General features: G+C 39.2%; 1 protein-coding gene and 1 long non-coding RNA gene across 2 annotated transcripts; both read left to right on the top strand.

Moving 5' to 3' along the window:
* Positions 1-9,612: 9,612 nt before the first annotated feature.
* On the top strand, positions 9,613-11,627 carry myca (MYC proto-oncogene, bHLH transcription factor a). Its single transcript, XM_087789208.1, has 3 exons — positions 9,613-9,752; positions 9,858-10,512; positions 10,582-11,627. Exons 2-3 carry the CDS (start codon positions 9,867-9,869, stop codon positions 11,247-11,249), a joined length of 1,314 nt encoding a protein of 437 aa, XP_087645334.1. The 5' UTR covers positions 9,613-9,752; positions 9,858-9,866; the 3' UTR covers positions 11,250-11,627.
* A 2,389-nt stretch (positions 11,628-14,016) lies between these two features.
* Positions 14,017-50,126, top strand: LOC148082104 (uncharacterized). Its single transcript, XR_015710910.1, has 3 exons — positions 14,017-14,210; positions 24,401-24,507; positions 49,408-50,126. It is a non-coding gene; the product is annotated as an uncharacterized LOC148082104 (long non-coding RNA).
* Positions 50,127-144,179: the final 94,053 nt, after the last annotated feature.

A 144,179-nucleotide genomic window follows, 5' to 3' on the forward strand; every position in this document is an offset into this window, starting at 1 on the left:
CTTTCCCATGGTTGTTTATTATTATATTATCATAGTATTAGTAGGTATATCTTATATTAGTATCAAGCCAGATTTTCTTATTTTCCACAACACTATTATCATCTCTTTCACTTTGTTCTTTTTATTTGTTCTTTGTTCTTGTTTTTATGAAACTATCTTCTGCTGTGAACCGTAGATCTCCAGAAGGATTAATAAAGTCTTATCTAATTTATAACCACTAAATTAAAATATATATGAAATATAATTACTTATCTAAAATCTCCTCACACCTATTAACTGAAAATAATTTACATAAATATATTTTCCTTAAAATAGTCCATGGATGCGAAGTATCCGACTGGTATTTTTATTTTAGTGTTATTTTAACAGTTTTGAACCACATACTGTACTGTTGTGTATACTGTTTATTTTTCTTCTTTTTTTTGATAGACTTCGAGTTTAGTTTCTTTTTTTCTACATTTTTAAATCAATCTAACTGTCCACAAACTAGTTTGTACCTTCTTTGCACATGTGTGACGTCACTTTACAATCGTATAAATGACCTTCAGTACTGTACTTGTACACCATTAAATATTTCCCAGTTAGTGAACAAAGAGCACACAAATGTATCTTGTGCGTGTCTCGGTCGAAGCTTTTATGCGCAGAACTACCACAGGAATGGAATTGTTCAAGCATGACGTCACACGCAGTGTTTGCGTTAAGATAGTGCAGCTGAAGAATGTACACAGTCGAAGCGACGATAGTGTCACTAACACACTTTGAAAGACTGATTGTCACAGAGAAGCTTCTTGCTTCTTTAATGCACTTTGTGACCCTGGTCTAGAAAGAAACTTCACAAATAACTATTACTTACATACTTACTTACTTGCAGCTTTTATATTATTACCACTACACTGCTGCCATCTAGTGGAAACTTTGCTCAATTACATAAACATATAACTACTGCTTCCACGTCTACCGTATTACTCTTCAAGAAGTAATAGTACTAGCACGACTACTACTACTAACTACTACAGCAATTACTTTTTTGTTCATCAGTATCACCATTTCACCATTAAGTATTGTTTCCATCACCAGATAACTACTACTACAACAACTTCTAATACTACAACTACTGGTCTAGAAAGGAGCTTGAGAAATAGCCATTACTTACTTAATTACTTACTTACTATTACTTCTTAGCCTACTACTACTACTACCACTACTACCACTTCTAATACTACAGGTACTACTAGGCCTACTACTACTACTACTTCTGTTATTACTACTTCATCTACTGCTACTAATACTAAACCTACTATGATTACTACAACTACTCCTATTGCTACTACTTAAACTATGACTACTTCTATTACCAACATTGTTGTAACTGAAACAACTGCTACTAAGACAATTACTACTACCATGACTACAGTTCAGTTCAGTTTATTTTACTACTACTTTAACTACTACAAGTACTTCTATTACAATTTATTATACTCAAAGTACTACTGATACTACGTATAATACTATGACTACAGTAACTACTATTTGTATCATCAGTACTGCAACAACTACTATTTCTATTGACATATATACTAGTAAAATTATAACTATATCTACATCTAACATTTGTACTTCTACTACAGCAAATACTGCTACGATTACAACTTTGACTATTACCATTTAAACGACACATTTATTTTTTCATTTTTGTGCACCTTAATCCCTAAAACTACTTCCTCTTATTATATATTTACTCATTTTACTACCACTTATACACTGTGAAAACATCACATGACCGTTTTTAATATCAAGCTAAATTTTAAAGTTATGTGTTTTGAATTCAGCTAATTTGTTGCAGGTTAAACTTAACATGTAATAATTGTCTTGAGTTATATATTGAAAAAAAAAGAGATGTGGGTGAATGAATTTTGAGATATATAGTTATAAAACGTTAAACCAACCATCATCAAATATAAAGTTGAGTCAACAACAAAAATGTATAATAATAAACATTTTAAAATTATATTTATTTATACAAAATGAGAAAATAAATTGTTGCGTTAACATGTGTTTCTAAGTCAGTGGGTGACCTTTCATTTGCAACCTTTACTACAAATAAACTTAGTTTAGGCTCTGAGTACTTCTTCCACAACAACAGGAGTTAAAGAAATAATGAAACGAAGGCAGAAGCAATCGTTCCTCCTGTGTCGCTCCATCATCCCTCTCATCAAGTGTGATCAGATACAGCAGCAGCAGAAGAACATGAGTCCTGGTGCTCCTGCAGTGACGCTTGAGCTTCTATCTGGAGCCTGCAGCTGATGCTGATAGCATATTAGCTGAGATGATATCTCCACCTCACAGCAGCAGGAAGTGTCTGTGAAGCTGTCTGGACAGATCCACAGATTGAAGCGCCACACTGACCAGGAAATGGAGAGGAAATGTGTCTTGTTACCGTAGTAACCAGACAAAGTGTCAGGATGAGATAAAGTCCATGTGGGTGTATTGACTGCGAGTCCATGTTGTGTCGGCTGATAAATCAGTGGATCAATCCAAGGTGTGGCCAAGATCTCAGGAGATCAGAGGACCTGAATGAAGACAGCCAAACACTAAATCAGTAATGTCTGTATTTACTGCCCACAGACTGAACTACAACGTCTTTGTTTACCACTACTGTCAACTGTACTGTCAAGTACTGCTTCTCTCACCTCAGTTAGACAGTACTAAATTCCTCTGCTCACAATAATACTATTGCCTTGACTACTACAGAAACTATTACCACTACATGTGCCAGAATCCTTTTTTAATTACAATTATATATTTACAACTTCAGCACATACAGATGAAATAGTAATGGAACATGTGAGGAATACATCTGACAAAAAAGTACTAATACTGGGAATGAAATCCTACCAATCAATCTAGGAGCTTACTAACAGCAAACAGAAGTATTACTTTTCATCCATTTTACTGCTACTATAACTACCACTACCACTCTTACTTCTACTTATATTTCTACTTTTATTAGTACTGATACTACTACTACCAATATTAATGCTACTAATAATACAGCTACTATTACAATTTCTACTAGAACTACTTTTCTGTCTGATACTTCTACGTCTTCTACTACTACTACTACTACTACTATTACGGCAACTCCTATTGACACTCTCAATACTACTGATACCTTTATTAATGCTACTCCTACTATTAATGCTACTAATACTACTACTACTAATGCTACTAATACTACTACTGACTCTTCTACTGCCATACCTACTACTACAACATTATTACCTCGACTACTACTACTACTTTCTCGGCTACTTCTACTAAAACTACCTTTCCTAGTACTACTACTAGTCTGTCGACCTCTTCTGCTACTTCTACTACAAAACAACAACTACTATTGTTGTACCATTACTGTTAATACGCAACTATATTGATATTAAAGCATTTTACATAAATTAGAAAAAAAAACCATAATATTTACTTGAATCAAACACTAAATGTTTTTGTTTTGTTTTGTTTTCTCAATGAAATATATTTGACTTTTGACTCTTATGGTGCCTTCTTTGGTGTCAACAAACACTTTAATGAGAGAAGTGAATAAGACAAGAAGGCACATTTATCATATACTTTTTTTAAGGTGTGAAAACAACAAGAAGCTTTTTCTTTTTAACTACAACGTCATTGAAATCCCAACCAACACTTGTGCCTTCATCAACCAGATCTAATCTCCACCACGTGTGCCCCTGGCAGCTTTAAAATAAGTATTTACATCTACTTTACCTCAAATAGTAAATTCTTCATATGATTTTTTTAAAATAATTTTTCAACGAGAGATTCTATTCCCCGTCACCGAGCCCCGGAGATGTAGCTCTGCTGTTCGATACTGCAGGTTTGAGTGAGTCGCTGCCGCACGTTCCTGTCGATAAGTGTCTGTGGTCAGCGTCAATAATTAATGACACAATTAGCTGTCGGGCGGTCTGACAGCGCTAATTGTCCACTGCTTGCTCGGCAACCTTTTCCCACGGACGGAGCTGAACGACTATTGATTTCCTGACACCGTCCCAGGCTTCATGCTGAAGCGCACGCTTGCGTCTCTGTAGATTACTGTCTGCGTTTCATTCTCTAATGTCACGTCATTTCACGTGTAAAATCCTTCTTATGTTGGTGGAGGATCGATGGTCCAAAGTTGTGCTGGTCCTGATGGTTTTCACTCGATGACGGGTTCTGACCGGGCTTGGTGGGGTTTGCGGCTCGGCGGCCGAGAGGCTCCATCACTGTTCCTCCCTGAAGATGTGGTTCTGTCGGTCACTACGACACAACACACAGATCTTCACTGCAACTTTCGAAAAAATGCAACTCAAATATTATTCATTGTGTTGACAACTTGAGAATTTGTGTGTAGAAATGAACCTTTGTTTGTGTATCATTCGTTGAGGAAACGCATGAGTGACAGAAGAATCAATCTGCTGGGGTTTTTTTTAGGAAAAATCCATCCATCCAATCAACTTCTAACGCTTCCTAAATCTGCCCCGAGGTCACTTGGACATGCCTGGAATATCTCCAGAGAGAAGCATTCTGTCCACCTCAACTTGCTTCTCCATGAGGAGGAGCAATGGTTGAAGTCTCAAGAAATGACTGAGCTCCTTGCTTTGTACCTAATGCTGGGCTCACACCAAACCATTTTGACTTTTTCATTGTTAAAGCGCTTTGTGACCCTGGTCTAGAAAGACGCTTTACAAATAACCTTTACTTATTTACTTAAGTGGACGACTTTAGTAACTCATTTGAGTCTCGTGCGCTCCCGTCGTCTCGTCGTCCCTTAGATATAACGTGCTAAAGTGTTTCGTGCCAGTCTTTTCCTAGTCTTGGACGTTCCAAAATATCAAATGTGTTTGATGTTATCAAAGTCACAGTACCGTAGCACGATCAACAACCAGTATATAGCCACTGTCGAAATTATGAAATCAGACCGTCACTAAAACAAGGATGGATGTAGAAGACATCATTTGAACAACAGTCAGAAAGGAGGAATAAATGGTAGCTATGATTTTGATTTTTTGACTTTGATTTCAACTGCCTGTATTAAAAGTAAAAAATATGTATGAATAATAAAATATGTGTATTGTATTTTTAAATGATTTATTACTGATCATATTATTAATAATAAAAACAATACATATTAAACAGTCTTGTGTTTTATTTAAATTTAGATTGTATCATTAAAACAATGCCTTTCTTGTTTTTGTTTTTTTTTGTTGTGTAAATAATATAGTTGTAGTCTTGTAACTAGTAACCCAACCAGATTCAGTCTCTAGTCTGAGACTAAAAAATTCTGTTCTTTACATGTGAGCTTTTAGAGTCTTTTCTCAATCTTTTAAAGGTCTTCTGGTGAACGGGTTGCTAAGAAAAAGCATGTTGTTCCCAAATGATTGTTATTAAGACATGCTTCTCTGCCTCGAGATTCCTTTCACCTGACAGGTGTGTCATATCAAGATGCTGATTATACACCATGAATACTGCCCACATTAGGCAAATGGAAAGGCCTCTGAAATGTTCGATCACACACTACAGGTCCACAAATCTGACACCACATCCAACCTCACAACACAGACCACAGTGTACAGCTGCTGCAACAATCTGTTTGCATAAACAAACCACTTTATTGATACCATTACATTACAGAGACAAAGTGACACACACTATGTGTGTTTATGTATTTATCTAGATAAACCATGAACACCTGAGGAAGGATCTCTTCTTCCAACCTGGTCAGGAAAAAGAACGGATTCTCATCCTGGACGCTTTGCTTTCAGCTGTGATGTTGTGGTCACCAAACCAAAGACCTCCACCCTGCCTACAGGAAGTCTGGACCAGGCTCCGATACCACTCCTACATGGACTGAAAGCCTGTGTAAAGGAATTTGTTATCCCATACTGCCAGAGCACCCACCACAGAATACACCCAGGAACATGGTGAACTTGGAATTCATTCAAGTCCACAAAACACATATGAAGGACTTTATTTTTATTTTTTATTGTGTCATGAAACAAGACACTGTTTTTTTCCATTAACTATTTTTAGTATAACGGAAAAGCTTAAGTATATCTGAAATTGTACAAAGGGTGGCAAATTTTGACAAACGTCATGTGCAATATGTTGTAAAAAACGTTATTAAAATCCTCTTAACTTAAGTGGGAGGTCGTCGTAGCAATTAGCAGTAGAAAGTTTAGAGCTTTGCTTTTAAGTAATTAAAAGTGAAATCATACATTTCAAAGTTTTCCCAACAAGCCACCGAGTGCCTATTACACCATCAAGCGTTTGTGTTTAATAATTTACGCAAATTATGTCATGAACTGTGATCGTTTCTGTGTTCCTTTTGTAAATAATAAATACAAATTGGTCATTTAAAAAAAAAAAAAAAAAATCACAAAACCACAAGTTAACTCTTGAAATATGAAGCAGTAGGTCAGCACTTATGGCTTCATATATTTATTCAATAATCTTCTTGTGAAAGTATTGTCTTATTCAAAACTAAATGGAAAAGGGTAAAGTCAAGGTAAAGATGGAGCTGAGCCAAAGGGCAATGCTTTCTATTAGTAGTTGGTTTTCCTACTATGTTGACACTGAGACGGTTTTATGTAGCTCTTTCTGGTGAGGTACTCCAGGCTATGTGGGTCACAAAATCATATTTACCTCTTGGGATTAGCAATAGAAGATGGTTCTTTAAATAAATAAACTTAAACCGACTGTATCTTTGTCACTGTTAGTGAGTTTGAACAGATTAACAAACACACGACAGATGACAAAAAAGGAACTAAAGGCATCAACTGAACTGGAGGAAAAGCAAAAACGGATAAATGAGGATACAGATGAAAAACAGGAATCAGAACTGGAGTGGAATAAACACACCGGTGGGAAATAAAAGGATGATGTAGCTGTCAACACAAGCGTAGGGCAGAAAGAATAAAATGAGGATAAACAGAAAATTGGTAGAGGTTCAAAAACATCAATAATAAACACGGGAACTGAGAGGCTTATGCACAGGTGGCAGGTTATTGTAGGATTAGCTCCATCTGTGTGTCATTACCTGGCGAACCAGGGAGACGAAGGAAAATAAGTGAACAAAATAGGATCCATAATTTCCCATTTTTTCATTTAAAATACAACATATTCTATTCACGTAGTTGTCAAGCTTTGGTGACCCACCAAGTGTGGCTTTAATAGACATAAACCTCAAGAGAACCAGGCTCCAGGCAGGCAGGAAGTCTCTTAAAACTGGTCGGGCCAAACCTAAATGTTATTTTATTTAGATTGAACTGGATCAGCTGGGAGATATCTCCTTATTTAAGATGAACTTTTATTTTAAAACGTTCTGAGCTTTTTATTCATTCAATCATTCTGTAGCTGCCATACCTTCACCTAGTGATAATACTGTTTCTACCACATCCTGGATTGATTTGATTCTTTCCTTAACACCTCGCCAACATGAATATCAATCTTCTTCTTTCAATATGTCTCATCATGGGTTTCTGCACACAGTCCTCCAACGTACTCCATCTATCTATAATCCCCTAGTGACTTTGGAGACAAAGGGAGGACATATGCAAACCGTGGAGAGACAATGTTGGACAAAGAGGTACCAGAAAAAAGGAGAAAATGAAGAAACACCAAAGACGTTCATTGAAGTTATGAAGAGGATTTTCTCTGGCAACCCCTGATGAGGAGTGTCAAACTATGAAGAGGAAGAAGAAGATATGGCACGAGGGTGGTTTGTCGAGGTCATGTGTGGGCAATGTGATTACTTAAAGGGTCACAGTACATCTTTTAGCCTTTTGGACAAAGTGACTTTAAAGTCACTTTAAAGGGAGAAAAGACCACAACTAGGCAAAGCCCGTCAAATATGGTCCTTGTGATTTCACAGAGAAACTATAAGGGTTAATGAAAGAAACGGTCTGTACTTTTTAAATTCTTTAAATTGGTCTTTGATTCTAAACAAATAATCCTTTTTCCTTTAAATGTCCTTTCATGTTGTCTTTATTCTCCTTTGTCTTAAAAAACATTTCTTTCGAGGGTTGTTACGCACAGTCCTCCATTTTAATGTACCATCTGTTTGGTAAACACTTCTGAAATAACGACATATTTAAATTATTTACGGTAAATGATACCCCTTCGATGCATCACATTATTAATCATTTGATAATTACCAACAGGCCCACAAGAAAAGAGACACACTTTAGCTAGATTTATGAAAAAAGAGTCTGGTTATAGTAAGTAAGTAAGAAAGTAAGTAATTTTTATTTGTATAGCACTTTTCCAGACCAGGGTCACAAAGCACTTAAACAATCAAAACAATATTCAATAAAGTATATACTTTAAAGATCAAGATAAAACTGATAACACAACAGGAGTTCCAGAAAATCAAGGAAAAGCCTGTTGAAAATTAATATTTAGTGATTTTTGACTCCCAGTTTTGTTTAAAGGTTTCCCTGTAAGTGATGGAATTTGTTTTTCATAAAAACAAGACATTTTCTATTCAGTAGTAGATGCCTTTATAATTGTGTAACACTTTGTCAGTCACATTCCAGCACCAAGAAGATGGTGGGGGACAAATGTAAAAAAAAATCGATACATATCAATGCTCTCTGCTTCGTTTTCTTGACCAAATATGGTCCTGGTGATTTCAGAAAGATCCATAAAGGTCAATGTAAGTAACGGCTTTTAAATGGTTCTTGCTTTGATTCAAATGGAACTTTTTTCCTTTATTTTTCCTTTTTCACTTTGTCTTTGTTCTCCTTTGTCTTCAAAGATATTCTTTAAATGTATTCTAAAATCTGCTTTCCAAGCACATCGTTGTCTCGTGTGTGGCTTCTGCCAGCAGGGGGCGCTATAAGCCCGTTGAATCCTCCATGGTGGCTGACAGTGGAGGGCACTTCTCCTTCACTGCAGTGTCCATCTGATTCCTATAATTGCTTCCTTCCAGTATTTAATTGGTGCCAAACTGTCCAGACCGCGATCTGGTCAACGATCCACGTTCGATACTGTGGGCATCATGTGATCTCGGTACATCACAACACTCTGCTTTATTTATCTTCATTGCATTTTCTATATTATATCCGACATTAAATGAAAGGCGCATTTAAAATAATAATAAAAACACGGACTTGTCATTAGGAATAATAATCTGATGTAATTTAATTCTATGATAATGCTATAATAAGTGTTAAAATGTATAATAAAGGGCAACTAATTGGTTTAAAAGTAGCGTCTGCATTACTATGTTCTGCATGTCAGTCAATGGAAGCGCTACTCCACTATGACCCCGCCCACTACTTACAAAAATAGATCCGATTTAAGACAACGTGTAGGTTTTACCCCGTCGTTTTTTTTCGGTTATTGCATTAAATCCTGCTAAGGGTGTTCACGTGTGATTATAAGTGGGGATTTTCCGACGGTTCAACGGCGAATCGGGGATCTAGTGCGCCCTTGTTTTTGATGCCGGCGAGCATTTCGCGGGAAACAAAGCGGAAGGTGACATGGAGAGAGTAGGAGGAGTGACGCGTCATATATAAGCCCGCCTCGACGCGCTGAGCTGTGATTCTCACGCTGACCCTGCACGGAGGAGGGATCTTCATGCTCGCGCCACAGAGACCCACGCTCTCGGATTTAATGCTCGCGTCGAGTCGGACTAACTTTCCACGTCTTTTTTCTACGCCTTTGACTCCCGGCGCCCCTTTTTGCACGTTCCAAAGCCGAAGGTAAGCCCGCCTCGCAGAAAGGCTCGCGGACCCTCCGGAGGTCGTCATCAGGTTGTCGCCGGAGCACCTGCTGCAGAAACTAAACCCTCTCTCTCCCGCACACAGCCTCCCGCCATGCCGCTCAGCTCCAGCAGTAAAAACTACGACTACGACTACGACTCCATGCAGCCGTACTTCTACTACGACAACGAGGAGGAGGATTTTTACCCGCAGCAGCTCCAGCCCCCGGCGCCCAGCGAGGACATCTGGAAGAAGTTCGAGCTCCTGCCGACGCCCCCGCTGTCGCCCAGCCGCCGGCCGTCCATCAACAGCCTCTTCCCCTCCACCGCCGACCAGCTGGAGATGGTGACCGAGTTCCTGGGCGACGACGCCGTCAACCAGAGCATCATCTGCGACGCCGACTACTCGCAGAACTTCCTCAAGTCCATCATCATCCAGGACTGCATGTGGAGCAGCTTCTCCGCCGCCGCCAAGCTGGAGAAGGTGGTGTCCGAGCGGCTGGCGTCCCTGCACGCCTCCCGAGGCAAGGAGACCTCCTCCTCGGCAGCCCCCATGGGGGGGGAGCCCCAGTGGAAGATGAACAGCAGCTACCTGCAGGATCTGAACACTTCAGCTTCTGAATGCATCGACCCCTCTGTGGTGTTTCCTTTCCCCATCGTGGAGACCTCCAAGCAGAGCATGGTGGCACCTTCTAGTAAAGATCTGGGCTTGGACACGCCGCCCAACAGTGGCTCCAGCAGCAGCAGTTGTAGTGACTCAGGTAAGGACCCGACACACCCCTTTTTTTGTATATGTCAAATGCATGAAGCTAAACCCTGTCATCTTGCAGAGGAAGAAGATGGTGACGATGAGGATGATGAGGAAGATGATGATGCAGAAGAAGATGATGATGATGAGGACGACGACGACGACGACGATGATGATGACGATCAGGAGGAAGAGGAGATCGACGTGGTGACGGTGGAGAAGAGGCACTCGGTCAAACGCTGCGACTCCTCGGTGGAAACCCGGCATCCCGGCCCACTCGTCCTCAAGAGGTGTCACGTCTCCACTCACCAGCACAATTACGCCGCCCACCCCTCCACGAGGCACGAGCAGCAGCAGCCGCCGGCCGTCAAGAGGCTGAAGCTGGAGAACACCTCCTCCTCCTCCTCGGCCGGCAGCAGCCGGGTCCTCAAGCAGATCAGCAGCAACCGCAAGTGCTCCAGCCCGCGGACCTCCGACACCGAGGACTACGACAAGAGACGGACTCACAACGTTCTGGAGCGCCAGAGGAGGAACGAGCTCAAGTTGAGCTTCTTTGCGCTGCGGGACGAGATCCCCGAGGTGGCCAACAACGAGAAGGCGGCCAAGGTGGTGATCCTGAAGAAGGCGGCCGAGTGCATTTACAGCATGCAGTCGGACGAACACAGACTGCTGTCGCTCAAAGAACAGCTGAGGAAGAGGAGTGAACTTTTAAAACACAAACTCTCTCAGCTGCAGAACTGTCGGGCTTAGACCCCCCACATCCCCCCCCAAGACTTTTGTTTAATGCAAGTTCACCAGTTGGGTTGTACAGTTGCATGGAAATGCAAGTAAAGAATTCTTTTGTTCTTTTTTTCTTTTGATTTCAATGTTCAAACTGCCTCAATTGAAGTTCGGGTGGGTTAAATATTTAAAAGTTTATTTTTGTTAATAAAAACGTTGAAAAACAGGGGCTCATTTTGTTGCGAGCCCTGAAAAATAAATATACATTTTTATGTTTTGTATATAATTAATATTTCCTAAGAAAATGTATTTTTGGATCTCAATTTGTCTGAATGCTCAGACTAAGTGTTTGGTTTTTTTCATTATGTTCCTAGATTCTGTTTTGAATATAAAAAATGTTTCTCTTGACTTTGTGTCCTTGTTCTTGCACCCCCCCCACCCCCGACACCGTCTTTAAAGGCTGCTAATGGAATACTTGTCGTACTGTTATGTCACAAAGAAACTTAAGAGGACCAAGTCAGACTGTGGAATCCGTATAAGGCTTTGCTTTGAAAGGAGTCTTGCAAGTCAAGGTCGTACACATGACCCAGATTCTTGTTCACTATGGTTATCGACATTCATAAACCTCTTCTACCAACAAACACTCTTGGACACTGACCCACATTCTTCACTTGTTCCCCGCAGGAGATGACAACCATTCATGGGAACATATAAACAATCACAAGTGACTCAGTTTTACTGTAATTTCATTGCATCAGTTAATTATTAATTAGCAAATATGTGCTTTAACTTTTATCTAAACATGGACATCTAAAGGTTCACATTTTATTTTTGGTCGTACAAGTCACACAATTTCACAAAACATTTTCACAGATGTTTCTGCATAACAATAGGAAATATGACATTTCTAACATATTACCATCTTCCCTCCACTTCATGTATTGATAAACATCCCCCCATTAACCATATCATGTCCATCACCGACTCTCACTTCGATACAAACTCTACTTGTTTCTCACTGCTTCGCTACAGATTGATAGATATTAAAAAATAAACAAAATACAATACTAATGAACATGTTTCTGCTGATGAATCACTCCATATGTTAAACATGTATTTCGACTTAAAACCCTGTTTATTAACCTACAACAATCGCTTTCTTCTTTATTTGTGGTCTGGTTGTGGGGCCAGCAGCTTCAGAAGCATCACACACAGCTCATCCCGGGGGACCCCAGAGCTGTTCCCAGGTCAGCTGAGAGAAACAGTTTCTGTGGCCCCCTGGGCATGACCAGAACATCTTCACCAGCATCAAGAATGCATCCTGCTCAGATTGTTCTATCGGTCACCATGAGTGAGGGTAGGGGACTTAGATTCGTAGACATGGAGTTTTGCCTTTTGGCTTAGCTCTATTTTTACGTGAACAAGATACTCCTCCACTAAGGCAGGATCTCGCCCACAACCTGGAGAAGGTCCCCCACTGAGAGCTAAAACACCCTCGATAAAAGAAGTGTGTCACACCACACAACATATTTAATGGCAATAATTGTGTTGGTTCGTGGGCGTCTGAGGATTAACACACAGCTTCTCCACCACTGAGTCAAACAGTGACGTAAGTAAGAAACAGTAGTGAGGAGCCATTAAAGTTGATGATGAAACCTTCAATGCCTTCCAGAATATAAAATGAACTACCACCGGAATCCAATCAGTTTCTAATGAAACCCTTTAAAAGGTAAGGTAAGGTAAGGTAACACTTTATTGATCCTTCAGGAGGTCTCCTTCGGGAAATTGTTTTTTTCCAATAGCCACAGCAAATACAGCAATTTTTCATAAAAAATAAATCAAAATAAAATAAGAACAAAGTGAAATAAAGAGAAGATGACACAATCTAAGTCTAAAGATAAAGATAAAGAATATAGATCAAAGAAAAATAACAAAGACAAAGGATACAAAGACTAACATAGAACAGAACATCCAGATACTTTCACTCCACTCCTGCCCCCGAACTCAGAATTGTAAAATCTAATAGCCCGAGGAATGAATGAGTCCTTGAGCTATTTCAAGACATGACATTGTCATTTAATTCAATGTCAATGAGTGAAAATACTTGAAGGCTGCGTCAAGCATCTCGTTTCTTCAACATGTATATTTTTGAGAACACAGATGTTGGCAAGGAAGACAGTTGAACGATCTGTTAGCATTTAGCTTCCCTAGCTAGTCAGCCATCTTGCTTCTCTTTAATCTCTGTGTGTAGTTCTTTCTTGTGCCTTTAATGTGGCTTTGATGTTGGCTTTGATCTACATGCCAGACTGTACCATGTCCTCGGGGGGAGTCTGTCTGCCAAGTTTAGTTGAAAGTTATTTTGTTTCCCGGATGTGCTGTTTACAAAGAATCAAAAAACAAACAAGGAATCCCAACAAAAAACTACAAAGAAAGGACCCTCTGTTGAACAAGGAGATGCCTGAAAAGTAGAAACAATGGGTGCATAATAAAATAATAAAAAAAGAAAAGTAATGTATATCTTGAATAAAACAACAGTTTATGTCTTAATTTATATTTTATCATATGTACATTTTACAGTATATGGACTTTTAAGTGTCCATGGCGGGACCAGAAGCAATAATAAAAACCAAAAAAAGGATTTTCCTACTTATAATATATTTATATATTTTATTTAAACGGTGGTTATTTCATTGGCATTTTCCTTTTTTTTTTAAAAATAATATATATATACGGCAGATATATTTGCCGTTCATCTTTTATTTTACAATCGTCTACATTATTTCGCGACACGCGTGTTTTGAGTCACTACGTCACGTCGTGACGTCACGCGCCCGCTCCACGCAGTCTTCCGTGGAGCGCGTGGCGCAGGTCGCGAGCACATGGGAAGTGAGGTCGAGATTTGTGCGAGAGAGACACGCGCGACTCCCCCAAGAAAAAAAGAGGACTTATAAAAAAAAAAGAAGAGAAAGAACGAGGAGAGAATCATCCCCGGTAAGAGTTTTCTTGTTTGTTTGTTTGTCTGCAGCTTCACACGAGAACACGCAGGCCGGGGATGTTGTGACGTAACAGACAAAAATCCATGATCGCCGCGTGAAATTAAGATAAAATAAAATGCTCATCAGGAGCAGAAATGACAGGGATATGGAAGGATGTGTCAACAAGAAACTATTGTTCCTTGTGTCTCCTCGTCTGGCTCGTCTATTGTGTGACAGAGCTGCAGCGAGGCTGCATGAATGGAAGTCTGAGCACATTCTCCACATTCTCTGGAGAAAAATGTTCATATTCATCCACGCTTTAGTGCTGGATACCTGTGGACATACATCTCCTCTGTCTTCTGGAGCACATCAACTTGCACTTTAGGTGAAGAGAGAACAATATGTAGTGCACGGTTGACTAAGAAAAGTAAATATGTTTGTATTTATGATCGAAATGTTCATTTAAGTGGACAAAGCTATAGTGTGTGTTTGTGTGTAACTATGTTTTTTCAGTATAGGTTACAAGCTGATGTATGTTTTAGGTTAAATTGTATTGTTTAAATACAATGACTGGTCAAATATTGAGTCCATTGTTGCTTCATCCATATTAAAAGTCCACCTTAATAATTAAAGTTTAACTAAAGTGTTGATTTAAGTGTGTCTTAAATAGATGCAAGTCATGGTTATGTCTAGAGCGCTTTTCTAGACCAGGCTCGCAAAGCGCTTTTAAAAATCAAAAGCAATACGCAGTTAAAATATATACTTTAAAAGATCAAGACGCATACCTCTATTGTATCATCAGTATGTGTCTGTTTGTACAAAAACTCTCTTTTCATTGAAATATTTACATTAGAAAATGTGCTTCAGACACACCCACTGAAAAAAAACGTTATTCTGGAGATTCAATCTTGTTTACCATAACCACGCCCACTCCGCTGTGATTGGTCAAGCATCGAAGTTTGTCACCGCGCGTCACCAATCCAGGAAGTCTCCACCTCCAATACATGCATATAAAAAAAAAACACACATTCAATTTACTGCTAATTCACTGCGAATATGAAACCTACAAACTTGATGGTTCCATGTAATTAACAGAGAGACCATTGGTGTGCACTTACACTTAAAAATTGCGCAATGAGCACTCAATTGGTGCACTCAATTGGCCGGGAAATTGAGTGTGGATCGATGGACACTTTCCACCCTTAACGACCGCCATCTTAGTGACGTAAATGACGCTAAATGGAAGCTACGTCACTGACAACACATCTTCAGAGTAGATACCGGCGTAAATGTCTTGAGAAAACACTAATTTTACCAAAAAATAACACAACAACAATAATAACAAAATGATAAACAACTTAATAACTTGTTTCTATTGGTGAAAAGTGCTGTCAAGTGTCGACGATGGTGTTCCAACAGCTGGTTACAATCGGTGTTAAAAAATAGTAGAAGAAGAAGCTGTCGAGTCATCTGCGGTAAGTGTGCAGAGATAGTGTTTTCGATGCCTTTAGAGAACATAAAGTGTCCTTTATCAAGATGTACACCGTGTTTTATTGATCTGATCAGAACTGATCATCTCTCCAGGTGTCGCTCAACACCTGATATTGTTGATTGAAGACGTACAGACCAACGTTAAAATGCGATCAAACTGAGATTACAAAATTAAGCTTTCGTAACTAGTGATAAAATTGACTTCTTGCTACTTCTTTGTTTTTACTTTTACTGTTGATTCAGTGATTGATTTGCTTCCACAGCTTTAATTTGTTCCCATTATTCCTGAGTTCAGGATTCTTATCTTTTAATACCAACTAAGACTATGTTCAAGATGAAGATCCAATTTGTAAAACAAAAAAACAGAAGAAATAGAATTGCTCCGATAGTACCTCAGTTATAAAAAAAACCGGCTTTTGTCTTTAAAACATGCCTCCTTTCACTTGGGTTTCCTGTACGGTTTTAATGCCGGAAGTCTTGTTGAAACTTTGTCATTGTGCATTCTGTACAGTATGTTCTATCATAAATGTATACAAACTCAGTATATAAAACAGAACAATTCTAGTTTATCAATTTGATTTTGACCATAGAAGATGCAGGACTGTAGAAATAATGTCAGAAGCTGGAGATTGTAACATTTTGAAAAAAGGCCTGATATTGCCAGACTAAAGAAATATCAAAAGATATTTACGGTAGTTTATGGAAATAGATACTTTAAATACAATTCAAAAATATTCTTATTGGGCATTTTTTAGACAATGCAGCTACACAGTGGAATTCTGCTGTGATATGAAGCATAAATGATGTTAAAAGATGACACACCCAAAAGTGTATTTGTAAAAAAAAGTCACGATCGTCATTTTGTCATTCGATACATGGATTTATCAGTTGTGTCATAAGTTGTACACACAAGAACACACATGTGTCATGTCATGTTCTTCCAAATGTAAATAATATAATAAAATAACATTTAGAATTATTATTTTTTTAACTATAGTGTATACTAATGCTGCTATTATATCTATTAATGTATACTTTCTGATGAAAGGTGTGTCATTTCTAATATTGTACAAAGAAAACGGTTCAGTTTGAATGAGTTATTAGGAAAAGCTAATTTATAACGCACACTTATATCTGTATTATGTATATTAATATACTACCAAATGTTTTTGATGATTAATTTGAACAAGACTTGCCACAGCAAAGAATTAAGAATTTCACAGTATTATAATTTATTGTTTTATCATTTTTTTTCCCCCATTCGAAAACATTTGAAGGGTCTTAAATACTTCAAGAAAAGATTCTTATGTTTCATACAAAGTTAAGTTATAAATGGGCTCAGGGGATGCTGTAAAACGTCCCAGCTACACAGGGACAGAGACGAATTAAAGGTCCAGCACAAGTTTCTGAAGAAACAGAATCAAGGGAGGAGACTGATGCAACATTCTAGGATGACTCTAAACCTGGAGTGAAACTTGATACTACCTACTACATAAGTCCGAACAATACTGCGGGTATTTGAGAAGCTGCTGATGTCATACGTGTTATATGTTGTACAGTGATTCAAAACACGCCCCCCGAGCTGAGTCTCTAGCATGTGTTTGAGTATAAATAAATGATTAAGCTGCAGCGGTTACATAAGTTAAAGTGTTGCTACAGTATCCACGCTCGGAATGCACGGGTTATTTGCACTACACGCATGTGTCGCCTCTGTGTGCGCTCCATATGTTCCAGACCAGCAGCCTCCACAACCACTGCCTTCTCTCACAGCTCTTATGTAATCCGGGTTTTCCAGAGCCGGGAAAAGGTGGAATAGATTAAGCTGTTTTTTTTCTTTCTGGAGTCACAACTGTTGCACGATGAACTTTCCCCGCAGCCGTGTCTCGTTTCGTAAAGTGTTGTCGCATGACATCACTTTCTTCTCCGGGAGGTTCATTTGCATGCTGTGTCTGCATCATGGCCGCCCCGGATAGTGCTGGACTCCTTAAAAAGCTCAAACCCTGGCACAGCCTTTTTTTTTTCTTTCGGGGAAGTGCTTATTTTGGGAATGAAGCTCTGGTTCTTCAGAAGGGAACCATTAGCGGCGGTTCCAGGAGTTGTTGACGGCGTCTGGCTCTTATGTAACGGCCGAGGTCCCTCTGGACGATGATGTCATGAAAAGCTCATATGCTTGAAGAATATACAATTTGAAACAAAGCACGTCGGAGGAAATGGGATGTATAGGAGCCTGTGTTCTCGTTCATCTCACTTCCAGGGAAGCACTGTTTGGATTCCAGCAATAGATTGACTCTTTTTTCCACTCTACACATGGATGTTTGGAAACACTGCTGAATACTTATGAGCATCTTGATTATTACCTCTGCCAAGAGGATCTTCCTCTCCCTCTGTGTTTGATGATCTAAAGACATTTTTATTCGTGCAGGCTTTTCCTTGATTTTCTGGAACTCCTGTGTTGTTCTCAGTGTTATCTTGACCTTTTTAGTGTATATATTTTTGAGTTTAGTTTTGATTGTTTAAGCGCTTTGTGACCCTGGTCTGGAAAAGTGCTCTACAAATATAAATTACTTACTTACTTACTTACTTATTTGGGTTTTTGTAGACAAATGCCTCTCACTTCAAGCAAAAATAAATCAAGAAATAATTCTTCTTCTTCTTCTTTTTCAATGGAAAAATTAAACTTTTTCTCAATTTTTAAGAAGATGAACAAGTCATTGTATAATACAGAGATATCTATTGAATTGTTAATAAAACGAATGATGGTCTTCGCTGTCATTCTTTTCTTTTTAAGTTTTAACACTTTCTATTAGGGTTAAGTCGGTATTAATATTTTGGTAGTCAATACATTTTAATGCTTTGATACCGTGAGCCCCGTGAAGTACACAACTTTATTAAATGACAACAACAAGGTCACATTCAAAAAGTGATGATAGAAACATGGATGTCTCTTATAGATGCACAAATAAAGTGGACAATTGTACATTGAAACAGTGATGAGCAGCCTTCAATTATACATTTAATACATTTTTCAAATATTTCTGTGACTCTTTAACTTCTGGTCATCAGACTGATACTAATTGACTGAGTAGAGAATAGAATACAATAACTTGAGCTCAACAACACTCGTTCCACCAAGAAGAACCTTTGTATTCTGTACTTGTGGTACCGAGAAAAGGCTTAAATTGTTGTATGTTTAGAATGCTGGTACTGAAATATTGGTTTAAGTGACAACCCCACATGGTTTTCTGCGACTCATCTTTTACTGTCAAAGTTTTGTGCGTTTTTAACTGAGTAGAGGGAATCCGTTTTTGTTCAATGTCAGCTGGTTTAGGAATAAATATCACATCAAATGTTACCATTTATAACACTTTTCTATTAATGGAAAATGACAACAACTTGTACAATTAGACCAAAATGGCTCCAAATTAACCGAGAAAATCACACAAAAATCCATGAAGTGGATAGTCTCAGGGACTCATTCATCCCTTGTGCTATTAGACTTTGTAATTCCGGGAGCAGAGTGATGTTGTTTCATTTTAATCTTTGTTTCCTTTTATTTGTGTTTTTTTTGTTACTGGAAACCCAAAATCCAGATGGATTAATAAATTATATTTACCCATTAATAAAGTCTATTTACCCATTAATAAAGTCTATTTACCCATTAATAAAGTCTATCTACCCATTAATAAAGTCTATCTACCTATTAATAAAGTCTATCTACCCATTAATAAAGTCTATCTACCCATTAATAAAGTCTATCTACCCATTAATAAAGTCTATTTACCCATTAATAAAGTCTATTTACCCATTAATAAAGTCTATCTACCCATTAATAAAGTCTATCTACCCATTAATAAAGTCTATCTACCTATTAATATAGTCTATCTACCTATTAATAAAGTCTATCTACCCATTTACCGAAATATTATAATTATTACATACATTGACAAAAAAAATACCCCCTAGTCTCCTGCACAGTCTCACAAGAATTGACCTCTGGTTGCCCCCCACCACCGGCCTGCTGACTTTGAGACCCCTGCTTTACAAGAATGTCCTCTGGGCAAGAATATCTTTCTTGAAACTGGATCCAAGAAATTACAGGTCTCGTTATTGATACATGGGTACATTGATATTTGATTCTTAACAGCTATCCTAAATATATTTACTGTATATCCCGTCACCACACAGCAACTGACAGGAGAACAAAACTGCAATAAGGTTTTTTCAGTATAGATCTTTTCAGAGTATCGTCCCGTTGGTCGTTGGGTATCATGATGGTATTTTGACATAAACTGTCTTTACCAGCCCAAAAAGCATCGCAATATTTTGAGTTTTTTCTCCTCAACTTCATGCTTATTTAAGTCTTAAAGTTAGACTGTCTTGCAAAAAAACCTCCTGGACAAACTGTGTACGTTTAAATTTGGCACTAATATTTGATAAAATCTTAACGGAAGCCATCCCAAAATGAAAGTCGTCCCTTGAAAACAACATGTTACTGGAGCGTATGTAGGATCAGAAGTATCATGCAGGCTCGAGTCCTCGAGGAAGACGTGCAGACGTGAGTTACAGCACTTTAGTTTATAGAAAGCTCAACGGGCTGCTGTCATGCACTAGTGTCAGATCACAGAGTGCTGCTGGTTATAGACTATTCCACAAGTGTTGGGTCACTCGGTTCAAGCAGCCATGTGCTGACCCCATAAAGCTGCTTCTGAATGGGAGTCGTTGAGAACTGGTGTGATAGTCGATGACATTTGTCAAGAACAAAGTTTCCAATCGCGTTAATGAATGTTATGACGAAGGAAATGTGTTTGTTGTTGCTGTGGTCATGTGTCGACTCAGAGGGTCGAGGTAAAGTCATGGAGTGGATCATTAACTTTTTACTGCGTATGTTTTTATCTAAACACTCACAACAGTTGTTTCAGACGCCAAACTGGTGATGCAATTATTACAAATATTATGTGAACCCTTGTGCAACGTGTCAGAATGTCTACCTTGACTCCTGGTTTGCTTATAGCTACATCTATCTATAGTTGACAAGGACACTTTTCTTTGTGTTTTGAGTACTTTTGAAAGGGTTTACGGCAAAAGTATCATCATAATTCTGTTACTGTGCATCTTCACATGCTGAATAATGATTCAAATATTGAATCCGAGTCTGAATTTGAGCGTATAGCTATCTTTTTTTTTTTTAAGAACATTAGATTAAGTCATTTAATAGAAAATACCTTTATTGAATGGAATGGAATAATACATTGTTTGTTAAGGACTGAAAATGGACACAGAAATAATTGTATAAATTTCAAGAAACATTAAGTAAGAAATAAAGAAAAAAATCAATGACAAATAAAAAAATCATACTGTAAACAGTAAACCTGGGATTTTGAATTCACGTAATGAGGGTCAGAGACTTAAAGTAAAGTTTCCCTTTACATGTTTGTACAAGTCTGCTTTTGAAAAGCTTCACATTATATTAGGATTTCCTACTGAAAAACTTGGGTTTTTGGGAAATTATCCTCTTGGTTTTAACATCATCATTAAGTATAAAATGTTATGTTCAATATATATTTAAATTAATGTAATTATTGTTTATATAAATAACCGACGAGGACGGCTGCATCTTCAGTAGCTCCGCAGCAATATCTATAACTTTCTGTTTTTATTAATTTTTTTTAGTATAATTTTTTTAATGGATACTTTTGAAATCACTGAACAAACTACTGTCCATCATGGATGATGACAGTCATCCTCTCAACACTGTCATCAGTGAGCAGAGAAGAAGAATGAGTGCACGAATGCTCCTACCCAGGTGCAAAACAAATAGACTCAGGGACATTCCTCTGGCTATTAAATTGTACAATTCTTTCGTGGGCAGAAGTTAAAGTATCTGAATGTTCTGTTTTATGTTAGTCTTTGTATCCTTTGTCTTTGTTCTTTACCTTTATCTTTAGACTTAGATTGTATCATCTTGTTCTTTCTCTTTGTTCTAGTTCTTATTTTATTTTTTATGAAAAATTTCTGTATTTTCTGTGGCTATTGGAAAAAAAAAATTTCCCGAATGAGACCTCCTGAGGGATCAATAAAGTTTTACCTTACCTTAACTATCTGAAGTATTAGAAGGGATTTTTACAAGATAAAAAAAAAACAAGAAAAGATATATTTAAAAAAAAAAAAAGCAAAGTCCATGTTGTTTAGTTTTTAAAAAATTGTATTGTCTGTTTGACATTCTCGCATGGATAGTATTAAAATTCAGAACAATGCTAGGAAGCTGCAAAGGGCTTTAAGAAGGCCAACAATTCTGGACGTGTGTCTTTTGAAAGTCTGTAACTTGCTTAATATTTGAGCTACGGAGCTGTACTTTAGTCCAAAACCTTCCTTGGAATGAGATGATGAAAATGCCGGAAACGAAAAATCAGACTTGGTCGAGACACGGATGAGTTCATGACGGTGATTGTGAGCCTAAGAAGAACTCTGTAGGACCCCTGAAGCACCCGTGAGAGAACAAGGCTGACTCAAGTGTCCTTCATGGATATGGATTAGAAACTACTCTTCCCAATGTTATGCATGTTAACAGCAACCTGAGCTGTAAATTCTCCTTAGTTGGTCCAGTTAGAAAATTCCTAGAATCCACTTCAACGAATGAATTTATGAGGCAGGTGTTTGGGTTCATCTTTGTACTCTGTTTTCCTTGTAAGGATGACAGAATAAGGACATCACTGACGCGTCTTGTTGTAAAAATAGGAATAGAAAGACTGTAAATGTCTGTCTGAAGCCTCCTCACAAAGGAATTATATTTCCATAGTGATTTTACAGTCTGTTCTTTTCATTCCGGGGAAATTAAGGCTCATTTATCAGGATTGTAGCCGTTCTCCATGATGTATATTCTCCTCTTCCTGTCACGCTTCAACAGGAGGGTTCACATCCTGTTCTTCCCGTTTGTTACACGGATAACGACTCCGATAGTCATTCATTCAATTATTGTCAACAGCTTGTTTGTCGCCAGGTTGTGGGGACAGCAGTCTCATTATGGGTTCCCAAACTTCTATTTCCCGAGGCATTCCTCAGGGATCCCCAGTTTCTCCAAGCTGCTCGGCCAGACACCAGTCAGGCTCGACATCTGCGGCGTCTAATCTATGCTGGGATACAACAGGGATCCAGAAGACATGCATGAAAGACCAATTAAGTCTAAGAAATATTGCACCCTACACTAGAGTACCTGTGTAAAAATAAATCAATTACATTTCATTGCCTTGTTTTTCTAGGCAACTTCCTGTCCAGGTAAAGGGGGTGTTTTTAATCTAAATGTCTAAGAGATTATTCTGTGGGCCAGGACAAGATGCATTGTAGAACAAAGTAAATATACTCGCCTGGTATTCTTTTATCGTCCCTGCCACTGTCTTTTTCTTTCTCTTCTTGTACTTTATTCATCCCTCATTGGAATAAAAGAATAAAGGATCATCGGTATCGATGTTCGTTCTATTCTCTGCTTTGTCTTCATCTTCTTTGTTGCTTTCATTCATCATCGACTTTTAACCTGTTTTTACTTCTTTGTGTTCAACATCCTTTTCTTGTCATATTGTCGTTCTTCTCCATTTTCTCTTTGTCTTACTTTTTCATTATCAACTTATTCTTCTTCAACATTATTCTTTTCTCAATTCTTTCCTTTTCTTTCACTATTTTCCTTTCCTTTGTTAAACCTTTTCCTCTACTTCACCCTCTTCTTCTTTGTCTTTGTTATCGTTTTATTTGTTCCTATTTGGCATCATCATCATCATCGTTTCTTCTTAAACATCATCTTATTTTTCATTCTTTTTTAATCCTCTTCATTTTCTTAGTCCACCTTTATTTTCCAACTTCATTTTCTTGTTCATTGTTTTTCTTTCCACCATCTCTTACTTTCCTGCTGTCTTTTTTTTTTTGTCATTATTTTTCCTTTTGTCGTGGTAATATTTTTGTAGCATTGATAAGAAGATGCTATCATTTCTATTGTAGGAAATAAAAATGTTATATCAATAAAAATCTCTCCAGATCCCGTGATGGAAGAAGAAGGAAAACTGAGCAGGTACAGTTTTAGAAAAAATGGCAAAATAAAGCTGATCAAATTGAGTTAATAAAACACTTGTGATGTAAAAAGCTGACTAGAATCAGCATCTAAAGAAGGATTGTCATTAAAAAAGCGTTCATTCTGAGACATTTTTAAGATAAAGGTTCCCTCAAGTACTTGCTTGAGGGAAATACAAAAGGTGGAGTTAAAGTGATGGTATTTGTGGAGTGTTTTATTTCACTGGGACGTCATCTGACCGCATGTGATTTTTAAAAACCCATATGTTCTCTGGATGTTCACAACAACAACAGCTGAGATAAACGTCGTCATCGCTCACTCCAGCGGTGCGAGGGTTGACTCTGCAGTCGTTGAGGTGGATGTTTACAGAAGCCCAACGTTGTGGTTGAAACCACCAAATCCACGCCCCGGTCCCCGTCCTCATCAATGGGGCGAGCCACCCTTGTTCTACTTCACCGGGCTCTGCGGGTGAAATGAGTCACACTCGTGCTGTCAGTTCACCTCAGGCGGGGAGGCAGAGAACAGACACAAACTGTTTGACTGACCTACATTCTGTGTTTATGTGTCCTGCCACTGAAGTAGCGGAGGATTTGTGTTTGAAAGGAAACATGCCCACTCTTTTAATAAGCGCTTTCCAAATTCCTTTGTTGAACTGACAGAAGCAGAGGAGGAGAAGAGACACCTTTTGTTTTTGCTGGCAACGGAAAGGAAAGCGCAGGTCGGCGGTTTCACTTCGAGGCTTTTCCAAATCATGACGTCATCTGAGGTGTGATGCTTTTTTTTTTTTGGTGAACTCGACCTTTGCTGGAGGCGGTAAATCTTGTTTCGAGTAAACTCAGAAATGTATTTCTTTTATGATACGATATCATTTGCCATTTAAGTGAATGTTAGAATTAATTTAGTTTTTATCTGAATCTTCCTTTATACACTCGGGTAAACAATTATGTGTATTGCTTTCTAGTGTTTCAATGTGTCAGCTCCCTTCAGACGGGCAAAAAATTGCGAAACTTTTCTAAGCGCAGTATAAAATTCCTGAAATAAATCCATTTGCATGGTCTTGTGTTATTTCTTATACATGTTGTAAGACATTAAGTTGAGACTTTTCAAGTCCGCAGAGTTAACTCTGGAGCGTAGCGGTGGTGGCTTGAGTCTCGTATGGAAGCTGATCTTTATTTAGTCTAATAAACGTTGTTGTCATGAGGCATTGCAAGTGGATTTATCAACTATATTGTGTGTTTAATTGTAAACTGATGTGAAATAAGCTCCGTGACTAACGTATACTCTGTCGCTGAGCTTTTCTAGGTATCAGGATTTTTTCACTATTTCACTCAAAATAATAATAATACTTTTGTGAGATATTTCATGCATTATATTCACTTAACATCTGCAATAAATCCTTGTATCCTATGACCAAGACCAGACCTACATATTCTGATTGAATTAGACTAATGGATGCATACATTATAACAAGACACACAAATATTTATTGAATTGTAAAAAAAAAAAAAATGACAGTAGAAACAGATTCCTAATTAATTATCTAGATGGATGGATGGATAGATATCTATATGCTCTCTGATATTAGCGCAAGTAATTCAACGCAAACTATTCCGGGGTCAGCATAGTAACATGGTACAATAAATCCGCGCTACGTTTAAAGCGTCTTTTAACTTGTTGACCTCAATAGTTAAACAAGAATCTCATTGATTCCTCTTCTTCTTTTCCCTGGAAACAAGATGATCATTTATCTCCTTTAAAAAGCATAAATATTTAGATAAACTATGCTTTACCACATTCCAGGATTAACTTCCTTTTCATGTTTCCTGGTGCTGGTGACAAGTGTACCAACATATGCTGCAGTGGACTCACAGTTGAGTGCGACGAGGATCATCAAAGTGTCGTTAATAAGTCATTAAAGGTGTCTTGTGTGCGCCAACTCCCTCCATCACTGGCTCATCAGGGGTCGTAGGTCAGGCCGCTGTCTGTCTGACAGAATTCATTACGCTGATGAAAAGCCGCCGCTAAAGGTTAATGTAGTTTTACCCGCCGCACTGTCGGGCGTCGAGGCGAACCAGCCGGCGACGTGTATCTCGCGTGCCTTTTGCTGTTATTAATAGCAGGAAAGTGACCTTTTAACTGCGATCAGGTTTTGTTTGGGTTCTGGAGGTAAAGAAGCTAAAATATTCTCATTCTGGTTTACCATAAATCAACATCCTGACTTCCCTTTAATCCACCTCAGAGCTGAGGTATGACTCGCTGTCAGTTTGATCCCAATTCCAGATGTGCTTGTGGCGTTGTGACCCTGAGCAGGAGGCCTAACCCCTGATTGCTCCCGATGGAGAGGGAGTAACTTCTCTCATTGGGGTGTGATCGTTTGCATATGACTTGTTATTCATTAATTCATCTTTAAAGGGAACCTAATGTGCTGATTTAAGTGTCTCTCAAATTGTTCTAGGACCTCTATTATACTCTAGTATGTTTCTTTTTGCACAAAACTCTCATTTAATAAAGATATTTCTATTAGAAAATATATGCTTAAGCCCCGCCCACTTAAAATTGCGCTGTTTTTGCTGAGAAGGTGTCTCCTCCAAGCAACCACGCCCACTCTGCTCTGATTGGTCACAAAAACACAAGTTGCATTCGAAGAATCACGTAAAACTCACCCCTGAAATTCCCGTTTTGTACATTAAAAACGAATATTAAAAATAAGGTTTGCTGCTTAATGTACACATTACAAAAACACACAAAAGCTCTCACCATGTTTACATAAATATTTATTTTGTTTCACGATTAACATGTAGGTACTTTTTTAGGGCTTCTAGGGGAGGACATCTGCACGCGAGGGACATCAGAACGTTTAATTTAAACCGTAATCTCGTTTGGCGAGATTTCAGACAGGGGAGAACTTTATTAAGTAATAACGGAGCAACGTCATTCATGATGAATGAACTCAGGAGAGCTGGGTTTTCACATTATGTGCCCTTTAATTGTAATTATCAGCATGATAAAGCACATTTTATTGACATAAATGGAAAATAAGTTATTGATTTCAGTTTTTTTATATATTTTTATACATTTCATTTATAGGTTCACTGTGACTTCTGACCTAAGGTTGGTGAAATCGGCTAATTCCGAGCATATTTAAGTTAAAGTGAAAATAAGGAAATGAGACTAGTGGTAGGCCGCAGACACTATGTGTGACCTCCCTAGAGGAACAAAATACTGGGACATTAGGCCACTGATGACCCTGGTTTGATACAGAATTTTAAAGCTTGGAACATGGGTTGGAATTACAGATTCATCTTATTTGACGGAAACATTTTCCCAAAATATAACACTCAAATCTGACCTAATGCCCTTCCATTAAACCTGGACTGACAGAGTTAAAAGCAAACCATTTGTAGCCTGAGTTTCACAGTAAATCAACATTATTTATGATTTCCACCCGGTTCACGTCAAGGTAGAACTTCTCATTTCGTTCTAAACGGGTCAAATGATGCATAATTGAAAATAAACCAGAGTAAAAGCAATTAGTGTGTTTGTAAGTGATTTAATCTTGTGATAGTTAAACCAGGTCAACAGCATGTCACGACCACTTACCACACTTGCCACAAAGAAGGGTTCACAACTCAAAGACCTACTGTTGCCGTTAAGTCCGGGGTTATCTGGGAAAAGGCCTCGCACTTAAAAGATTTTTTTTAAACTTGTGGTTTAACTTGAATAATTTGATTCATAACAAGGTTTGAATTATTTTTATTACTTCTATTAATGGTTTTGTTTCACACAGATTAAAATGTGTTTGCCATCTTTGTGTCAAGGGAAATAAAGGACAAATCAAATATTTTCTTGTAAGTGTTAGTGAAATAAATGTTTACTTAAAAGCAATGTATTTTTATATAATTTATTTATCTTTCTACTCTGACCCAAAAAAAACTAAACCCCCTCTAAAAGACTGGTAAAAGCCAGGGTACAGCTGATGTACTGTTTAACTAATAAAGGGAACCATAAGTCTTGGTGTTTGTGTTGTTGTAATGTGTACAATCTCTGATTTTAAAAATTCAAGTCACAAGTTTATTGTAGATTTAAATAACATGAATGATGATTATTTCCTTCTTAATGTTTCAAATATAGGACTGTGTGTGATTTATACTGTATAAGGGCTTAAAGCTATTATAATGGATTAGCAATCACTTGATCAATAAATCCTGAAGAAATACACCTAATAGTACTATGGTTTGAACTGGGCAAAGACACTTTGGTACTTAAAAGGCAGATATGTTACATTGACATTGTGTCCATAGTTCATGATTTTTATTGATTTTAATTACATTAAATCAATTTAACAAAAATAAGTACCGTAAAATTCCGGACTACAGAGCGCACCGGATTAAAAGCCAAATGCTCTAATTTTATAAAGTAAATCTCCTTAGTACTTCTACAAGCCGCACCGCATTTTAAGCAACATATATTCCACCTTGTAATATTAAAAATGAGTTAAAAAACGTTGACTTATCGAGAGGATGTCTCGCACGCATTTACAAGGGGCGGAGCTCTGGACTCGATGACAGCTCCGCTGTAATGGCAGTTATTTTATTAAAATGACACTTATTTGCATAACCGTTGGCCAACGAAAACTATCCCTGACTAAACACTTATGCAATGAAAACAAAATGCTTTTGGTGCCACGGGGGGGAAAAAAAGAAAAAAAAAGCAGCACCGGACTATATGCCGCAGTGTTCAAAGTGTAGGGAAAAAAGTAGTGGCTTTTAGTTCGGAAATGACGGTATATTATAATGACTAGTTTTGTCATTATTACCGTTAAATCTCATTTTTATATAACGTAGCTTCTTAGGAAATTAGGAGCCCGTCCATAATGTAAACTAAATATTGCTACCAGGAAAGAAGACTGAAATATTGTGTAGCTCAATACAACTTCTTAAATAGTAGTATATCGATAATTGAAAACCTGCCCAAAAGAAGTGAAAATATCCCATTTGGCCACAGTTGGATTTGTACAGGAACCAAAGTGGCACCGATCTCCGACCCCTGCTGAAGACCCTGAGGTTACAGTTGAAGGGGTTTTTACTGGACATTGTTTGCGATTGTAGTTGCAGTATCTGTCACACTGGACAGAGCTTATCTAGGCATAACTTTTGCAGATGGCGAGCCTCGGGCACACTGATACCACACCCTTCTGATGTGCTGGCTCTGCGTCCCTGGGGTGGGTTTGATTGCCTCTCACTCCCCTCCTGTGTAAGTCAATAGGATCCAGCCTGCCATCTGTGGGAAACGATACTTCTGCTGAATCATACTATTAAAGTGCTCCACCATCCTTCCTTTCTAAGGTCCCCCCCCCACCCCCCCCCCACTTAGTCCTCCCCTTTTCTTGGGGCGGAGGAGAAGGTGTCTTATCTTACTGCTGGTGATGCAGTTGATTCGGTGCCAACTGGATCTCATGCCACCACCAAAAATAAAGTCCTAGCTCTTGCAATCTGAACTGAATGGGGGTAACCCGAATTGAAAGCAGGGACACTTCCAAGAAAGCGTGAAACTTAAGTTGCGATGAACGAATATGTCATGATGGGATGTGCCAAGTTTCTTCTGTCAGGTGGCAGGAGCTGGTGTCCCTCAAACCATCAGTACCCGTGTAATGCAACGAGTCCTTATCCAGAACCTTAGTCCAGATCCTGGCCCCCCCGATAGTCTGTCTGCTGGGATTCTTTATTCCCTGTGCATTAAAGAAAACTAACAAGCGCCCGTCAGCTTGCACCTTCGCTGGGGTGTGGATGTTCCCAGCAACGTGTGAAGTTCCTACCATTCGTGCTTCTTTCTTGGCTCATGGTCAGGAGGAGGTTTTACACAAAATGTTTCATTACTAATGCTGCTGATGTGGCCCCGGTTCGACCTGACATCGGTCAGCTGAGGAGAACTTATGGGACTCGTTTATTCCTTGTTTTTAATGTACTTAAAAGTTGCAAAACACACATACCAATTACAGAAGTAAATGGATTGATCAGTAGATCTTGAGCTAAAAACAAGTCACAATAAAATGCAGTATATGTACTCGTGTAAAATCATTAATTAGAAAGAAATTGGTAAACTTATCTCTTGTTATTAGTTATTAGTTATATAGAAATACATTTTCACCTAAATACAAATGTTTGCTATAGTGATTGTTTTTATCCCTTAATCGTTTTAATATTTTTCCTGAGATAAATGAATGTTTAATTCTGACTTTAATATAATAAAAAGTAATTTTACTTGGAGACGGTATAAAGCAAAGCATGCACATATTATCCAGTACAAAGTTAAACTTGAAAATTAGATTTCTTTTTTTAAAGCAGTCTGAGTTATTGTTACACAAGTGGAAAAAAACAGACTCTAACTCTAGGTTTTGTCCTCTCGCGTACATAAAACCACAGCTTAATTGCTTTGACGTTTTTGGAAGAATATATTTTCTTTCTTCTTTACAAGTAGCTTTCAGCTCTCTGTCTTTTTGAATGAAGACTAGACTTACAAAATATCATGAAATAACGTGGTGTAGTTTTTACCAAACGTATTGGTAACAAAAGAAGGTGTTAAAGCATGTGTAAATGTGTAAAGTAACTGTCGCTTCAATGGAGCCTATGCTGTAAGGCACTCCTGCTGATGAGGAATTGCGACATGGAAATTGAACTACAAACGCTCAACAGCGGGTGAAAATGATCTTTTAAATCAATTGATGTTTTTGTAAGCTGGTGCCTTGATGATAGGAAGATGAATTATCTCCTAGAGATAAGTGGCAGGGATGTGTTATTGAGACCGTCAAAGGTGAAGATGGACTCGTAAGAAGAGTCTTCATGGGAGATAAGGGGTGAGAGAAGAAGGCGAACGTTTGAAGAAGCCCTCTATTTTGGACCAGCTCGTAGTGAAATTGGTTTTGTTACCAGAAGCTGTTGGGCTTCATTGTTGCTACCAGAATTTTTTTTCTGTTTGGTTTTGCGTAGTTGCATTTAGATGGATAATGGATGGCTCGATGGATATATTTAAGTGCATTAAAAAGAACGTGCAAGATGACACAATCTAAAACTAAAGATAAATAACATAGATCAAAGGAAAAGGATACAAAGATCAACATATAATATCATCTTTTCACTTCACTCCTGCCCCCAAACTCAAAATTATACAATCTAATGGCACAAGGAATGAATGAGTCCCCGAGTCTATTAGTGTTGCATCATGGGAGGAGCATTCGTTCACTCCATCTGCTTCTCTGCTCACTGATGACAGTGTTGAGAGGATGACTGTCATCATCCATGATGGACAGTAGTTTGTCCAGTGATCTCCTCTCAGCAACTGTCACCAGTGAGTCCAGCTTCAACCACAATGCTACACACAACACGGAAAAGACGAGAGAGACTGAAACAATTGGTAATATATCAAACATATATTGTTCAAACATCCCCTCGATCTAGAAAAAGCTCTGTATATGTTTATAATATGTCTATGTGTTTCTAATTAGCATTTATAATTTCAGTCATTTAGTTTAAAATCTTAAGTTTATGGAGTACACAGGTGTGTTTTGTAGCCAACGTTCCTGCTGGTCTGGTTAGCTCTGACTGTGGCTTTTGGATAAGGTGTCAGAAACTTAAATTATATTCCACTGGTCAGTGTTTTAAGTAAATTAAATATCTTTATCTCGCTTTGTGAAGATTTTCAATTGGATACAAATCTTTACAAATGAAAAAGAACCCAAAACATGAAAAAGTTGTGATCACCTGACATCCGACCCTCGAGACAACTTTTTAATTCTGATCGGAAATAGGTTGGAAAATAACTAAGTCAATACGACTTGCAGTTGGCGGATTTCTAAGAAACCTTAAAAATATATTTTATTCTACTTGTTTTGTATGAATAGTAATTTCGCTCCAGGATTAACCAGGATTCTAACTTTGTTGCTGTGTTAGTGATCGACAAGTTACCTTCTTTTATCAAATCTATGGGGATCAAACAAAGACATATCGTCTGTATTTATTTGAAAAGTCACAACCCCTCTGTAGTACTTTTGTTCTGTACTACTTGTGATGATATCGGGGGGGTGCCGCCGGACCAACAAAAGCAAAGCCTTAAACCAACGTTTATTTATTAGGATTATCTTCCCCCTCTTCACTCGTGTCACTTTCTTGAATTATTCTTGGAAGACAGTTGTGAAAACATGGCTGGTGACAACAGAGGAACAGAAGTTGACACCTCTGAGCTCTAATGGAGATACAGTGTGAGGAGGAGGAGGAGACTTTCCACTTGTCGCTGAGAGCCCAGTGTGCTCATCCCGGGCCTGATTAATGGAGCCGTCTGCCGGGCTGATTTTCACTGTAGGCCCCCTTTATTTGCACACAACAGATGGGCCCCGTGGGGCCCCTGGCTAGTTCACAACCATTCTCCTCCGTGGACTGAGCATCCTTCATCTTCATCATCTATTCAAGTTCCTCCCTCGCCTCACCCACCGGTGACCTCCGCTCTCCCAAAGTGAGAACTACTGTAAAGTTTTATTCATCGTTATTTACCTCTCCGACGCCGGTCGTATACGGCCATGTAAGGCTTGACTGGCGCTGGTTCAAGAATAGAACGCTGCCGCATTATGCAGAACTTGACATTTTAGTGGACGGTTTATGGAGATTCAATGCAAAATGGGTTAAAATCTAAGATTGTGGCAGTTTACAGTCCACACTCCAGCTTCCCTGTGAGATTAAAGCCTTATATCATATTCTTATATTCTTAAAATAATAGTTCATCCAAAAATGTTTCTACTACCCCCATGTTGAGTAGGTAAGTAAAATTTATTTATATAGCGCTTTTCAAGACCAGGGTCACAAAGCGCTTAAACAATCAAAACAATACTCAAAAAAGTACATACTAGGTCTTTTTGAATATATGTTTATAAGAGTGTTTAATTGGGCTCACTTTTCTTTGAAGACCCACCAAAAAGGCCACTTAATATTATATATATATATATATATATATATATATATATATTTATATTTTGTTGAGTTTTGTCTTGATTGTTTAAGCGCTTTGTGACCCTGGTCTCGAAAAGGGCTCTACAAAAATAATTTACTTACTTAAAAAAATCCAAATACCTCCATACTGCACTTCTGTAATGTCTGTCTTGTATTCAAGCCTCGACATGAGAAATGATTCCTGGAAAAAACAACCATGTTGATATTCCAATGTATAAGTAGTAACTGATTTAAAATATTATGTATCTATTTTAACAATCTCTTTACATCCTTCTCTGTTATTGTCTTTTTTTTTTACCACCATAAATTCCTGTTTTTTGTTTTTAAAATTATTGGCAATAAAGCCATTTCTGATTCGGAAATGGTAGTAGTGGAGTTGACCGGCACAAAGGGTGAGCATTCTTCACATGATCTGGCCCTCAGCACATTTTAGTGGCCATGCCTTATATTACAAGTTAACCATGGTGTGGACAGCAAGCCTGCTAGCTGTAAATGAAGACCATGTCACACACACCAGCTGTGAACGCTTAATTATTTCTCAAACATGAGGGAAACCTTCCATTTTTTACTTCACTTGGTGTAAGAAACATTGATACTTAATAGCTGAATTAAACCACAACGTGCAAAAACTTGCCTGCAAAGTAATCCAAAGGTGTGTGTTCGCTAAACTTGGCTCTTCCTGGAGTTGTCATCAGGTTCTTCAGACTATATGTAAGAAAAGCGCTTGTTGTGAAAGAAAAACGAGTGAATAAACCCATTGTTCTTCAACTGGGTACGTTTGGAGAAGTTTATTGATTTGATGTTTTATGTACTATTAAATAAATATTATGCTTTTGATCTCCCCGCCATGACGATGGTGTTAGAAAACAAGGTTGTCACGTTACAGACACAAGATGTAGTCGTTCAATAAACTGTGCTCAGCGTTGGATGTTAATGTCTTATTTCACGGTTTATAAGCAAAACGGAGCGTGAGAACAACCAACTCACTGCGGCATGTTCTAAGAAACACTTGAGAATAAACACTGATCTTTGTGTGCAGTTGATATATTTAACAGGGATTTTTCCAGTGTGAGTTATTGTCTTCATCCATGGATAACATGGTCTCTTCATCGTGTCCTGGGTCTGCCTTGGGGCTCCTCCCAGTTGGACGATATATTGAGCCTCCAAGGATAAAAAGACTATCACAAATTGGACTCATACTTCCTTATTAATAGGTGTATTTAATGGCAAGAATCTGGCGATTTGATACATGGGCAAAGATTTGGGATGTTGTTGTAATACTGTAGGAACAAACTGTATTTTCCAAGTACATCTCGCAGAATTTAAAGAGAACATGAATCTTCACAAAGTCGTAACTGCTTTCCACTAAAATGTGTTTAAACATCAGTGTCTTCTCGTTTTGACTATTTGTTTTCGTCCTCAGAAATCGCCAGGAACTCAAAGGAGTTCAGGTAGTTGCGGAGGACATAATTACTGCTGCCATCTAGCGGCTGGACGGTTGAATTGTAACACAAAAATGAAAAGAACGCCGTGAATATTTAGATGTTAATAGTAAAAATGTTTTTAAAAAAATCAATCGGTCAATTATATTTTATAGAAACTTTATTGAAATATGACCATTTATTAATCCTTTTCATTTTATTCCTATTATTTAATGAGTATATTCTGTAATGCAACCAAAAATAATCCCTGTTTCTGATTCTGAACATAAGTACACAGAAACTATCATTTGAAAGCCAAAACAGAAAACCAGTCATAAAACAATCAGCTGATAGCGAGTGGTTATTGTTTTGAGCGTGGCGCTGCTAAACCTTTTATCTTGACCCGCCATATGTAATATGTTGTATCTCTCTCTATCTAATTATATAATGCCTGAGTTCAGACTGACACCTCACCAGAGGATTAGGGTTCTGAGCGGCTCAGACACCAACGGCTTACGTTCAAGAAATTAGTGTTTCCTCGTATCGGGTCGTCTGCTGCGAACTCTGACGATGTGATATCCTTCTTTTTTTTCCCCTTCTTCTTCTTCTTATTGCCATCTTATCCATGCCATCATATTCTCTGAAAATAATTCTGTGAATCGCAGAGTTCCGCCAAACAAACGCGACACCAGATGGGGAAAAATCCCTCGGCCCAGAAGCGATTGTGTCTGAGTCTTTTCATCCAGGCGGCAGTGGAGCTTCTCCGCCTCCCAATAAATACAACATGTTGGATCAAGAAAGGCTAATTTGCCACAAATCAAATCCTTTGTTTTACCCTCCAGAACGAAGAATCGTACAGTTTCTCTCTCTCGTCTGTGGCAACACTGGCTATTGTTTCCTCTTCCTGCTGATGGCTGTTGTTCTTTTCACTATCGGGGACGAGCAGAACGGGACTTTTTTCAGTTGCTGCTGATTCACCACAGATTAGATGGCCGTCCCCAGAAGTGAGATTACTGTTTCCTCTCCAACTTTACATGAAGCAGAGACAGTCTGAGACGCTCCGCTCGCCATCATGCTCGACCCAGAGAAGCTTTCATGAAGCTTCACAACTGGCCCCTGAAACATTGAGAGAGAGGAACCTTTTTGACTGGATCACTGACACTTTCTTTGATTTGTTGCCACACAAGTTGAACTCTTGCTGCTCCCCTGAGAAGCCGGTTCACTTTTCGGGCCGACAGATGTCTCATCTGGAGAATTAGCTAGATCTCCAAATGTAAACTGATTACGGCTTAAGAAGAAGAAGAAGAAGAAGCGAGAGAGGAGTAAATCCTGCTCTCTGAAGCTCTCGCTCGTCTTTTCTCCGCCGCTCTTCTACCTTCAGATGTATTTTGCTTCCTTTCTTTAGACCTTCTGACTGATTCGATCTTTCACTCGGGCGGTTCAGAGCTATTAGGAACGAGGAGAAGCATTTGAATCTTCACACTTTAGCTGCCGTTTGGCGTCCTCTTAATCCAGGTGACGGGGTTAATTGACCGTTAGTCGCTCCTCTCGGCTTCTACTACTACGCCTGTCGACCTCTCCAGCCTCTCGCCGTTCACCGCCGCGACGTGTCGAGGACGCCTACGTGTCAATTAGAAAAGCCTTTTCTGAATGATTCATGATCAGGAAGTGCAGTCGAATAGCTCAGTTGTATATAAAGAGTTGAAAACAAGTGGATAGAGTCTGTCTTTAGTGTTGCTAAAGTAAGAGCAAAAGTGAATTGGCTTGATAACCATTATGCAGTACACGGGTGTCGATCATATAAGGGCCACAATACTTGAGCAGTAACCAGCTGTACCAAATGTTCTTCACCAAACACTACCTTAAACTCTTTCTCTTCATTAATCATCAGTTTTACTCTTATTCTTGACATCCATAACCCACGATTCCATATTCTTGTATTTAATTATATTCATATGATGCCTCTTTCGCACAAAATTAGTTTGAAAAGTCTTTCATTTTGAAATGACATTTAAAGTCATTTATTCCTAATATGTTCCACGGAACCATATTTGTAATTCAAATGGTTTTTAAACTTGCCGTTAAAGGGAAATGGATAACCTTTTTACCATATTGCTTAAAGCAGCAATTTTTAACATTGAAAATATTTTCAATCTTTAATGTCTCCCTCCAATGCCCGAATAGCGCTACTGCAACCTCTTTAATCCACCATTGTATTTGTTTACAAAACAAGATAAATGCTCTTGTTTCTTGTTTTTTTTATCTTCCTGACAAGTTTATCGATACTTCATATGAAAACACGGTCTCTGAGTCTCTGAGCACTTAGGTGGTCCCATGACACTCACCGACTCCCACCGACAAAGTTACGCGTTTAAGAACGACCAATCGTTTGCGTAAAATATAAGCCACAAAATGGAGTGGTCAAAAACGATTGGATGGTGAGATGTCAATCACGTGTCCCGCCCTAACCCCTTCTGCTCTGACCTCTGTGAAATGAGCCATGAGAAAAATTTAGAACTTGATCTGGGAAATCCTCACCACAAAGTCAAGTGCATGTGCGCGTGTGCAACTCACTGTTAGCAGTAGATTCTAAAAGTTCATTTTGTTGCTGCCATAGCTCTATTTGACTAACGGTACAAAACTTGAATAAGTACTAAATCTATGAAATAGTCAATGGTTATTCCTCTTTATACTTTTAACATTGGACTTTAGCAAAGCAGTTTTTATTCGTTCAGGCTTTTCCTTGATTTTTCTAGAACTCCTGTTGTGTTATCAGTTTTATCTTGACCTTTAAAGTATACAATTTATTGAATATTGTTTTGATTGTTTAAGCACTTGTTGACCCTGGTCTGGAAAAGCACTTTACAAATAAAAATTACTTACTTACTTACTTACTTTAGAAACTTATAAAGACAAACTTAAACAAACAAATATACAGTATTAATCTTAATGACTTTGGACATTCCTTGTATTGATGTAATTACTGAATTCTTCATGGCTCTGTATATATTTCATGAAGCTTATTTTAAGTCTAAGACAAATGCGACCTTTCATTTCATATCAATATTAAGGTGAATGCAGCTTTTTTATAGAAGACATTCATTTGGACTTAAGTGACATTTAAATCCCCAAAAATTTTATTTATTTTGTATTTTAAGACTGTTTTTCCAGAGAAGAGGAAGCTTATATAGTCCAATAGTACCACTGATGTCGTACAACACCGATGTGTTGTTCTGATCTCTAGTTATGATGTCACAAGTACGCGGCACATGTCCCAGAAGAGTAAAAAAAACAACAAAAAAACATGACCCGCTCTCCTCTCAGGCGTTGCCGAACAAATAGGATCCCTTGTGATTGTGACTAATATTTCCGCCGCTCGATCAGATAGCTCGGGTTATCTGTGATGCCGTCACATGGAATTCCAGCTCCTCTCTCCGTGTAATCTCTCTGGACCCGAGCCAGGGCTAAACGCACAGATCCCCTCTTTTCACACAGACAGCCGCGTCAGCACTGTTGTGTTTCTCCACCACCCCCCCCTACACCCCCCCGATAGACCCCACTTCGTCCCCCATCTCCCATGCCCTGTAAAGGAGGTTGAAACCCCCCGTGTGACCGACACTCTCAAAAAGTGGCCTGGTACTCATCAGATGTGGAGGTGTTTTGTCTGTCGCTCTTTTTCTTTTTTTCTTTCATTCATTCCCTGGTGTGTGGAAGTTGGTTGTCAACATTAAACAAGCAAGACTAGGCGTGTAAATATTTAGCCGGCCTTGATTCGGAGAGTTCAAAAGAGGCCAAAGAAAGGAAACTTGATAAAAGGCCATTTTATCCACCTGAGTTTGATAAAGATTAACCAAAGAAAAACATTAATCATCAAGAGCTGCTGTCATTCAAGGTTCATTTGAGGATCAAAACATTTGAAATGACAAATAAACATCTTGTCAAAGGTTTATGTTTTTTAGAAAATGTGAATGAAGTATCGTGTCAAATTCTCGATAGCACAACTATTCAACCTCCTTGAACGTTGGATATTTACCAAGAAGTTGGATTTATTTCATTTGCTTCAGTTTATTTTTTCAAAGATCATTTAAGGATTTGAAAATGTATATTTGTATCCATCTTTATTATATTGTTCTGAGGACAAAACATTACAGTTTAAAGTGATCAAAGTGGTTTTGTGGTTTTGTGGTTTTTCCAATTAAAGAAAATGGTCATTATAGTTAGACTTCTTTTAAGATTTATATGTCACCAATAATCTAAATTTCTAATCTAAAATGTATTATACATGATTCAATGTAACTACACATCTAGTACTTTATTTATTATTGAATAAGTGAATACCTTGCCCTATAAAGTATATACTTTATTGAATATTGTTTTGATTGTTTAAGCGCTTTGTGACCCTGGTCTGGAAAAGCGCTATACAAATAAAAATTACTTTCTTACTTACTTACCCCAAATTATTATTAAAAAAAATAAATAATAATTGTCTTATTTATGTATTTTGGAAACCAATTGGTTAAAAAAAATATATATAAATGTTCTTTAAAAAACATTATTTCCCTGCCAACCAAAAATAAATGTATCGATAATAATCTGAAATAAAATCATGGATATTTCATGCATAACGCATTATTTTTGTTTAATATAGAAGTGCTTTTACTATCTGTCTATTCACCATTTTTCATTTAAATATCAGCCAAAAAGGAACTAGAGTAACTAGTGGTATAAGGTTAGTGAGATAAATATACCTTCAATGAAATGCAAGACGGAGGAAGTGTTCATGGACTCTTCACCTCCATTAAGATTTTACACGACTCCTTACGCAACCATAGAGCTGTGTGAGAATACACAATTACAATTTAAGAGCCTCACGGGCCAGGTTTCGGGGGTCAGAGGTCACTGCTCCAAAGACAGCCGTCACTTTTGCTGGAAAATCGGACCGGCCAGGCTCGGTTCTTGAAAGTTCAAGACCTTTTCGATAAGTTAGAGAAGAAGCTGTTAGTGTTGTGCAATTAAACTTCTGCATTCTGAACTTGCAGTATGCAGCGACATGTTTTACAGAAGTGAGAATAAGTTTGGACTGAATTATGGGTTTGTGTGGCATCATGGACGGATGGAGAACTTTTGAGACGCATTTTCGTTTTTAAATCAAATGACAACGTGTCATTCTTTACAGACAAGAAGCTGTTAAAGTCAAAAATCATTCCGATGATGTCATTTCCTCGCCTCGGAATCAATTAAACACCAATTGAGAAGCGCGAGCAGACCTAATGGATTATGAAGCTGCACGATAATGCTGTCCTTCTTGACACAGGAAGTAACGCTCCGCCGTCCCCCGGCTACTGTGTGGAACGCTTGTTCATTTATTGGATTTGCGCGGAATCTTTCTTAATGGCTGGAAGTGGAGATGAAAGATGTCGTCGCGCCGGGTGAAATTCCATGAATGTCACTGGGAACAGTCGGCCTTATATGCCCGTCCTTCTACTGTATCCTTGAGCGATTTCACAGCAATGTTCTTGTTTCCGGTGCAGAGCAAACATGGATTTGATGTGACCCATAATTGTTTGATTGTTCAACACTGTGTTGCTCCGGAAGGTTGTGGTTTCATGGATTCCAATTGAGATCACATGCAAGTGTGTAACCACAGTTGCTGAAAGTAAAGTAAAGTATAATAAATAAATAAAAACATCATCCTTAATTAACACTTCCTGTCATCCTACTGTGGTATTCCGAGGCCAAACGAAAGATGAATTCTCTCCAACATGTCCTGAGTCTGCCTGAGGCGTCCCCTCAGTCTTTATACCTCAAAACCCCCCAAAAAAGATAAATAATTCACCTCAAATATCTCTTCTTCGTGCAGGGAAGCAGTGGATCTTCCCCCATGTAACTGAGCTCCTCAACCTACCTCTGACACCATGTGTAGAGACTAATTTGGGCCACGTGTATAGGATGTTCATACCACATTTCATAATTGATTAGAATCTAAAGTAAATCGCAAACTTGAAAAAAAAAAAATCTACTTAGAATTAGGACGGTGTTCACAAACGATTCTTACTTTGGATAATCCTCGAAACAGTTTGTGTTTCGACTCCAAAAGTATTAGTAAGTAAACTTGTATTGATATCCACAACAACAAGAACGCATGAAGTAATTTGATCATGTATTAATTAAACCAGGTAAATTGAACTTCATATAAGAACATCTGGAAATTGATCACCGATGACTTCATACATTATAATACATTAAAGTGTTAGTTTACCCAAAACTCAAATCTACTTATTTTCTATTCGCCCTGACGTCGACTAAAGGTCGGGATTATTTTAACAGTAATCCACGTCTACAGTTTATATCAGGAGTTTTTCTTGTCTGTGTAGCAGTTTAGTCTTTAAGCTTCTGATACAAACGGACTTAATATATAACTTTGTTTAACTTTCTGAACAATTTCTTGGAGGCTTCAACACAAAAAGAGTGTTACGGACGAGTAACTATTTTGGCGAAGTCGACAAAGATAATGACATTCTTTTCTGACTATAACTATAAAAATGGAAAGCATTACAAAGACTAAAATGTGTCGACCAATAGACATTTAAATCTTTTTGTTCTTGTGAGTGGACTGTACAAAAATAATTCCATTGCGGGACATGACCACAGTTTTAAGTAAATTACCATGAAAGTCAAGTCCCAAAGAAAGATAAAATAAAGTTAGGACAGAATTTCTGCAAAATAAACTTGGTTAAAACCTGTAAAACCTGTCCATCCGATTAAATGAAGCCAGATGACAAAAGAAGTGTAGAAAAGAATGAAGTTGATGGTAAAAATAGAATAAACCACGTCCTAAAATAAGATAAAACGGGAGACGTAAAACAGACCGTCTCAAAAAAGTGAAAGTAGGAACTCGACCGCAGGGAGAAAAGCTTGAGTCTACATTGTGGAGCTCAAACAGAAGAACACTTGTAACATGTGATTTCAGTGGCGCCCAGAACTTTTGCTTAGCGTTGCCCGGTTCTGACCACAGAACCTGCTGCGTCGAAACCCATTCAGAAGATATTCTCACCAAAAAAAAACTTCCACAAGTACCAAAAGGGCAGTTTCTTATGAGGGAAAATAGTTGGATTCTGTGGTTCTGTTGACTGTGGTGGTGCGTTCATGGACGGTCGGTGCTGCCCCCTCCTCGGCGGCGCCACTGACATCCATGCAGTTGTCGGGCTCCGTTTTGAAGCTTTGGTTTCATTGCCACCAGATTACACGAAACCACATCACAGCTCGCTCCCACTTAACTTGCCAGATGCAGCAGAGTGAGCCATCCACAGGAAAACCACTGCTCTCCATGTAAACACAGGCTCACGCGTGCATGATTCACTTCCGGTCATTTTTTTTTTTCAATATCCCTCGGCTGCCTGTGTCAGACTTTACGGTAAAAGGAAGTAGACTCTTGCCAATTACACAATTCCGTTACATTTTCCTCGGATTAAGTAGTGCTGCTTCACTTTTCCAGGCTACCCCGGGTCCCTGAAGCATTGTACGAGTCGAAAACACAATGAGTCATTTTTTAAAATCTTTTGGTTCTGACAACGTTGGGCTGTTTCTGAGCCTCACCAGTGTGTCCGTGTTGATTCTTAAGATGTTGTGTGGCAAAACTGCTGCTAAAGAGACAAAGAAATGCTAAATAATAAGAGCTAAAGTACCATTGACAAGCCTGTAAAACAAACTTGGTAGTCGTAATTGTTTGTCAAAGAGTTCTGTCAATATTGGTTAACTCACCACAAGAGTTCTATTTGTCTTGACTTTTTAATCGCTTCCCGTTTTAGATTCCCTGCCAACAGGACGACTAGATGAACCGCCCAAGTTATCTCTTGGATAAAAAAGGTTTAACTAAAGTTAAGAAGTTGCGGAAGAAGCAGCAAATAATAGATTCATTGTTTGGTTGAAAACGTTTCCTGTTAAAACCTCTGGGTCATTTTGGATTCTTTTGGGTGGGGTTTGATGTTGTGATACAGTAGGTATATATTTGTAGTATTATCGAGTACTTGACTCTGGTGTTGCAGAATTTTCAGACAACATGACTCTTAACAAATTCATAACTACTTTCATTTGTTTTGAAATTGTTCTAAAAATATGTCCAAACATCAGCTTTAAAAGTTGTGATACTCATTTTAGTATCAATGCTTTTCATGGCTGTAACCCTGCATATTTTATTTCTTAATATTGTGTGTATATATACAGTATATATACTCTTTTAACACTACGTTAGACCTATAGATATTCTCTGAATTGTTTCATGTTGTCAACAGAGGTCATCCATTTTTCTTTTTAATGATAATAAAAAATGTATCTAAAATGGTATAAAGTATTGAATATATTTTCCTCAGTATCAAGTGGAAAATTGTAGTATTTGTAGTCGCTGCTAACGATATAACAAAAAGTAGGTCGTATGCTACCACAGACTTAGATGTCAAACTTAAATTGATAGTTAGCCCATAATTCAATATGGTTTAATTTGTATTGTATCGCGATATTTACCCAGAACGTTTCCTTTCTGTGTAGCACGTTAGCATCTTAGCTTCAAGCTATAAATATAGACTTGGTTATTTTTTTCGGGACAATTCCTCTACTGGAGCTTGAAGACGAGAGGGCCGTTACGGATGAGCACCATGGAGAAATCTGGATGTTTTTAAATGTCTTTTTGGACGAAGAAAAGTCATCCCGGTTCTAGACCGATAACCGTGAGCAGAAAATGAGTGAAATTAGAATTTTGGGCGAACAAAGAAACTCTATATTAGCAATATTTTGCAGAGGAGTTGTACATAAGTATGTAAACAAACTGTGGGCAGAGCTCCAGCGAAAGGACAAGATTGTTTAAGATTCTTGGGACATTTGAGCGTCGTAAGTTCTCCGGGGCTGAATGCTGCTGTCCTCCCCCCATCTTTTGTCCCTGTGTCTTTTCGGTAAAGAAGCAGCAGCGCCCATTCATTCTGAGGCTGCACCTGTTGAGCGCCCTCGTACCATTTTTTTTCCCCATTTTACGTGGAGAATTTACAGCCCTCAGCTGGAGCGCCGACCTTTTCACGGCAGCTGTGGTGACTTCACTGGCTCCTTGTGCGAAGAGATGTGGACGAGAGGCGCTGGAGACCCTCCGCACCTTCAAGCTGATAGTCGCCCGATTCGACGCGGTGCCTCCATCAGCTGTTTGTGTCCGTCTCATAAAGTCGTCTACAAAGGAAATTTAAAAAAAAAAAAAAGGTGCATTCATCTCCCCTTGTGGTCGCCCTCGTTTATAAGCGTTCGCTCCAAGAGAGGGGCAGGAAGAGCCCGCCGAAAACGTCCCCACGTGTTGAGCTGTGTGGTCCTCGCCAACAGAAAACGGGCTATTTTACGAGGCTAGCAGCTGTGCGGCGAGAAACATTAGCAGCGCTGACTCATTACAAAGAGCGGTCTGAAAAGTCGGTGCCAATTTATTTCTGGTTTTGGCTCGGGCGGGAGCGTTCGCACACTTTGGTCACCGAGAGTGACGAAAAAAAAACTCTTCCTGGAGGATTTTTCGGAGAAAGTTTTTCCCGGAAGCTTCGCGTCCTCCCGCTGTCGGTCACTGTGTCAGTGTGTAATCTCTGAAATCCTAATGAGTCTGGAGCGCTCGCCCCAAGTGACGAGGTTTTCCCCGCCGCTCCGTGACGATGACACATGAATACTGAACTGCAGCGTCACCGTTGCTCACCGGCGCTGCAGCGGTTTTTGTTGTTTTTTTTTTTCCGCGCGAGTGTCGTGTTGCACTGACCTGCTGGATTATGTGTCCAGCGGTGTTCTGGTAATAAGCTTGTTTTTTTGATGACGGATCAGTTGCAGCTCTTCATAGTAACAGCCGGTCGGAGGCTGCAAGCACACATTCCTTCCGGTTCACATTACAGCTGAGATGTGAGGCAGCTGGACCCGGGACTGGATTAGTAACTGGTGACTCAAAGGGCTGACGAAGCTTTTTTGACATAAAAAGAGGCTTCGCCGAGCTGCGGTACTGGTTCCATTTAACATTTACTGGGAGTTTATTGGAACATAAAAGTACTTTTGTGATCGGGAATTGTTTAGTCATGTGATGTTGAAACTCACTTAAACGTTTTACTTATACTGTCAAAAGTTTTTCCACTGATGGAGCTCAGAGTTAAGATTGGACGATTCTGTATTCACGAGGGGTGTCGAAGAATCTGGCGTTATGATGTATATCACGATTCAGGGCCAACGGTATATTGCGTTAAATTGAGATACTGTAGGAACATGGATGTATTTGAAGTGTTGAACAAAGTCCCAACAGCTTTTATTTGTTTGGAAACCAAAGTATGTCCAAATATCTGAATTGAAAACAGGCGAAGTCAACCGTATCCTCTCGTCCTCGGTCATTGCTGGGATCTCACAGGATTTCATAGCTTCCTTAGCTGCGGAGGATGTAACTACTACTGCCACCTATCAGCCGGAAATTAAATTGCAACAAAAAATGCTGTGAATATTTGCATGTTAATTGTAAATAATTTAAAAAATCCATAATTTTATCCAAAAAAGCTTCTTTAAATACATACCATTTTAAAGCCTAATAAATGTATATATAAATATATATATATATATATATATATATATATATATATCGTGATATTTATGTTTGCTGCTCCTCCGTAACTTGTTCCTTTTATCTATTCTGTTTCATTTTTGTCACTTTTTCATTCTTTCTATTTTCTGCAAACTTGGACTGCGCACGTTTGAAAACGCTTAAGTGACGAATACCGAAAGAGTCATTTGAGTGAAGGGTGTTCACAGGGTGTGACATGAAAACGTACCGTTATGAATGTTATTGAAACCTTTCATTTCACTCTTTGTTTTCCTCAATTACATTTTTTCCCGCCAAAAAGCATTCATCTAAATTTTACCATGATGAGTAATAAGGATTAAAAACATTTATAAAACGACCATATATAACAAACAATAAAAGTATATGTTAAGTATATAAGTTTGTGGTGACAAAAAAAAAGATTGTTATTGTTACTTTGTAACATTGTTATTAAGATGAACTGCTGTGTTGTAAAGGTTAATTGGCTACAGTGCGTTTCCTGTGCACTTTCAGAAAATAGGTCACTAGTGGAACCATAGTTGAGCATGAAGAGTTATTCCCTTAAAATAAGCACCAGTGAGGATCATCCTCACGGATATCTTCTGCTCTGGCTCAGCAAACATGCTTTGTTAACCAAATAAAACAGTAGTTGAGTCAAGCAGTTACTAAATTAAAGTATATTAGAGCTGCAACTAACTAGAAATGTAGTCCCCGACTGTTGAAATAGTTAGTCAACTAATCGATTAATATTTATTAAATTTAGCCTGAGGTCGCTTTAGTTATGTTCAAATGATAGTAAGCACTAGAAGGGCAGGTGACAAAATGCACTTTTATTCATCTTTTGCATCCAAAAGGTAAATCCTGTCCTTTTTTTTGAAGGTATTTTCTTATATAAAATAAAAATGTCAAAAGGTCATGTGGAAACTACTCCCTTATTATTGGTACAATAGCAAGATTTTCTTCGTCTCATTCCAAGGAAGCTGAAAAATTCAGGAGGTTACAGCAGTTTAAAAAGTCACAAGTCTTGGCCTTTTGCAGAATCTGTCACGATCGGCCGAAAAATGACGCTAGCACCTTTTTAAGTGTATTATCCATCCGTGCATGTTAATAAGGGCCGTAATATTGATTGATATAATGCTTAATGGAAGCTTAATATGAATTGAAATAATATTTATAACGAAATTATGGCCTTTGCATTTTTTATTTTAAACATTTTTTTATTTTATGTAAATATCTCAAACGCTGGGTTCCTCAGCTATTACACTTGTAAAATGTACATTCATGTCCATATTTATACATCAATTCAAAGGCTTTTGATTCGCTTTCATGTCCGGAGGGACACAACTTGTGACTTCTACTGTGTGGAGTTTGTATGTTCTCCCTTTATCACGTGGGTTTACTCCGGGCACTCCGGTTTCCTCCCACGGTCCAAAAAACATAAAGAGGTTGATTGTGAACTTGGTGGAATTGTCCGTAGGTATGAGTGTGTGTGTGAATGGTTGTGTGTCTTTGTGTGTCCTGCAACAGACGGGCATCCGGTCCAGGGTGTCCCCTGCCTATCGCCCCGAAGAAACTGGAATAGGCCCAACCCCCATAACCCCCATAAGGGATTAGGGTGGGATAAGGGTGGCACAGAATATAATAAAACATACCTTTTTTTTCCCATAATTTCAGCCTATATTTACATCAATATTTTTTATTTGGAAGCATTTAATTATTAGCTTGTTTTCGTATGTAAAATTAAGATACATATATATTATATATTTAAGATATATTATTTTCTGGTCTTGTGAGTCCAGCTTATATCCGTGCAAGAGTTTTGCCTTCCTCAATTCAACATCTCATGGGTGAATATTTGAAGTATAATTGAGCAACAATGCATTATTTATGACTCTTATTCAATCTCTGTATTTGCTAGATGTCACCGTTTACACTCAATTTAACCACTGTTACGACTCAGCTTTGACAGACGTGTTCTTTGGGAGAAACTACTGTTATATTTGGATAACTTCACCGTGAGTCAAAGTCAACTCGCACCTCTGGTAGGAAGAAACTCCCTCGACAGCGACAGAGCTCTAGTGTCAGTCACAGGGTTCTTTAAAAAAAAAAAAAACTTTTCTCAGAAAGTGATGTAACAGTTCGACACGCAGCCCTAACTTGTGCAGTACACGTCGCTCACCAAGAGGTCGTCTATGTGACCTTCTGTGCGCTGGAGCCGACGCTCCCTTCCAGCCGCCGACCCAGTTAATGAAACATGGATGATTTGGGATTTCCCACAGTGAACCCGGCGTCACTGTCGAAAATGTCATGTGCAAAGGCTCACTTTTGTTAAATGTATAAATATCCGCGGCTTGTAAAAAAAAAAAAAAAGCACTTGATCTCAGCTGGTGCTGGTTTGAGCCAGCCCGCCCGCCCAGAGACCGGCCCGCCACGAATAAGGCCCGGGTCATGTGAGAGCGGGGCACCGCGCCAGTCGGGATCCTTTTGGTTACGACCTCGCCCACATTCCTTCTGGTACGCCGTCAGCCCTCTGGAAATACATTTCCTATGACACGTGGCTTTTCTGCTCGGAGAGGCTCTCAGCTGCTGGAGGAGTCGGGCAACCTCTGTGTGAACCACGACAGTCCTGGAGCTCACCGGCTCCAGATCCGCAGAGAAAAGAGCCGCACATGTTTTGTCTGTGAATTCATCATGAATGTTACAGAGGGCTTTTGAGTTTTTATTGATTTTTCCCTGGAACGCATTTGGATTTTTTTTGCGTGTTTGAAGAACATTTTATCTGCACAAAAGTCTCCTCTAAGCGTCCTCTGAAAGTTATCTCTCTGGAGGGGATTTGCTCAGAGCTTTTCCATGAGATGATGGTATTAAGAGGACGCTAAGGCTCCGTGGTACTTTTCTTTAGTTCTTATGGGACTTGGAAGTCGCCGACGGAGTTGTGGTGTTTTTAAACAAAATCGGATGTTATATAGATGGATAAATATAGATAAAATGAGTATCCAAACATTCTTGTTTTTTTCGTATCCACAAGTGTCAACACCTGATAATACTGACGGAAATACATAGAAATAAGTAGTTATCGGAAGTTGTTTTACGGTTACACCCACCAAATGAGGTTCCCACGCGTAGATATACAACTCAATATGGCGGCGATGTTCGTCTGCCCGACATCAAGAGAGAGGTTGCAATGGTCGAAAGGTTTAATTTTAGTGACGTTTGTTGAGTCTTGTTCACCACAAGTAAAAACTACAGTGAACTTCAGATTGATTTGTCACTTGTTTGCACGATTTAATTTGCTTTGAAAATTATTTTATTGATTTTCTTTTTTATATATATATATATATATAACTTGTTTTTTTTAATACAGTACGTGTCATTTTCTCTTGTAAATTGATTTCATGAAATTAATATCAAAAAAATGATCCTACAGGAACCAATATTACAAGTATCAGTACCAGTGTCAAAGTTTTTCAAAGGCTCTATACAAAAATCTTTATCTGTACCTAAAAGCGCTCTTACTCAGTAGGAGTGGGAGAAAATTAAGATTTAAAGATTTAAAGATATAAAGATTTTTTATCCTAGTTCATTTATGGTTTATATTTTGAAGTGTGTATAATTATTTATTTACAAGCAAACATGCAAACTTTTAGAAAGTTTTCCTTTTGGATGGCATCCACCTAGATAACTGAGGACAAGAGGATACGGTCGACTCAGCAGCTTTTAAAGCTGATGTTCCAACATATTTTGGTTTCAAAACAAATAAAAGCGTCATGTGGTCTGTAAATTCTACAACACCAGAGTAAAGTACTCGACAATACTTAAAATATATCCTTGTTACTACAGTATCACAATATATTGTATTTTTGCCATTTTAAAGTGATATAATATTACTAGTTACTAAATGTATTACTAAAATAATAACGATAAACAAATGCAACTTAACACTCTTAAGTAGAAAGTCCAAACCAAATAGTTTATTTTGTTAAAACTTTTATCATTGCATGTTGTTTATATTTCAGGAAAATCTGAACCAATACCAAACCATGTCAGAAGAAACTCAATCTTCCTGTAGACTTTATTCATCACTTGCTAAGACTTCAATCACACCTTCTATATGAGACGAGTCCTGTCATGCTTGACAACATTTTTAACAGGCAAAGGTTTGATTCAAATTGTGTTATTTGATGGCAACACCCAACTCCACCAGTGGAACTGAGTTCAGAACCAAATCTTCAGGTGACCTGACTATACATGTGGATTGTTTAAAAGACATGACTGAATACTTTGTGTCTTTCTAAAAAGAATAGCAGCTGATAACCAACACTTCCTGTTACCGTATAGTTGCTAATATAGCAGGTAAACTCTGACAGTTACTGTCATCGGAGTGAATCACTCTCGATATCTGTCATTCAGGTGGTGAGAGGTTTTCTTATACATAAAGAGGGAAGGTTATTCTTTTGATGCACACAAGGGAAAGTACCAGGACAATCTTTTGCATCACGGTTTTGCTTCTGTTCCTCTAAACCCCCCCCCCCCCATTCTTCTCAGTAGATGTTGTTCCACTCCACGCCTGCTGGAGAACATTGTCACATGTTCCACTCATCATGGAAGTGAAATCTTGCAGTGGACTGTGAAATGAGACTTTTCCTTTTTCTGATTCACAGCTGTTTCCCGGGACCACAGATGATCCAGGATATTGATCTGAAAGCAAGAAGCTCTGGAGTCTTGTTTGAATGAAGCGAACAAACACACACACACACACACACACACACACTCTTGTACACGTGTTCTTGAATACTATCTACTTCCTTCTTTCTCTAAGGGGACACTGATATACCCTGAATCGGGCCCCGAGGTGCTGCATTGTGGTTAGCAAGTGCGTAGAGATACAACTGTCACACTGATGGCCGCAAAGTGACAGCCTTTAACATTTTTACAGCTTTTATCTCACAGCAAAAACCTTAATGTAACTATTTCCAGGTCATGATATAATGTTTGTGTGTCAAGACTAGCAGGTTGTGTTATTTGCAGATGACTTTTTTGAAGGTGTAAAGAAGGATAAAGTAGGAAGTTGTGCACATGCTGGTGATTCTTTCTCTATACGCTGCTGTTACATACGTTTTTGTTTTTGTTGTTTTTTTTAAATAATGTAACTCTGGCTCCACAGTGTTGAAATGAGGTGAGTCAATATTGATACGTTCGCTTTTGCTGGAAACTCCCCAGAAAAGAAAAAACCTCTCGCACACAACAACCTTTAGATGATTTTTTTTTAACTTTCACAGAACTGGCTTTTCTTTGAAATGTATAGATCTCTGCTGAATGTATAGAGGCATCCGTTGTTATTGTGCATCAACTATTGTTCCATGTTTGTATTCCGCTGTATTCTGTGTACTTTAATAAAGAATTTTTTGTAATCATACTTCCTGGTTGTGTGACTGTTTTAAGCAATAGAAACTTTATTCATTTAGCAACCATCACAGCTACTCGGGGAGTGAGACGTCGGATCAGTTATTGTCAAAAACACACAAACTTTTGGACAATTTTGGATCATCCGTATGATGTTTGCATGGTGGGAGGAAACCGGAGTGCCTGGAGGAACCTCGCAAAGCAAGGTAAGGACTTTAATTGTTAAGTTGAATACTTTTACTTTGAATTGTTGCAACTAAAGATGGCAGCAGGTAGAGCCTCCGTGGACGATGATGTTTGCTGATGATGTAGTGATGGCGGAGGAGGTGCAGGAGAGTGTGGAGGACAAGGTTCATGAAGGTAAGTTCAAACCAATTGGAAAAGGGATCAAGACGAGAGGATTATGAGTAGAAATGGCGAAAATGGTTTAATCATTTGAGGTCAAAAGGTCAGACCGTATGAAGAAAGTGTTCGGTTAACAGTGAGAAGAGACGGAGGTCGACGAAGGATGAGACGGAGTGACTAGAATTCCAGACTCACTCTCACACGTTCAAACAAGGCTGCGCTGTGAATTAACTAAGACCTGTCAGTCATTAACACGAGGCTCCGCCCCCTGATTCTCGTGAACGAACATGTCACGATAACAACGGGTCAGAAATTAAGAAGAACTGCTCTTGCTTCATGAAATGAGCGACATATAATTGTGAACTGAAACGTACTGTTCCATATGATGCTCTATTTTGACGGTTAATAAATATTAAAAACAATAACATTCTGACAGTATGTTTGTGTTGCTAAAGAGTAGCAGTTATTTACAGAAATGGTGATTTTAATTTGTAATTAGGGTTGTTCAAATAATAGATTTGCAAACTGTCTTGTTACCCAGAATGATGATCAATAGCACTTTCAAAACTGTGGAGGAAAAAAAGAAAAATATTTAAATAGGAATGACATAAAACGGACACTCGGATAAATAATCAATTAAATGAAACCATTAAATACGCAGGTAATGAAAAAAAAGAAATAATTCCTAGAAAAAAAAAGGTATAAATGACATAATTTGAAGTGTATTTTATTTACTTAAAAGCAGTTGAAAATAAATCCAAGGTAAAGATTTAGATCCACAGTTTTGTTTATTTTAACAGCTCTAGGTGATTTGAGATGATTTATGTTTATGTTGTTTTCAAAGGTCACTAGTAGAGTTAGCAGTGATTCGTAATATTTTATTGTTAGTTAACTTCTGCCACATGTTTTCTTTCGAGCTAACAGCTGCTAGCGCCGCTAATGGCTAAAAACAAAACAAGCAACATTGAGCAGAAAGCTAAATGTAGCTAGCGCTGATCTAGTAGCGTGCTAGCTACAGCTGCTAACAAAACAACCAATGATAAAACAGTAAAAACTAGCATCTTTAATCAGCCTCGCATGTAAAAAAGAAAAAGAAAATGAGCTTTAAAGTCTGTTGGGATTCATCATGAAGCCAAATGTAAGTAATTTATATTTATAGAGGGCTTTTCCAGACCAGGGTCACACTAAGATGTATTGTTTGAGAGTCAATACTTCTCAGCTTATGTTTTTAATAACTGTAATCGTAAAAATTCCTCTCCTCCTCCAGTTCTCAGGAAAGGCGGACTGAAGCTTATCTCTTTCACTTTTATTTGTTATCTACTGTTTCTTTTATGGCTGTGGCGTTCCTTTGAAGACGACACAAATAAAAGTCCACCTGTACATGACTGGAAACCCTTCTTGGAATTATTTTTACAACCAAACAGGTTTTTTTCTTCAACCGACAACTCTTGGCTAGAACTGACGGGATCAGCGCAAAAGTGCATTATGGGACGGTAATTCCATACGGGAGGGATGTGAAAACTGTAGGCTTGTGTGATGTGGGCGTGATGATACTGGGATTATATGTCGTAACACGTCTTCTGTTGATTCTCATAATCCTGCTTTAAACTCCCAGGTTCATTCATTCTCTTCCTGGTGCTGCAGGATCAGGACAAAAGAGACCGAGGAGGTGTTGCAAGATCCTCGGCAGAAGGTTGACTCACCGCTCGACCCTCATGAGGGCGTGAAGAAATCCCGGAGCAATCTCGGGGGGTCTCGTTCCTCTGGACCGGCAGCAGGAGCTCCTCCTCGTCCAAGTCTTGGGGGTACAACCACACTTCCTTTTTTAGCCTCCCTTCTGTGTGGGGCGTTTGTTGTGTTGCACCTCAGGAATCCTCTGGGAGACCACAGACAACATTTGCAGACAGGATTGTGTCAGAGGATCAGAGGGCTCCACCACATCCTGCCGCCCATTATGCACTTAGAGATCCGAGGTTTAAGCCTCCAAATTACCCACACGGTGAAAAATAGCCTCATTTGTCGTCCGCTGGCCGTGAAAGTGTTGGAAAGGTCGTCTCAATTCGGTGTTCATTGCTCGAAGCAAGTCTCAGGATCGCATTTAATGCCATCAGACCCAAGACAGGGCAGTTTCACAGTCCTCCCTCTCCCCCACTTCGACTTTATGATCCTTGATGCTCTAAGACGGATGCAAATATAACCAAAACCACAGTACAGGACATTTGACCACAAGAAAAGGTTGAAAGTGTTTCTGAAATCTTAAAAAAGTTGTTATTTATTAATAAATAGTTAATTATTTTTTAGATTAAAGAGATTAAATGTTAAATAAAGTATGTTTCTAAGAAATTGATGTAGTAAAAAGGTTTTGGGGAAACCAAGGAAACGTGCAGAAAAGTTCGAAATGTCCTTTTCTGACAACTCAAAATTGACCTTTTTTTCTTTCTTTTTTTATTACTAAGACTGGAAAAAAGCCCCAAAAATGTATGTTTCTAAATAATAATAATAATAATAATAATCTCTATTTATATAAATGGATTAATAATGCCTCCAAACCAAATTTCCACCTTAACTAATGGAATTGTTGAAAATGAGAATGTCTGAATTAATAATTTAAAAAATGAATCCATTAAATAAATTGAAAATATTCCCTAAAATGTATGTTTTTAAAATGTCTGCCAAAACGTTTATTCACGTTTATTGACAACACTGAGAAATGAACGAAAAATTTTGCAGATGTGATTTTCCTAAAATAAAAAAAGGTATGTTTTCAATAAAAAAAAACAAAAAAACATTTACGTTTCTAAAAATGTATAAAAACTTCGTAAATAAAAAAGTGTTGCTCTAGAACCACTCTTTCTCGATGCTAACTGTCATGACACACTGAGTCTTGGATGTTTGAACAATCTCTTGACGAAATATAAAGTCGTCGATAATCGTCGATGTTGTGAGACGTTTTCAACTTTTTTTAATGAACATTTGCTAAGCGACTTGAGAACTGCGACCAAAAGAAAATGCCTCCAAAAAATAAATAGAAGATAAAAACCAGGAGAGCTTTTAACAATGAGCACCGTTGGGTTACAAATAATTTTGCCTCAGGGCTGAACGATACTGGAGATGATGATTCAAAGGGAATACAGACATTGCTTGAATTATTAAAGATGACTCTGTGACCCATGAATCCGTTGTTATGTTTCAGCTACAGGTTCATTTTTCGTCTAATGCGTTTTTTTTGCTCGACTTAAAGAAGACAAATATAGATATTTCAGCCCAGAAAGAAGTTCTGGAGGCAGGGGGAGGTCCAGGAGAGGTCCAGTCCCGGCACTCCTCTGGTGTGAGATTGGAGCTCCTGGTTCCCGACTCTGACCTCACGCTGCATTCCTGCCGCTCGTGTCAGCCGGACTCGAACCTTTGGATGTGGTCAGCTGAGCGGTTAGTCATGCTCACTGAGCTGGATATCCTTCGTTTTTTTTTTTTTTTCAAACACTCAAAGCAGTTTCTCTCCGTCACTGTATTCTCTTCGAAAAAAAAAAAGGGAAACATAAATCTCCGGAGAAGATTCCTCCCACTCTTCTTTTTTTTTTTTTTTGAGTGCAGGAATCTAGTGTCGTGCTCGGCGTCCCACGCAGAACATGACTGCAGGTAATGAGTGAAGCGCTGATGCCCACCCAGCAACCGGCAAACAAAGAGAAGCTCACTCCCATACCTGTGAAGGTTGACTGACTTTCCCACCACCTCTTCATCTCTCACACTTGAGAGAAATGTTTGCGGTGTTCGTTACACTTTTATACACCCAGGAAGTGAAACGTCCCGAAAAAAATCCCCCTGATCGTCATGGATACCACATGTAGCCTGCAACGCTACATCTGATGAAACTCAACACTGAGTTCAACTGTGCAGGTGTTATCAGCTCTTGTGTTGTCGCTCTACAGGTCAGTCGGCAGAGCAAACGTCTGCCTATTAATCCTTTATTTGGGCTTTTATGGGTCTTGCGAGACGGAGGTGAAGAGGGAGGTGAAGACTTTCTCAAATGCAGGGATGAGCATTTACGACTGGGTAAGGTGAGGCCCCTTAGATTAGATATTTAAGTGTGTGATTAACTGGTGGAATTTAGAAGTGGCTCTAAAAGGGTTACTATCAGTTCTTTATTATGCAATACTTTGAGGTAAAATATACATCTATTTTATATATCTATTTTAATTTTCTTTTTTGTGTCCCATGACACCTATTTTTAATCTTTAAAAATAAAAAATAAACTTCTTTGTTCCATCCCTTAATTTTTTTCTTTAAAAATATGTAAATATATATATATAATAATAATATAAAATATATATACTTTGGGTTTTCTTTTCTGCCAGTTCAGGACTGAAACACCACCTGAAACTACACTTCTTAATAATAGGTTTGAGTGAGAAATTAAAAAAAACACTATTGAACTTTTCAAAAGAATAAAAAAATTAACCTTTTCTTTGCAACTCAATTTAGCTCGTCTCACTCCCTCTCAGTGAACTAATCACTAAAGGTGAGTACCCACATTTTCACGCCATCTTGAAATGCTCTCGTGTTCTACTTCTTTTTGACAAATGCACATAGTAAAAGCGTACAACAAAAAATAGAATAAAATAATAAAAAGTACAAAACAATGGGTGTTACATGTTACACATTATTCTGATGCAGTTTTGGAAGAATTGTTCAACTTCTTCCAGTGTTTTTTTTGTGTCTTTCTGCCTTCATTTTCAGATGAAAGGTCATTTTTTTTCCACGAGAAATATATCCTTCACCATATATCCAGTCTCGGAGATTCACTTTTAAACCAATTTCTCCTGATTTCTCTTTTACAGGCTGAAGTTAGAATGTTAACAAGATAGTCTTATCTATGACAGTCCAGGATGGACCAAGGTACAGATACGGAGGATCCTTTGGAACCCTGTGGCTCAGAATCTCCTCGCAGATAACATGGACATCGTTCTAGAATTTGTGTTTTTTGTGTGTGTGCGTGTAGGTGTGTGTGTGTGTGTGTGTGCGTGTAGGTGTGCGTGTAGGTGTGTGTGTGTGTGCGTGTAGGTGTGCGTGCATCCACACTGTCTCCAACAATCTTGTTCTTTGTTTGTTTTTCCTTTAAATATTTTGTGTTATGAAGAATGACATAATGTTTTTCTTCAAAATTCTCTATACTTTTTGGAGTATTTTGTTTGTTTTTGTTTTGTACTTTGTTGTGTGTTACAAACGGAGTGTCAATCATCCACATCTAACTTCATTTCTGTCTCCCGTCTCTCTTTAACGTGAAGTGAATCACTTTCATGACCTTTCTGGAAACCTCGGTGAAGTTTTGAAACGACTCATTTTCAGCTTTTGGTTGCAGTTTTAACATGTTTGGTTGCATCAATCACGTAAAGTCTTCGTGAATGTTTAGGTGAATCTGGTCCACGTTTGGCTGGTTTATAAAGGAGCTCAAGCCCTGGTTCTCTCTTTTAACATGTATTTTCTATGGTCTTGATGAGGTTTTTCCAATAAATAGATGCGTTTATTTAGATTCATCAACGGGGGTCAAACTACAGAACAATACTGAGCGATCTAAGATTTTAGTTTGTACCCTAAACACTTTCTATTTAACTGACTTTCACTTTAGTTCCAACATCACTGTATGTTGACCAGCCGCAGTAGCTGGACTCTGCGGTCATCTTCTGGTTTTTGCGCCGACGGTCTGACCTCAGGGTTCCTGGTCCGGCTCGGGTTCGCGCCCCCGGCTCTTTTGATGTGGCTGCCGTGTTTGTTCACCAGCGCCAGCGGTCTGCTCGCTCCCATTCAGCCGCCGGCCGCTCGCTAAACCCCTCGCCGCGGGCGCATTGTTTGCCTTTGACGCCGCGAGGTGAGAAACACGCAGGCGGTTTTTGCGCCTTCACGCGCTCCTGCAGAGGTGCCACGTCTCACCTGCACCCAGGTGAGGTCCAAGACCCAGACTCATTGTTATTTCATTTTTTAATTGGCTTTCAATGACGGCTTGTTTTCCCATTCATTTTCCTTAAATTCCTTGTGCAGATACTTCTGAAGAAGATGATAATTCTGTGTCCACATGATTTAGTGACTCGTATTAGGGACTCAAACCTGGAAGCAGCTGAATCAATATTTCTTAACCTCTGCCAAGGAGGTCAAGTGGACGCCTTTGCTTGCAAACTAGCTAAAAAAACAAACAAAAAAACATTTTAAAGTCATTTTTAATCATGGAAAAAGAGGAAAATTAAGATTAAAATTAAAAATGTACCTGTGTGGCTTGTCAATGGTTCGGCTTCAACACCTGGTGGTTGGTTTAGGGTTGCTATATAACATCCCTATAGTTACTTTTGTACTTATAAGCTAATTTCTCTAGTGGTTGAAATACTTTTTTTGAAATGATGATGCTATGTTGCTAAGTGAAATGAACACCTTGGCAGAGGTATGTGTTCTTTGAATGCAGGCTGTTGCTCCTAAGCTTTGGAACGATCTTCCTCTCAATCTGTGTTTGATGATCTACTGACTCCTTCAAGAAACATCTGAAGACCTTTTCATTTGTTCAGGCTTTTCCTTAATTTTCTGGGACTCTTGTGTTTGTCTTAAGTCTCTTTTAAAGTTTCTTAGAGTATTGTTTTGTTGTTTAAGCGCCTCGTGACCCTGGTCTCTTATATATACAACGTACTATTTCTAATTCGTCCCCAGACTGCGCTGCTGGTTGTCTTTGTGTCGGTGTGTAGCTCTGTTGAGTGGCAGCGAGGGTCTCCAGATACCGTTGTCGAGGCTGTAACTGATCCGCCACAAGTGTCCAGTGTCAGTAATTGCTGAGCTCCATGACTTTATCTCGATCAGAATCAGTTTTTTTGGCACAATAGGTGAGCAGCGGCGAGACGAACACGACGTCTACTGTGTGGCTTGTTAGCCTCCCTGGACATGCCTGACATATTTAGCTTGGTCTGGTGTGAAGGAAAGAATATCCTTCCAGCGGATCCCCCCGGAGTTTTGGACATAACTGTGAGGTCCATCGGCTTTTAAGGCAGCGGTGTCGCAGGCCATTCGTAGCAAGTTGAATTTTTGTGCGATTTGAGTAACAAATTCCTTATTTCTTGTCGGATTGTTGAGAAATCAAAAGTCATGACTATATCAAAGGTCGGCAACACAACAATCTTCAAACATGACACATCATATTGAAGAGGTTTCAGAAATAAACAGCGTGAAGACCATTTGCGAAAGTGTTGCTAATGTTGTTGCCTCGATTAGCATTCGACCTTCAACCGACCCATAAATATATAGATAAATAGAAATACAAACGGAAGGTTACGTTCTTAACTCTTGTGTTGTCTCTTGGTCAAGGTGACCCGAAAAGCCTGATAAACAAATGTGTTTGTGGTATCCCCTGTTTTGTCTCTGGGTCAAGCTGAATGACCTCCCTGGCTTCCATAAATACATATTTAGTGGTGGAGGTCAGTCACCTTGACCCAGAGACAACACTAGGTTAACTAACTCTAATGACTGGCGACAACAAGACATTCTGGTTCCCAAGACTTGGTCGTCTTTCGTTTTTTCGTTGATCAACTTTTGATTTTGTTGGTGAATGTTTTGTGTATTTTTATGTGGTTTTACTGTAAAGTTGGGATATTTTTGTTTCATTTAATGAGTTAATTTTTATATAAATATTTTCCATCCTAACCTTTAACCAAAGCTTTTGATGCAATGATTTGTATTCCTTAAACATTTAACATTGTTCAAATATTGCTGATAAAAAACTTCACATTAAGAACATTCAAGATAAGACTTGGATTATGAAATACTATCAGAAGGATTTTAACTATTTGTATTATTTCAACTTTGTAAAAAAAAAATGCTTGTAGCTTTTTTTTTAGGACGAACAGGAAATGAAACTAGCTGCATAGAAATGTTTGAAAACTATTCAAAACGTTTCTAAATGATTGTTAGTATTCGTGTTAGTATTATTAGAATTAGTTCAACGACATGTTTGGTTGAAACGTTGGTGAAACCCTGTCGCTTTGACTCGGCTGTTTTCCGAGTTGAATGAATGAATTCTGATAAAGGAATCCGTCACCTGAAGAAGAATGAAAGGTGTGGGGGGGGCGTTTATCGTTTCCTTGAGTGTGGCGGTTCATTCTCGATTCTAAATTTACGCCCGTTAAAACCGCTCAAACGTCGGCGAGATAAGCAAAACCAACACATGCCGATGATTGAAAGTCAGCCAGAGAAACACCTGCTCAGGTTTCAACATGAATGTTTGTTAAGGCTTTGATCAAAGTCGATGACTCATCATTAACAGGAAGTCAAGATATTTGGTTACTTATTGATCCACATTCCAGACCTCGTAACAACAGACAAACATTTGTTCTCGTCCCTATAATCCAGAGGAGGTTACAGCACCTCTGAAACTTATCAGAGCAGTGGAGCCCGTGGAGGGATGACTGGATCTGTCGGTTCCGTTACAGGCTGACGAGAACTTTAGGCAGAGCAGGAAGGCGGCCAAGAGCTTCCGGCAGCAGCTGATTCACTGGAAAGAATGTGGCGTTTTATTTCCAACACATTCCTTCCAGAGACTCTAAACGCCTTCGAGCGACCTCAGACTCAATCTGAGTGTGTCAGTGTGCGAGTTTTACTCTTAGGTTCTGTGTCGCCCCAAAAGCCAGAACCCACCCATTCAGTAGGGATGCCAAACCGGTTCTTTTGCGAAGTCAATGGCCTGAAATACATATACTTTTGCTTTTATCAGCTGTTTTTTTTCATCGTCATAATCATTTTTTTTCATATTTTTTTTTCATTTTCCTACTAAATCATTCAAGACCATGTTAACGATAACTTTCCTCTGAACTGCTGTGTCAAGACAAAACCAAGACTATAGACTGCACAGACCAGAGACAAGACCGAGACAAAACTAAGACCATAGAGTGCAGAGACCAGCACAAGACCAAAACAAATCAAGATAATAGACTGCACAGACCACGACAAGATCAAGACCGTAGACTGCTAAGACCAGGAAGGAACCAAGACTTTAGACCGCAGAGACAGACCAAGACCACACGTCTTAGGATCTGAATTTGGCTTTGTAATGCTTATTCAATATTATTTAGGGCAGAATTTTTGTGTCTATGTTTCTAAGTTAAGTTAAGTTATGGTTTTTATTATTTGACTTTTGCCTGGTTTTTCAAACATCTTACTTGGAGTGTTTTGGTTCTGGATCCAAGTCATAGTAAATGATGAGTAGAAATTGTCTCATAATACAAAAGATCTTTATTGTTTTTTAAGTATTTATATCAGTATTTCACCGGTTTACTACTGAGTGTCATGTCGAATCTTGTAGATTAGATAAAGAAATTGATGGAATGAACCTGAAATAAAGGCAGCACAGGGAGTTTAAAGACAAGGTTATCATCCATGGCCAGCCTGTCATGACCACTCTGGGCGGGCTACCGGACACCCTGGAAAGTGCATCCAGGGTGTGTTAAAATGCATTGAAAGATAAACTCTATGTAGTTAACATTCACAAGTTCCACATTACGACTGTATAATTGTAGTGTTTTGTGTTTGTTGAACTGACATCTGTTGTTAAGTGGAAACAAAGCTGTCAAAGTCTCAAACCACAACAAATGTTAAGGCAGAAAAAATAACTGGAATAGACAATAGGGCGAAAATCTGGGTGTTGTCTACAAGTCGGAGCTTTTTCAGAAGCAAATAAAATATATATTTTTTATATGATGTAATTTAATATGTAACAATACTTTGTATTATTCACCATAAATGGATAATTAAGCTATGAATGAACACAAAAATATGTATCCTAAATAATTAAAGTGTGTGCGATCAGCATAGTTTAGTTGGTTGAAAATATCATAAATAAAATAAATAAACTATTGAGACATTTTTTGTTACACTGAATTTCAAATTCCCTCATTTTGTACTTACCCTGTTTTGGGATTATTCAGAGTAATCTGTTCCTTTTTAGAGTTTTAGACAAAAAATGTATGTTCATTTTAATGTAGCGACTGGAGCTCAGTCGTCTTATTTGTCCAAAAATACAACCTTAAAAACATTTTAGTTTATAACTCTAAAAAGGAACAGATTACTCTGAACATAAAGTCGACATGTGTGAGTAGAAAATAAGTGAGTTTGGCCGAGAAATCCCTTTAATTTGTTATTATTTAAAATCTGAACTATATAATAAATGCTACATAAATGATAACATGGTGGGGTTTTTATTAATTAACTTCATGACATTGTTCAAAGAACAAAATAAACGTAAAGAACATAGAAGAGGATCATCAAGGATTATGGAACGTACAGAATTATTCGAAGAAATCAGAATTATGAAAATTAAATGTATGATTTGGAAGTGAAAAATGATTAAAAAAAAAAGAATGTTCTGACATGATGTGGAAAGTGTGAGATAGTTTAGTGTAATAGAGTTTTAAGTTTTGAGTTTGTGTTCAAACCTAAATACAAAAATCATCATGTAAAACCCCAAACATGAGCATCATATTCAGTCAGCGGCCCCTCCTGATAATAATTCGCTCAAAATGACGACGCCTTCTGTGACACAAGTGGAAAGTTTCTGCGCTAATATCACGTGAAATCATCAAACGCTGATAAAAACTCTTTGTCTTCATCGACGAGGCTTCTTGTCACGTGTGAAGTTCCTCCTCAGCGCCACTAGCACCATAAATGGAAGGAGCTTCATTCACAAAACGTGCACTCGTTGAACTCAACACAGTGACAACATCTAACAGTCCAGGAAATACGGCGTGTGCAGCGAGTTCCTCGCCACGAGATGCCACAGCGAGACTCTCGCAGATCTGCTTACACGCCGACTTATTTAAAATGCTGTTAGAGAAGCTAATAAAGCGACTGTGCAGTCCATTTAAAGGTCAGCAGGACCGGAATAGAGGGAAGGACGTCGAGCCTTCTTACGTCTTCATCAGTGAGTCTTGCAGTGAAACTGCCGTTTAATCGCTTTATCTGCAGCATCTGCTCCTGGTTGACTAAATGCAAACACATATGTTTGATGCTGCATTTCCTTATCAGCCCATCGAGTAACAGAATACATCTCCCTTTCTTTCTTTTTTTTTTTTTTTTCTCCACTGCAGTCTTTCCATAACCCCCCGGAGCACAGAGATTAAAAAGTGCCCAGATATGCTGCAGGTGAGCAGCGAAGCCGGCGTTCCCAGGCTGGCTGTGAAAAAGAGTCCCTCAGACAGTTGTGGGAGGTCTGGCTCTGCCTGGAACTTGGCAGGAGTGCTCTAAAAGTATGCCCTCTCCTGAGTTGCGCACCAGCACAGGCCGCTACTTGCTCCCGGTCCAACCGATTCCACCCGCCCTCACGTGGGAAACCACTTTCCAGGAATCGTGCTCCACCGGTCTTCCTCTGTAAACTTTTGTGAGAAGAGTTCAGTTGGAAGATAGAATGTGAGCGTGGGGTCTGAGCTGCTGGAACAAGTCGCGGGTTACACTGGAGCGTGTCCGAGGACATCTATTCCCGTCCCGCAGGAATTCATCGCTCGGGCAAATCTGATGAGCTCTTCTTCCACTTCTGCAGGAATTTATTGTGTCAAAACTATGACGTAAAAAGCCTGAGGAATGATGAGGAAATAAACCCTAGAAACATACAATTTGGAGAGACTGAATATGAGAATCAGGTTTAGTAAAAAGGTGGATTAATTTCATTTTTATTCAGTTAGAAAACGCTCCAAAGAAAAGTTACTTAAATCAAGGAAATAATTTGTCAATAAAATCAATAAAATAGTTGCTTCAATCAAAACAAACTGCATTCATTCATTCAAAATAGTTCAATCCTAGACACATTTTTCCCGCCCAAAAAAATGTTGCTTCAATAAGAGAAACAAATTTAATCCTCAATTTCTCCCCTGAACTTGTTGAATTAACTTTATTTTGATTGAAATGTTCTTTGAGGATCAAATCTACCTTCATAGTTTAAGAGATAAATAGTGGAATTTTAAGTTACAACTGTGACAGGAAGTCAAAACAATGGGATTATTCACCAAAATGTGTTTAGACTGTTTGTTTAAATTCTTTTTGTAGCATTTGAAATCCCATTATGGACGACTCCGAAACCTCTTGACTCACACACACAATAAAGAAAGCAAGGAAGCTCTAGTGCGAACCCATCGTTTCTTCAAAATAATCCAGGATCCAGATGGTTTTACAGAACAGCTCCTACATCAACTCAAGATATAAATCCTGCGTAACCATCTTTTCGTCCAATTTTCTGAGCCTAAAACTAAAAATCACAAACTAATATCCAGCGACGTCGCTTCAGTTATCACAAGAGTTTCACTGACTTGAGCCTCGAGAGCATTTTCTGGCAGCAGATCAGAAGTCGTCGAGCCGTGAGTCAATAATCCTGCTGCCATTTCTACGTTTTAAACACTTATTGTGATCTCGGAGAGTTGACGTTGTGCAACAGGAAATCCACTGTTCTTTTATTCACCCTTTACCTTCTGCTTGACACACCTTTACGAAGAAAATCAATCAAATGAATGATTGAAATGGTGACAAAAGAGGGAAAGTCAAGGTTAAGACGCCAGAATGACATGGTCATCTGAACCACTGCGCCACCAGGTGGTGACGTTTTTGCAGTTCTCTTTCAAAAGCTGCAACCATACAATATTTCGACACAACCACCCACAGAGTTAAACTGTACCTCCTTGGCAGAAGTAATGTTTTTTCTCAAACTTTTTTTTTGTTGATGAAAGAAGCAAATATATTTCCTGAGGTGCAACTGTAAATACATATAACTTATATGATACAATATTATTACAGGCCAATTTTTTAAATGTTATTATATATTTTACCTTGATATGATTCTTAAAACATGTAAATAATAAAGTCCTAAAGTAAGTCGAAAAAATATGTTACTTAAGTAAAAGTTACTTTGTGAAAATAACTTGTAAGCTGCCAGAATCACTAACAAGGGCATCATTTATCGGAGGGATGTTTCGGATTCCTTCCTCGGTGGAGAAATTCATAAGAGGAACCGTCGCTGACTCAGCAGTTTGACCAATAAAGAAATGTAGAAGTGGCTTCAGACGACGAGTGCGAGAGAGAAAAAAGTTGGAAAAAGTAACTTTTGTCTTTTCGAGAAGTCGCTCTTTGTTGACTGTTCTTCACTCTGAGTCACGACGAGAGGAAGTTGAGTGAGAATCAATATTTCTTCGTCATTCAGAGATCCTGGTCGGGGTGTTAGGGGCCGCCCCCCCAAACAAACACACACACACACACACACCCGGGCCCGGTCAGGTCTCTAACCTCAAGAGTTATGAGAAGCAGGAAACGGTTCTACTGTGAGTTTTTCTCTTCCGGTTTTTACTTTCTAGAACCTTCGAGATGAATCGGTCGCCTCAGTGGGTCGCCGGGTGAGTCACCGGAGCGTTTACACAGATGCCGACATGCGGAGAGGGGCTTGAGAAGCGCCGGGGACGGGTTCAGGTTGCAGGTTGTGAATTATTCGGATTCCCTCCGATGGAAGCGGATCCAGGACGGGTCGGGTCGGTCCTGATGTTTCGCCCGCTGGGCTCCTCTCAGTGGGTCAGTCGGTGAGAGTGTGTGAACGGTGGTTATGTAAACTAACATTCTGGACCCTGGAGTCCATCAAGACCAGGAGGTTTCGTGGACCGTCTGGGCCGGCTCAGACTCGCACAAAGGGCAGAAAGGGAAATTGCATCACAAACTGCGTGGAAGGAAGACTCTCGTGGTGAACCGCTCCTCGGTGCAACTGAAATATCTTCAATGAAGAGCATACTGTGCATGTGTTTCAGCTTCGCTCGTAACCTCACTGACACTTCTAGGAAAAGTCGCCTGTCACATCTCCGCCTGTCGAGCATGCTCCGTGCAACGTGACCCGAATACCAAGCAGCCGCTTCCTCTTCACTCCAGGCTTGTACGTGGAGAACTGCTCCTCGGCTGCAGACCTGAAGCAACGATCACAGATTGTTTTAAAAAAACCGAGCATCTGAGGAAGTGTCAGCACTTTTGACTAATCATTTGGAGAAAGTTATTCTCCCCCCCCCCCTCCTGCTGGTTCCACCCACACTTTTCCTACCCAGACTTATCTACATTGCAGATTTCCAGTGGACTGCTGAATAAATCAGAATTATTAACAAGCTGTTCGGAAACTTGCAGGTGATTTATTCAGAATGAATTTCTTGCTAAAACCACAATTTTACGTCCCATGCAAAATAACATTCATCTGCAACTTCCAGGTTTTGTGGAAGCAAGATGTTCCCAGACCAGAGTGGAGAAGCTAAATCGAGGATGCACCGAGATGATCGATAGGGAATCCACATACTTTCTTTTTAGGATGAAACCGAAAATCATGAAACCAAAGCTCGAAACCGAAACGCTGAATGAACGTATTATGGTAATTATTGGTACCATTTCATTTATGGTTAACTCACTAAAATCAAGGCAACACAATTGATTCAAATACTTTAAAGACTCATTAGAACATGATGAATGTTGTTAAGATATATTTGCGACTAACATTTTAACATTTACAATATAAAATATAATCACATTTAAAACCAAACCAAGCCCAGCATGGACTGACCTGCTGAACGATTTGTGGAATTCTAAACTGTAAAACATTTTCACTCATAAAAGAAGAAGCAAAAGAGTGTATTTTAACAAATATGTGTAGAATTTTTACAACAAAGTACATTCAGAACAAGTACTTCTGCCGGACATATGACGACGTGTTTAGGGATTTTATTATGAAAGGAAAAGATAAATAAATAAAAATGATTAACACTTAATTCAAACTAACTGACATCAAAAATAGTCAAAATAAACCACTATCAGAGTTTGTGTTAGTTTGTTTTCCATAAAATGTTAATGTTTGGATTCCATTACAATATATCTTCTCTCTTGAACATTGGATGCATCAGTTGCGTGTGAGAATCGGCTTCTAAACCATCAGCTCTTTAACAGGAAAACTGTTTGCGTTTTTCTGCCCTTATAGTTTCCTGTTCTTTCGCTGATCAAAGCGTTTCAGTGTCTGGAGGTTCAGTGAATCTCTTCTGATCGATCCACTGAAGGATCTGATAGAGACGTTAGATCAGTGGTTGGCAAAGTGTTCAGCAAGGCACCGCTGTGGGTGCAAGCTTTTCTTTCAACCAATCAAGAGGACAAGCTTTCACCAATCTGAGTCTTAGGAGTGTTATCAGTTGATCAGTCAGTCTGATGTTGCTTGTTTCAGCTGAAACCTCATTGGTTAAACTGTGCTTGATGGGTAGAAAACAAAAACCTGCAGCCATTGAGGACAGATGAAGCTACTACTGCCACTTTGACTTTCCGCTAACTTTAGACCCCAAGCAGACTCACCTACTTTTCCAGAGGAACAACTGGACGTTTTCCCCCACAATAACATGCTTGAATATATATCTAAAGGCTTGTCAACTGGTGTCCCTGCCTCTCACCCTATGTAGCTGGGATTGTAACCAGAACCTGGGATTGTAACCAAAGTTATTACAGGAGAAAAAAATAAATACATTTAATTATACTTTAACAGATAAGCCATCATACAAAAACAGACTCCTACAGATACAAAAGTACCCACAAATATTTACCTTTCAATTATTTAATGATTGACTCGCTTAATACCTGAAAAACTGACATCACTCTTTTTCCCCTTAGATATTAAAAATATGTCTGTCTTCACAGATAAATGATAAAAACTATATTTTTTAAATAAACAAATGAAGTATACAGTAAGTACCAAATATACTTATGTGTGGCCTTGAGGGGCTTTTGGAATCCTCTGGATTATTTATTTTATATATTTGTAATTGTATTCATTAGATAAGAAAGTAATGAGTAAATGATTGGAAAGCATCAACTCTAAAATAAACAAAAATGTGAAAATTATGATTTTGGACTTCAAAATCTTTTACAATACTCCAGCTATATTTAATTTATTTTTAAAGCATCAGAGGATGTTTTAATACGACTATTCATGTTGAGAAAACACTTCAGACCTCATACCAGCATGTGATACATCACTTCCACATTTAGATGACATTTTCTGAATCACTCTTTTTTTTTTTTCCCCTTCCACACACAAGCTCGCAGGACTTCCTGTTCTAGTAACAATATAAAACTCAGTAATTCATGATTAAATAAGAGACGCTCACTGGACTGGTGCCGGTCCAGACTCGGCGGAGACTCGGCTCGTGTCCGCCCACCTCGCTGCCTAAGTGATCTGATGAGATCTTGTGATGCTTAAAAACCAGCTCACAGTCACTTTCTCTGTCACACACACACACACACACACACACACACACACACACACACACAGACCACAATTGGATCAGAGCTTGTAATTTGCAGCCGGCTGGTGTTCCTGCGTCTAATGTAGCTGCTGTTGTTTGGGATGAGTATAGTTGTGGAGGATCTACGTCCACAAATAACAGGCTGGACTCAGACCCACACTGAGTTCTCAGAGTCCGATTCTCGGGTCTAAAATTATTGCTCTATTAAAGGAACCGAGGGGAATTAAATAAAAAACACTATTTACTTTGGATGGATTGGATGTTTCTAAACCTCTTTTTAGGTAGAAATTATACGCCTCAGTTGTCATTTTTCACCTCTCCGTGTGACAGCGAGTCGCCGCGGCGCTGAACTCGTTCATCACCGTCTCGTGTGCGAGGATTACGAGAGAGTCCGACGGATCGTCGAGTCCACCAGGAAGTTTGAAGCATATTTCGAAGAACCACAACTACCAAAGCGTCCTCACTGCGCATTGACACAGTACTCAATGTAGCCATTAGCGAAGCATTGCAATAGTTCTCAGCTGTCAGTTCCTTTAAGAAATTAGATAGAAAGTTAATAACCAGGAGTGAACATGTACTACTGAAGATATTGGAGCTCTACTAATAAGTTGTATCACACGATTGTTTGTATTTGAAATCTTCTACAAAACTACCTCTGATTGGCTGAAGCTTGTAAAACAGCAAACTGAGCAACAGAGATTTTGACCTGTATGTGACATCATCAGCCGTCGACCCCAAGACCATCAGTGACCTTCACATGTTCATCAACGATCCCTGGAAAATGTCTTTAGAAAAGAAAAAAACTTTTTAATACTAAATATGAATTGAAGGTCTGTGTTTTTCGAAATATTTTTATTAACCCTTGTGTTATCTCAAAACAAATGTGTTGGGTCAAGGTGAATAAATACAAATTCATCTGTGGAGGATGTTCACCTTGACCCACAGACAACTCAAGGGATACCACAAACACATATGTTTCCCGGCCTTCGGGTCACCTTGACCCTGAGTTAACACAACTGTTAAGAGAAGTGAAACTGAAAAAAACTGAAAATGCAGAAATCAGCGTTTCTTTTCCTTCTGGCTTTAAACTGTTCATATCACGATTATATAGAAATATGTCAGTTTCATTGGAATACAAATAGATTAATCAAACATTTTGAATTATGAACATTTCTTAAGTGTTTATTTAATTCAATGATATCTGTATTAAAAGGTTAAATTGTTTTGTTTTTTTATTGAATAATTAAATTAATAATTTGTATATTGAAAGGTTGAACTTTTGAATTTAAATACTTGAAATTAAAAATATATTCGTATTCATAATTGTAATTACGATCTCAAAGAAGGAAAACACTGATTTATGAATGATTCGATTACAATTTATATATATATATATATATACATATATATATTATAAATTTCAATAATAAACAAATTCAAATTTGATTTGAAATGGTAAATGAAACCCTCTAATATCACGGCCCTGATATACTTCCATAGTACTATTTTGGTAACGAGTACTGAGTAGTGTTATTAATATCTATCATAGTATTATTAGTTTGAAGGAGTATATGTTGACCCAGATTGAAATCAACTAAGAAGACTCAAAGATGCTGACTCAGCAGGTCCAAGCCTTGAGGAGCCACCTTCTCTAACAGCTGTGTGAAGATTTCACAACACTTCTGCTCCAAGGAGAGCTGCTCAAATACAGAGTCTTTCATAAACCCCCCCAAGGACACCTCTGTGGATCCTGACCCGGCGGCGGGGGCGTCCTTATCTCTCGTCGCGGTTATCAGTCCAAGCGTCTCGGAGCGCCGCAATCTCCGTGATGGATGACGGCAACAAAGTGGACGGCAACATCTCGCCGATAACTTCTCGCGCCCGGCGACGCGGACTTTGTCCCGCGGCTGCGGCTCAAGGGTGACGTTATGGGGTCAAGACTGCAGACTGGAGTAGGTCAGGACTCAGCTGAGGAGACCTCATGCCCACAACCATGAGCCGCCGAGTTATTTCGGTCCAAAAGTGTCTAATGAGATGCATACTTGCGTGCTGGCAGCGAGACAGAGAAGCCTTCATGTCCGCAGCGTCTCGTCCTGTGTGAGCTAACACAGCCGCTCATTCACCGCCGCCGTCACACTGCGGCACATGATCCTCGCACTCGTCCTCGTCCCACTATTTATGAATCCTGGTGGCGCTCACAAAGAACGCGCTTGATGCGTCGGACGTAAATCACGCGTGAGGTCGAAGATATTTCCCCGCTGGAGTCATCACAGCGGTCCTGATCCACACCCTCCGATGTGCGCCAAGAATCTGGCGATACGATACGTATCACCATACAGGGGCGACCATACGATATAATGTGATACTGTAGGAGTATCCGAGTCCCCGACTCTGGTGTTGCAGAACGGTTGCAAAAAAATTGACAAACATCAGCTTCAAAAGCTTCTGGAGTCCACTGTATCCTCTCGTCCTGAGTCATCGTTAGGATCTTGAGGCATTTAATTTCTTTAGACTGCTGCCATCTAGCGACTGGTGGTTTAATTGCAACCCAAAAACTAACAAACACATTTTATATATATATAAATATATTTTAGTCCGCAAGCGTTCAGGAACCATTAGTAGATTCTGATCCACAGACCTCCGAGCCCGAGCTGGGGTGTAAGGCTGGATCAGATCACTGATGTAAGTAAGTAGGAGACTGATCATGAATAGTTTTGAAAGAAAGAACCAGAATTTTATATTTTAGAAATTGATCCTGAAAGAAACTGGCAGCCAGCGAAAAGTTTTAAGGATCGTGGAAATGTAAGTTCTTCTACTGGAGCGGGTCAGAATTCTTGCTGCAGAGTATTGTATTAACTGCAGGCGAGACAGCTCCTTCTTGTTTAGACATGAAAACGAACTGTTACAATAGTCCAGATGAGAAGAAACAAACACATGGACTACAAGCTCCAGATCTTGTTGTGACAACAGTTTCCTAAATTTAGAGATTTTTCTCAGTTGAAGGAAACAGTTTCTGGTCAGTTTTCTGCAGTGTTGAACTAGAGACATGTCTTTATCAAATACAACACCCAGGTTTCTCAGGCTCAGTTTGACAGACTGACCTAAGTCACCCAAGTACTGACTCAACCCTGGAACCTTATCAATGGCAGTGAGAGACAGAATATCAAAAAGAAAATCCAGAAAATCACATTAAAACAGAAAAGATAAAAATCATTGGCGTTTCATTGAGTGAAACGAGTATTTGATCCACTACAGAACCATAAAGAATTCTGGCGCCCGCACAATTCTCCACACATTTTCCACAAGCTTAACATTTTTGCTGATATCAAGTTTTCGGTGGGTATTTTGGGTCTTTATTGGGGATTCCCAAATTCCAGGAAGTCCCCTGAAGTGTCTGCTGTCCTTCTGTTCATTTCTCCTTTTTTTTTTCCGGGCCCAGATGACGAACGAGAGCTTGTAAACAAAGCAGCTCTACAGTTGGTTCCACTCGCTTGACTTCTAGCAGCAGAAACTCCACAGTGAGTCAGCTGTTGTGTTTATTCTGAGAAACATGTTTTTACAGCAGAAACTTAATATCAACCAAAGACAAATACACACACACACACACACATATATTTTATATATATATATATATATATATATATATATTAAGCTTGAGGCATGTCTGGATTTAAAGCAAACTGTTCTGTGTTTTTATTTGTATCTTCTCCCTGTGATTTCTTTAGTTTCCTCCCACCGTCTAAAACATATTACTTTTTTTTGCAGTACATTTCATCAGCTTTGAGAAGGTAAAACTGTGACAATGTATGTCCATGTACGTTTAGATGGATTAAACCTTTGAATTAAAGGAATTAAATTAATTTATTTCCTTTAAGTCACAAACTGTCAGTCTTTTGTTGGTTCGTGTGTTTAATTTGATTTTAAAAAAGTGTAGCTATATTAGCGTCACAGCTGTTGTATACGCTGCTTAAAACAGTCGCACAAAGTTAAAATGGTTGAAGGAAACTCAAAAACTCGAGCTCACAAACAAGACGACACCACTTATGCTAGCTATCTTTGATGCTAACCTAGTTATTTGTTAGCTTGTTGTTTGCTAGCAACCGTGTTTTGACTGTGTTGCCTGAACTATCAGCGGCAAATTGACGACAAAATCTACTCCTATCCGAACTGTTGGTGAACTATTTAACCACTTTATTTAAAGCAAACACCGAACGTGAATCTTTGGCAACTCTGCATCATAAACTGGCGCTCATAGACTTTATTACACCTTTTGTTGCGCAAGTGTTACAGGTCTTCAACATTCCTCTGGCAGGACGGCTCACCTGTTAACAAACACACTTCTCGTGTGAAAAAGCGTGTTTTTATAAACAGAGACACAAAAAAAACAGCAGCTCGGTGAGTCATTTTAAAGAAAGTATTTTTGTGGAAGTATTTTTTTTATAGTCGTGTCTGGAACAACATGATTTAGGAGGAATTATTGAGCCTTTTGTTCTTTATGTTTCATGAACCGACAAAGAAAACCCTTTTTAGGTCACACATTATGAAGGTGTTGTTTTGTTTTTTTTAATTAAATATATCTTGATAATTTGTATTAAGTATCATTTTATCCTTTATTTGTTGTATTTATTTTTAAACAGAAATAATAATGCATATGTGTGAATTCATTTTCAATCAAAAAGTAAACCAACAACCTTGAAAGTCATTGAAAAAAAGCTGTGAAAACGTGAACAATGAAATCTCTTCAAGGCTAAACAGTAGCAGAAATTGCTTGATTCAGGAAACGTTTCAACCATAAACTAAAGTAACAAAATTGTTGTTCGTCCTCTTTTATCAAACGCTAAACATTCCTTTTATTTAACGTGATTTTTATTTATTTATTTGAAGTCTCAGTGTAATCGTTGACATTAATAATCTATAGTCCTGACAGTATTTTAAAGTCTGACATCTTTACAGGTCAACATATCAACATGAACATTCATTTATTTGGATGTCAGCCAACCATCCGACGGGGGCCTCGTAAAATGACTTAGCGAGATGAAATTGGCCCCCGGTCAAAAGTTCTAAACAACCATTAGTGTTCAGTAGGAACATATAAGAAAATTATGTTGCTGTAAATAAAGTGTTTTTAACAAACATGTTAAATGTAAAAATGTCTTCTTCTGTAAAAATGACACCGAAACCGAAAACCTGAGAGTATCGTTACTCACACGTCGTCCACGCTCTACCAGTTTTCATCTTGTTACGAAGTGGTCCATGTTACATGAGAAGTGATTTGGTCCAGATGATGATTTTTAGAAATTTTAGGTCACGATAAGTCGTCACATTTGTGTAAAGTATAGTCTCGTGCTATTGTCATCTCGCTATAGCGTTCCCCTTCTCTTAGCTTCTGTTCGATAACTAGCTTTAAGCTTATTTCGTCTACTAAAGTTTATTTGTGATTAATTCTTAGAGCACATGCACCCCTGTAGATGTATGGGACATATAGACCCCAACATTTAGCCCGGACTAGCTAACATTAAGCTAACTTTGCTTCGAGAAGACGCCGGTTATTGACGAGATTCCAGGTTTTTGACCCCATTATAAATCAGCTCGGAGCCACTGTGGGGGACATGGGTCAACCCCATTACAAGAGGACCGGCTGAACCCTGTCACCCTCTGTACCAGTTCTGTGAGTGAGCCCCACAGCTGCATGCCCCCCCACCCTCCAACCCCCTACTACACACACACACACACACATCCCTCACTGTCACAACATGGCAGCTTCTCAACGTTCTGTTGAGACCTACATGTTTACTACCTGGGCCTGATGCCAGGTCCTCAGTGAGGAGATACTGTTCTTTCCAAAGTTGTAGCATTCGACAGTAATCTCTGCACGGCTGGATCACGTGTGCGAGTGTGTGAAAGTGTGTGTGGGAGAATTTGACACCTGTCTTTTATTGCAGAAGTGCTTCCTCTTGAGCTAATAAAGCGGCGGAGGAGCGTCGCTGCACCGTGTGGAGGGTTTGTTTGCTTTACAGTAGAGGTCAAGGTGTAGCAGTTCCATGTCGAACACAGGCTCTCTTCAGGACTGCACACTCGCAGACGACCAATCAGAATTGATAATTGACTCGTTGAGCTGTCATGTTAATCACAGGTTAGTTAGACCAGTCGATTTCTAGCTTCCTTTTTTTTTTCATTCATTTAACTAAGTTTAATTCTGGCTAACAAGTCACCACCGACCACTTTCTAGTTTAATATGTGTTTTTAAGTCTTCCTAACTTAATTTCTTCAATCCTAACAACCAATTACCAAGTCAACGTTGGATATATAACTTATTATTTTAATAGTTATCCCTGCTGACGTCTACATACCTTCATAGTTGGACATAGATAGTCATTTTTGTCTAGTCTATTATAGTCTATTTAAGTCCTTCTGTTTTTCTTACTCCCTGGTGTTTTTTTGTTGTGTATTTGCAGACACTCTTGTCTACCTGTTCTTTAATGACCAAAAGAAACTTTATCAAAACAATTTCAATGAAGATTTCTTAGTTGACTTCCTAGTCTTTTACTGTGCAAACCATCACTTACCAATTCTTTCATATATTTTTATTAAACTAGATTTATGCGAGTAGTTTTAGTTTCGTCTAAACAATCATATCAAAGTTGGATATCCACTTTTTTATTTTTATTTATTTTTACATCCCTGCTTACCCGTCTATTCCTGACTTTTAGTTAGAAGTTAATAAGTTAAAGTTTTTCCTTTTTTTGGGGGGGTCATTTGTGAGATCATTGTTTTTAACATCTAAGCGTAGAATCAGACCGCCAAGTTTTTTACTTCCCACGTTTTTCTTTGGAGTTGGAGTGAACGAATGCTCCTTCCCAGATGCAACACTAATAGACTCATGGACTCATTCATTGCTCATGTTATTAGGCTGTTTAATTCTGAGTTTGGGGGCAGGAGTGGTCCATGTTTCTTACCAAATATTTAATTTACTCTTCAAAGTGCAAAAGTGGCTAATGTGCTAACCACGGTAGCATGAAAACTAAATCGAGCAAGACTCTGTAAACCTCTTTAAAAAAGTTTTTTTTTTAATCGCAGAACATCAATATCAACGTGACTTAACGTTGCGGTGTAGAGAAAAATGACATTATAAAAGTACTAATTTACTATACTTTATATCCTACATGATACCTTTACTAAAGTGTTACGTAGCTAACGTGCTAACGAAAATAAAGAATGAAAAATATGTCTCTGTTTATACAAAGCCGTGTTTTAACTTGTCAAGCGTTAAAGTATCATTGACTGATTGTTATCTGGGTACAAAGATCATTTATTTATGACGGCTAATCTGAGGAAGGCTGAGCGGCACCGACAGTTCCTAGATACGGGGTCGGGGGGGTCACTCTCTTCGGGGGACTAAACTGGGGTCCTGATATAGAGCAGGTGATCACCCGTGTAAGGAGCTGCAGATCAGTTGTCTCCTCAGGTTAAGACCTGGCAGCTCTTTCAGAATATTTGCCGTTATTGCAAAACCACCAGGAGTGAAGATAACGCCTGAGAATGTCATTCATTCCCACAGAGGCTGTCTTTGGTCGGCGCCGACACAGGAAGTCCTTCTCGGTGGTTGTTGTTTTCGTCATAAATTAACGCGGCGGCAGGTGCGCCCGAGCGCCGTTACGTGGGTGGTAAGAGCAAAGGGTCCGGAAAGACGCGATGACCCGGGTGCTTCACGTGGAGGCGCTTCCATGTGACGTACCTGCTGTTGACGCTCGGCCTGACACTCCTGCTCCCTTGAACTTGAGGGCCGGTCCCTCGGAGCAGCACTGCGGGGCTGAAGAGTTCAGCGCAGTTAATGTTCAACTCCTTTGATCCTTGCCGAGAAGTCGCATTCCCTGAATTCTTCGCCGCCGTTTTTTTTTTTCCCAAACGCTGGCGATGTCTTCGCTGAAGACAGCGAGCGTTCGGCGAAGCGCTCGTAACAAAGTGGGCTCGTTAAAGTTTTTGCAGCTTACTGTCTCCCGGAGACGTTTCATTGTCATCTTAAATAGTTGCGCACGAGGAAATTACTGACAAAAATGGACAAAAAAAAACTCAAGTGAACCTCGTGTTTGATTTGTCACGGTGTCAGGGTGAAGGCATTAATCATTACTCCATTAGCTAATCCTGTTTTTTTCATTCCCCCTTTTTTTTCCACTAATATCCACTGGCAGGACACACAAGATACCGGTCAGAGTGACCCGACTCATGGAAATCTGGGTAATTGAGCAATAGGTGACTCCTGTGTGATGAGATACAGCGCCGGAATCAACCAGAAACTCTTTCCACATTTGGACATTTACTGCCTGCTGAGTTACAGAGCTCAGCGTCGCACAACAAACCCATTTATTGCCGATAAAGTCATCACGCCGACGAGGGAAATGTGCTTTGTAATTTGCTTAAAACGTCTGCCATGTGGGTGCCAGACGTCTGCGGGACAAAAAAAAAAAAACGTGAGATAAAACTCAGCAGATGTCACCGCAGAGACGACCAATTTTATCGCCCGCATGAATTATACGCCGGCCTGATTTTTCCCGAGCGCGGCTGTAAAAATGCTGATTGATTGCTCTCCATTGTTTGGTTTAGGAGGTTTAATGTGAGGGTGATTAACTAATGGAGGCTGTAATCTCAGGTAAGAGTCCCAGGCCTGGAACCAGAGTGCGCTGGACAGCCGTTGGTCGAAAGTCTGGACTCACCTGGCACGCGTGCCTCTTGAGGGCCTTCTGGATGAAGACGTCCAGCTGCCGCTCTCTGAACATCAGCAGGTCAAGTCCTCTTGAGACTTTTCTTGTTCTCTTGACAAACTCGATGGCTGCACTTGGACTTGACATCTAAGAGGTTTTTCCTTTGTGCTCGTGTTTCCTGCTGGTCTGGTGCTCAGCGGCGCAACTTGGTGGAACTTATTTGTGTTGCATTTTACATCTTTTAGCCAATATTAAGAAATAATTTGTTGGAATGACTTTTGAAAGAAACTACAGTATCCATAGATGTGAAAGTATTGACATGGCGATACATCGCAATATTCTTTTCCCCTGTACTGTATAAATATTCTACAGCACTGTATCGATTTTCTTTTTTTTAATTTCTGGCTTAAAATTCATATTTTATCTCTAGTTCTTTTATGGTTTAAAGTTCAAATTATAATAATTCAACTTGAAAAAATCACAAGCAAAATATTCACAGTGTTCATTTTTGGGTTACAATTAAACTTCCAGCCACTAGATGGCAGCATTCATCGCGGCAAAAGGAACGTTGAAATCCCGGCGACTACTGAGGACGAGAGGATACAGTCTTCTCCAGCAGCTTTTAAATCTGTTGTTTGGACGTATTTGGTTTTAAAACAAATTAAATTACTTACGTCAAAACCCATGCGGTCTGTAAACCTGCAACACCACAGTCAAATACTTGGACAATACTATTCTTACAGTATATCGTATCTTTGTCCCTGTATCGTGATACTTATCGTATCGCCCAAACTCTCACCAATACACAACCATAGTATACAAAAAGTATTTTTACTTTCACTTCTGATGGAATATATGAATCAGATTTGCTCTGTTTTTGGTTATCAAAATGTTAAATGACATTGCACATCTGCGATTAAAAGGAAAAGTTACACGGAAAGTCCGAAAACAACTAATAAAAGGGTCTTTATTAGTCTTTTAGTGTAGGTTAATGTCAACTAGAGGACAACCTGGGATTACGACAGCAGCAGCTGTTACCACTGCAGCATTCCGTGGTTGTTATATTGCCAATAAATGACTTAAAGCGATGTTGAATTAACTTATTTTCACCATAGTCACAGTTGAATTATTTGAGTTGTCAACATATATTTTAGACAAATCCACGACTTTACAGTAGTTATGAAATATGTCAAAACAGATCATTATTGTGTATGGTTGTTCCATGTGGTGGACTGTGGTGATGATGATACAACATGGATGAAGATGAAACAACTAATTATGTTAAATGGATATAAAGCGAGTCTGCTTTGATTTAAAGTATGAAAGAATGGTGACTTTTGTGAACACGATCGAACCAGAGAGAGTATAAAAATAGTGCCAGTGGGGAACATTCTGTATGAGAGTTTATTAAGTTATTTAATTGATCAATTTAGCCCAGATGAAGCTGTTGCTAACTGTTAGCATGAACACTTTGTCAGAGAAGCCAAACTTTCAAACTCGTCTGTCTGTCCCGACAGTTCCGACCACAATCATCAACGAGCACAATGTGTTCAAAGCACAATGAAATTCAGAGAAAGTCTCCACTCGAAGCATGTGACACACATCGTTTCCATCAGTGTAGGATTATAAAAAAACTTCTCAAGTCACAAGCTCTGAACTTGTCAGAAAACATCTTTAAGTCCGACCATTGTTCTGGAACTGGCCTGGAGACAGAACATCACAACTCTGTTTCGCCTTTGAGGAAGAAATGTTTGGGTATTTTAGGAGCAGTAAGAATTCAGGACCAAGACTTGAGCTGCAGTTCTGGATCTTGAGATTTATGCTTCACGTAATTCTAGCCTTTGAAACACAGTCGTAACACATTCTAGAAATGTGTCGTCACTGATGGTGTTTGAAATTAGTATTTCTGGGTCAGGACGAGAGAGAAGATCCGGACAAGACCATGATATTGAGGATTGAGGCGAGGAAATGACTCTCTTTATGGACGAGTACTCAAGAAGTCTACCGATTATTGGAAGGAAACCTGAACATGACCATCATTTTGAAGAGTGGGTCCTGCACCAGTCTGGGATCTGTAGGATTGAGACATGGAAATTACTTTTTTTGGATGGAAAATCCACATGTTGGATAATGTATGAAGTTCAACTTTTCATCCAAAGAGTCGGATCAGCATGTGACCTCTTGCATAAAATTATTCAGATGTACAACTTTTGAATTCGTATATTGAAAAATTGTTTGCTTATTTATTGCTCAATGGGTCTCAAGGTGACGTTTTTGATTTTTATTGTTTGTTCTTGTCTTTTTATGTTTGTTTTTTTGTACTTACTTTATTAGTGACCTTTATCCAGTGTCCTCTATGGATGAGGTGTAATAGCAATACACAGAATAAAAAAGGTTTTAGCAATGACACTATTTGCTGTTGATGTATGAGCAATTGTCCTAGTATTACTGTTATTGGTATTAGCAATGGTTATAGTATTCATATTATTTGGAGTACAGTGAACATAGATAGATAAAGACTGGTAGAACATGCAGAGGAGTTTCCTGCAGATGTTAAATGATCAAAGCCTCCTCAGAAAGTACAGTCTACTCTGAACTTTCTTATACACATGGTCTGTGCTGCAGGACCAGTTTGTTGTCCAGCCACACACTGAGGTACTTATAGTTATCAACTATCTCCACCTCGTCAACCTCTGATGGACACTGGACGTGGCTTTGTCCTGGACCTCCCAAAGTCCCAAGACCAGCTCGTTGGTCTTTGAGGTGTTTACCTGCAGGTGGTTCCTCTCACTCCAGTCCACAAAGTCACGTCTCAGACTCCTGTACTGGTCCTCGCTGTTGTCCCTGATGCATCCAAAAATAGTAGTGTCGTCAGCATACTTCTGGACGAGACTCAGCTCTGAGTTGTAGCAGAAGTCTGAAGTATAGATGGTGAAGAGGAGAGGGGCCAGTACTCTCCCCTGAGGTGCTCCTGTACTGCACACCACAGTGTCAGACGTGATGTCCTTCAGCCTGACATACTGTGGTCGATCAGTGAGAGGGTCCGAGATCCAGGAGACCAGACAACACAGTAACAGTGTGAGTCCTAGTGGTTGTTGTAGTCTTTAGGACAGGCGTGATGATGGAGAAGGTTTCCTGCTGAGGTTCGTCCAAACGTCTCCTCACGACAAAAGGTTTTACGGCTCTCTCCAACACTCTCACCACAGATGTCTCCTTTTGTTTCCTGTGGGCCGTTTGTCAGTTGTTGTGCCACTCAAAGCTTCAGACTGACAGGACCTGAGGGGGGGCTCAGGCCGGTGGATTGCTGATATAATCCTCTTACTGTATACAGTTAGCTGCTGCCGGACCACAAACACGTGACAGGTGGAAGTTGTCGTCTACTGTGGAGTGGGCGGCAGCAGGTTAGAACGTCACCAGCCTTTCCACCGGTGTCGTGTGCGGCTGATAAGCTCCTCACCAGAAGATCCTACGCCGTGTATTTTTGACATCCACAGCTGCTGGATAAAAGGTAGTAATTCTCCGCTAAGTGGTCGTGGGAGGAAACATGAAGGTGTTTATCTTCTGGCTGAGGTCCAATGATATTTTACGAGACCGTCTTTTAGGAACACCTGACTCTGGCAGATGTGTATCACTGTCACACTCGTCTGTCGCTGAGGTTACTGTTGCATGATAACACTCTTTCTGTGGGAATCCTCTGAAAACTGATGTTTCTGCTTCACACATTTGAGTACAAAAAGAATGGAAGACAAAAAACCCTGATGACTCTTTTGTCCTCATCCATTATTATTATTGCTGTTGTTATTGTACGGATTATACTGTGATGATGATGGGGATGTTGAATGATGATGATTATTATGATTATTATTATTAATATAAGTAGAAGTCGTAGTAGTAGTAGTTTATCAGGTCGAGAATGATGGTGATGACGATAATGATGATGATGATGATTATTATTAATATTATTAGAAGTAGTAGTAGTAGTGGTAGTGGTAGTGGTAGTGGTATAAGTAGGAGTAGGAGTATATCAGGTCGAGAATGATTGTGATGATGATGATGATTATGATGTTTATTATTTCACTTCACAGTTATAGTGGTAGCAATAGTATTGGCAGCACCATAAGTCCTAGTAATAGTTGTTGTCTTGCATTATATAAGTGCAAGTGGTAGAAGCAATAGTATTATTATAAGGAGTAGTACTATTACTGTTATCATCAGCAGTAGTATTATGAGCACTAGTTTAAGTACTATTATAAGCAGTTGTTGTAGTAGTAGTAGTTTTTTTAGCAGTCAAAGTATTATAATCAGTAGTACAATTATAAGCAGTTTTAGTAGTATTATAGGCAATAGTAGTAGTATTATAAGTAGACGTGGATATACCATTATATGCAGTAGTAGTAGTATTATGAGAATATATTAGTAGCAGTAAAAATAAGTAGTAGTATTATAAGAATAGTAGTAGTAGCAGTAACAATAAGTAGTAGTATTATAAGAATAGTAGTAGTAGCAGTAAAAACAAGTAGTAGTATTATATGAATAGTAGTAGTAGCAGTAAAAATAAGTAGTAGTATTATAAGAATAATAGTATTAGCAGTAAAAATAAATAGTAGTATTATAATAGTAGTAGTAGCAGTAAAAATAAGTAGTAGTATTATAAGAATAGTAGTAGTAGCAGTAAAAATAAGTAGTAGTATTATAAGAATAGTAGTAGTAGCAGTAACAATAAGTAGTAGTATTATAAGAATAGTAGTAGTAGCAGTAACAATAAGTAGTAGTATTATAAAAATAGTAGTAGTAGCAGTAAACATAAGTAGTAGTATTATAAGAATAGTAGTAGTAGCAGTAACAATAAGTAGTAGTATTATGATAATAGTAGTAGTAGCAGTAACAATAAGTAGTAGTATTATAAAAATAGTAGTAGTAGCAGTAAAAAGAAGTAGTAGTATTATAAGAATAGTAGCAGTAGCAGTAAAAATAAGTCGTAGTATTATAAGAATAGTAGTATTCTCAGAAACTTAGTCTAACTGAGGCAACAGTTGTGTTTGTTTGTGCTGATGTTCTGAGTTCGTTTTTCTGCCTCCACGTGTGTTTTGAATTCTTCTTCTCAGTGTTGGTGTCATGAACTACATCCCGACGGCTCCATGAACACTTGAAACACATGCACAGGACACAGGAGACTCCATCCCTGTCACCGAGAGATAAAGCCTTCAATATCTGCTCATCTTCAGGAAGCAGTGATGCAATCTTCTGCTCGACGGACCGTCAACGCTCCTCCAATCCAATCCCGGGAAAAACAACATTCATATTCGGTCGGTGTGTGTCGGATGTCGAAGGGAACATCTCGGGATTAGCCGGTCGCGTTGAGAGGCATTAAAGTGTGACATGACACCCCCCCTGCAAAAAAAGAAAAAAAAAACATGGATACAGGCGTCAGTTTTGGGAGCAAACATGCTTGGTAGAAAATGCTGGAGGTTGCCGGGCTGATGTGAGGAGCCGCTGTTGCCGCTGCAGCTGCTCAGATTCTCACAGTAGCAATTTCAAGGACGCCAAAATGAATTACACATACGAGTCCACATTTGGTAAAATCTCTCTCGCTAATCCCCCCCCCCCTCCTCAATCCCGTCCTCCTCAGCTAATTCCATATCTCCCGCAATTCAAGGAAAAAAGTGCTCGGCACACTCTCTCGCGTTCCCTGATCCTCTCACAAACACCCTCTCCTTCGTAATCCATCGCACAAAATATTTCTGAGGCCTGATCTGAGATTTGCATGAGCAATAATTAGGAGGCTCGGGGGGATTAGCGGCCCAAACGCTTCTCCTCGTGGTGGGAGGTGTTCCTTAAATCGACCGCCATTGAACAACAATCCTTCCTCTTACGCTCAAAAGAGGCGCAAACAAGATTTGGGCAGCGGTGGCGAGCGATACTGTGTGAACCGGCAGCTTGCCTGCACTTGCTCCATCCTTCAACCCTCTCGCTCTTTATCCCACAAGGCCTCGCTGGCTTTTCCTGCCGGCGTCTTATCAGGCGACGGCCCGTCAGGGACACACGTGCCCGCGGCCTGACACTGACCGCGGGTCATTGAAATGCAAACACGGAACCAAGTGGGATCGAAGAGCAGCAAATATTTGGCCAGAGTCGTTCTTGCTCTGATGGCGCTGAACCCGCTTTATGACACGACAGCAGAGTTTAGAGCATGGAAGGAGAAAAATAATGTTTATGACTCATGACTGCTTTGTTCAGTTCAGTTGTGACCTGTGAGAATGTTTTCTGGCCTCAGCAATATATACATCTTTATAGTATCTTTCAATTAAAATGTTACATTTTGATAGTAGAACTTGGGATTTGTTATTGTTTGAGTATCTAGCTAGCACTGTTAGCCACTAGACAAGCACCTTTAAAAAACAGATCATAAAACATAAACCTTTTTAACCACCAAAAACAGTAAATAAATCATTTAATAGTTTGAGAAGGATTAAAGTGACGTCATTAAAGAAAGAAACAGTGTCTTTGTTATAGCTACACATACACGCTACAGGTTCGTAGTTAGCATGACTATAGTACACCGTAATGGGGCTGTGAAAATGTTTTAAATATTAATAAATAAATACATCTTTATGGAATCTTTAATAAAAAAAAGTACCATTTCGATAGTAGAACTTGGGATTTGTTATTGTTTGAGTATCTAGTTAGATGTTAGCCACTAGCCAAGCACCTTTAAAAAACAGATCATAAAACATAAACCCTTTTAACCACCGCAAAGAGTAAATAAACTATATTTAATAGTTTGAGAAGGATTTGAGTGATGTCATTAAAGAAAGAAACAGTATCTTTGTTATAGCAACACATACAGGCTACAGGTCAGTAGCTACAATGATTATAGTACACCGTAATGGGGCTGTGAAAATGTTTTAAATATAAATAAATAAATACATCTTTATGGTATCTCTCAATTAAAATTTAACATTTTGATAGTAGAACTTGGGATTTGTTATTGTTTGTGTATCTAGCTAGCACTGTTAGCCACTAGACAAGCACCTTTAAAAACAGATCATAAAACATAAACCTTTTTAACCACCGAAAAGGGTAAATAAACTATATTTAATAGTTTGAGAAGGATTTGAGTGATGTCATTAAAAAAAGAAACAGTGTCTTTGTTATAGCTACACATACAGGCTACAGGTTCGTAGTTACCATGATTATAGTACACCGTAATGGGGCTGTGAAAATGTTTTAAATATAAATAAATAAATACATCTTTATGGGATCTTTTAATTGAAAATGATCATTTCGACAGTAGAACTTGGGATTTGTTATTGTTTGAGTATATGGCTAGCACTGTTAGCCACTAGCCAAGCACCTTTAAAAAACAGATCATAAAACATAAACCCTTTTAACCACCGAAAAGAGTAAATAAACTATATTTAATAGTTTGAGATGGATTTGAGTGATGTCATTAAAGAAAGAAACAGTATCTTTGTTATAGCTACACATACAGGCTACAGGTTCGTAGTTAGCATCAATATAGTACACAGTAATGGGGTGGTAAGGTTAAGCTAGTGTAAGAAAAAGGAAATAATTAATTTACAATTGTGTAGCTATGGTTATAGTGATGTCATTAAAAAACAAACAAACAGTGCCTTTGTGTTCTCAGTATTATCTTGACCTTTAAAGTATATACTTTATTGAATATTGTTTTGAATGTTTAAGCGCCTTGTGACCCTGGTCTGGAAAAGCGCTATACAAATGAAAATTACTTACTTACTTACTTACTTACTTTATAACTACAACATATAAGTGGTCCAGGTTTGTAGTTACTATTAATGTAGTATTTCATAATCAGGTTAAGCTAATGTAACTCGGAAAACAAAATAATTTTAAATTAAATTATTTTTGTGTGGTTAGTTGTTCGCTTGAGACCTTGACTACCGGAGGGTGGATGACGCTTAAAGAAACAGTGTCTTTGTAATGGCCAGTACATTTATGTGATTGTTAGTAAAAGGGTGAAAATCACGTTTTTTTTTATTCTTTGTTAAATTTTAAACCAGCAAGTTAAGCAAGAACATCATGTCAAATATGTTTCTTAATACATTTTGGTTTTACAAATTGAGAATATTGTGGAATTATGGCGGGAATATGTGGGACTTTACAACAAAACGTGATGAAGTTATAAAAATATTAAAAACATTTTTTCTCCCCCACATTGTCAAGAGCTCATGAAATGGACCGGACTCAAACGAGTCTGGTTCTGTAGAAGGAGCCACAAGTGGATCTTCACACTCACAGTTGCACAACAAACAAACAGTTGTAGATAACCTGAGAGGGAAGGAGGGGGAGAGATGAGGGGGAGGCGGGGGAGAAGGGAACCACAGCAGAGGAGACCAAGGGGAGGCAGTTGAGTCATCAAACTGTCGGACGTTAACAGCAGGAGAGCAGCTCCCTCTATCTACCGCAGCCCAGCAAGAATCAGGAGCTGGACTGGCGCTGGACCTGCTGCTGCCGCTGATTAAAAACGCTTGTGCTGTTCAACTGATGTTGTCGACGCTGCCACCAACATGCACCAACTGTGAGATGAGACGAATCAGAAGAAGTGTTTTCATGCTGCAACGTTAACTGCTCATGTTTTTTTACTCTGGCTGTAAATCAAATGGTAAAACTTGTCGACGGCTCAGTGTGCCGAGCTTTTAAGTGAAGAGATGAACCATAACAATGTGTTTAGTCATCACAGATGCACAACTTCTGATTTATTACATTCAAGTCGTTTTGTTTTACGACTCGTCTTATTTTCTTTTGGCTCCAATTAAGTTTCATGACTTGATTTATTATCTTAAATACATACAATGATAGTAGTTCAGGGTGGTCAACCTTTTACCTCAGAATGACGGAAACTAGAACCAATAAATATTACATTTTCAGTTTGAAATTTCCTCAATGTTACAATAACAATTGATAGAAAAGGTTATTTTAACAGGCGCTATTGTGTTTTACGGGGTGGCTTAGTTATGCTTAAAGAAACTATTTAACTGGAAAAAAAAACTACTTGAGACTTTGGCTTTGGCAAGAAAAAAAAGATTAATGGATGAGAATAAAATATTGATTATTATATACAAAATTCTAGTTTAAAAACCAAAAGTATAGTATTTATGGTGTAATTCTAATTAATAAATACATCAAAACCAACTAAAAGAATAATTAAATGAAGATGTTAGTTAGTAAGTCCCTATTATTCTCTGTGAAAATGACTGAAAAGAGTATTTTATATTTTTTATATTTTTATATTCTAGTGAACGGCGAACCCTTCAAAAGCTTTCTAAATCTACATGGAATGATCCAAAAGTAATCACCGTCAAAGATTCTCTACTTCAACCAGATTCAAATGTCTACTTCTGACCACTCCTAAAAATGCTGTGAATTTCACGCTGTTTAAAAAAAATAATTAATTAAAACTGACAAAAACACAACCTGATCAAGTTTGTTTATTCATCTTTTATCGAAATAACAAATACAATATTGGAATTATGTTTCCCCCGGAGAGTTAACTGCTACACTTATTAAAGTCTGATATTTTATACACTTTGGTACAAATAAAGGTATATTTGTATGAATAAATATGAAAACAAGATAAAAGAACCATACGACTTTAATAAAGAGCTGATATCTAAACGTATTCCTTAATAATAACCACTGAACTTCTTACAATCGATAGCTGGGACATTGATTGACATTGACGCTAATTGATTGACAACAATTGTTGATAGCATTTTGGTGACGATCCGCTAGAAATACATGATACGAATACATGATTCTATTCTCACAGGAAGCTACAGGGACCTTATACTCATGTAAACACTGAGCTCTCAGTGCAGAAGAACCTCTGACATCATAAAAAAAAGCCAGCCAGTCTGAGTCATACTTTGAAACGTTTTAGATTTAAGGTAAATTAAAACAGAGTAATTATTAACCATTAAAAACTAACGTAAATGAGTAAACACTGCGTGCTACACCGACACATCTTGTCTTGTTTGCTTGTTTAAATCTTAAACTAACTAATGTGAAACCCCAAATCTCCTGACTCACTCGCATGTTTCAAAGGTTGTCAAAGTCTTCTTGCATTCAGTCCCTCATTATGACCACGGTTTGAAGTTATTGCCAATCTCAGCAAACAAGAGGTTACGAGAACGCAGTCCATCGTGACATAATAATGGGCTTCACTCCTCCTCCAGCCAGCTGTTATCTTGTCCCGCTTTGTTTATACAACAAGTCCTTTGTGGTTGTAGACTCTTAGGATTGATGACTCATTGATTGTTTGACCAATCACAGCAGAGTGGGCGTGGTAATAGTAAACAAGATTGAATCTCCAGAAAGTGATTTCAGTGGGCTGGGCTTTAGCACATTTTCTAATGTTCATATTTAAAAGAAAAGAGAGTTTTGTCCAACATACTGACTAGTACAATAGAGTCCAACATCTGTTTAAGAGACACTTGAATTAACACATTAGTTGACCTCTCAAGTTCCTTTCCTGCTCCTTGAGCAACACGATCATGAATCTTAAATAGCTGCCTGAACACTTCGACCGAGGTCAGCCGACACGCCCGTCATGACCCTATTATTTCCCCCCCGACGGCTTCCATCAGCAGCTAATTGAGCAGAAAGATATCGATCCCACGTCCAGGCCGATATTGTTTTGTCCTATAAACGTGGTGGTTTTATGGCTCGTCTATGAAGGAAGTGGAGAGTTGACGTCTCTATGCTGATCCCGGCTGACGCGTGAGCGACGCTTTCATTGTTGCCGCGTCACTCTCAGCCGCCGACTCTTTTGTGTTCACGTGACGAGTGTTCATTTGACGAGCGGCCATCCTTCAACGTCGCTGATGATCTATGCTGCGCTCACGCCTGAGTTCACTCGCTCACGCTCTTCATTAGTGGCCTGAAGCTGAGCCGTAATGACACATGAATAGTGTTTGCGATATAGAACCTTCTGACAAACTTGTTTAATTAATACTTCCATCGATTTATGTTCTTGCCTGAAAACTTTAATTTAATATCAGTTTAGACGTATAACAGGCCTTCTTCCTGGAGCACTTTCCAGTTTGCTGTTGCCTTTTTCCTCCACTCTTCGCACGCCCTTTAAACAAGAAGTGACCTGAGAAAGTGACCTGTCGACCTGTTGGATCATTTTTCATTTAAAAACCAAGAAGATTAATGATGTTCATTCAAAACACGGATTAACTTATCTGAAGTGTCTTTTTGATATTAGCTTGATATTTAAACCAATATTTACTGAATTTAGATTTGGATCTTTAACCTAAACTTCTAATGCATATATTTTATTGAGTATTGTTTTGATTGTTTAAGCGCTTTGTGACCCTGGTCTGGAAAAGCGCTATATAAATACAAATTACTTACTTTCTTACTAAACAAAGAAACAAAGTTCTTACGGCTGTTATTGCTCACTAACTTGTTAGCATCACTTGATTTTCACAGCTCAGTTACTTGTTAGCATCTCATATGTGTTAGAACTTGCTATCCTATTGGCATCAAACTATTGTTGAAGTTATAGTTCATTTAAATAACACGGTTATTATATTTCGCTTGTAAACGTCACACAATATTTAGAGCTCACTATCTTATTACCGTCACACAATTTTTTTTTTAGTTTGCTAACTTGCTAGCAATACATTATGGTTGTAATAGTTTGCTTACTTGTTAGAGTCTCACAATTAATACACTTTGCTAACCTTCTAGCATAACATCATAGTTATAGCACAGCATCTTAGTAGCATCTTACGGCTGTCATCGATCACTTACTTGTTAGTGTCACTCGATTTTGATATCTTAGTTACTTGTAAACACCAAATGTCTTTTAGAACTGGTTATCCTTTTTGTTATTTTAACATATATTTACCAAATTTTGATTTCCTATCTTTAAAAACATATAAAGATACTAACTGTTATGGGTCGGTTAATTTCATGTCAGAATGGCTGCACCCGGAACTGCTATCAACTAGCCAAGCTAGCAAGTATATGTTAGGTTAGGTAGAACTATATTGATCCCTCTTGAGGTCTCTTTCAGGGAAATTGTTTTTCAAATTAGATACAGCAATACCGAAGATTATTCATAAAAATAAGAGCAAGAACAAAGAGAAATAAAAAGAAAGAACAAGATGACACAATCTAAGTCTAAAGTATAAAATTACGTTTAAAATCTCCTTTATTTGAATTTTATCTACCCATCATGTGTGTAACGGGGTGGTTAAGCTAAGCTTAGTGATGTGGTAAATCTACCAATCGTTGTCTATGGTGTTGGTTAAAGAAACAATGTCTTTGTAATATATAGAACATGTACAGGACAGGCATAAGTCATGATATTTATAGAATAAATTATACTTTAATTTAACCCATGTGTTACCTCAGGGTCATGGTGACCCGAAGGCCCATGGGAGGAAGGAAGGATAAGGATACCACAAACACATTTGTTTTTCGGGCCTTTGGGTCACCTTGACCTTTAGAGTTAAATTAATGAATAATGGGGGACTTTCATGAACATATACAGCAGAATTGATTTTTGCTCCGGATATGGTCATAAATGGTTGAAGTTTTGTATTTAAAATAATATTAAACATGTTTTATGTTGGTCACAATGATATACCTTTTTGAAGGTTTGAAAAGATTTGTTCATTTTCGAGCGATCATGAACTGGACTGGTGTCTCAAAAACGTCTTCTACATTAATTCTGGCTTAATTAACCTGGACTTAAATAAGCTGCAGGTGAGTGAACATCCATCAAGACGAGAAAGAAAGCAGCCTCAGGTGAACCACTTCACCTCCTCGTCTGTTTGCTCTGTCGTTACCGCGTAATAACCAGAGGAGCGAAAAAGAAAAAAGAGGCGGCGGCGCAGACAGGATGGTTGCCACTTATTAATCTCCGCCGGGCTCAGAGAGATCAGGGCGAACAGGAAACTCAAACAGCGCCACACCTCCGCCGTTGTGGAGACGCACGTATTCCCATGATGTTCGGTTAATGGCTACGTCTGCTGCGTGTTTGAACGACTCCACCTTCTGACTCGCCGGGCGTCACTTAAAGACGAGGGCGAGGAAACAAACTCTTCCTCCTTCCACACCTCTACAGGATGAGGGGAGAAAGTGAGCGAAAGCGTTGGAGTGAATCCTGCGAGCATCCTCTCTCGGCCGCCTGCCGGGGCCAGGAATTACCGCGTAATTACAGAGCGGGGAGGAGACGAGAGGCAGAATAGAAAGTGTGTGAAGCTTGAGAGGAATGTGCTGATTAATGGCAGCCAGAGTTTCCTGGACAGCCTGCCTCATTATCAGACCGCTCTGACCCAACAGTCCCTTCATTAAGCCTTAAAAACAGCCCGTTAAAGTACCGGCCGTGTGTGGGATTCTCATTAAAGCGGCAGATGAAACCCAAACAAAGGCCAGATTAGCTTTTGTGAGTTCTTGTCTGCTCGGAAAAGGCTGATTGTGTCTTTTATTCTGTCTGGATTACGATTGAATAAATACAGATGTGATACAGTTGGTGTCCGTTGGTTAGCAGAAGCTTCATCTGTTGCTGTGTGTGACACAGATACGACACATAACATAACATGTTTGCAACGCCACTGCCACCTAGCGCATGCTTAGCAACCTATCACCGTGTGGTACACTGCTGCAAAGTTTAAGACCTGAAAACTCTTACTGACAAGGCGAGACTTGGTAACACGCTGGAACCAGATAAAAACAACCCAAATTTGGACGTTTCATTTGGGTTTTTGGTTTTATTTTCTAAAATACAAATCTTGGGAACATGTTCAAAGCGTAATTTTACTTTTTTTAAACTTATATAAAAATATATATCTTGTTTATCTTAAGATTATTCAATTCCTCGCATTTGTTTTCAGGCCTCTGGGTCACTTTGACCCTGGGATAACATGAGGATTAATTACCTATAATACTTTTACTGTATTTGTCACTTTCAACTCTCCCTGGTTTCTTTATGTTTTTGTATCGTATGAATGCAAGAGTCTTGATGGAATGTCGTTATGGTGTATTTTCCAAATGTTGTATAACAGCAGTAAAGGCTCTTGCATCTTGAATCTTGAATTATTTAAGCACCGAAGTTGTTTCAAAAGTACCTGTACATGACATGTTTAAACATTTATAAGCAGCAACTTGTTCAAAACATCCTGCCCGTGATTTCTTACGTTCATTTTCTGTCTCCGTTAAGTTTTGCTCCCAGTCGTTTGTTTTCCTTTGTGAGTCAGGATTGACTTGGATTTGGCACTTAAGGATTGCACCCGATAGACTCATCTATCCAATTAAATTATTGAATGAGATACACAAGAGCATAAGTTACACATAGTTTGCTTAACTTTTCGCAAACAAAGACCCAAATGAAAAAAGATCGCAGCCTCATCCCAGGTAAGCATCAGCGTTGAGAAGCTTTAAAACTTTCTTTAATACAATTTAAGCTACACTTCCTGATATACTTGCTATACTATATGAATAGTTGAATTCAACATTTCAAATGTGGAAACTTTGATATATTTTTTTTAATTGATTTGTTGCCTGTTTCTTTAACCATTATTATTTTTCATATCATTGAATTCAATCATTAGTATATTTAGAGGTTTAATTTGTTTTTGTTTGAATATTTTCTAAATTAATTATATTAATGATTCAGTTTTATCAATAGTTCTTTATGTTTAATTAGCATTCATTTAATTAAATATAAACATGCTTTTTGTGTTAAATTTACAACTCTAAGAATTTTAAAATATTGAATTAAGAACAAATATTTTTGAATTATTTGAATTATAATATCAAACTCAAGAAAATAATTTATAAAAAATAATTATTAAACAAAAACGAATTCAATGTTTCAAAATACAAACTCTTGAATCTAATTATTGAAAAATAAATATTAATAAATGCTTAAAAAAAACCTTTTGTGATAAAAAAAAAAGTTTCAATATTTGAAATGTAAAGTCAACCCTTCATTATTTTAATGAAACTGAATGAAACACTTCAGTGTTTCTCTACATCAGAGGCCTCCGTCAGGATCTATGTTCCTAAAAATGATACTCAAACAACCTCCCGCTGAGCAAGATCGTGTCGACAGTGAGGATGACTTTGGTAGAAACATGCTCCGACAGGCAGACAGCGAAGAGGAGATCCTGCACAGCAGCAGACACGCTGGTCATCTGGACGCCTGTGAGGGAGGCGGGTCAGCGGGGAGCTGAGCCTCAGGTCCTGCTGTATTGTCCATGTCCAACTGTGTTATCCAGTTAGGAAGATAAATAAACTCAACACTTGCTATGAGATTGTGTGTCCTCGGAGAGCCACCGAGAGCCAGAAAACCTGGCCAGCTCTCGCCTGCTGCTGTGTTGTAGATGAATAAAACAAGTGCACACACACACACACACACACACACACACACAAAAATCATTAACGGGCTTTTTTCTCAGGCTGGCATCTCACCACGTTAGATAAAGATCACAAATAGATTAAACTGCTCAACAATATCTTTGATTTCTGTTTCTAAATGATTTTATGGTTGATTGTTATCGCTTGCTAACTTTTATTGCATTATTTTTATGCTATCATGTTAATATGACACCATTGTAATAGGTCGCTAACAATAGCATTACACAATTGTATCTCGCCTGCTCTACTGCAACAGTTTTTTTCATGTCTTAACAAGAAGCATCTGTCTCGCCTGCAGTTAATACAAAACTCTGCAGCGAGAATTCTGACCTGCTCTAGTAGAGCTCTAGTAAGAACTCACATTTCCCTCGATCCTTAAAACTCTTCACTGGCTTCCAGTTTCTTTCAGGATCAACTTTAAAATTCACGTTCTTACTTTCAGATCTATTCATGGTCAGACTCCTCCTTACATCAGTGATCTGATCCAGCCTTACACCCCAGCTCGGGCTCTGAGGTCTGTGGATCAGAATCTGCTGATGGTTCCTCGAACACAGTTCTGGACCAGAGGAGAGAAATCCTTCCAGGCTGTTGATCCTAAGCTTTGGAACGATCTTCCTCTCCCTCTGTGTTTGATGATCTACTGACTCCTTCAAGAAACATCTTAAGACATTTTTATTTGTTCAGGCTTTTCCTTGATTTTCTGGAACTCCTGTGTTTGTCTCGGTGTTGTCTTGACCTTTAAAGTATATATTTTATTAAGTATTGTTTTGATTGTTTAAGCGCTTTGTGACCCTGGTCTGGAAAAGCGCTCTATAAATACAAATTACTTACTTACTTACTTATTAGCCTCACATGGTTGCTAAAGTTTGCTAACTCTTTAACATCACTCTATGTTGCTATTATTTTTAGCATCACATGTGCAACGTAGTTTGCTAAAAAGCTAGCATTACATTATGGTTATTATACGTACATTACATGTTTGCATCACACTAGCTTGTTGTAGCTTACTAACCTTTAAGCAGTATCCTAATGGCTGGCTAACTTCTTATTGTTTGATAACTTATTAATATTTTGAATTGTTTGCTATCTTGTCAACATCACACTAGTGCACTTGTTAGCATCACACCACCTTTTTCTAACTTACTAGTCATTATGGTTGGTGTAGTTATTTTATGCATTAAACATAGTTATAGCTTGCGTTCTTATTAGCTTCACAGGGTCGTTATTGTTCGCTAACTTGTTAACATCACACAATAGTCATTTGCTGTCTATCTTGTTGGGATAACACAATTCTTATAGCTTTAGATCTCAATAAAAAAAACATAGTTTGCTGTCTTGTAAACACAACACAATTATTATAGCTTGTTTTCTTATAAGCATCACAAAAGTGTTTTTATTTTAATTCGATAACTTACTAACAACACAATATGGTTGTAGTAGTTTGCTAACTTGTTAGCATCAGAGGATTATTACACTTATCATGTATCATGTTAGCATCTTATGTGTTTTTATTTTTATAGGTCCCTTACTTGATAACGTCTTATGACTATAATATATTTACCCGTTGTCTTAATAGCATCATAAAATCCTATAATAATAATATAATTAGTGGCGTTGCTAACTTGGTAGCATAATACAATTGTTGTCACTTGCTCACTTGTTAGCATTACATTATTGTTGTAAATAAAAGGCATACAAAGATGATGAAATAATATTCAAAGTGCTGAAAAAATGGAATGTGTTCTGTGTTTTTCCCTCATTCAAAGCGTCAAGTATCATATTCCTGCTTCTAAATGAATAAAAGAGAAATCGGTGGCGGTCAATGTGTCACCATCAAACCACATCTACCATCGGATCAATCTGGCTGCTGCTGTCTGGAGGATATATCGCCGTGGTAACAGAGTCGGTAGCGCTGGACAGTAGTGGGGAAAGACTGACTCATCACGCTCAATAAAACAAAGAGCAAACAACAAGTGCGTCAGGGACGGATGTGCCGCCGCTATAAATGTCAAAAGCATCATTTCCCCGGACGGCGACTTCACGACATCTGACCGACAAAATTATCACCGAACAAGATTCGCAGACGTTTGACATGATTTCATATCAGTTGAAATGAATAGAGGTCTCATATCCTGGTGGGTCAGAACTCATCGCTTCTATTCTATCTTATTTTGAAATCTGTATCTTCAAGCAATGTCAGACTTTACTGCGTGACTTCAAGACATTTGGAACACTAACAAGGATTGTGATTTTTGAAAAGACATTATTTCTCCTAAATCAAAGATACTACTGAGATACTACTGCTTCACAGTGAGCTCAGCTGTGTTGTTAGCATCACACGATTGTTAAAGCTTGTTAATTTGTTAGCGACACTTGCTTGTTATAGCTTGCTAAAATTGTTTGCATCAAATGATTGTTGAAGCTTGTTAATTTGTAAGCATCACTTGGTTATATATCTTGCTATAATTGTTAGCATCACACCATTGTTATATCTTGCTATACTTGTTAGCATCACACCATTGTTATATCTTGCTATAATTGTTAGCATCACACCATTGTTATATCTTGCTATAATTGTTAGCATCACACCATTGTTATATCTTGCTATAATTGTTAGCATCACACCATTGTTATATCTTGCTATAATTGTTAGCATCACACCATTGTTATATCTTGCTATAATTGTTAGCATCACACCATTGTTATATCTTGCTATAATTGTTAGAATCACACCATTGTTATATCTTGCGATAATTGTTAGCATCATACCATTGTTATATCTTGCTATTCCTGCTAGCATCACACCATTGTTATATCTTGCTTTATCTGTTAGCATCACACCATTGTTATATCTTGCTATATCTGTTAGCATCACACCATTTTTATATCTTGCTATACTTGTTAGCATCACTTGCTTGTTATATCTTGCGATAATTGTTAGCATCACACGATTGTTGAAGTGCATATGACACTCCAAGACAAGATAGTCTTATTAAATGTGACAATAGCATTATTATTCAAAAACCCTGTACGTTTCCGGAGATATGGTTTTTCCACTAAATACACATTTTGAACACCCAGCTACTTGCCACTTGACTAGCTTCCCGATAAGCAAAGAAAACGAAAATGACGTAACAAAGAGTCACGTTCGCGCCTGTTTAGCCTGGTACAACAGAGAAAAAGTTTGTTCTTCACTATTCTCAGGGATTTGTTTGTGGACATTGTCGTATAAGTGTTCACTCACGTATAGTTTTTAGTCGGCCAAGAGGTTAACAGCATCATCCGACAGCCTCAGCGACCTTTAATTCTTACGCAAATAACTTCCACACCTACCGACAGTACACTTTTGTGTTGTGCACATTTTGAAGAGGATTGTTTCGACCCATCAACAAAGTTGCAAGAAGACTTTTAACTCAAGGTGCGTTACAGGAAGGTTCCGTTGCCCGAGGCAAAGCGGCGAGCACAGCAAAACCGTCCGCGAACCATAGGAAATCAGAGGTGATAGAGAAAAGGCACGGACAGGAGATGGGTTCGCAGAATTTGTTCTCATGAGCACTACAACTGAATTGCGTTTGGTAGTGCGTGATGCCATTCTGTACGGTACATCTTCGCCCGAGTGGGACAGTAGCGAACATTTCATAGGTCTTGTACTGTGCATGAAACCAATTTGCAGCTAATTTCGCTAGACTGCCAACATAATGGTGTTAGCGACTTTATCATTTCAGAACAAACGGTTACTTTCATAGTCACTATCGGAATGGGGCTCATCCAACCGCTCATCTGACAGGTGTGGTTCGAATCTGTATGGCAAAAGACCTCCTACGCCATCCTCAGGTCCCGAGTCAGAGTCGACCTCCTACCAGACACAGTCCACACTGGATTGCGAAAAGGTCTCAAGATCGTCGCTGTCCATGCTGTTATTATGGTGGAACCGGCTCACGAATAACGGGCCCTACTCTTTGAGTGAGTGACTCTTCGTTGCATCATGGCATCATGTGATGGCTGATGGAATGTTTGCAACACGCTCTCTTGAACGTCAACTTGGAGAAGCTGTATAAACTTTATTCCTCAGTCAAAGTGATATCAAAAACCTTCAACTTAATGCACAATAGGTATATTTTTGATGTTTATATCTTTTTTTACCTACTTTTCCAAATGTCATATGCACTTTAAAGCTTGTTCATTTGTTTGTGTCACTTGCTTGTTATGGCTTGCTATACTTGTTAGCATCACACTATTGTCATAGCCTAATTTGTTAGCATCACTTGCTCATATATCTTGCTACAATTGTTAGCGTCACATGATTGTTATAGCTTACTATTATTTTTAGCATCAAACAATTGTTATCGCTTTCTATAATTGTTTTCATCACAGGATTGTTAAAGCTTGTTCATTTGTTAGCATCACTGCTTGTTATATCTTGCTATACTTGTTAGCGTCACACAATTGTTATAGCTTGCTATAATTCTTTCCATCACACTATTGTAAATTCTCGTTAATTTGTTAGCAACACATGCCTGTTTTAGCTTACTATAATTGTTAGCAACATGTGCACGTTATAGCTTGCTATAATTGTTAGCATCACACGCATGTTATCGCTTGTTAACTTGTTAGCAACATGTGGACGTTATAGCTTGCTATAATTGTTAGCATGATAACTGAGGCCCCCTTACTTGTACGCATCAGACTGTTGTCATAGCTCACTAGCTTGTCGGGTCACATGTGCGTATAACTTCAGATCGGGTCGGCGCATCTTTGAGCAATAATATATATTTCCTCGCTGTGTGAACTTGAGACAGTTTTGGAATCACTTCCAAAGATTACGTCGTAATATTTTTTAAAGGCATTCTTAGTCCTAAATCAAAGTTGTCTGCCTCTGAGACTTTTAACTCCAGCAGCTGGAACGTGTCTCTTAGTTCTTCCAATGAAATCTTTGAGGTTCTGCAGTCAGGGCCGGCCCGCCTTTGATACTATCCAATGTTAAACATGAACATATGTGTTTTACATTCGCCGGGACTAAACATGTACGTGAACATGTCAGCAAGAAGATTGGAATCTTGAACAGGCCGAAGTTTACTTTCAGGTAAATGGAACGATCGATGGAAAAGAGTAGTGCTGTGTCTCAAATCGCATACTAGCGTACTAAAATTTAGTATTTTTAGTGCGTTAGTGCGTCTCAATTCTTAGTATGCGAAATTTAGTGCGCCATGCACACTAAATTGGCGTACTAACACGCCCACAAAACTAGCATGGTTCGATGGACACTAAACACACTAAACAGCTCCATTTTAGTGACGTTTTAAACGGAAGTTACGTCATATATAAAAGCATATATATGCATATACTTAAAAGTGTATTTTCAGCAGCAGTAGGAGGATAAACACGTCTTCGCTGCTGATACCAGCTTAAATATCTCGCGAATATTTAGATTCTCATATTTTTTCTTTATTTCTTTTTCCAAAGTTATAATACGTGCTGCCAGCAGGTGTCGGCGATAGCGTTCCTACAGCTGGTTGAAACATCGTTAAATAGAAGTAGAAGAAGAAGCTGTCATGTGATTTCCTGTTAGTGTGTAGCTTCAGGGTTTGATTTGAGACATACTACCTGTGGAGAATTTGCATACTAGTTAGTATGTACACTAAACTGATGCATACTAACTTCTAGCATACTAAGATTAGTATGCGATTTGAGACACAGCCTAGGTATTCAGGTAGGTGGCTAGCTAGGTAGGTAGGTAGTTAAGCAAATAGAAGGGTAGGTTGCTAGGAAGCTAGCTTGATAGGTACACATGTATGTAGGTAGCCAAGTATCTAGGGGGTTTTATAGGTGCATAGTTCGGTTGATATCCAGGGAGATAGGCAGCTAGCTAGCTAAGCAGGCAGGCAGGCTGGTCGGTCGGTGGGTAGATACTATTTAGGTAGTTGGTATGTAGGTGGAAGAATTGATGATAGGGTTTGGAGAACAAATGAAGGCTGGATAGATGAGACGAAACCAAGCCAGGGATGAATGGACGGCTACAAGATAGAGGAGGATGGATGGAAAGACACACTGATGAGTGGATGACAAGTAGAGAAAGATGCAGATCTAAATGGTCGCCTCAGCTGTTACCCATCAGACAAAAAAACCTTCCCACATAAAATCATTGTCCTCTGCTGTGTCGTGGACTCGGCCCAGGAAACTGAGTCAGCCGTCGTCCCTCATGGTCGTCGTGGAAGATTCTGTGAGTTTAACTCTGACAGTTGAAGACTGTTCTCTGTTCGTTCTCGTGCATTCATTTCTGTCAGCAGTTTATAGTTTCACTATTACTATTATTAAAACTGCAAAAGTGGGTTCTATTCGCACCACCGTGAGTCAACTTAGGACACTTTTCCGTGGTTGCATGTCGACTGCAATTCTGTTGAAGAGAAGATTGGAAGTGGACGGCAGCTCTGAGCGCCGAGCAATTAAAGCAGATGTAATAACTGTTGCACTCTGACTTCCCACAGATGAAGTTCCCTTCAATCTTAATCGTGTCTGCGATGGTTCGGCTCGGGGTGGATCCAGACTGCGCCCTCAAGAGAACTTCATCCGAGCGTGGACTGTGTTACTGCGTCAGGGAAAAGTTTTGGGGAAAAATCTGTGTGATGTGACCAAACAAGAGAACATTGTTCCACTTCCAATACAGATCTGAGGAGTTTTTTATGGGGTCCACCAAGAGTGTTTCTACCCAGCTAGTGCTAGGATTTGGATGTTGTTCGTGGAGATCCAGTTCAGTACATTGTGCACCAAGAACCTCAGTGAGGACCTTGAGTTCACCTAAATATTCTTCAAGTACGAGTGCTAATGGTTGTCCAGGGTGTCCCTTGCCTCTTGCCCTATGTAGCTGGGATAGACTGCAGCACCAAATTGAATGGAAAAAAACCCAAAAGGATGTTTTTTCATCGTCCACTTTGAGTGATGCGTTGATATTTTTGCCTTCTATCGTGCTTTTTCTTACAGAAGTTTTCCTTTCTTCCCTTTTTCCACAAGTCAAATTTAGCTTCCAATTGAATCTTTTGGGGATTTTTCCCCCCCGTTTCCAACTTGTCTTTGTGATTTCTCGTCAAGACTGAGGTTCTTTTTAAACAACTGTGACCACATTTTCTTTTGTACTTTTTTTTGTTATTCATGTTCAAGTTGCGTTTTCCCTATTCATACTTTCTTTTCTCTCTCTCTGGTCACGTTGACCACTTTTTCTGTTTGTCTTTTCATTCCATCCGACAGATGTTTCTTTGGTTTCGCAGACAAACCCCATCGTCAACTCTGACCAGGACCCTCGGCTCCTTTTATATCCGAGTGTTTTTTATTAGTTCAAAAATGCACATATGAAAGTGTCCAGAGCCGACACACACATTTTCTATACTTTTATCATACGTTGAACTCCGGTGCTGACAAAGACCAGAGAAAGGGAACGTCAGGGAACATGAGGGAACATATAAATATCATTTCTATATTTATCTCAAAGCACAACAATTCAGATAATCTTCATCTTATCTTGGTCTTACTTTGTTAGTCATTCAATTAACAGTTCCTTCCCACCTCTGCCTTTTATTTCCCAGCCGCTCGAGACGCTCCACCTGTGCAGCGTGAGAAAGACCCCCCTCCATTCTCTTCTTGACAGGAAAGTAATTATTGGCCAATTCCTCCTCTCAGTGTCATATTAAGCCAATTTTCCTCCGCTTATGAATTCTGGCGTTTCAAATGAGCAGATGAAGCGACACGCTAAATCATATTTTAATGGTGTCACCAGCCTTTTCCCCATTAAAATCCGAGTTGAAACGGCTTTCGTGGGCGATTTGAAGACGTAGCAGGCGACTGAAAATTGGGGTGAGACCGTGTTTGTTCAGTCAATATTTAATGAAGGATCAAACCATTTAAAATTAAATTAGTCCAATATTGTTGTAGCATCAGCGTGGAAATCCAGTAGAAGGTTGCTTTGAGAAGTGGAGAGAAATCCATGTGCAGGATGAGCTCTTCTCTCTGCCTTCATCAACCTGCTCTTCTCACCTCGTCTTCTTCAATACAACCTGCTTTAAAATCATGACAATCACCGGGACCAGATGAAATGTGTTTAAGAAAGAAAAACACAAATTATTTAATCCTAAAAATGGACAATGGTGTGTTTAAAGTGTTAAATATATCTGGCCACATATAATGATTAAAACAATGTAAAATATATAAAACTGAAAATTGTAGGTATTTGTTAAATATTATTAAATAATAATAATTTACTTGTATCTTGTTAATCACATAATCTTAAAAGGTAATAACAAAACAAAACCAAAATATATAGTCTGAATTTAAAAATATCTTAACAAATGAACACCTTTTTACACCTTTTCTTCATCTACAAAAGCTGATAATAAATAATAATTCTGCAGAAAGGACAAGTGCTATTCAGTCTATGGAAGGAGCATTAAAGGTTTTCACTGCAGCTCACTCCTCCAAGAGAGACTCAAAGTAGAGCAATGTCTCCTTGAATGGATGGAGAGGTGGCTGCAGCATCGTTTCAGAAAACCTATGTCTTGGGGAGTTGCTGGAATGTGGGCGGAGGCCCTGGTGCAGACCCAGGTCAGGCCAGAGAGTGTGTATCATGAGTTTTACCAGTTTGAGCCTTTTGGCTTTTATTTTGAAAACAAAAAACACCCGTTCAAAATTATAAAGAAATATAATTAAACAACTTTTTATGAAAGACAGTCAGTGCCTATAGAATATTTAATGGTTTGGGTTGATGATTTTTTTTAATCACTGAAATCAGTCATTTCTTTATCTAAAGGTGGATTATTTTGAATAATTAAATAAATATTGTTTTCTAATTTTCTATTAATATTTCAATATGAATTATTAATTTTTCACACATAGGATTGATATTTAAATTCCATTAATTCCAAAATAAATATTACATTTTTTATTTCTTTTTTAATTTGTAGCCTTTTAAATCCAAAATAAAAAATGTTGGTATAATATAATAGCATCAACACAGGGACATGCTCAATACATGTGCAATACTATACTATACTGTGACCGGAGACATTTTTTGTAGTACGTTACTGTTTCTAAACTCTCGATACACACAACCATCATTTCTAGTTAATTTGGTTCTTTCTGTTTGTTTTTTTTATCCTTCTATCTGTTCATTTTAATTTCAAAATCATCATCATAACGGCTTTTAGTTTCTTATTTTAAACAAAACAAAAACATTTACTAAAAAATGTATTTTATTTTTGTTTCAAACAATGTTTGCTCACCAATCAGTTTTTTAACACCTCATCTTTGACTAAAAAATGAAAAGCTCTAAAGAGTTTAAAGGATATCGGATTGCTTTCCGTTTTTCAAAATAAAAGTTGAATGACACATTTAATCACTCGTTTCTTTAGAAATGGAAACTCAACCCCCAAAGGTAGACTCGGGTTTTACTTTGAATGATGGTTTTAGTCCTTGTTTACTCGCAGAAGCAACAGGTGGGACAGTTGGTATCGATTCATCCGTAACTGCGAGCGAACGGCCAATAGCTGACGTCTGCGCTCAGAAACACCCCCCAGACTGACTGCTGGGAAGCAGGTGGGCGTCAGCTGCCCTCATACATCACAGCAATAACAGCCTTTTCTGCAGACAGTCGGGGGGGCTGCAGGCGAGAGATGGAAAAAAATGTCAATAGAAATGAAACAGAAATGAAAAAGAGAGAAAACATTGAGCGAGGGGGAGACAATGAGAGAGAGGGATGGGGGGGGGGGCGTAAAAACAGATCAAACTGGTCAGAAGAAGTCAGTGATGTAAGAAGAAAAAAAGCCGGCTGCAAGTGAAACAAAAGAGTCAGCTGCTGGAGTCGTGCTCAAACAGCTGGTGCCAAAAACAGAGTCGAGGACAAAGTGGGTTCTGTTTGGACTGGAGCCGAGCCAACGCTGGGCCGGGTGAGCCGGGAGAGCAGCCAGCACCAGGAGAGGCCTACGGGAGGATCATTATATAACCCAGAGGTGAAACCTCACAGGCACAACAGAGATGCTCTTGACTCTCTAATGATACGGCTCGGTTTAAACCCGTGTCGGGGGCGAAGGCAGCGAGACGTGGAAACGCAGGAAGGCGTCTATAAAAAGACGAGGAAGAAGGGGAAAGTAGCGAGGGCGAGCGGAGAATGTAGACTATTGTTTATACATAAGCTGCAGCAGAAACCACCGCGGCTGCTCATTCTTCACTTTTTCCCCTGACTTCAGACCCAAACCACACTCTGATTCATATCATCGACCAATATTTGAATGAATGGAAATCCTGCCTCGTCCCCTAAACTACCTGCTCACGGGTTTATAGGGTTTTATTTTGAGACCTCGTTGTTACCTGAGAACAACTGTGTGAGCTGGAGCGACAAACCCACTACACTCTTTCTCCATCATTAAACACAGTTTCCATACGTTTGCTCAGAAAGAAGTGACAGACAAGAGAGCTGAGGAGAAGACAGAGTCTTCAGAACCTCCTTCTTGACTGAGAAAGTGTCTCCGTCTCTTTTGTAGCTTCGTCATCCTGGGACTCAGAGTAGAGCTGCTGGATAAAGATGCAAAGACATGAATAATTTTGAGTTTGAATTAGTTTTCTCTGGCCAATCTTTTTTTTTTTTTAAATGAATACAGAGGATTGAATTTGGGTTTGACCCAGGTCCACCTCCCACATCAACCTCATCAGGACTCTGAACATATGTTCTACTTTGAGTTTGTCTTGCACGATCAAGCGCTTGGTTTTATTTCAATATGTTTAATTGATGATTGTATTAAAACCATCAATCTAGAGTAGAGAGCAGTATAAAAACAAAGGGGATACTACAATACTACGTGCACACTTTCAATACTATTCTTCTCAGAAACATGGTACGTAACAACGCAGACATTTAAAGCACTATTTTATTTGAGATATCTTAGTCGTTTATAGAAAGGAATTGAAAAAAAAAAGCTAAAAATTAGAAAAACATAATCAGAGTTTCATAAAACAACCTGATGTTTGATACCTTTGACCAGGAAGTCCGGTATTTGGTACGATACAAGGACAATGCAAGGGACATACATCGCATGAAGTTTGGCCAAATGACCCTTTGCAATGATCCTGGTCTGGCATCACCACAATGCTTCGGTAACACAACCCGAGCTTTTACTTTTTGACCTTAAGTGGGTGTCGACCTCTCTACGTAATATTGTGTTAAGAATAAGCTAAATTCAGTTTACATTTAGAAAAGATGAATTGAAAGTTTTCAAGTTCTGTTTGTCTTTGACTAGCATTGACCAAAACATAAAAATAAGGTACAAATTCTACACATAGTAACAATTTTTTGCGGAAAGGAACACAATTACATTCACGTTTAAAGTCTAAATCTTTTAGCATTCATTTATTTATCATATTTGATGGTTAACAATGATCATGATCGAACTAAGGGTTTGTTAACAGAAGCTAAGGCTCACATGTAATCTGGTCTACGGTCACCAATGTCCCCTGAGTAATGCTTTAGACAAGTCTGGGTTTAAGAGATTACATTTCAGAGCTAGCATCTGAGACCTCGCTCACAAACCAACGTAACATATGACCTTTCCTTACATTACTGTTTGTACTACACACATGTCAAGACAAAAGTAATATTGGAGGAAACTCAAGTATTACCTGATACTGCTGTTATCAGTTCTTTGAATAAGATAAGAAGCAGAGATGAGTCAACATTCTTACAAAGATCTCCAATGAGATCTTTTAAATTCAATTAATATAATGGGATGAATTTGATTTGAGTGTTTAGTGAAAGGAGTTAAACTCAGAGATATAACTGAGAAAAATTAAGTGGCACAGAAGGAAATGATGATATGATCAGACTCATACTTCCTCTTACAGACATTTTGGTAAATCTTGAAAAAAGCATGTTTGTTGCTGGATATGTTACATAAAATCGTAGATATAGGTATTTTCAGAGGCACATGAGCCTTAAAAATGCATCACTTTCAAAACAGTTTAAAGCAAAAAAATTGCAGATGTTCATTTATGAAACTCAATTCAATACTTGATCAATGATATTCTTTAAATGATTAAAAAAAAAACAGATATTGACCGACGGTGTTTAAAGCCAACAAGGCGACAAAGCAGGAACCCACTGACCCAGAATGATGTAGGGATTGAAAGCATTGATAACCGCCGCACCCACTTCTTTCACCCCGATCATGAGTTGTGTAGACATGAGTCAGTGCTACGAGATAAATTGTTTCCTCAGCAAACATTTTGGTGTCATTTGTGTCAACAGCGTGAGCAGAAACAGCTCCGGACTTGTTCCTGGAGAGAGAGCGGGCGAGAGCAGTTTAATGAGCCCAGATTCCAGCAGCATGTCCAGCATTAACTGTTTCCTTTTATATCAGATATTTGTCAGCGTGCCAGCCCTTCATGTAAAGCCAAGTTTGGAAGTGGTGATTGTGCAGAAGCACCACGCTTATCTCCTGCTGACATCCTTCACAAGTGCGGGATGGAAAAGCCATTGTCTTCCGGCGCTCCGAGCGGCTCCTGAGGAGCGGCTGATATTTTGGATTTACACACTGAATGAACTTCTCTGTGAGCTCTTTCATTAGCCTCGGAGGCTCGGAGCCAACTTACATTTTACCAAATTATATAAGAGACGTTTTTTTTCGGAGACACAGGCTCCCTTTAGGCTGCGCGTTTTCCATCATGTAAAAAGATTTATTCTACAGTCGTGATTGATACACGGAGGCTGGACGAGGCGTCAGCTGTAAATGGCTCCATTGTCAGCGCGGAGCAGCATCTTGGGCGACTCCTTCTTTATGGACCGTCGGCGAGCGTCGGCATGTGTTCACCTCTGTGTTCTAGTTTCCATGAGACAGGACGCTGTGGCCTGGTGTGTGTGAGAAAACTACTAATTATGTTCAGCCAAGTGACGGAATGTTTGATTCTTAACTGTTCTTCAGACACCGCAGGAGGTTTTTCAAGAGCAAGAGGCGACAACTTCCTCAATATTTCACCGATAATAATTTCTAGTTTTCAATGAACCACTTCATATACATCTTTTCAGTGTTCGACCACATTAACCCACGAGAACGACCCATGTCTTTGAGTTTCAACACCAGAAATGGCTTTAAAATAAGAAGAGTTTTGGACACACTGCATGCTAGAGAGATGATGCTAGAGGCTTGAAAATAAAAATCTTTCCACTTAATTTTTGGTAAAACACAACCAATAATTTGTCGACGTGTGTCACCATTTTGTGAGTCCATCCCTCCTCTGACACCATTGTACGGAGAGAACGTCATCGGACAACATTATGAATATGTGAAGATTTATGTGCATCGTTTTTCTCAAAGAGAAAATATATCAGGTCGCGGTGGCAGCGTCCGGAGAAAGAGATCCAGATTTACCTCTCAAGAGAAATCTCTTCCAGCTCTCATGGGAGAACACAGAGGTGTCACGATGTCTCATGGGCTTGACCCGAGGTCTCCTCCCAGTAGAAAGGAGGCCTGAGATGTCATTAAAAGGATTAGAAATGAATTAAGAGATTCAGGACGTTCATGTAGACAAATGTGTCACCTTAGTTTCATTATATCTTCTTGAAACACTTTTGTGGAATATATCCATCAGGATATTGAATGGTTAAAGTCCCTCAATACAATTTAAAAAATATATTATCCTTTTAAATTCAATCAAAATGAAAAAAAGAAGATTCAATTAAAAGTATTCAATAAAAACGAATTCAATCCTTAAATATTTCCTTGATTTTCTGAGACTCCTGTGTTTGTCTCGGTGTTATCTTGACCTTTTAAGCTTATATTTTATTGAGTATTGTTTTGTTTTTTTAAGCGCTTTGTGACCCTGGTCTAGAAAAGCGCTTTACAATTATAAATTACTTACTTACTTACTTAAATGATTGAATTTAATTATTTTATGAATCTAATTCAATGTAGAAATTATTTAATTAAATTATTACATATATATGTATATGCTTAAAACATTTTTTTCAAATCCAAACGTTCAACATTAGAAATATTAAATTCAACAAATAAATATTCACTAATATTCTTCCATATACTTCCCGATACGATATATTTAAAAAAAAGAAATCATCATCAACTTCTCCATTAAACATAGTAACCAGGTGTAAAAAATGAATAAAATAATTATAATACTAATAATAAATTGTTATATTTGTTTAAAAAGCAACCTTCAGTAAATAGACATGCTGGCGTCACCATCACCTTAGATTTTCTCTTCTTCTTAAAGTTGCAAACGCTAACAAAAATAATCAAAATATATATATATTTTTAAAAGAGACCCTTCATTGATAATTCATTCTTCTTTCATCCACCGCGCCTGGACATCTGCGAACACTAGTGGATCTTCCTTCAGTGGCGCCTCTGGACGGACATGCCCGGACATGTTGCCGATCGTACCTCAGGGGTCTCACGCCATCTCATCTCATTCTCCCCCTCGGCGAGCAGAGGACACCACACCGCCGTCTGTGGAGCCATCTTCAGGAACGTCGCAGGAAGCAGCGGCTAATTGAGAAACGATAATTTCCTTCCCCGCCCCAAAAAGAAAAATCCATTAAAAAGTTGCAACAATGAGCCGCGACTGCTCGACTTACACGCCGCGCTAATCGCCTCCATTGTTGCTCCGGCGAAGACGGAGCTGCGCCGCATCAAGAGTTAACATGATGAGCTCGGCAAAAAAAAAGTGGCTTGTTAGCAAAGGTTTCCTGACCGGAGCGCTCTGGGAATTCTGCCGCGAGTCGAAGTTGATCATGGTAATCGTCGGTGCCCACCGTGACCGCCCTCAGAATCTTATTTATTAAGGTTTCTTCCCTCGCAGGCGCCGCGGACGCTCTCTCGTCCGGGACTCCTTTCATTTGGCGAAGTCAGAGTGACTTTGGAAAATAGAGTGAAATGAGGTGAATCATGTTCGGTGTCAACGACCGAACCGGGAACATCATTCTGAGTGATTTCAGTCGAGGGACACAACGTTTTGTAAAAGGGAAGAAGAGAGAATCTAATCTAACCTGAGCGTCCTCGACCAGCTTCACTACGGTGACCTGGGCTTTGAATGTATGGCTTCGTCATTGTTTAAAACGAGTGTGTGTGTCGGTGTGAACATGAGTCCATGACAAGAATGTTACATAAGAAGTTTACACAACGACGGACTCAGCGGAAACGTTCTTACTGTGGAAACCAGTTTAGTGCCATTAAAGTACCATTTCAGTCCGGACATTTTCCTTCACGATGACGTAACACGCCCCAAGTGGTAACAACTTTTCAAAAGCTTTTTTAATGAGTGAACGAAACCCTTAACTGAATGTTTGGAGGGGACTTTTCACTTCAATTAAGGTAAGGAAAGGTAAGGTAAAACTGTATTGATCTGAAATTGTTTAAGTTAAGTTTAATGAAAACATTTATAATAAAAAATGACCATCTTTGGATCATTTTCTAAGCAAATGTCCTGCTCTCATTTCCTGATGACGCATGCTACTTTAACCCTAGCGGTACATGCTAATTTAACCATAGCGGTACATGCTAATTTAACCATATCGGTACATGCTACTTTAACCCTAGCGGTACATGCTAATTTAACCCTAGCGGTACATGCTAATTTAACCCTAGCGGTACATGCTACTTTAACCCTAGCGGTACATGCTAATTTAACCCTAGCGGTACATGCTACTTTAACCCTAGCGGTGCATGCTAATTTAAACCTAGCGGTACATGCTACTTTAACCCTAGCGGTACATGCTAATTTAACCCTAGCGGTACATGCTAATTTAACCCTAGCGGTACATGCTACTTTAACCCTAGCGGTACATGCTAATTTAACCCTAGCGGTACATGCTACTTTAACCCTAGCGGTATGTCCAGGCCCCATGTAACGATGACGTCGATTTGATGAAAGTTCAACTTATGTGTTGATTTAAGTGTGTCTTAAATAGATCTTGAACCTCTAATGTACTCAACAGTACGTGTTTGTACAAAACTATTTTCATTTAAATATTTACATTAGAAAATGTCCCTTAGCCCCGCCCACTGAAAATGCTTTATTTTTCTGGAGATTAAATCTTTTTTAGCATAACCACACCCACTCTGCCGTGATTGGTCAAGCACCTAGGTTTGTCACTGTGTGTCATCAATCCAGGAAGTCTCGGCCTCCAAGGGACTCGTTGAAAGGTGCGGGAGGAGAAGTGATGTAATAACATCATAATGGACTCTGCTCTTGTAACCTCTTGTTCGCGGAGATTTCAGGCGGTGGAGAACTTTATATGGTACTACATTGAAAACATGATGATGATGATGATGATGAGGGACTGCATCTTGGAGAGGAAGACTTCAATGTTTGAAACATGTTAGTGAGTAAATAATGTTCCAAATTTAAAGACAAACAATGTTGCAATGAATGAATAAGTCTTAAGTTTAAAAAAACGTTGTGACACGGTGCAACCAATCAGTGTTGTCGTCACATCCAGTCACATGTTGGTTTTATTTGTGGTATAAACTGTCCTTCAATCGTTCAGTAAAAGTTTTGTTCTCTCATAAGAAAGGCTTTTAAAAGTTGTTGTATTTACAGCGTGTGAGATCAGTGTGAGACCAATCATGGAAATTCTCAGACACCTTATACTAAAAAAAAGGTACACACTCGCCCAAACTTAGGATAAAAAAGGAAGAGAACTGTGTGGGTAGAAAGAAAGGAATTAAAGAAAGGAGTACATAGTCCTGATGGTCTGGTGTGAGGATCAGGATCTGACCATTAAGGAACAAGGAAAACCTCTTGAGCAAGGCACTACCCTGTATATACTCTTGGAACTTTTTTTTGTGTACATGCTCAGTTTAAATTATAATAATGAAATAACACAAAGAAAATAATATGGTCATCTTTGTTATTTCCTTTGATATATGATTATTATATTTGCACTTTGTCATCACTTGCACTTTGTTCTTTCATTTGCTCTTTGTTCTCTGTGCTTGATCTTGTATTTATGAAACTATCGTTTGCTGTGTACTTGAAATCCAATTAATAAAGTCTTAATCTAATCTAATATGATGTTAATATTATAGAAGTGTTTCATATTTTAAGGCACAACATTCGAGGAAAGAAACAAAGTCTCAGAGTCCAGACTTTGAACATCCCTTTAGATATTCATAAAGAAATACTTTTATGATCGTGATTTTCAAATAAATCTGCAAAGAAAAAACCTTAACTTATTTTCTAAAGACGTTTTTTAAGCACTATCCTGAAAGGCGTCTCTTTCACCTTTATTATTTCTCTTTTCAAAAGCCATAGATATTCCGCAGTTGACGAGGAGGTAAAATCTACATCAAACTTTATGCCCGATCATCGCTGCTTCATATACTCTGATCACTTGTTTTTACGACTTCTACACAAATGCCAAAGCAAATTTCTCATCCAGTCGTCATTTAAATTCAGGCAGCATCAGTCTCCGTGTCTGTCTCGACGTCCATTAGAGAGTTTTATGTCTCCTGTCACGATTTAGTGATTTTAGCTTCCGCCCTCGGAGGAAGAGTCTGCCGGAGAGATAAGGTTCGGATCAGAGTTCTGGACCGACTGCTAATGAGGCTGGATCTGACCAACAGCAGCCTGATGAACCGAGGGAGCCCTCAGCTCTGATGCAGTCGTAGTCGTCGGGCCAGAATATGACGGAATATGACATCTTTCACCTCGTTTCCTGTCACTGACAACCTCAGTGTCTCAGACCCTTCTAGCTCCTCCATCACTTTCACTCTGGCCTGCATCCTCCTCTTCACCTTCCTTCACTTCTGTCATAACTCCTAATGGTCGACCACCAACACCCTTTTTTGTTGAAACGACAGAATGTTTTTGAAAACTTTTGCCCCTAAAATTGTAATTTTCATGATATATAATATTAATATTATCCAGACTTTAAGACACTTTTCTGTCCACAAGATTTGAACCCTGAGGGTTATGCAAAGGAAGTGTAAGAGCGAGACAAACAGTTTCAGCACCAGAAACTGCACCATTAAACAAGAAGCGATAGATTGTTTTTCTCAAATGAAGTAGCTTTAAAGTTAAAAATTTTCTATCTGGATTTTGAAGGAGGAAAAAAAAAAGGGTGTTCGTAAGCTTGGAATCAATACAAGGTAAGGCGTTGGAGACGGCAGCGTAAAAAAACTGACTTAATGTAAAAAGACGTACCAAAACTGTAAGAGGTATTAAATCCAATGGCAGGAATTTGACAATGACAGTGTTACTGCCGTGTTACAATCATGTATTTTAGTAAAATAAAATACACTTTCTGTAAATATCTTATGTTACAGACACTTGGGATTTACAGACAAATGCTATTATATTTACACTCTTTTTTTATGTAGTGGGTGTGGCTAATATTCAGGTGCGTCTGTATCATGGTAGTTGACGGTTTAACGTGAAAAGCTACATGTTGAAGAAATGTGTAAAAACCATGTTTAATTTATGTTTATAAACAGAACTTCAGATTGGTTCTCTCACAGGTGCGGGTCAAAATGAACGCCATCAACTGCTCTATTTCTAGACTAAACCAAATTAATTTTTTTATTGTTGTCATTATTCGTCCTCAGAGAGCAACAAGGCAGAAACGGTTGTCGCTAACTACTCCCTTATTATACGTACAATAGCATGAATAGTACAGTTTTATTCTCATTTCCAGGAAGGTTTTAAACTCGAGTTCTGTAGCTTAAATATTTAGTAAATTACACCGTTTTAAAAGCTGCAAGACCTCCAAAGTTTTTGTCCTTCTTTTAGCCCTGAGCAGTTGGTGCCATTTTTCAGAATCTGTCGCGATTGGCTGAAAAACAACGCTAGCAACTTTTTAAGTCCGTAAAAGCAAGTTAAAACTTAAATACATGGTCTTAACATATGTTCATTTTTTTAAATGTTTTTTTACCTTTTGACCAGGAAACTTCAGCTAATCCACTAACAGTCGATTCAGTCAGATACTATAATAGTACATATTAAAACAAAGCATAGCTTAGCAGAAAAAAAAGAAACGTGTGAATAAAAAGTGATGTGAAAACTAATATTATTGAATTTAAGGTAAATTAAAATTCATAGGATTAGCACGTTAGCTTGTGTTCCATGTACGGAACATGTTTTGTGACATTAAATACGACACCACGGACGTGTGTTAACTACATGTGTGAGGTTGTGTGTGAGGTTGTGTGTCACACTCGGCTCAGGAGGAAGCGAGAGCCGCGAGCTTGTGGAGATGAATTCTAATGCAGGTGTGAACTCCACTAATTAGAATCGCACTCGAGAGAGTTTTAGGAAGATCTCCTTGTGTGTCGACCTCTGGGATGGCATTTAAATTTAATTCCTGACATTTCAAGTAGGGACTTAATTTCACCAGATTCTTTGGCACTCGCTGGAGTCACATGATCTGGAAGAGAGAGAAGCTAATGTATCATAGTGTTCCTAATTCAGCCTCCAGTTGTGTGTAGTTGTTGTGTACCGAGGCAGAACATTGTGGACATGGCGAGAAGGCTCTTGTAGGACCCTATAGAAGTCCCTGATGACTCTGGATAACGTGTCAAACAGAGGGGCTGAATCCTGGCCCCTCAAGTCATTTTATTAATAATATTTAAATATCATTTCTCTTTCAAAACTCTTCCAAATGTCAATACACTCCAAGAAAATATGAAAATAAATATAAATGACACAAACTTAGTATGTACATTTATTGAAAGATTCTTAGTGAAAGTGTGAAATATATAATGCTCACATGATATTTATAATGATTATTTAAATTATACATAATGAACATATGACATACATCGATGATCACACAACATACAGTATATATTGATCATGACATACATATTGATCAAGTTAATGATCACATGACATACATGATGAATACATAAATGATCACATGACATACATATTAATCACATTAATGATGACATGACATATATAATGATCATATAACTGATCATATGACATATATAATGATAATGTTAATTATCTCATGACATATATATTGATCACGTAAATGATCACATTACATATATAATGACCATATAACTGATCATATGACATATATAATGATAATGTTAATTATCTCATGACATACATATTGATCAAATAAATGATCACATGACATACGCATTGATAATGTAAATGATCACATGACATACATATTGACTACATGACATACATAATGATCACGCAAAGGATTTATTTCATTATTGTTGGAAATTGTTTGATTACAGTTGGAAATTGTGAATTATAGACAATTGTTGACAAAACCTTCAAACATTATATTGACAACATGTTTTATTATTATTATATTAACGTCTATTTTATTTATACAGAATATTTTTTAGACTTTTTTAATTTCTGCTTTAAGATAAAAAATAAGTTAAACATTTGAATGTAACTATTTATATGTATTTGGAAATGAAAGGGAAAAACACAATTAAACAAAAAACAGTTTAGTAAACTGTTTAGGAGCATAAATGATCTACAAAAAGATGTGCACAAAAATTGACATTATCAGCATTAAATAAATTATTTATTGCACTTTGCTCAAGACAGGTGATGAAAGAATAACTTTGTGATTGTGGGAAAACATTAGACGTCTTTCAAACTCTCCTCCGGGCCCATCCCTCCTTCTCCACCTTCGTCTTCTACACACTCACAGAAACAGTTCGGTCCTCATCCCTCGGCATTTGAAAACCTGCTCGCTCGTGTCCGACTTCTGGCCCGGACCACCTCTTCAAGTCAGCGCCTCTCGTCTCTGGCCGGGCCTCTCCTCTCCGTCCCGCCACAATCCCGTCTTTGTCTCCTGGAGGTCTAATGGCTTCTTCATCATTTCTGACTCTGTTCAGAGGGCACGCTCTACTTGACTGGCTGTAAATCTGTTTAGAGACTAATCTGCCACTACCGACCAGCTGCTCTCTTGGCACTTGCCATCGCCAGCATTCCTGTTGCCATGGAGATAACCAGCCGTGCCAGTTACACATAAGGCCTGGCCGGGCGCTGGAGGGTTGTGTGTGTCTCGGGCGTGTGCGCGTGCGAGCATGTGCCGCCCATCCTGAACGCTTGTATTATTAGCAGACCAACTTGTGGTCTGTCAACTGCCAGGAGAAGGTTCTGGGTGAACTGCCATCAGCAGCTGTTTGGTGGTTGACTTCAGTTTTTGTGTTGAACTTTGACTGACGGTCTACTTGTCCACAGAGCCTGAGCCTCGGAGAAAGTCTTAACCCCTGTCAACTTCACCTGCGGCTTTGGGGCCCACAAACTTTAATCCACCCCAGATTATAAAGTGTTCGGACTCCACATTTTAAGATTCTCTTTGACTGAGAAGAAAATAACAATTATTTTTTAAAGATACAACATGAAAAGGTACAATAAATTTCATTATGATTCAACTTAAAAAGTTTCCTCCAGACACTCCGGGCACAGGAAATGTGTGGCCCAGGGGCCATGTGTGGTCCTTTGCCTGTATTTATGTGGCCCACGTGACTTCAGAGTTACGCTAAAAAACTGAAGTTGTTTTTGTCCTTTCTTCTATATTTAAGTTCAAGATCGAACTCAAGTTTGTTCAGGGCATTTCCTCTTTTTTCCTTTTAATTTCCATATTTATATCCGTCTTTTTCAGCAGCAGTATATGTTGTGCTTTGTCCCTGAATATGTAAAAAATTATGTAAAAATGATTTAATTTCTTTAATTATGTGTGCTTAGAGTAAATAGGAAATGATCTCCCCTTGACTGAGAATCCTCAAATTAAATGCAAATACAACAAAATGAAATGATATTTATTAAGCTTTTTTTTTCATTTTCTTTTCATTTTTCTTATCTTAAGTTCCAGCCAACAGTGTTTTTCTTTATGAAACCTTTAAAAAAAAAATTGAATTCACAATTTCACCATCGATGGCACCTGCTGTTTTTTACCTTGCTGAAAGTTGTTAAACTTGCTTTGCTAATGTTGTCCTAAAAATGTCTTTAAATTCACAATTTTGAGTGATAAAAGTTGTAGCCTGAATTTATTTTAAAATATACCAAAACACCAAATACGTGCAAATAATCCTCATTTAATTTTTTACTAACTCCAGGAGGCCACGGAACTTGATTAAAAAAGCTAGAGCTGGCTAAAAAGCTTCTTCAGAGGAGAGAAATACATTTGTGCTCAGATCTGAACAAAAGATTGTGATGAACGGAAAAAAAAAAAAACATTAGAAGAAGTTCAAACCTTTTCATCAATAGATTACCTTTTTTTTCTGTTCTTACTTTGCCTTTAAAAGTGAATCCGACACTTGAACACATCACTTACCCATCAAAAATCAACATATTTTAAGATGAATTTCTTGAAATTTTCAGCTGATGGCAGCAAAAACGAGGTGCACATCAACGTGCAGAAGAACAAAAGAAGCGAAGGTGAGGAAATGTGCAGACATACACAAAAAAAGTCTTTGATGAAGTTTCACAAAAGAATCTTGAAAGTCATGGTTGTCCATCAACGCCGCCTGTGTTTTTTCAGCCACGAATGGGGCCTCCACTCTTTCAACATGTGCATAGGAGGAAGCCGGTGTGGTTTGGTCGTCGTGGAAACCAGGTGAGAGCATGTGTTGTTTGTGTGCACTGGCGCTGACATCACACATTCCGTGACGTGGATGCAGTGAGAGGAACAGGAGAGAGGAGGCGGTCGCATCAGCAACGTTTGGCTTTAAATGATCTTTCAGAAGTCAAAAAAGAAAGTTTAGGGGAATTTATATAATCGAGTCATTTGATCTTTGTGGGTCAAAGGATTTGCATGTAGGTTAAGTTTTGTTCAGGGACGCAGAGCTTTTGGTCAGTGCATGAAAGAAATGTCAACAACAGAAGTATAATTAGAAGTTTAATCTGTTTTTTTATTCTTTATATGTCTGAATTATGTCTTAGAATTTAAAAAATACACCTTAACTTTGAACCTGCAGACTCATACTTCTGCCCTTAAATTTTATTTAATTTTCTTTTTTGCCTTAACATTTCTCCGTTTTTATTTATATTTACTGTCAATACACACGTTTTATTATTATTTAATTTATGTTTTCTTTCTTTATGTCAAGCTGCTACAATCTTTGTTTTTATTTATTTCCACTTTTAATTATATTTTTTCATTCATTTTCCGTCCTGCTTGTTCCCTTATTGGGAAATCCCAGCCATCCCAGCTTCTTCGGGCAGGAGGCGGGGGACACCCTGGACAGGGCACACAAAGACACACAACCATTCACACACACACTTATACCTATGGACAATTTCCCCAAGTTCTCAATCAAACTCTGTTTGTTTTTGTTCAGTCCAAGTTTGTTTTTGGACTGAACAAAAACAAACAGAAAAAGGTCACAAGTTTGCTTCCTCCGGACATGGAATTGAACCAGCAACCTTCCTTCTAAGAGGTGATCTTGCTAACCACTGCTCATTTTTTATTAATTTATCATTTAAACTATATATTTCGGGAAAGACCTTTATTTATTTTTAAGGTCTAAAACTTAGATACAATTATTTATTAGCAATCTTGGGTCTTCAGGTCTTCAGCAGCTTCAGGGACGAGGTCCAGACGTGCAAATTTCAGCTGGATTATTTATCCCAGGGGAACACCGGGGGTTCCCAGGCCAGGTCAGACACATCATGGTGTCCTGTGTCTCCCCCTCCGTCTCCTACTGGTGGGGCGGATGCCAGTGAATCCCAATGAATAGTGGCGAGGAAAAAAACGTGGTTTTAACAGGCAGAAACCTCAAGCAGAACAAGACTATGGGGGGTACCAGGAGGAGTACTGGGGCCCCTGTGGACATGGATATAATTGCATAGGTGATAAACTCTGTCCGGATCTCAACCACGCCCTGGGGCAGGAGATTTTCGAACACCTTGTCACCTTGATAGAGGAGCCCATGAGAGCCCTAACTCTTCTACATTCTTGGAAGGGACATTGGTGGGATTTAAGAGGTCTTTGAAATAGTCCTTCTACTGATCCACATTGTCCTGTGATGAGGTCACCATCACGCCATCGCAGCTGCACACAGTGTTGATAGTGTACTACCTCCACCTCCTGAGATGAAATAGTGGTCCAGATCCTCTTCAAAGACATATGGAAGTCATAATCATGGCCGCAACGAACTGCACCCTGACCTGGACCAGCATCGGCTACCTCAAGAGTCCCATAGACCAAAAAGGTCAGACAGAACTCTCACTGTATCTTGACCGTATCGTTCACCACTTCCTTGGCCACTGTTCCGATCAGCCGTCTATACAAATAAGGCCCGGACTGTGGTCCATTTAGAATCTTCCCCGCCTGCCCCGGGACATGGTTGAAGCTCCGTCTTCCAGGAGGCTCTGCCAGACATTCCCAACAGGTTTGGGTCGGCCAGTTCTGACCACCAGAGTCCTCTCACCACCAGGTTGTGAATCAGTAGGTAGTTCTGCCATTCTCTTAACCAAGAGTGTCCAAGATATTGTTTTTTTAAACACATGTTTTCATTTTAATAAAGTCACTAATTGGGCGTTTACTGTCAATGGATGACTTTCTGGTTACAACCATGCATGTAAAGAGATATACAGGAGCTGAACTGACTGTCTTGGATCCTAATGTAGTAAAAATACTGACTCACCAAGAAGCTTAAACACGCGTGACACGACTCGATGATTTACAGATTGTACTCGTGTGTCACTGACGGAACACTCAAGGCGTCAGAAGATCTAACCACCACCACGTATGAGACTCGTCCAGACACTACAGAGACTATTACTGTCCTCCATTCATCTCAGGGTCTCAGCAGGTGTTAGCCGGGATGAACGTCTTAATCTTCCCTTCAGCCCAAACAAACAAATATGTCCCGTGACGAGGCGAAGAATCGAATCCTCTGCAGATCCACGAGTCTTTGGAGCAGACGAGAGGTGGATGGCGTTGCCATGACGCACCTTCTTTAAATGAGAGTGCTGTCGCAAGGTCTGCGAGCCAATCCATCGTCTGGTCTGCCGGAGTAATTGAATGAAAAAAAAAATGATTAAAAAGAGCCCGACTTGAGGATGAATCCCTTCGCTCTGATGTGTTGAAGTGCACGTTTTGAGTACAAGAAAGCTTGCTGGCTGTTTTTTCGCCACCGCTAATCCGTGGATGCTTCTGGAGTCGTGCCACGGCGGGAGAGTGAAGCGAGGCCTCGTGCCCACACTCAGCTGCCTCCTAATCTAACCCCAGCCGCAGGCGTCCCTCGACCCCACGGCCCTGCCTGTGAGGTCCAGCCAATCTGCTCTGCTTGTTCTCTCCTGCCCCCTATAGACCTGGATACAGGATTTTTTTTTTTTTTTTTGGATTTTCCAAGACAAGTCGGTGTGAGACGTTTACAGCAGAGGCACGAATATTAGAGGATGTTGTGATTCATTTTCGACCTGTTTTTCTCCAACCCTGCTTGTGTTGTAGTTGTGTGCCTTTCATCTAAGTTGTGTTGCAGTTATATTGTGTAGCAGTTGTATGACATTGTGACATCATTGCCTTTGTGGTGATTGCATTTTCGTAGAGCTACATCCAACACTGGACTGCCCAATTTAAACTTCATCAAAAAAGACACTTAAAAACATCCAAATACCTCCATGGTTAAAAAACATCAAAATCCAAATTCAAAGAAACATGGATTTTGGATTTGGATTTGGATGTTTTTAAGTTCCTCATTTTAGACGAAGATTCAATTTCATTCAATTAAATTTTTATTATCATAGCAAAGTTATCTCAAGACACTTTACAGTTTAATTAAGACTAAAGTGGAGAAAAGAATAACAGATCCATTTGAATCAACATTGAGTGAATTACAGCGTGACAGTGTCGAGGAAAAGCTTTATTTTAGAAGGCAGAGCCCTCGAGCAGAACCAGACTCACTGTTGACGGCCTCCTGCTGTGACCGGCTGGGAGGGAGGATGGAGACAAGAGTGAGGGAGGATACGGTGAGAGGATAGTATAGAAGAGTCATCGGGAGGGTGTCTGCCCTCCGGACTGAAGCCTGTAGTTGGTTCCACAGCAGACGGGCTTGAAAACTGAAGGCCCTGGCTCCAAATCTACATTTAGAGATTTGTTGTATAACTAATAGATCTAAGTTTAAGGAATGTAAGGTCCTAGAAGGCTGATATGTTTGGATTAGATCTTTAATATATGTTGGTGCTAGGCCATGTAAGGCTTTCTAGGTTAAGTGAAGGATTTTAAATCTTATTCTAAAATTCTACTGGAAGCCAATGTAAAGCGGACAACACAGGAGTAATGTAATCACACCTTTTAGTCGTAGTCAGGACACGAGCTACAGAGTTCTGAATGAGCCGTAGAGGAAGAAAACTGAGCTCCAGTCGCTAAATTAAAATAGACATACATTTTTGAGGGTGAGTAGTAAATGACTTGTTCGAATTGTTGGTGGACTATCACTTTAAAATCAGTCGTATATTTCAAGAGAAATCTTTTACAATCCCAACCAGAGTCCCTGAGTCCATGAACAGATGCGATACAGATGTCCAATTCGCTTTGACTTCCTGAACGGCAAAAGACTTTCACATAGTGTGAAGCATCTAAAGAAAAACTTCAGTTTGGTTGTGATAAAGGAAGTACAGCAGAGCTGAGCGAGTCCATACACTGTAAGGTATGTAGGTCTTTAGGTGGAGACTACTACAGTACCTACAGCTGCCCGGCGTTTTGTCTCAGTGCAGCTTGAGACGGTGGAAAGTGGCTGTGACTGTAATCTTCCACATTGTTGCGCAAGTCAGATGATAGATGAGGGAGAAATAGCACTTGGCAATCAAATATTCCCATGTCGTTGGTCGGCTGCGTGCCTCTTTGAACCTCCGGGATTCACATGCATTCCTCTCCCAATAGGAGCTGTCACTTTGCGTGGACATTGTCCTCACAGTGTGTGTGGCTATAAGGAGCGTCTGATGTCCACTCCGGGCCACTCGTCTACGACGTGAATGGGAAGACAATGAGACCCCCAGTGGCTCCCTCTCTCCATGACCCGCCTGGGGTCTGATTTGCCTTGGCAAGGGGGACGGAGGCCCAAAACAAAGCTGAAGGAGTCTCCAGAGATGGGGTGCAGAGGTCAGCCCCAACGCCCAACTAACAGGCCTGTCCTCTAGTTTAGGCTCCTAAATGGTGAAGGGACACAGAGGCGCAGAGACAATGGGATAAAAGGGAGCTCCAAAACCATTAAATTCTGAGGAAGTGATGGCCGTGAATGATGACAGAGAGTGAATAGAGACCCTTGAGGTGGGAGGTACGCCCCATTAATGACCATGGATGCTCCATTATGGCAGCCGTGGGAGGTGCTGATGAGGTGGTACATTTTTCCCATTAGGCCTCTCTTCTCCGAACCAGGAGACAATTCCAGATTGATGTAGGAATCCCAGTCAGGCCCTCAAAGACCCCCGCTGGGAACCTCAGTGCAGTGGGACAACGTGACACCACCCGGGGCCCCGAGGAGGAACGCGAGTCACATTACAGTTTGCGCAACTTCAAGTCTTTCAAAGCTGCCCGTCAGGACGGCTTGATTGATGGACTCTCACTTTTTTTGGAGTCGTCTGCAAGTTGTGACCCTGGTCTAGAAAAAGGCTCTTTACAAATAACTATTACTTACTAACTTCTTCTTATCAACTTCTCCGGTTCTCAGAACCACTTGCCGCGCTGCCAAAAATGATGTTGTCAACACCTTTGATATATTGTGTGTCATTTCTGTGCCTTAGTTGTCATCTGAGTCTCTAAATGTGTGCTTGTCCTTTCAGAATGATTTAATGTTCATGTTGTTGATCTACTGTGTGAGTGAGTTATTTATACCTGTTTCATCTGTTATATGGGTGTTGTTGTGTTATTTTGTTGTGTTAACCCAGTGGTTGTGCAGGTGAATGTGGCATGTGTGTTTCAGGTTGTTTTGTTTGCAGGTGTGTAATTGTGAGTTATGATGATAATACTATTTTCTTACTGTGTGTGTTCTGTTGTGCGTTAGCATGCATTCAAATATGTGACTCACATGTTTCAAGTCTTCCTTCCTCATCGTGACCATGTTTTGAACTTATTACTTTGTCAAGCTCTCCCCCAGTCTGGAATCCCGGCGAATGAGAGGTTACGAGAGCAGAGACTTCACTCCTCCACCTGCTTTGTTTATACAACGAGTCCCTTGGAGGTGGATAATTCCGGAATTTATGGTGCGAGGTGACGCACCTCAATGTTTGACCAATCACAGCAGAGTGGGTGCGGTTATAGTAAACAAGATTTCAACTACTTGGCTATCTGTTTTGTGTTGGTGTGTGTTTCGTTAATCTTTGGTGTTTTTCTGAGTATTTGTTTTTTAATGGTAAGTCTCTGTGTTGTATATGTGTTACTGCGCAAAAGCGTGTCTTTGTCTTTGAATTTGTGACCAGAAATATGTGTTTTTTGTGTATTTTTGTGTGTGTATTATTTACATGTAGAGGTCTCGGTTGGGTGTTTGAACAGCTTTGATGAATGTTTGCATAATTTAGTTGTTTTGTTTGACTACATTACTTAATTCAGCTGCGTGTCTCGATAAACGTGGTCTTTCTGTCTCAAAAGTGTGTTTTATGACCCAGTTCATTCCCTCACTCGTGAACAAGATTCTACCACAGATCTCATTTTATCCCGTACTAGAAATTGGACTTGTGTATATTATTTACATGTAGAGGTCTCTGTTGGATGTTTGAACAGCTTTGATGAATGTTTGCATAATTTAGTTGTGTTGTGTGTGTCTGGTGTGTTCAGACAGTTATGTTTTGGTGTTTGTATGGTGAAATTGTGTTTTTGTAGGCCTGTGTGTAGAGAATCTTAGTAGTGGGTTCCGGGCTGTAATGGATTTGAATATATGTGTGATTGTGAACAAGTGTGTGACTCTGAAACTGCTTTTGTGTATTTATCTTTTTTGTGCTTTTAGAGTTACCCGTGTTGGGAGTGTATATGCTATAATGTCGATGTTGTGTAGTGATGTTAGGGACGTGTAACTTGTGTGTAGTCGAAACAAATGTTTTCAATTTCAAAAATAGTATCTCTTTCAAATCAGTTGCAAAAAGTTATCTCTGGTTAATTTCAATGTCCAGAGGTTTTCTGGTCGCACGTGTTGACAAATCATTTCCGCCCGTGAGTCCTCGAAGGACGCCGGCCTCCGTAAACGTTCATTTTTTTGGCGAGTGTAATCCCACAAATATCTGCGCTCAGAGGAGCCTCCACATGTTTTACAGCAGCTCTTCACAGCTGGTTGTGGCTGCTAAACTCCAGCCTTGTCAAGACTGTTTTCATTTTTTTTTTCTGCCGGCAGAAAATCTTAGGCTTTTTCCAAAAATAGTTTTCCAGTGTGTGAAGAATGAAGCGCCGCCAGACGAGAGCCGCTCCCTTGTCTGCGTGTGGAGCTCCAGGGACGGCTGCTAACAAGCAGAAATAATGCTAAAATGCTAATCGTAACATGCTAATTAAAATTCATCCGCGGAGGGACGGTACATGGAATTAGTCTGGGCTACACTCATTTAACCAGGGTCAACTTCAGCCTCTGGGGAAAACCTCCAATGATAAGCAGAGATAGAATTAAAAGTGCAGCGCGGAGAGAATATTTAATGAACGTCCACTTGATCAAGAAGCTTTTTATCACAAGTCGACATGTTTGATTCTTTTCATCTGTATTGCAGATTTGTAATGTTCCTTTTTTTTTGTATAACTCTTTTCCTTAATGTTAAAAAAAAAGTCACATGACCTCCAGGAAAGAAAGTGTTACAAAGTGAAAAATCGTATATAAAAAAAGTTGTAAATGTGTGTATTTTTGTGTGTTTTGAATGTACAGTATGTTTTTTAGTAACAGTAGTTGATCTATATTTACTTTGTGTTTAAGCACATTAATGTGTTGGTTTAGTTTGTGAATATGCTTCCATGTGCACTGTTGTTATCTCTTGCTGAAGTTAAACCTGGTCAAAAGTCTGAGCGACTTAAGCCAAGAAATGTGCTTGAGAGGCCAGACCTGATCGTGAGGTTTGACTAAAGAGGATGAAGGTCCAGGTGGAGGACATGGACTGACCCGGGAGAAGGCAACAGAAAGAAGAACTGACTCATCAGATAATTACACTTTTTACTGTTTATTTATTGATGATGTAGTAGATTTTATTCCCCCTTTGTTTTTTGTTTTTTTTAAGATAGTTTGGGGGAACATCATAGGAGTATTAGGTCACTGATACAGAGGTTCTACTTCAAGTCTATCGTGGATGACTTTTGTCTCGAAGGGAAGTTTGACTACATCATTTATTTCAGCCGCGTGTCTCGATAAACTTGGTCTTTCCGTCTCAAAAGTTTGTTTTATGGCCCGCTTCATTCCCTCACTCGTGAACAAGATTCTACCAAATAACTCATTTTATCCTGGACTGGAAATCGGACTTGTCGTTTTATCGACTTCAAGATTCATTATTTATTCATATTGTTGTTATTTCAACCATAAGGAGTTAGAAAATCTAAAAATCAAACATTGACCTGTTTTCTCCAAACAAAAGTGTTGCTATTTACTTCTGAATCGTCTCTTTCTGGTCACGCAACAAAGACTCTAGTGTGGTCTTTGATTTTTTCTCCACGGCTGTCGCGCTGACTTTAAGTTAAACACAGCTTAAATAAAAGCCTTTTTTTTTTAAAGAGTTAAGCTCTTCAAAGTGATCGTGAACGATAACAGTTGTGTATTTATTTGTCGCAGTACAAACTTTAGTTAAAAACCCGGAGCAAACTTTCGGCAGCGGCGAGAGGAAGGTACGCTCGTTACGCCGACGTGTTTCTTGGTTTAGGGCCATTGTTTGTTAATTAAATCAGAAAATGTGCTTTTGTAAGCTCGGCAGCACATGTAATTAGATTTTCTGTTGGCCCCCCCCCCACCGCGACCGGTGTCATGGCCCCGGAACGGCGGCTGTGGTCTCGCTTTTGATTCGGCGCTAATTAAAGTGGACTGATGGACAATTAGTTTGGTCTAATTTCCAGGACGACACTCGTCTTCTTGTCACCTTTGATCCGGGGGGCCTCCTCACCAGCGCGACCCCGCTCTGTTCAATCTATAGACCTCTGTGTCGGGGTCACGGGTGGGGGGGGCAAAGGGGTCACCCTTACTTTGATTCTTTGAGTTTTTATCAAAGAAGTGTGTGCATTGACTTGACAGGCGTTTTGTTACCACTTGAATGTTTAATGTAGCGTCGTCCGCACGTGTGCGGCTTCTGTCCAAAAACAGGAAGCGCGACTAGACAAACAGCGAATCATTTGATTGTTTTTCAATTTGCCTCCGATTACGGAGCCTCATTAGGCGCTAGCATCGTGGTAATTGCCGCGATGCTAATCGGATGTTTCGTGCCGAAAAAGAGACGAGGCGGACCAATTATCCAATAAGCTGGTGGTCAGCGTTAGCGGACGAATCATGCTAACAGCGATATGTTGATTCCCAATGACACGCTTTGTTGGCGGTGAAAACGCTCCGCCTAATTCACACATCTCTTTGTCTTCATTAAGCAAATCTGACCTATTTAGGTTCGCCGTGTGTCGGCGAAAATCCACGCCTTTGTCGGATGAACCTTAGAAATAGCAAATTAGTTAATCATGAATCAAAAGCATTTAGTGAGCTGTAACCGATATATTGTTTTATTCATTTATTTGTAATGTTTAAACTGCCTTGTTGGGTTAAAGGAAAAGTGGTGCATGATTTTAAGCTTTTATTATATCAAGCCAAATGAATACATCCGTGGTCCAAGTAACTAGTAAAGTAAAAAATAAGTCTTTAATGTTAATTAATTCATGTTCACGTCGATATGGTGACCTATAAAGATGTCGGTGTTTAAGATAAGATAAGGGAGAGAGATGATGGAAGTCAACCATATGATTAACACTGTATTTCATTGATTTTCATCAATTTGTTTTGGTGAAGAAGAGAAAACAAAGTGATAAATAAGATAAATACATTCTGAAAGACTATATGCAAATCAGACTCCTACTTCCTGTTTGGTGAATAGACCCGTATTGACTTTTCTTTACATTTTTGTTTCTATTTTTTTCACAGTATCTCATCTAAAATCTAAAATCTTGTTTCGTTAACAGACTGAGAGGGAACCAGTCGACTCCGATAATCTGTCTTGACTGTAGCCATTAGCACAGTTTTGCCATCAGTTTCCCACAGGAGTAGAAAAGATTCAAGACATTAAAGAAAACTTGACTCGGGTTGAAAACGTTATGTTTTATCAAACACGGCTGAACAGAGTGAACGACCTTGAACATTATGAGATGGTTTTGGAATTACCTGCTCAAGGACACTCCAGGTGAGGTTCCTCGCGGACACACTGGAGACAGTGGAACACAGATGCTCTGAGGCGTGATGCTAGGACGTCTTTAAACGTGAGCTCTGTGTTCGGTGGATTGAACGTACAGTGACGCGTCATCAGATGCGCACAGTTCACGGTCAGAGAGCACAAACACTGAGCCGCTCGTCTGGAAGCTGATGAGCAGGAGAGACTCATTATATCATCATGAGGTAACCACGCTTTGCATCGACCAGTTGAAGGAACATGTTTGGAGGGTGCAGCGACATCTGCTGGTCGGCTGAGGCATCAACCCACTGATGGTCTGGTAGTATCATTGTTATGACTCCACATACTTTTTATTCATTCATTCATCCGTATGTCACTCTCGCCACCCTGTCTTCCATCATCCATCCATCATCCATCCATCCTTATTCCTAGATTCTTTCGTCCTACATTCCTTTATACATCTTTCAGCTTTACTTCTGTTTATCCACCCATCGTTTCATCCATTTATCTTTTTAACATCCATCTATTAATCTGTCTACTTATTTATCTTTTTATTCAACTATTTATCAGTTTATCTGTTGGTCATTCCTGGATTGTTTTGTCCTACATCCCTTCATACGAGTATTCTTACCACCTTCACCCTCCATTCATCCACTTATATGTATTTATTCATTAATCTAATCATACATCTATGTATCATACATCTATGTATCATCCATCCATCCGTCCGTCCGTCCGTCCATCCATCAATCCATCCATCCATCCATCCATCCATCCATCCATCCATCCATCCATCCATCCATCCATCCATCCATCCATCCATCCATCCATCCATCCATCCATCCATCCATCCATCCATCATCCATCCATCCATTCATCCATCCATCCATCCATTCATCCATCCAACCATCCATTCACCCATTAATTCATCCATCCATCTATATAATCCGTTTTTCAAATATATTCATCTATGAATCCATCCATTAATCCATCCATCCATCCATCCATCCATCCATCCATCCATCCATCCATCCATCCATCCATCCATCCATCCATCCATCCATCCATCCATCCATCCATCCATCCATCCATCCATCCATCCATCCATCCATCCATCCATCCATCCATCCATCCATCCATCCATCCATCCATCCATCCATCCATCTCTCCATCCATCCATCCATCCATCCAACCATCCATCCATTAATCCAATAATCCATTAATCCATTAATCCATTAATCCATCCATCCATCCATCCATTAATCCATCCATCTATAGAATCCATTTTTCAAATGTATTCATCTAGGTATCCATCCATCCATCCATCCATCCATCCATCCATCCATCCATCCATCCATCAATCTATCTATTCCTACAATCCTTCATCAATCTATTATTATATTTATCTATCTAAGTAGTCATCCATCCAGACATCCATCCACCCAGTCATCCATCTATTCATCCATTCATCTCTTAATATATCCATCCTTCCTAGCATTCACCCATTCGTCTGTTGATCGTCATATCATATCAATCTATCTATTTTCCCACCAGTCCATACATACCTATATTCATCCATCCATCTATCTCCCTATCTGTCCATCCATCCATCCATCCATCCATCCATCCATCCATCCATACACACCTCCATTCATCTATGTTTTTATCTGTCAATCCAACCAAACATACATACCTCCATCCCTCAATATATAATCCTGTCATTCATCCTTCCTTTCATCCATTTATTATCCTGTCATCCATCCATCTATCCTAACGATGCATCGTTTCTCCTTATGTTTTACTATGTTATGCTCCAGCTATCTATCATCCATCCATCCATCCATCCGTCCATTAAGTCGTCTCTTGACCCATGAAATCCTTCTAGGATTTAAAAATATATATTACTATCTACAAATGACTTGCTCCCTCCTTCCAGTATTTCATTCACCCATCCATCTGCTCACCAGCTCGCCCTTGCGTCCACTGAGCTTCAACCAACATCCTCACCTATATGAGTTGAGGAACAGTTGCCATGGGAACCAGGTGCATTCAAACTACTTTAACTACTCATTTATTCATCACATGGCTTTTTATTATATTTATACTGGAAATGACCTTTTTCAAACGGTTGGAATTCATCTGCAGGTCTGCTCCTACTCTTTCTGAGAAGTCTTCAGCGACATCTGGACGGCAGAGAGCTGCTGCTCATCTGGTGAGCGAAGAGTCACGAGTGCAGCCGCTCTTTGATTCCAGGGAAGAGCAGCAACACGGTTCGTCCACTGCTGATGGTTTTCTGAACCTCCCGTTGGGTCCGCAGAGCCTGGTCCGTTCACATCGCTCATCTTTAATTCAGCGGATGTTATCAATGGAATGTTGACCGCTGGGATCGCTAATAAAACCGGATGACGGCATGATGGAGTGAGACCGGAAGTCAGTCTTCTCACCACAGCGTCCTAAAAGGCACTAATGCTTCTGACGAGTCCTACTTCCCTCTCAGAGGAAGCATCTAGCAATTAAAACACACGTCTGCCTGGAAATCCCTCCGTCCGTCAGTCCATCCACATCATTACACCCTACACCAGTCTCTCTCATAACATAAGCGCTCCGACCACAGTGGAGATGATGGACTTCTGGCCTCTAGTGTAACTTAGGAGTTTGTCTGACAGGTTTTTTCCGATGTAGTTCTAGGCCGCCAAATAGCAAATCATGAAGACCTGCCTCACTGTGTGCTGTGTGGTCCGTCAAAGACGAGGAACAATCTTATTAATAACGTTTACATTATTTTATTTATTCGTTTTTATCCTTCTTTCCCAGTTGAATCCTTTTTAGCCGTCATTTTTTAAATATATATACAGTACTGTGCAAAAGTTTTAGGCAGGTGTGAAAAAATGCTGTAAACTAAGAATGCTTTCAAAAATGTAAGTAATCATTGTTATTTTTATTAATTTACAAAATGTAAAGTGAGCGAACAAAAGAGAAATCAAATAAAATCAATATTTGTTGTTACTACCCTTTGCCCAGCATCAATTCTTAAAGGTACATTTGCACAAAGTCAGGGGTTTTGTAGGATCATAGTGAGGGGTATGATCAACCATTTATACCAAACAGGTGCTAATGATCATCAATTTCACAAGTAAGTTGAAACACAGTCATTAAGTGAAAAAGATACAGATGTGTAGGAGCTTTAAACTGGGTGAGGAACAAACAGACAGTTTCATGTCACAGATCATCAACATGGCAAGATTGAGCACAGCAACAAGACACAAGGTAGTTTCTCCCAAACAAAGATGTCAAAGCAGACTGGGGTTTCAAGATGTTCAAGGTCTTTTGAAGAAACACAAAGAACCGGGCAACGTTGAGGATCTTAGATGCAGTGGTCGGCCGAGGAAACTTAGTGCAGCAGATAAATGACACATCAAGCTTATTACCCTTCGAAATCAGAAGATGTCCAGCTGTGCCATCACCTCAGAATTGGCAGAAACCAGTGGGACCCAGTTACACCATCTACTGTCATGAGAAGTCTGGCCAGAAGGGTCTTCATGGAAGAGTTGCAAAAAGCCATTCATCCGACATGGAAACTAGGCCAAGAGACTGAACTATGCATGAAAGTAGAGGACCTGAGGTACAGGAAAATGGCAGCAGGTCGTCTGGACTGATGAATCAAAATGTCAAATACTTGGCTGTAGTAGAAGTTGATGATTGTTGAAGGGATGGAGAGTGTTACAATAATGAGTGTCTACAGGCAACAGTGAAACATGGTGGAGGTTCTTGAAATTTTGGGACTGCATTTCTGCAAATGGAGATTTGGTCAGGATTAATGGTATCAATGGTGAGAAATACAGGCAGATACTTATCCATCATGCGATACCATCAGGGAGGCGTATGATTGGCCCAACATTTATTCTGCAGCAGGACAACGACCCCAAGCATAAAGCCAATGTCATGAAGAAATATCTTCAGCGTAAGAAGAAAAAGTGATAGAAGTCCTGGTATGACCCCCACAGAGCCCTGATTCTCAATATCATGGAGTCTGTCTGGGATTACATGAAGAGACAGAAGGATTTGAAAAACATCTTCAGGAGATCTGTGGTTAGTTCTCCAAGATGTTTGGAACAACCTACCTGCCGAGGTCCTTCAAAAACTGTGTGCAAGAGTACCTAGAAGAATTGATGCTGTTTTGAAGGCAAAGGGTGGTCACACCAAATATTGATTTGATTGACATTTCTCTTCTGTTCATTCACTACTTTATGTTAATTGATGAAAATAAACTTTTAACATTTTTTTAATTATTCTTGGTTTACAGCATTTTTTCACACCTGCCTAAAACTTTTGCACAGTACTGTATATTTTTAGTTACAATGTAGAAGTTGCATTGCCACTACATGTACTGACCCATGTCAATGTCTGAGATTTTGCAGTTAAGGACTGGAGCCTATCCCAGCTACTCGGGGCCAGAGGGAGAGCACTCCCTAGACAGTTCACCGGTCCATCATCAGACAGAATATACAGATAAACTCAAATCCGGGGTCTGCTCCAGTTAGAGCCCAAACGTTTCTGTCAAAGTTGTGTAGCGTCGGGCGAGTGTGTGTGCAAACTGACAGCTGATCGCTCTGCCGTCTAATCTTGTTAGGGATTTTCAAAAGTGCTGCGTCCACTCCGATCTGCAGATAGCAGCTCCACGCTGCCTTTGTGTGCACCGTTTCCACACACTCCCGAAAAAGCAACAGGAGGGGGGGGGGAGACAAAGGGCCTCCCTGTTGATGTCATTCCACTGTCAGCACGCTGTCCCTCACGGCAGGACAGAGTCCAGAACAAAACTGACCACCTCCCCTCACTCGCTCACTCCCTCCACGGCTCTAAAATAACCACCAGCGTGAACTTCCATCGCGGAAGTTTCTCTCAGATGTTCCCCACCATAAATAGCTTCCCGTCTTCCCGCTGAAACCATGTGAAGATGTCTCGGCTGAAGGCGACGCTCCAGAGACTCATGTCCTAAATTTATCGCGCACGGGAGCGTCCGTGCACACGTGACCGCACAGCCCAGTGTTGTGTAGCTCGACCTCCAACAGCGCCGCTGACCAATTGTGTGCGACACTAAATATGTAACATGTTACAGTAATGTCCATCTTTGGCTGTCTGTGGGGTCGCGATCCCTGTGACATCATCGAAGTCTAATTATGAAATTTCACGTTTGATCCTTTAACTTCCACCTTTGTATGTTTTTTCTTCCTACATTTAGACTTTAGAGACTTTAGACTTTCTTTTATTGTCATTGCACAGAAAACACAGCAGTGAAACTGGCAACGAAATTTCGTTGCTTGGCAACCGTTAAAAAACACAGCAGAGAGATGTATATATAAAAAGTATAAATATTCATTTTAATAAGTTATAAATAGTGCAATATAGTATAAACAGTATAAATAAATACCATTATAAATATTGCATATAATAATTAATGTATATAAAGTATAAATATAAATAAGTTAAAAATAGTGCTAATATGTTATAAATAGAATAAATACATAATATTTTTCTATATATATCTATAATATATTTTATTCAACATCCTTTTGTTAAATTTGTTGGAAAATGTTCTGTGATTTTTAGTTGTTTTAGTTTTTTTTAAATATTCGGTAATGCTGTCATAACCATCATTACAGTTAGTATTGAAAGTTAGCATTGACAGTTAGCATAGAAAGTTAGCATTGCCAGTTAGCATGAAAAGTAAGCATTGAAAGTAAGCATGGAAAGCAAGCATTGACAGTTAGCATGAAAAGTAAGCATTGACAGTTAGCATGAAAAGTAAGCATTGACAGTTAGCATGGAAAGAAAGCATTGACAGTTAGCATGGAAAGTTAGCATTGACAGTTAGCATGGAAAGTAAGCATTGAAAGTTATCATGGAAAGTTAGCATCGACAGTAAGCATGGAAAGTTAGCATTGACAGTAAGCATGGAAAGTTAGCATTGACAGTAACGCAAACTCTAACCCTAACTGCTAACCCTTACCTTAACCACAAACCCTTACCCTAACCATAATTCCTAACCTTAACTTAACCCCCAATCTTAACTTAACTCTAACCCTAACATTAACCCCTAAACTAACTTTCACTCGCACCTTTACCCTGACCTTAACTCTAATCTAAAACTCAACCCTAACCCTAACCTTGACATTTTTGACTGAAATCAATGGGAAGAGGGTCTTGTGAAGGGAGATGTTGGTCCTGGAAACCATGTCCTGCTCTACCTTTGAAGGTTGACATGTCCTTCCACAACTTTCCATTGATATACACTCATGGGAACCATCATGCCGACCCTAAATCAAAGGAAAAATTTGGACATATTGATCCTGTTGGGGATCAGTGACCTGATTACCGCACACACGTGCACACACACACAAACATGTTAACACTCTTGACACATGACACACACTGCGTTTTTTGGCCCCGCTTGGCATTTTTGTGTCTTTTTCAACTCGCTATTTGGGTTGTGCACAAAATTGCGGAGGCCGCTTGTTGCATTCCACCAAAAAGAGCTACATAAATCTCCGCTGTGTGTGTGCATGTTGGAGTGTGCACGTGTGAATACAGACACATGTGTCCTGACTTAGCCAACAACGCCACGCATAGACTCCAGTTTCCAAGAAGCCGCTGACTTCTCCCCATTTTTAGAGAGAGAATGTGGTGACGCCGCGATGGCTTGTGTTACTGTACACAGAACACACACATACACGCACACACACACACACACACACACATAACTTGAGGATGCCAAAATGCAGACACCTTACACCTGGTTTCATATGTACAGTACCAGATCCAAGTGTTGTGTGTATTTTAGGACATGACTGGTTAGTGTTCATCAGAAGTGCCATCACTCCCCTTGCACTCGAACTCACGCGCACACACACACACACACACACACTGCAGCCTCTCGGAAATATGTCGGACCCTGTGGTGTCCTGTTTGAGTCTTTTCCTCGCTACTGTAAATCACTCTCGGGGTCACAACAACAGCAGCGGAGACAGATTTAAGGCAGAAAAGGCCACAGAGTCACAGCACCGGCTGTTGAAGACTTTGACGGCGGAAACACAAACAGCACTGGGGGCCTCATGGCGCCTGTTTTTGAGTGATGGTATGTTGAACAACTTCCTGGACCCAGATTAGCAAGAAGGCCAACGTGGACTTGTTTGTGTCACCAGGTTGTTTCGCACTGATATATTGTGTTGATCACGTTTATTATTCCCGCGTGTCCTTCCTGATCCAGATTTCTCTTCGAGCTTGGATGGATCTGACTGAACAAATATGTCTCCTTTAGAGACCAAATCTAACTCTACTTGTTACAGGTGAGCCAGACAGTGATGGAGGAGAAACAGATCATTCAATTTCCAAGACATTTTCAATACAATCATATTTCATAGGAGACATTTGACCTGCTGAAAGTAAGTTTCCACCTAAATATAAAAAATGTTCAGTATCAAAGGTGTCGTTTTTCATCCACAGCACATGAATTCATATTTACCACCAAATCACAGACCTTTTATACATTTATTTCAAAACATTTAATGTTTTGAAATAAATGGAAATGTCTCAATTTGTCTATAATAAGTTCCAAGTTGTGTTCTGTAATTGTAGATGTTCAGAATTTAGATGCTAATCTTTGAAAAATACTAACATACAAAGTTTGAATGACTATTAGCCATTAGCTAAGCTAACATCAGTTTTAAAACTATAAATTAAAATTGTTACATTTCTCTTGTCCATTATTATAATGAATAAGATAAATTAATTTAGATATTTCCTGATTGTTCAAAATGTTAATTACAGTTAACATGCAACTTCCCTTTTTTTAATAAAATAAAAATATAGTTAAATGTAAAGGTTTGTTAAACATAATTAAAGAATTATATTAGTGACCAAAAAAAAAAAAAAAAAACTAAGTAAGAAGAAAATAAATACAAATATTTTTAAAATATAGTGCTTATAACAACAGCAAAAATCTTATCTTATTTCAAAAAGACATTACTTCTGGTAGCTACTGTGAACAAGGAGAAACACATGAGCTGAGACTTCATAAAACTACCCAAAGAGGCAAAATAAATGAAACAATTGTGCAGAAAATTCACTGCTTGACACCTTGGCTCCTGCAAGGGTTTTGCAGGGTTTTGCAGGATCTGCTGTCTGTGCTGTCACTTAAAGAAGCAGTGTCTTTGTAGTAGCTTTCTGGGGTGGTGAGTAAAGTTAGTCACACATTGAGATTTAATATTAGAAATGAAACTAAAGGCTTTCCTATAAATAATAAAATGTAAGAGACTGAGTTTCAAAAATAAATATGGTGATCATTTCATTACAGACTTTCCAGATCATTCTCAATTAAAAACACCACAAAGTTTACATTTACAATAAAAATGACGGGGAAACTTGTATGATATCATCATCACTTTCAATTTGAATCCTTTTAAAAACAAAAACAGGTTTTATATATTCCAGTGCTCATAAACTGAACTGAACCAGGAAGAGTGACTCCAATCTTGGTCAGCTGTGGCTCAGAGCAGGACTTTCCTCTCAGTGAGCTTCTCTCTTACGATCATCTGGCCACACACCTTCAGATGAAGTTACTTCAGCGATGACACAACTTCATGGGAAAGTCATCAGCGCAGAAAAGGGCGGACGTGTGTGGGAGCCTTCGCCGAAGCACCACGTGAGAAATCCATTGACGTGGTGTTGAAACTGAGATGAGACGAGGCGACCTGAGAGATTCTCTCTCCGACCACCGCTGAGGAGGAGGTTGAGAGGAGGCTCTGCTTCTGTTCTCTCACGACCGGCCTCCACTATGTGCGTCAATCTCACACTTCACTGGATTTACGTGCAAGAAATACCCTTGGATTGAGTCTTCTTTGCTATCAGCTATTTTAGCTATTTCTCCTCAAAGTGAACAACCTCTCAAAACTCTTCTCTTTGCTGATGATGGATTGAGGTTCTGACGGCTCAGTTTCTTTAACTCTGAGACCATGGTTTCACAGAAGGGTGGATCGACATATAAGAGGACGCTAGTGTTGTAGAGCTAAAGACAAATTTCGTGATTTTTCAATCCATTTTGGCTCCTCCTCTCACAGGAGTAAGGATGGTAAAGTTCAGGCTTGAATCTCAGGAACTGCACTGGAAAGCAACACAGATATCTGTGCTTCTTTTTGGCTCCCCCCCAAAAAATCTTTATCTAAAAACATCTTTGTGTTGCAGTGTCGCAGTAGGTCTCTGGCTAGCATTGCTGCAGCAGGCAGGGCAGCAAGTAGAGCACAGACAACCTGTACCACCATCGTCTGTTAGTTTCCTTTGCAAAACAGCCATACAATGTCAGGTACATCGAATACCTAGTGGCACCTTTAAAAGAAAAACATTTCCTTGGATTCAGGGGCAAACTTTTCTTGAATCTATGATTCATAAAATGTTGTAAATGTTTTTAAAGTCTACCATACTTTACGTTTAAAAGGAAAATATTGTGCCGCAATGCAAGACAATACCTGAGATAAAAAACTGGTTGAAAAAGTTTTTTGTTGACACAAACTGTTAAATGTGTTAAATGAACACATTGAAATTCAACTAATGTGTTGATTTAAGTGTCTCTTTATTTATCTTGGACCTCTATTGTACCCATAAGTATGTGTCGATTTTTACAAAACTCTCTTTTCATTGAATTTGCTTAAGCCCCGCCCACTGAAAACACTTTTTTCTGGAGATTAAATCTTCTTTACCATAACCACAGCCACTCTGCTGTAATTGGTCAAACATCAAGGTTTGTCACGGGGTGTCATCTATCCTGGAAGTCTCCACCTCCAAGGGACTCATTGTATAAACAAAGCAGGCGTGATTACAGCTGGCTGGACGAGGAGTAAAGCCATTATGACGTCATAATGGACTCCGCTCTCGTAACCTCTCATTCGCTGAGATTTCAGACGAAGGAGAAATTTACAAAGTAATAACTTCAAAACATGGTCATGGGAGGTGGGTTTTCACATTTGTAAGTAAGTAAGAAAGTAATTTGTATTTATATAGTGCTTTTCCAGACCACCTCTTTAACAATCTTCAATAATGTTTATACTTTAGAGGAGAGAAATCCTTCCAGGCTGTTGCTCCTAAGCTTTGGAACAATCTTCTTTTCTCTTTGTGCTTGATGGATCTACTGACTCCTTCAAGAAACATCTTAAGACGCTTTTCCTTGATTTTCTGGAACTCCTGTGTTGTTCTCAGTGTTATCTTGACCTTTAATTGCTCTTTACGTGCAAATAAAAAAAGCTTTCTTTCTTGAATGTGTTGTTTTGTGCAATAATACATGCGATAAACAGATTAAAAATAATTAAATCATGATGGATGGCAATAAATAACCCTGATATTAACTTGATTGTTTGACTGCACATACTAGAAGTAGGTTTACTTTTACTTTAATTGTACAAAATCTAAAGACATCCTGCATTCGTCAATATAAGGAGTCGGGCCAGCCCGGGCTTCTGTTTGCAATCATGTCCATGAGCGACTATTTGAAGTGGAGGAAACCCTCCACAGTTCCCCCCCCAAAAAAAAGTTATGATACTTTTCCCTCGAAAGTTCATCATCCGGGTACTGGGCGTAAGCAGGACCCCTGCGCCGCGACAAAGAGCTTCAATCAGGACCGAGCACACGTTCCCCATAAACATGTGAATTTCCCCGGTTAATGACGCCTGCACGACCAGGCCGGGACCAAACTAAATACCCTCTATTCCTGCTTAATTTATTGGAGACAAGCGCCATACGGAGATCAAACGAGCTGCTCTTGCTAGCTGCACCTTCACTGCCATGATTTTAGTGACCCGACAACCTCCGGCATTCTTGAGTCAGGGGCACGAGAGGCCTGAGGAGCGCTGCTAAAAGGGGGCAAGTTAGGTTCTCATGATGGTGTGCACGACGCCCGCTGTAAATCAGGTCAAAAGGTTTCTGTACAGTAGCAGAGACGAGAGCTCAGAAATCTGAATTATGGCGTTGCTCTTTCTGTGATCCGACCGTCAGGGCGAGCCTTGTTTCATTACTTGCAGGTTTAATGGGCAGGTGAGGGTCTCTGCGTTCCCACCACCTCAACACACCCGGAGGATTTAGTCGGGCTCTTTTGTTCCAGACATGAAACGCTACATTATTAACCGCGGCCTGAAGGCACACAGGCGGGATCAGCACCTTGTGTTTTGTTCTGGACGGTTTTTACTATTAATGTGAGAAACGTTTGTGCATGTCATTCGTGGAGAGGCGTCTCTTTATTAAACTTGCATTTCATCGCCGCGGACGACCTGCTGCTAGTTATGATCGTCGAACTAGAGTCTAAAATTCTCGAAAATAACGTTGGAAAAAAAAGTACAATGAATGTAAGAAAGTGTTTTAAAAAAACAAAACATATTTAAGATAGTAGTGGTCTGCATTACCATCTGGATCAACACATGTTTTGAAGGATTCGTCACTTTCCGTCAAGAGATATTCTTCCCCATTTGCTGTCTGTGTTTTGGGAGCGAGTTACAGAACTCTACTGCCACCTGTTGTCCTGGTGGGGATTTGACACTTAATGCTACAGATGACATTTCAAATGCTAAAAAGGTATATAATTATATACAGTGGTCCCTCTTAATTTCCCAAACTGACATCAACATTTTCCATATCCTCATTCCCTTATGAAATTCATATATAAATATTATTACAACAAGGTTTAAATTAACAACATTTATTTGAACCTGCAAAGAGAACCTGCACATGAGGTGTCATCCCTCTCAACAACCCTCTTAATAACGATGACCTGAGCAGCTCCTGTAAAGCTTTGCCGCCCAGCCAACCAACCACAGCTGTCCATCACTTTTGACATAGCGACATAGATGAAGAATTACAGTCTTGTAGCAAACTATTAAGGATGATAAAGGACGTATGTATCAATAAATGTTTAAATACGTAACAAAATGTATAAATGCATAAATAAATGTTTGGATAAACATCAATATGTCAAAATGTCAAAATAAATAAATTACTTCTGATTCAATTTTTGTCAAAGAATGGAGCTATTTTACGTATAATTACACATTTTGTCATTTATACATTTTGAAATGTATTGTGTAGATTTGAACTCTTGTTGTCTAGGTTTTACCCAAAACTGGTGCCAAACAGATTTTCTAACGGCGCCAGTGTTTAAATTGTGCTTTTATTTTGTAAAAATTAAGCTAGTATTTCCATTGTAATAGTCATTTGTTCTGCCAGTCTTATTTTGGGGCTAAGTTATGTGTTAGTTGTTTTTTTTTAAAGTCTGTGAAGTACATTAGCATTTTAGCTTCATCTACAAAGAATCTTACAATATAGACTTGTTCATTTTTTCCTGGAACAATAATTATTTTCGAGGATTTCATACAAGAAGGACGTTACAGATGAACAATATAGAGGTATTTGTGTCTTTTTGAGTCGCTACATTAATATTGACTTACATTTTTTCCTATAACTCTAAAAATGAACGAGTTACTCTGCATATGATCCCAACCCTTAGTCGACATGAGGGTGAGTAGAAAATGAGCATAGATGGTCAATTTAAGGAGGTGAGCATGTGCTATTTCAGTCTAAAAGTACTGGACAGAATAGAGGTTCATCAACAGTTACAACATTTACAGTATCGTCTCAAGTCTCCGCCTCACGGAGGTAAAAATGACCTCCTGCGTCGTAACGGCCGTGTGTTTGTCTGCGGGTGTTTGATGTGCGACGTGTCAGGGTCACTGTCAGGAGGTCTCCACCCCGCTGGCGATGCACCCCATTGTTCATGGAGGACCCCCCTCGGTGTTATTGAGACGTGCTAGTCATCTCCATTATCAAGTGTGATTAGGTTGTTGTGCCTATTAACTCCCATTATGAGTGAAAGTCTGAGACGTCGGCTGGTGGCACCAGATACACACGGCCATGGTTAGTGTTGCCGGGTTGACGGGATGGAACCAGCAGACCGTTATTGACTCATGCTGCTTCTGGTTGATGAATTGAATTATGAGGGAAATAAAAGTAACATTATCTAGTATAATTGTATATGTTTTGGGGTGTAGGAAAAGGTAGCTTCTAAGAAGTGTTTTAAATGTTTTGTTATATTATTATTGGATAAATTAATCATATTTTCAAAAACACAAATGGAACATGCTTGGAATAGTTTCATGGTATAATACCAATGGTGCAAAAGTGTTTATCATTTACATGATATTTAAGAAACTCGCTTTGAAAAAACTATTTTTAAGGACTTGTGGTTGCAAAGACTCGTTGTTGTTGTTGTTGTTGACTTGTTGAGGGTTCGACATTGCAGTGGTTCTTTTCTAAACTTTATAGATTAAAAATACTTGACAAAATTATTTAAATATTTCGATGCATACCTTTAAAGCTGAAGATGTTTAACCAAAATTAGCAACGTATCGTTTGTCGACCAAGAAAAGGTTGTGACCTCTGGTGTTACATTTTTGAGATTTGATTTAACCCTTATGTTATGTTGGTCAAGGCCCGAAAACAAATGTGTTTGTGGTATCCCTTGTGTTGTCTTTGGGTCAAGATGAACGACCTTCACCACCGCATATGTATTTCTAGAAGCCAGGGAGGTCGTTCACCTTGACCCAGAGACAACACAAGGGATAAAACAATTACATTTTCCGGGGCTACCGGGTCACCTTGACCCAGAGACAACACAAATGTCAAAGTATTTTTGTAAATAAAGTTGGTGCATGTTCAATAATTAATGCTTAAACAAGTTTCTTGGGGAGTAAACAAGACCTGGTTCCTAAAAGTATCTAGAGCCGGTGATGCGTTCAGGGTCACCTCTCCTACGTGACCCGTCAGCTCTTAACTCGTCGAGAACTTGTTCATCAAGAATTCTACGGTGAAATCGTCCATCCTGAGATCTGCACACTGACCTCAGAGAGACGGCTTGACCTGATGAGTCTCATCCGACCGCTGATGCGAAACTTTCAGCCAGCGACGGTATCATCGCAATTTAGAACCCCCGCCCCCCTCTCTCTGGTCCCCCTCAGGACTCGCATCCATCCACCACCAGTTATGGAAGTAACCCCGAGAGAGTGGAGCTCCAGGCTCTTATCTTACTTCCCTCTTCACCCCTGCAGCTCGACCCGCAAATGAACACAGTTTGTTTTTCCCCAAAAAATGGCCGGCGGGGCGGCAGCGACCGTCAGACGCACCTTAAGTATCATCTGCTGCCGTCCAGACAAACACATCAAACGAACCGAGCGGATGATTCCGGCCTCACCGCGCGCTTTACCGTCCGCTCGCTCCATCTGGTCGGCCGGCTTCTTAAATGGAGCTGCCCAGTGACCCGGCTGCTGCTCGTAACTCACCGTGATGGCTTCCAGAACGGCTTCTCGGAGAGGTAAAGAGGCCACGAAATAAAACCCCGATTTTTTTTTCTTCCCCCTTTTGTTCTCTTTTAGATAAACTTGAACCAGTGGAAACACAAGTAGATATTCTATTTACGTGGGGAAGTATACGTCTTGTTTTATGAAATGCAGGTTTTGTGTCCAATTTTCGTGAGCTCTTGTAAATGTGAAAATATATTTTAAAGGGTCACAAGTGTTTATTGAAGTCTTGTTTATAAGACGATGCATATTCTTCATACGTTTAAATCTACACATTTTAGTCATGAAATGAATCATTTCCTCATGTCAAGAAAGTCCCACGTTCAATTAACACCTACATTTTTTTTTTTTTACTGTCATTACGGTACTTTAAAATACTTTCTATTGATGTCATACTGTTTTTTTGTTTTTTATTAATGTTTGATTTCCTGTCTTAAACCCTGATCAATGGTACAGTTACATACCAATATGTTTTAGTGTGCTCCTGAACAGGTCAAAGTAAGTTATCTGCTCTTTTTAGTGGCACGATTTGGTCAGTCAGACTTAAACGTACAACACTGAAACTTAACAATATACATTTTTTAAAGTCTATATATTTTTTTTCCCTACTGTAATATAAGTCAAGTGCATTTTTCAAACATGAAATCCACACATGCTAGCATAGCTAGCGGCTATCAGGGCTATCATTTTTTAAAATGCAAACTTTCGTGGAAGGTGTGTTCAAGGACAGTAGAAGTTGGAGTGGAGTGTGTAAAACAGAATTTGCTCGGGTGAAATCTCCATTTCAAAAGCTCCATATGTGAACCACTTTGCTCTGGTCACAGTGGAATTTCACGCTCAATGACACTCAAATTTTAGTCCGCCAGTTTTCTGCAGCGTCTCTCTGAGAAAACGCTTTGTGTGTGTGTGTGTGTGTGTGTGCGTCGCTGCAGCGGGGAAGATACTTTTCAACACACACCTGTTTTGTTTTGGTCCTTCCACCATGTCTTCCGACTTGAGTGCCTGAAATTGATTTTTGTTTTTCCAAACGTTCTCCCCGGAGGCGACTCTGGGAACCTCGATGACTGACTGACAAGATATTTTGCTCAAAGCGCGAGTCTTAAGATGTTTGTGCTCTCGCTGAGGAGACAGATTTGTTCCTAGAGTTCAGACTTTTATCCGTTTTCACAAGAGGACTTTCAAAAGAACCAAAACAAACAAACTTACCGGCCTGTTCAAGGACTCACGACTCCACAGTAAAATACTTTTTTATGATTAGCTTTCCAAAAGTTACAATAGTGTATCTCAAGGTTTTACTGCTGAAAAAATAAAACGCAACGGCGACTGTTGTTGCTTTATTTGTGTAGTTTATTTTGTACTTTTATCTCTCAATGGATCTGACGTATGCTGAGGAGAGAAGTAGAATTAAAATGGTCGAGAACTTTTCAGTTATTCTTTGTGATATTTTAAAGGGGATTTTGTGCATTCTAATGCTAGAAGTTAAACGACTCAAACCTCTAGGGAGAAGTTCCTTGACGTTTTTCCCTTTTTAATGACGAAGACTCCAGATAGTTGAACAATTTTCTCAAGTACGACCGTGTGAAAAGTTTTTATTTTCTACACAAAGCAACTGGAAAAGCTCCCCATTAGAGGCTAACAAATGTAAGGACCAGGAATGAGATGAAGATACTGGAGAAGTCCTGTTTACTCAAAGCTCGGTTGAGAGTAGATACGGAGCGTTTTTTGGCTCAGCTTTCTCTTCACCACGACAGAAAAAATGACATCTCAGACGTCATCCCTCATTCACGAACAAGACTTTAAGATAATCATTTGTGGACGTATATCGTCTCAATTTCTACTGTCTCTCGATGACGAAACTTTCATTCCCAATATTCAGATAGAAGGAAAAGTCCCTGGAAACACAAATGTTCTTCTCATTGTTACATTTTTCTCATTTATCTTTCGTACAATACGATGTCAACAGAATCTGGCATGTGCCTTTCAACCTACCATGACTACTAGAAGAAAAACGTCCTACCTACAAATCACCATTTTAAGTTTGCAACTGGAGCTCATATTACTGTCATTACGGTACCTAAACACAAACCTAAATTAAAAATTAAAAAATGAATCTGTGTCAAGAGTTGTCGCAGGAAAGTTACTCCTGAACGCTTCAATAGTCTCAATACCCAGGGACAGTAAAAGTGAGAAGAAGATAGATCTGTGTTGGAAAACATGTTTATTAGGTTAGAAAATGAGTCGAAATGTGATTTTATTGAATTTTATTGAGTGAAACTGAGGTTGAGTTTCAGTTTCAGTTCAGTTATTCGAGTCCTACTACATCGGCTAAAATCAAACATCTACAAAACGTTGAAATTCATCTCTCATTGCTTAAGAAAAAATATCTTTTCCCCTTTAAACTGTTATTACGGTAACTCACAGTCATTCTGAAGGTAAGAGAGAGCACTTTATTTTCATGGGGATTTGGGTGTGAATGTTCTTGAAAGGTCTGGCACAGAAACGAGAGCTCCTCCTCTTGTGGGTTTATTTGTAGCATCACGGCCACTGGGTCAGTGAGCCTCATCATTATTAATGTCCGATAATTTTAGCTCGGCGAGCTCACACCTCTCAGTTTGATCCTGGCACCGGCGCCCCGAGTCACCCCGGGTGTCCGGGCAGAAGGTCGGGGCCACGGCCCAAATACGCCTCGGTTCAGCCTAATGACCCGCAGCACAATTAACACTCGGGCCGTTCCACGGGTCAGCGTGAGTCGTGGGGTGTTTACGGGCTGTTGGCCTGGCGGACCCCGTTGTGTCCAGCTGATCCCCCTCCAGACTGGAGCAGATCCAGTCTGACACATGTAGAGGACAGTGAAGTCACATCTATTTAAAGCCTCTCATTATCTAAGAGAACGTAAGAAAAGACTTGCAACACGGCGACCAGGTTCCCCTGGTTACCGAGGTCCGGCTGACTCGAGGTCTGAGCCGGAGATTAACCCCCTGAGCTCGAACCTGGACTTACATAATCACATATATTCAGCTGAGAATTATAATGCCGGTGACCCATTTCATCTTAACACGGTAAACGGAGATCAGCGACGGCTTTAGGGGAAAAGACTGAAAGTCACGAAAAGCTGGTGGGTTTAAATCCCTTTGTCTGTGACTGAGGCGGAATTATAGAGACTGTATTTACAGTCAGTGACACAGATACAGCTGTTGTAGTGTCGGCCACACAACAACCTGTTTGAGTCACTTAGCCTTTGACCTCTAGTGTATCGTCAGTACATGTCTGAACTATAATATTTACATTAGAAAATGATCTTAAGCCCCGCCCACTCAAAACATTTAGTTATTCTGAAAATAAAATCTTGTTTACCATAACCACGCCCGCTCTACTGTTATTGATCAAAAGTCAATGTTTGTCACAGCACGTCATCAATCCTGGAAGTCTCCACCTCCAGGGGACACATTGTATAAACAAAGTGGGGGTGGTGATTACAGATGGCTGGAGAAGGAGCGAAGACCATTATTACGTTAAAATGGACGCCGCTCTTGTAACCTCTCCTTCGCCAGGATGTTTTGGAGAGGAAGACTTCAACATTTAAAATTTGTAAGTCAGAAGATTTGGGTTTTCACTTTAGTGGCTTTTAAGTGCCACACATTCATGGCTCTTTCCTTTCAAGTTTTCATTTAAAAACTTGCATGACACTTCCTGTCGTAGATTGTTCGTGACAGGAAGTGAGCCGATCTGGTTAAATTACGCTGAGACAAACAACACGTCATATTTGGCGAAACAAAATCCGGGACTAAAGATGATATGAACTCAGTTGATACAGTTTGAGATGCCAAGACCCCCGGGACACCATTCGCCTATGGCCAGGGACCCTCTTTGCAAAATACAACCATGTTGACACTGACATGGTCACCAGGGGTCGGTTTTGGTTATAATCGGAAACTACAAAGATCGAGGCAATTTGTATGGACAAATTATTTTATCATATTTAATTTTATTCTGCCATTCCCTCCAATGTACGAGGTGCCCCTAATGCCTAGTATTTACTGGGACTCATGCATGAGGTGGGGTTAGTTTATAGATACGTGTCTTTACAACAGGGGGTCACCAACCTATTTGTGTTACTTTATGGGTACTGAGTTTAAAGAAGACTAAAAAACTGCTTTGACAACATAGTAGTAAAAATAGTAACAATAAGTATTACAATAATAATCACAACATCTATTTATGTTGATCATCTCCAATATTTCAAAGTCAGGAACCACGCTGGGTTCAGTTCTAGTGCCAACGATTCATTCAATTATCTTTTACATTCAATTAAAGGCGACTTGTTTTTTGTCAAAGCTCCATCGCAACATGCTGAGTGGGCACCATCAACGGTCACGGCGTGTCCATCTGTCCGCGGGCACAGCGTGGGTTACCCTGTCCAAAATAACTTTCAAATTATAGATTTTTGTCTTGATATTTATAGTTTTTATGTCACCATCTAAAATGGGGGAAAGACGGCAGACAAACTACAAATACAACTACAATAAATAACACAAATTAAATGTCCCAACAGACAACAACAGTAAGAGTCCAATATCTCTGTCCAAAATATTAGAGTAGAAGAAAAAAGACAAAAAAACATGTGAATAAACCAGAACAAAGTAAGACATGCAGACATAGATACAGAAGTCAACAAAATGACATGAGATTTTCTAATGCCTTTTAATTGTGAGAAGTTTCCTCCGGAGCCCACAGTGAAGCTGCAGGAAAGATTCAACACAGGAGCGGAGAAATCCACAGTGGTCAACAGCTTCGGAGTGAAGCTTCAAATCATACATGGCCGCTGGCTCCGTCGTCCCATTCTTCAGAGCAGCCAATAGAGCTGAAGAAAGTCTCCGGAGCGTCAGACGCTGGAACACCTGCAGCAGAGCAACATCTGTCCCTGCTGATTCCACTCATTATCTGAACCCCGAGAAGAAGCGCCGAGACGCTCCCACTTGCGTCTCCAATAACTTCTGCCTCCTGCGAGCGCAGACGTTTGAATGTGCCGTGAAGCAGGTGCTCCTCGCTCAAGCCAGATCTGGAGCCGTCCGTCTCCTAGCAACAGCACCAGAGGAGGAGAGCGCTACCGGCTCGGAGGGCCACCGCGGTGAACCAAAACATCCTCTGGCTTTGTTTTGTTTTTTTTGGTGAAACTAGGCCAGGAGCTCTGGTGGACCGACACGGATGTGTTTGGAGCTTTGAGCTGCCAACTTGTCGTCAGAGTCAGACCTGACAATTACCCACTGACATGTTACGCAACAGAACCTGCTGTGACGAAGATGAAGATGATGATTATGAAGATAAAGATAAAGATAAAGATAAAGATAAAGATAAAGATAAAGATAAAGATAAAGATAAAGATAAAGATAAAGATAAAGATAAAGCTGAAGATGAAGATGAAGATGAAGAAGAGGAAGAGGAAGAGGAAAATGATCAAGAAGAGGATGAGGATGAGGAGGAGGATGTAGATGAAGATGAAGATGAAGATGAAGATGAAGATGAAGATGAAGATGAAGATGACGATGACGATGACGATGACGATGAAGATTAAGATGACGATGAGCTGAAGATGAAGATGAAGGAGAAGGTGAAGATGAAGGTGAAGGTGAAGGTGAAGATGAAGATGAAGGTGAAGGTGAAGGTGAAGATAAAGATAAAGATAAAGATAAAGATAAAGATAAAGATAAAGATAAAGATGAAGATGAAGATGAAAATAAAGATGAAGATGAAGATAAAGATAAAGATAAAGATAAAGATGAAGATGGCGATGAGCTGAAGATGAAGATGAAGGAGAAGGTGAAGATGAAGGTGAAGGTGAAGGTGAAGATGAAGATGAAGATGAAGATGAAGATGAAGATGAAGATAAAGATAAAGATAAAGATAAAGATAAAGATGAAGATGAAGATGACGATGAGCTGAAGATGAAGATGAAGATGAAGATGAAGATGAAGATGAAGGTGAAGGAGAAGGAGAAGGTGAAGATGAAGTTGAAGATGAAGATGAAGATGAAGATGAAGGTGAAGGTGAAGGTGAAGATGAAGTTGAAGTTGAAGATGAAGATGAAGATGAAGATGAAGATGAAGATGAAGGTGAAGGTGAAGATGATGACAACGAGTGACACCCAGATGTGCAGCCGCACACCAGGAACCACAGAGTCAGCGCATTGTCGCCGTGAATCCGACGCAACACGGCGTCCAGGGTTGTTATGTGACAGGTGTTGATTTATGATCCGGGAACGACCGCGGTTGCCATGGAGCTGCGGAGCACCTGGTGGTGTCCTATATTTGGATGCTGCGGAGGACAGACGGAGAACGTCGACTTCCTCCTGGACGCCACTTCAGTAAATCACAGGCAAGATGTCGACTTTTTGGTTCATCCAAACCTCAGCCTGATTTTGATACGTTTCCCAGGTTTGGATCAAGTGAACCTGTGGATGGCAGGAGGTGAAATATGTGGAAATATCCAGTGTTTTAAATTCAAAGTTTGACCTTTTTAGTTGGGGATTTAAATCTAGTTCCATTATTACAAGAACCTCAAAAATTTGAGACGTCGGATAGATTTTTGAGGT

The sequence above is a fragment of the Callionymus lyra genome, chromosome 4 (genome assembly GCF_982586985.1).
Source record: "Callionymus lyra chromosome 4, fCalLyr1.hap1.1, whole genome shotgun sequence".
Lineage (NCBI taxonomy): Eukaryota > Metazoa > Chordata > Actinopteri > Syngnathiformes > Callionymidae > Callionymus > Callionymus lyra.

Excerpts from the sequence above, each read along its gene's own strand:
- myca (XM_087789208.1), top strand. The coding sequence starts at position 9,867 with ATGCCGCTCAGCTCCAGCAGTAAAAACTACGACTACGACTACGACTCC. Across the intron at positions 10,513-10,581 it reads CAGCAGTTGTAGTGACTCAG|AGGAAGAAGATGGTGACGAT; the intron begins GTAAGGACCCGA and ends GTCATCTTGCAG.